Source organism: Rhipicephalus sanguineus, chromosome 3 (assembly GCF_013339695.2).
Source record: "Rhipicephalus sanguineus isolate Rsan-2018 chromosome 3, BIME_Rsan_1.4, whole genome shotgun sequence".
Classification (NCBI taxonomy): Eukaryota; Metazoa; Arthropoda; class Arachnida; order Ixodida; family Ixodidae; genus Rhipicephalus; species Rhipicephalus sanguineus.
In genome coordinates, this window is record NC_051178.1 from 182,247,837 (window position 1) to 182,388,985 (window position 141,149).

At 45.4% G+C, this 141,149-nt stretch overlaps 5 protein-coding genes and 1 long non-coding RNA gene across 7 annotated transcripts; 3 read left to right on the forward strand and 3 right to left on the reverse strand.

Annotated features, from left to right (window-relative positions):
• Positions 1-10,854: 10,854 nt before the first annotated feature.
• On the reverse strand, positions 10,855-13,007 carry LOC119387785 (FAD synthase). The gene is made up of 2 exons (XM_037655298.2): positions 12,828-13,007; positions 10,855-12,709 (listed from the first exon to the last, which is right to left on the reverse strand). Exons 1-2 carry the CDS (start codon positions 12,857-12,859, stop codon positions 11,233-11,235), a joined length of 1,509 nt encoding a protein of 502 aa, XP_037511226.1. The 5' UTR covers positions 12,860-13,007; the 3' UTR covers positions 10,855-11,232.
• Positions 13,008-13,690: 683 nt separating this feature from the next.
• On the forward strand, positions 13,691-37,552 carry LOC119387786 (ATP-dependent RNA helicase DHX33). Of its 2 annotated transcripts, none has more exons than XM_037655299.2 (24): positions 13,691-13,820; positions 14,609-15,263; positions 15,391-15,441; positions 18,296-18,367; positions 18,451-18,504; positions 18,686-18,741; positions 19,399-19,516; positions 20,607-20,705; positions 21,570-21,655; positions 22,169-22,254; positions 23,213-23,295; positions 24,006-24,103; positions 25,335-25,433; positions 26,035-26,109; positions 27,599-27,689; positions 28,698-28,763; positions 29,345-29,433; positions 31,558-31,624; positions 32,112-32,216; positions 32,574-32,707; positions 33,985-34,051; positions 34,768-34,877; positions 35,198-35,297; positions 37,421-37,552. In XM_037655299.2, exons 2-23 carry the CDS (start codon positions 14,649-14,651, stop codon positions 35,286-35,288), a joined length of 2,412 nt encoding a protein of 803 aa, XP_037511227.1. In that variant the 5' UTR covers positions 13,691-13,820; positions 14,609-14,648; the 3' UTR covers positions 35,289-35,297; positions 37,421-37,552. The 2 variants fall into 2 exon arrangements, with proteins under 2 accessions (XP_037511227.1, XP_037511228.1); XM_037655300.2 differs by lacking the exon at positions 13,691-13,820 and adding an exon at positions 13,980-14,286.
• Positions 37,553-43,100: 5,548 nt separating this feature from the next.
• LOC119387788 (ecto-NOX disulfide-thiol exchanger 2) lies at positions 43,101-67,815 on the reverse strand. The gene is made up of 13 exons (XM_037655302.2): positions 67,656-67,815; positions 67,401-67,533; positions 63,833-64,005; positions 62,888-63,023; positions 61,769-61,975; positions 60,803-61,057; positions 59,880-60,092; positions 53,990-54,096; positions 50,972-51,092; positions 50,673-50,680; positions 50,184-50,381; positions 48,547-48,682; positions 43,101-46,996 (listed from the first exon to the last, which is right to left on the reverse strand). The coding sequence occupies exons 2-13, from the start codon at positions 67,531-67,533 to the stop codon at positions 46,785-46,787; spliced, it is 1,899 nt and encodes a 632-aa protein (XP_037511230.1). The 5' UTR covers positions 67,656-67,815; the 3' UTR covers positions 43,101-46,784.
• A 205-nt stretch (positions 67,816-68,020) lies between these two features.
• Positions 68,021-75,472, forward strand: LOC119387787 (dnaJ homolog subfamily C member 3). Its single transcript, XM_037655301.2, has 9 exons — positions 68,021-68,282; positions 68,772-68,882; positions 69,922-70,046; positions 70,179-70,253; positions 71,337-71,480; positions 72,037-72,218; positions 72,579-72,925; positions 73,555-73,830; positions 74,842-75,472. Exons 1-9 carry the CDS (start codon positions 68,207-68,209, stop codon positions 74,982-74,984), a joined length of 1,479 nt encoding a protein of 492 aa, XP_037511229.1. The 5' UTR covers positions 68,021-68,206; the 3' UTR covers positions 74,985-75,472.
• Positions 75,473-92,398: 16,926 nt separating this feature from the next.
• On the forward strand, positions 92,399-95,243 carry LOC119386152 (neprilysin-1). Its single transcript, XM_037653495.1, has 2 exons — positions 92,399-94,617; positions 95,000-95,243. Exons 1-2 carry the CDS (start codon positions 92,399-92,401, stop codon positions 95,241-95,243), a joined length of 2,463 nt encoding a protein of 820 aa, XP_037509423.1.
• Positions 95,244-133,528: 38,285 nt separating this feature from the next.
• Positions 133,529-140,313, reverse strand: LOC119387789 (uncharacterized). Its single transcript, XR_007415458.1, has 3 exons — positions 140,227-140,313; positions 138,758-138,856; positions 133,529-135,013 (listed from the first exon to the last, which is right to left on the reverse strand). It is a non-coding gene; the product is annotated as an uncharacterized LOC119387789 (long non-coding RNA).
• Positions 140,314-141,149: the final 836 nt, after the last annotated feature.

The window sequence follows — 141,149 nt, forward strand, 5'->3', positions numbered from 1 at the left end:
TGATGACACCACCTCTCATTAGCGAAGACTGGAAGCACGATTGCAATAGGTATACTGATAAATGAATAAGAGCTGGCTGTAAATAAGTGACACATGTTTTCAGAGAAACAACGTGTGTTTCGAACACAACAGCCACACTTAATAACAGCATGATACACCACAAAGACTGACCCAAAGCTAAGATGTATAGGCATTCGTCGAAGATGGCACGCGGCAGACCAAGAAGTTAAACGCTGACAGTCACCTGTTACCTGTATACAGTTACAGTACGTACCTCAAATGTCTGTACCGATCTCCCAGAACAGTGAAGAGTCTGCACGCATTTTTCCCCTGCACCTGAAGCGGCGTCTAGACAGCCAATAAGCACCATGGCTAGTCCTTCCTCTTCAATGGCAGGCGCTCCTGTACTGGCATTAAATACTTGGAAACTTAAAGAAAACAGGTCTTAAATTTTACGGACGTGTTAAAATCATGTTCAAAGGATCTGATATCCTCAAAAGTCGTAAATACTCGTCATAGTTCGAAATTCCAGAATTAGGTAAAACTACATATTCGTTCTGTTCCTGTAACCAAAACGCCATTTCCTTCACTCTCTCACTCGCTCTTTTCATTTCTTTTTGGTTCGGAAAAAATCGCATAGATTCTAGCGCATCTGAATGCATAATTGCGTATAGAATATTCATAAGAAAATTACGTAAGGTCAATAATAACACGAGCTTCGGAAATCGCAATATTGAACTCTGTTCTTGAAAGCATGCAAATTATGTTACGTACAGGCAAAATTGCACAGGAAGTTAAGAGGACCCTTTCATTGTGACATTTGCATGTGCTCAGAACTTCGAATCTTCGCAGTTGTGAAAAAAAAATCATATTCCATTTATTCGGCATTTTTGAGGTTCCTCTTATCAGTTTAATTTTTCATTTCAGAAAGTTTCTATTTTCTCAGAGTGTCAAATTATATATTATTTGCCCAAAATAGCTATAGGGCTGCGCTGGATAGCGACCAGTCTTCAAGTAAAACAGCCAGCATAATCAAACATAACTAGCGGATGTCCCAATAAAAGTGAATAAAAGTAAATGAATATTAAAAAAGGAAGAGGGCAGAGGTCGCAATATATCGTGTCTAGCCACTTCAGCATTTTCACTTTCTTTTCGTCTGTACTGTTTATCGGTTTACGCAAGCCAAGGTGTACAAGCGGCAGCAGACGCGATGGAGGGGCTTTAGTGGCGCTCGACTGCTGACCCAAAGGTCGCGGGATTGAATCCCGGCCACGGCGGCTGCATTTTCGATGGAGGCGAAAATGTTTGAGGCCCGTGTACTTAGATTTAGGTGCACGTTAAAGAACCCCGGGTGGTCGAAATTTCCGGAGCCCTCCACTACGGCGTTCCTCATAATCATATCGTGGTTTCGGGACATTAAAACCCAGATATTACTACATCATCAAAAGTGTTTCCAACTGCACGACACAACCTGGACCAAGGATAGAATCACTCCATACACTGACTGTCTTGAAAGAAATATGGCGAAGCCTTTAGAACGCTGTGCGCAACACAATGCGTGCCCAAGAGGCGTGTGTACGCATGAATGACCCATGAGTTTTCTATTGCGACGTTTGCTGTGTGCGCAGGAGGACAAGCACCACTTTCTGATGCAGTGCTTCTCGGACCGCATCAACGAGAACGTCATGTACGACGCCAGGGACGTGGATAAGATGCTCCGGGTGAGTACGAGGGCCAAGCCGCGTTTTCTTGTTGTTGTTAGCCCTATACTGTTATGACGTTTGATATATACTGCATGTTCTATATCAATGCCATGTGAATATAGCGTGTGTACAAATGTTTGCCAGAAACACTGTTCTTTGCGTAAAAAATATTATGTAACACTACGATGCTATATGACGCACCGGTCAGGTCAGCCATTGCAAGCGTTCAAAGGGACACAGGTGTGGCTTTGTCCACTTGCTAGAGTCGTCGTAGTGTTCACAAAGAAACACCACATGAGCTGGATATCGACCGTCGGGAGACATGATAACGCATGCTTAGCTCTCTAAGAGCGCTTTTGCTGCGTCTTTGTTTCTTCATATCTCACCGCCGAAGCGTACCTTTATCCGTATTTGAAGCGGGTCTGCGTAAGACATTGTTTCAATCCACGTGGTTGATGACGACCCGGGAGATAAGAGAGAGGAAGAGAGAGAAAAAGAAAAAGAGAGAAAGGGAGAGAGCTAAGCAGCGTCCTCGCATAAACCAATACAAATGAATGCTGCATCATTCCGTAACATATTGCACTCTTTGAACACGATGATAACCTGCCACGCGCGCTCCCACAACTAAGTAACTATCTACGGCGCACAGCTCCTTTACGAAGCGTGGTTCCCATAACGTGAGAAAGCCATTGCGCTGCGACCATGGCTATTGAAACACTTATTAAAAGGGCGCAATAAAGTCTAAATACCAAAACACTAGGACGCTTTTCTAATGAGGCCATTGGTGGCGACTTTTCTGTCCTTCGCTTAAACGAAAGTTCGGATAAACGAATTGATCGATCGATCGATCGATCGATCGATCGATCGATTGATTGATCGATTGATTGATTGATTGATTGATTGATTGATTGATTGATTGATTGATTGATTGATTGATTGATTGATCGATCGATCGATCGATCGATCGATCGATCGATCGATTGGTTGGTTGGTTGGTTGGTTGGTTGGTTGGTTGGTTGATATTTTACTGTTATCAAAATGCTATCGACTGGAATCGAATCTGCGGTAAACTTATCTTGAACGCCATACGCGCTGAGCTACGATATCGATGGTTTGTCCCCTATGTCACGAGTATGTAATATTACTGCAAGATGAAAATTCCCGTACAACGAAGCGCATGCATGCGCATACGTTATGATAATCCTCACAATATTAGCACCAACCCACTCAACGTGATTGGCCAGGAATAGGGCGGATATGACTTGATTGATAACGTGTGACCTTAGAAATCTCAGTTTATTGTAGAACGTTCAGAATAAATTATACGGAATCATTTTCTTTATTAACATTAATGTTATCATTCCTAATCAACGATATGGATTAAACGCTAAAAGGAAACTAAGGAAAATAATTTGACATGTTTTGCGCGCTATAATAGCGTCTTTCTTTTTAAGCTGAGAACGCGTCAGTTGAGTTGTCGACGTGTTTCGTCAGTTCAAACAGGTGGTAGGACCTTAATTGCTATACGTGCGAAGTGCCGAATCAGTCATACGCTTTGTGACACATCTCATTTCTTCCAGAACTGCAAGTACAGGATTCCGCCAGACTGAACTACGACCTTCGGCTTCAACAGCTGCATAGAGTGAGGCTAATGAGCGTCGCTATACTTCAAATCACATATTTCTGTCGTGACGCGAGCCATATAAATGCAACGGGAATTTCACCGACGGGTCGAGCGACATTTGTTAAGAGCTGCACGACTCGCGGCAGACGTATCCTTTGACAATAAATAAAATATCAACTCGACTCTACGTGTGAGACTCCGTTCACAGCAGTTGTTATTGTATTGCATTTACTTTAATATCCTGCATCTGTTCTTCTTTCGATGTCGGACAAACTTCTCTCGGCCGCACTTCCGCTGTTACCCATCGCATCGACACTGGCGCCCAACCACCACTGCGGCAACGTCCATATCGCGTGTCTCCAGCAAAACGCCGGGTCATTAATGAACAAGTCGACGATATGCTTCGACGCGACGTTATTCGGCCCTCGGACAGCCCATGGGCGTCTCCCGTTGTTCTCGTTGCGAAGAAGGACGGTTCCGTGCGGTTCTGTGTGGACTACCGACGGCTCAACAAGATCACTCGCAAGGATGTTTACCCGCTGCCGCGAATCGATGACGCGATTGACAGTCTGCAAGGAGCCGAATTCTTTTCATCTCTTGATTTGCGCTCGGGGTACTGGCAAGTACCCATGGCGGATGACGCTCGACAGAAGACAGCCTTTGTCACGCCCGACGGCTTGTACGAGTTTAACGTCATGCCGTTTGGTCTGTGTAATGCGCCCGCGACCTTCGAGCGCATGATGGACACCGTTCTGCGCAACTTGAAATGGCACACGTGCTTGTGTTACCTGGACGACGTCGTCGTTTTCGCTCCGGACTTCTCCACGCATCTCCAACGTCTGCGGCATGTTATGACGCGTTTGCGCAACGCAGGCCTCCAACTGAATCTGAAGAAGTGCCGATTTGCAGCGCGGCAGCTGACAATCCTCGGCTACGTCGTGTCCAAGGACGGAATCCTTTCCGATCCGGCCAAGCTTCGGGCCGTGGCCGAATTTCCCAAACCTACGTCCGTCAAAGAACTACGCAGTTTCGTAGGACTGTGTTCGTACTTTCGACGCTTCATACGAAACTTCGCCACCATCATATCGCCGCTGACGAAGCTCCTTGGAAGTAACGGACCCCTAAATTCGTGGTCGTCCGAGTGTGACGACGCGTTCGCAAAGCTCCGTCGTTTGTTGACGTCTCCTCCCATACTACGCCACTACGATCCTACGGCCCCTACGGAAGTACACACGGACGCCAGCGGTGTAGGCCTCGGCGCTGTTCTTGCGCAGCGCAAACCAGGGTTCCCCGAATATGTCGTGGCATACGCAAGCCGTACGCTTACCAGAGCCGAGACCAATTACACAGTCACGGAAAAAGAGTGCCTGGCGATCATCTGGGCCCTTACAAAGTTTCGACCTTATTTGTATGGTCGCCCATTTGATGTCGTCACCGACCATCATGCACTATGCTGGCTGTCGTCATTGAAGGATCCCTCAGGCCGTCTCGCACGCTGGGCACTTCGACTGCAAGACTACGACATCCGCGTGCTGTAACGCAACGGACGCCAGCATGCTGACGCCGACGCCCTCTCGCGCTCTCCCTTGCCTGACGACAATACCCCCTGCTCAGTATCTCACATAGCTGTTGCTTCAATCGACGTTCACACCATTGCTACCGAACAGCGCAAGGATAAATGGATCACCTCGCTGATCGACTTGCTGACGGATCCGTCGGCAACACCATCCACTCGCGCGTTGCGTCGTCAAGCCCACCATTTCGCCATTCGTGACGACCTACTGCACCGACGCAATTATAACGCCGACGGCCGCCAGTGGCTACTACTGATACCCCGCAGTCTGCGTTCTGAAATATGCGAGGCCTTCCACTCTGACCCGCAATGCGCGCACTCTGGGGTATCCAAAACTTACCACCGCATTCGACAACGATACTTCTGGCGAGAGATGTACCGCTACGTGCAGAAGTTCGTTCGCTCCTGCCTCGATTGCCAATGCCGAAAACCTGCAACGCACGTGTCGCCAGCAGCAGGTCTACAACCATTACCTTGCCCTAACCGTCCGTTTGGGCGCGTGGGCATCGATTTGTATGGACCACTTCCTCTGACTTCGGCTGGTAACCGCTGGGCCATCGTCGCTGTTGACCATCTAACGCGATACGCCGAAACCGCCGCCCTCCCAGCGGCTACAGCGCGCGATGTGGCCTCCTTCCTGCTCCACCGATTCATGCTGCGTCACGGTCCGCCCCAGGAGCTGCTCAGTGATCGAGGCCGTGTCTTCTTGTCGGAAGTCGTCGAAGCCATTCTCAAAGAGTGCAACGTCGTTCACCACAAAACTACTGCTTACCACCCGCAGACGAATGGCCTCACCGAACGCTTTAACCGCACGCTCGGCGACATGCTCTCAATGTACGTCGCAGCCGACCACACAAATTGGGATGCCATTCTGCCCTTCGTCACGTACGCCTACAATACCGCCTCTCAGAGCACTACTGGTTTCTCGCCATTTTTCTTATTGTACGGCAGGCACCCGTCGCACACAATCGACACCATCCTTCCCTACAGGCCGGATCGATCTGAATGTGCGCCTATTTCGGACACAGCCAGGCTTGCTGAAGAATGTCGCGAGCTTGCGAAGACCTTTACAACGCATGAACAAGAGCGGCAGAAGAGCATTCGCGGTGGCACCACCACTTCCGAGTCCACGTTCCTCCCTGGAGCGCTCGTGTGGCTCTCGGTCCCGACCGCTGCAACTGGCCTCTCTTCCAAACTGCTGCCCAAATACGAAGGCCCCTACCGTGTCGTCGAACGCACGTCCCCGGTCAACTACCTGATTGAACCCATTGAGCCATCTTCGGACATGCGCCGTCGAGGGCGCGACATTGTGAACGTGGAGCGCCTCAAGCCCTACCATGACCCGCTCATAGTGACCAGCTGTTAGGTCGCCGGGCGGCTCCCTTTGCGTACCCGGGGTAATTGTACAGAAGCAATGGAACGCTGTAATGGGCCATCCTCTTGGGCGCCTTCTAGTGGGTCGCCCTCTTCTCGGAGAGCACGCCCCTCGTGCTCTTGCTCGTGAGGGTCTGCGAGTCTGCGCTCTGTCGTTACTGTCGTCGCTGCGCATCGTCGCCGTCGATCCCGCCGTCAATAAACGCCTTTACAACTTTAATATCCTGCATCAAAAGCGGTAGCTATGCTCGTTCACCGTCCAAGTATGCAACGGTATAATAACGAGGAAATAACGAGGCAGCGGCAACAATCGGTCGCGAGGACGCGCATTCACACGTCAGCACTTTAGAAGACATCATAAAACCGCGTACCTGGACGTGACGTCAACACATTCTTCACCTGATGTATTTCGCCAGCTGGACCAAGACATTTAACGATTAACTTAAGTTGTGGACAAGTATACATGTGTCCGTATACTCACTTCGAAAATACACAGCGCGAAGTGAGACATTTGCTATTACCTGCGCGCGCGTTCAGTGATGGCTTGTATATAGCTTATCCCATGGTTTTCGCGCTGGTGGTTCTGATTGCAGCTTGCCGTCATATCTTCGTGCCTGTTGTGTTTATTCTCATCACATTCGAAACATGAGCCATATTATAAGGAAAGAATAAGAGGAAAATGAAACATTAGGAAATGAGCACGTACCACCGGCGAATAAAGTTTATCTAAACGTGTGAACAGCAATCCGCAGATGCGTCGACGATCACATGAAAATGTATGCTGCAATAAAGCATTGCTTTGTGTGCCGATATTTAGTGTAGCTTCTTCATGTACAAGCTTTTACTAATGGCAGTCTCATTGTTAAGAAACGAGTGGAAGTAGCTTAATCACAAAAATTTCTTCGTTGCTGAAGAGCTCTCCAACCTATACTTCTCTCTTCACTGTAAATGATATGTTATTAGAACTGGTTTCTACACGTTCGAGTTTATAGGTTAGCGTTTGGCTATGGTGATACCGCGCTCTACAGTGATACCGAAGGGACACTAAAGAGAAAAAAGATTCCAAAAACACCACGCTTGCCGTGAGAAGCCGCTTGGTAAGCGAGAAAACGTCCAAAAATAAATTGTGGGTGGCGACGCCACTTCGAGGTACCCGCACCAAACGCCATGACGTCATAGATTTTGAAAACGCATACAAGGTCCTACGTAATTACTAACCAGTAAAAATAAAGTGATTTGTTCTCTGAGGGGGCCAGAGACTTAACATACCAAGTTTCAGGAAATTTTGATGAGCCAATGTCACCGGAATACGATAAATGCCGATTGAAATCCGTGACGTCACTTATGACGATTTCGGCGCGAAATTTAAAAATGAAAGTTTGAGCTCGATTTTCTCGTCTATTAATAAACCCATGGTGGTGAAATTAACGACATTAGAGTTCTCAGAGTACAATTTATCAATCCAAAACCGATTCATCGTTTCCCTTTAATGTCCCTTGAAAGCACTGGAAGCACCTTAATAATATACCGAGCTTTCTAAGGCCTTTCGTGGCTTTTTAAAATTAGGTTGTATGAAACTTAACCCACCGTTGACTTTACCAGTTTTGCGAGCTACGTGTTTATTCTAACATACGTCAGGTGAGGAATACACGCTAAGGTATTTGAAATGTTCAACGCGGTTGAGTGGGGTACAAACAGACTGTAACAAGAACATGCATGCCCGCGTTTTTTTTTTTTTTTGTGAAACTAACATAACAACTAACACTATCATTCGCGTGCAGTCCAATCTGTGACCTTATAAGGTCGGACGAATCGCTAATATATATGAACAAAAAAAGAGCAGCAGCGGTTCTGATACTCAACTTTCTGGCACACCAGGAGCCAGAAAAATCGTTTAAAACAACAGATTGATTCCTAAAAGGTACGTAACTTTTCAACCAACCAAGGATAGAAGCAGACAGGCCTAAATATGAGAAGGCCTGTAGTAAAATTATATGGAGCGTTACCAAATGTCTTCTGAAAGCACACCCACAAAGCCCAAGAACCAATCCCCTTCAAAAGAAAATTAAAACTTGATCGCGTCTTCATTTCTGTCCATCGAGAGTGCATAAGCATAAAAAAAAAAAAACGTTGAAATAAACATCGCGTAAACATTAATTAGTATGATCATAGGCGTACATAGGCTTTTCCATTAGGGGCAGGGGCGCATGTTCGAACGCAGGAGAACGAAGCATTCCCCCCTCGAGTCCGAAGGAAAACAAATTCGCAATGGATGCAAAACGGAAAATTGGGTGATGACGTACTTCTGTCAACGGTCTGCCTTTGGTCCCCGTCTCTCTGGAGGTAAAGGTGGAAAGTAAACAGTTCTTGGAATGCAACATCAGGGCTTCTTGTCCGCCATTATCGTCAGAAACTTGCATAGCGTGCGTAACCCTGCACTTCAAACATGACGGCACAGATCCGGCTGAGGTATGGAGCAGATTGGCGCCCCCCTTAGATGATGGAGGAAGCTCCACCCCCTCATGACTCCCCCCCCCCCCCTTGCGCACGCTTATGGTTCTGGCCAAGTTCTGGCTACTTACGCCAGTGGCGTAACGTGGATTGGCTGATATCGTAGAAGCCATACTGTTTCATTCCTTACAGCGCGTGGTACCTCGATTCAAAAAGCGCGCCAATAGCGTAAGCGCACGTGATCTTATGGCTCTCCACCATCTCCACCGCGATGGGGCGCCAGTTCCTCATGATTTTGAGCGGGCGTTTTGAGAGCAAGCAAAATTAACGGTGCTAGCAATAAATATACGTCATGTTAAACCACTTACGATTCGCTTCCCGTGATTATCAGGCACAAACCTACTCACTAAAGCATAAAAGCGACAAAGAAAACTTGTCTGTCCTGCGAGAAAGTTAGATTGGTGAATTGGCTGAGGTTGAACTTATTTATTACTAGCGAAAGCCATGTTTTGCAAATACTATGCACACAGTGTTTCATTAAACTTAGGCTTTATTGCAAATCTGATGGTGAAACCACACAGAGGCGAAATTTAGTTGTGGCGTTGCAGTTGTGCACGAGCCTGCTGCGAACGCTAGTGGAGTTACACGCGTTTGAGAATCGAAACACGGCCCTTGCTGGTTTCGCTCTTGCCTTCGCTACGCTCCGTTCTTCGGCTCGTCCTGCGCCTCTCCGCTGCGCAACGCGTGTCGTGACGTCACGCCTGCCACACTTGCGCTCCGGCGGCTCAAGGTCATTGCGACGCGATGAATGACTTGTTAGACATGGCGTAGAATGAATGACTTGTTAGACTTGGCCCGTAGAAGACCTTTCGCTCTAATAACCAAAACTTGGGTTGGTGGTTGACTTTTTACGTTTTTTGTTGGCACTTTCTTCCAAAGATGACGGACTGCATTGCTCAATTGCCAAAAAGGTAAGTCTTACCATGAGCCGAGGCTTCAGGTGTGACATAGGAAGGAAGAACGCTGGTGATGATACCTTGGAATTCCAGCACCAGCTTTTCGTGCAATAATTTCGACAGTGTTTGCTGGAAGCGTGTTAATTGCTTATAAATAGGAAAAGTTGCACAATGTTAAAAACGCAAACAAGTACTAGTGGGAAGACCTTGCGATGCTCTTCTTCAACCATAATTTGTCAGGAATCATGCTCTCATAGATGAAGAAATAAAGTATATGCCCAGTTAAAATCTCATATGCTTTCCCTGTCTTTTTCTGAAAGCAGAGACTCGTGGACGAGTTGGTGCGATAACATTCTTGTTAAACAGTACCAAGGATGCAAACACAAAATAGGAAAGTATGCAACAGAACACCAAGCTAACGGTTCGCATTTCACAGGCTCACATTTGCTCAGTTATTCACGCCTGCATATGAACCCACTTCTGTGCTAGCAGCAGTGGCACACCCTCACAGCCCCACTGTCCTTTTCACTGAGAGTCCAACGTATACTTTCAAGGGTTTTGTCGACATCATTGCAATGCAGGAGGCAGCTTGAGGTCGTTTTCTCAATTCTCCTCGAGAAATGCATTGTATTCACCCATAAACCAAAGGCGTGCGAACTGCACACTCACTGGCTCTGCATTCAATTCCATTGAAGCAGCTTTAGGCGAAAAAAGATGCCATTTACACCTTTCACAGGTTAGCAGTTTGACACTTTGTTTCCTTGCACCTTTGATATTATACAAGGTGCCTGCTTCCCCCCACCTCCTCCACAATACCATGATATTGTGGACATTTCACCCCCCCCCCCTCCCACCACCTAACCCCCGACAGAAATTGAGAGTGCGCTTCTGGCCAGCAGCAACAGTGTCAAAGAGACATTTAGCACAGCTAGTTATTCATTCTTTAGGTGCACTTACATCTGAGCACAGATGAAGTGTGGTGCAAGGCATAAGCAGTTGTGACAAACAAATGAGCCCCTCACCTTTCTTCTCATTTGAAATCGCAATAATTTGTTATTAAAACATCACTTAGGAAGAGAAGGAAGTATAGGATATACTCGTCCCTTTTTTTTTTCAGTTAACGTAAGCGGGCTTCATGTGCTCGTAGAAAAGTTAAACGTCAATACAAGCCAATTCTTTGAAGTATGAAGAAAATTTTTTATTCATTCATGAGCAAGCTGGTGCAATAAATTTTATTCACTACTGTATTTAAAAAATAGCAGTTTACGTACATGCACAATAAAAATTGTTGAAAACAGTTTCGAACTTTTTGCAAACAATGCAACTCTGCACAGGTCCCAAGATGCTGAGTCTGTGAAGGAAAAGGGCAGCTTAAAAGCAATTAACATTAATAGATGTGAAAATCCAAATTTTAACCCCATGCTTGTACTACATGCAGTGACAGAGTGGTGTAGTCATAAGGCACACTCAATTTGATATAATAATCATATATAAAGTCATGAAAGTCTAGTTCATCAACACAACTTCCATGTATAGTACCGCTGCCCTACATCACTTCCTACCAGAACGTTCAAGCTTCACATCATCAAGCATGTATGCGGGCTTGAAGCGCTTCGCACCTCGGCTGTCAAAGTACATTAGTACTTCATTAGGCTCCTCATTCTCTCCAATTGACGAGTACCCTTGGTCATAGAGCGAGCAGTAGGGAATGCTCAGGTCGCGTATAAAATCCCAGACATCCTTGTAAGACCAGTCAAGCACAGGAAAGACACGCATCACTTGAGGCCATCCTTCATCCGTTGGAGTGAAGGGCTTGAGCTTGTCACCGCCAGGGTCCGTGGATCGATTGCCCAAGAGGAACGCCTTGACGTTGGGCTTTGAGGTTAAGTACTGCTGCAAAGCAACCTTGTAACACTTTTCCGAGATAGTCGTTAGTTCACAGTTGTAGAGTTTCGCACTGGTCTCGATAAACGATATGGTGTCGGGCCACATGTGCTCACTGCGCATGAAGAGGCACTGGACTTTCGGCAGCTTCGTTTCACCGGGTTTCAGCTGCTTCTGAAGCAGGGCGTATAGCATGTGAAGAATAACGGTGCAATCCTTGCCACCGCTGAACCCCACGCAGATTCCTTCCACCGTGTACTTCGTGAGGGCCTCCTCTATAGTTTTCAATGATGATGCAATGTGTGGCTTCCGTTCAGCCAAAGCACTCAGTTTCTGCCATGCATTGGTCAAAGGATCACGGTCGAACTGAGTCACCGAGTCATCCGGCAGGTTGTTCAGGAGAAACGTCTTGGCTTCAGCTACGTCTTCTTCCTTCTCACCTTCAAGAACTAGACGCACGCGATAGTAGTTACTGTCGAGTGACGGGTAGGATCCAAACTTGACCTTGTTCTTGAAATGTTCCACGGCCTTGTTCAGAGTAGCTGTTATGCTCAGCTCATCAGACTTTATGAAAAGCTCCGTAATATACATGATCTTATGACCTTTCTCCTCGCAGTCCTTGAGGAAGAGTGGAAACAAAGCTTCTAGCGCCAGAGGTACGCCCGGGAGCATGTACACGTTCTTGGCGCACACCAAGGGCAATCGAAGCACCCTTCCAGGCCGCTGTATGTCACCGAACAGTATTCTTGAAGAGCGAGGAATGGTCGCGAACTTGCTGATGGCTATTTCGGCCTCAGACCTGGGACCGTAGAGGGCTCGGAAAGATTCGAGTACCTGAGGATGTACGAAGACATCTTCGTCGAACGCTGCGGCGACGCTCTCGTAGGTGACGTCGTCGTGCGTCGGGCCCACGCCTCCCGACGTGAACACGTAGCTGTAGGAGGTGGAGAACTTGCGCACTTCCTCGGCGATCACGGGCACCACATCGGGGATGATGGACACCCGTTCAACCCGGATGCCCACGGATCGAAGCCGCGAGCAGATATGGTGCACATTCGTGTCACGTATGTCGCCACGCAGAATTTCGTCGCCAATGATAATGATACCGGCCGTATCATTTCCGGAGGACATCGCGCGCCGGATCCTGAGAAAGAAACGCGGAAATAAACCGACTGACCTCAGAGTCATGTCTTGTTGCCCACTTAATCAATGAATGAAGCTGCTGATGTGGTGCGGCTGGTACTACGAAACACGGTACAAACCCATTTGGCGTCCTTCTCCAGGAAGTCAACATCTCGGCGTGCCGCACACACTTTCCGCGCAGTGTTCCGGCGACGGACTGAGCATTTTGTCAAGCACAGCGCCGCATTTATACGGAGAAAATACACGCGCTATCCGGACAGCTACACGTAAAGGTGAAAGAAACGAAACGAAGGCCACTTGCGACAGAAACCACAGTCACGACGTCGGCGACGCCTAGCGAGCGAGCGAAACCGGCGAAATCGAAATCACGACCTACTATACTCCTGACCTGCCCAGATATCGGGGGTCCAATGGAAGCGCGCGTCCCCGCTCTCGTTCAACCGCTTGCCGTAGGTGGCGCTTCCTATAACCTGTTCGTCTGCTACTCTGCGACCGTTTGGACGGCGCTGGAGTAAGAACGCCTGTATTACGTGACGAACTGCCGGCATTATGTGACTGTTTCTGCAAACTTAGACCGAGGGTCAAGTAAGCTATTCTGTGCGGCTAAGTATTTACTGCGCACTGGTTGACTAACGTGAGAAGCCGTAGACTTGCATAGTGTAGGACGGCTGTGTCCTTTTAAATGAAAAAAAAGTTCTAATTCACTTTCCGTTTTTTTATTTCCAAAGTATTTCGCATTTGTGAATAATAATTACATGATATGAGCGCTCTGCGCTGGAGAAACATCATCACGAGCGGTAAATTGACGTCAGCGGACAGGTGCTGACTAGCGCCACAACGCTCGTAGGTTACATCCCTAGCGGCAGTAGGTATGAACTAGAACGTGGGCGCTGGAGAGGGCACATCTGGGCAGGTCAGGAGTATAGTAGGTCGTGATCGAAATCACCATGCAATACATCGAATGCGATTGCAGCGACGTCGGTCGGCGTATGTACATTTTATTTATAGCCACGTGACCTAAAACATGTCAGCCCCCATCGGAACAGAAAAAAACGGGACGACGTTCAACCAGAGGCGAAATATGTCAGTGTGTAGCGTTTCAAAGGAGAAGCGTAAGCCTCCATTTTTATACGTATAGCGGTAGTCTGTGATATCGGCAATCATGCGTAGAAATAGTCGCCCGCTACTCGTTGCCGTTCAAGAAGACTGCTTGCAGGCACACCTGTGGTCGGGCATCTGTCTATGCATCTGGGGCAGTTGTTTCCGGAATCGGCTCTCTGACTCACGCAGAAAATTATTGTGATGGCGTACTTAGCGCCTTGTGATGTTGTTTACGCAGCCTTCTTCTGCTGTTTTTCTGTCTAAGGCTTGCCTCGGATGCTGACCGTGTGGAACTCGCCACAGCACTGTTCCCACGTGTCTATTACTGCCCCGTGTTACGGTCAACGCTAACGTCACAGGTTTTTTTATCACTTTTCTGCACGCACAGCGTATTTTAACGACGTATCAGTGATCGTTCCGTCTTCCTATTATTTCTGTTTCTTGTTCAAGTCACATCAAACGTCTTACGAGTTCTAAGTGAGTAATCGCATTTGTACATACGTTAAACAAAATTTTGAACATTGGGAACGCTTGAATATATTTGCTCAAAGCTTCACGTGGCTCGTACCTGCTACTTTCAAACTTGTCAAGGGTTCTAGCCTAAACGAAAAGACGAAAACCATTTACGAAAACATACCTGGAAGTTGTAGTTGTTGCCTCAGTAACCCTTTTTCTTCCCTATACGTAGCGCTGGGACGTCGTTTAGGTTTTGGTATTCCGTTTTAATGTGAGAACGGTTGTCATTATTGAAGCACTGTGTATTCGTAACGAAGCTTGGCTCCCGTTGTCGTCTTTGCAGGGATGGCCTCACCAGAGCTCCACGATGTTAACAGCAGAAGATGATGTCTGACACATGTCATCAGGCTGGGAAAGCACGCTGTGGCAGTAGGAAAAAGAAGCGCCTTAAGAATCGCACTGTCACCACTGAGAGCAGAGGGCCCACACCAGTGCCGACTGCCGAGCCCGATTCGAAAATGACAGTCATTCAGGCTCCGGAACTGAAGAAAAAGAAGCGGCGAAATCGCAAGCGAAAATTACTATCAAGCACAGAGGGACCTGAAAGTTCAGACTTGTGCAGTGACATAAAGAAGCCAAAACTGAGCAGTGATAGCATAGCAGAGCTCACCGACACTAGCACATTATGTGGAACTAGGAATCACAAATTTGTGTCATACAGTGCCGTTGCAACGAACTCTGAGGACACACCATCCACGATGACGGGACACTACGCCGACACAACTGTGGAATGTGCAAACAGTAATGTAAACACCAGTGATACGGTGGAAGACGATGAAGAGGTTGAAAGGCGTCGAATCAAAGCGCACCTCCACAAGCAGCGCAGAGCGTTGCCAATCTTCCCTGTGAGAAAAGAGTTGGTGCGGGTTGTGAAGCAAAGGGACTGTGTCATCCTTATAGGAGAGACTGCCTGTGGAAAGACGACGCAGCTTCCACAGGTATTTTTCTTGCCCAGTCAGTGCTTCATTTTTGTGACTTGCCTGTTTGCTTGGATGTTATCTCCTTTTTTCTTACAAGCATCTGTAGTGTGTATGTTGGTAATTTCGTTGTCTTCCTTTGCTGCAGTATCTCCATGCCACTGGCTTCACAAAACGAGGGATCGTCGGCATTACACAGGTTTGTCAACAGCAATGTATTTTGATGATGCATGTCTTGTGGTTACATTTAGAAAAAGCTGTAAAATAGTTCTGACCAAGTACACCTTCCATTATTTCCCGTAAAGCACTTTTCAATCATTTGCTTCACGATGTACTCACCCAAGCAGAGAGCAACACAAAAGGGTTACCATGTTTATTTGTATATTGCTTTTTGTATATTGTATTTGTATCTACAGCGGATCCACAGCCACTATAGTCTTCCATAAAGAAAGCGACATAATCCCAATAAAGAAGGGCGTACGGCAGGGAGACACGATCTCTCCAATGCTATTCACCGCGTGTTTACAGGAGGTTTTCAGGGCCCTAGATTGGGAAGAATTAGGGATAAGAGTTAATGGAGAGTATCTCGGTAACCTGCGATTAACTGATGACATTGCATTGATGAGTAACGCGGGAGACGAATTACAGCTCATGATTACTGAACTGGATACGGAAAGTAGAAGAGTAGGTCTGAAAATTAATATGCATAAAACAAAAGTAATGTGGAACAATCTTGGCAGAGAACAGCACTTTGCGATAGGTGGCGAGACACTGGAAGTTGTAAAGGAGTACGTCTACTTAGGACAGGTAGTAACTGCGGAGCCAAACGATGAGAGTGAAATAACTAGAAGAATAAGGATGGGATGGGGCTCATTCGGCAAGCATTGTCAAATCATGAATGGTAGTCTACCACTATCCCTCAAGAGGAAGGTATATAACAGCTGCATCTTACCGGTACTTACCTACGGAGCAGAAACCTGGAGACTTACAAAGAGGGTTCAACTTAAATTGAGGACGACGCAGTGAGCAATGGAAAGGAAAATGATAGGTGTAACCTTGAGAGACAGGAAGAGAGCAGAGTGGGTCAGGGAACAATCGGGGGTTATGGATATCATAGTTGAAATCAAGAAGAAGAAATTGATATGGGCCGGGCACGTAGCACGTCGGCAGGATAACAGGTGGTCATTAAGGGTAACTGACTGGATCCAAGAGATGGCAAACGCGTGAGGGGGAGACAGAAATTAGGTGGGTAGATGAGATTAAGAAGTTTGTAGGTATAACGTGGCAGCAGAAAGCACAGGACCGGGTTGATTGGCAGGAACATGGGAGAGGCCTTTGCCCTGCAGTGGGCGTAGACAGGCTGATGATGATGATGATGATGATGATGATGATGATGATGATGATGATGCATCTGTGTTATGTAACAGAAGAAATGGGAGCATAACTTGGTACCTGTTGTGATGCATGAAGATGACAAACCACTATTTTCTGTGGTGTAAGTGTGGGGATGGTATTTTGAAGTGTCCACTCAACAGTAGTGCCAAGGTAAGGGAGGTTGCTGCAGCCTGATAATGATCGTTGTTTAATTCCACCATGCATAACATATGGTGCGTCATTCTGTGATGACTACTTGTGGATCTGCAATAAATGTTTGTTCCCCTGACACAGTGCTGCGAGTTCAGAGGTAGCTGGTGGTTCAGTTCTTGGTTTAATTAGGCACTGCACTTCATTAAGGCTTCTGGCTTAACTGTTTTGCAGCAGGCACTGTCATCGTCTAATCAAGTTTCTAAAGCATTTTCTAACAGGCAAAAGTCACTGAGTTTGATTAGAGAAGCACTTAGGTTATCGGATAAGGTTATCTGCTCGTTTGCTGAAAAGGCCCTTGCATCCTCACTACTGGGAAGATAGAGCAACCCTCTAGGTTCGAGTGGCAGCTTGGATAGACCGGCTGTCATTCCGCACATCCATCATCTCTCCCATAGGATTAAGAAAGTCATGTCAAAGTTTGACGTACGAGTTTGTTTTTCAGCGCCAAACAAACTAAAAGGGCTTTGCAAAAGGGTCAACAGTGGTGAAAGCGAAAGGAAGGAAACTAGCTGTAGTGTTAGGCACAGGAACAAATTTGTGGAATGCTCAGAAGGCGTTGTTTACGGCATCCCCCTCTCCTGCAATAGGAAGTACATAGGCCAAACGGGGAGGTGCATTAATGAGAGGCTAAAAGAGCATAATTGCGCTGTATCGCTGTTAACACACCTGGTCATTTGGCTTCCCACTGGCGCAGAATTGTAAGTGCACGGCGATGTTCCCTGACACAAAAGCTTTGGCACGATCATTAGATCAGACAGAGAGGGAAATTACCGAAGCATTTTACATGCATATCAGCGAAGGGTGCGTTAACCACCCTCGATCACCCTTTCCTCAAAAAGAAATTAACTTTTGAAGGAAACCGTATCACCGCATACGTAATTCCTTGCACGTTTTCGGTGACATTGCTTGAAGCCCTGATATGTTTATTTCTCTTTTTTTGTGTGTGTGTGTTCTACATCCTATCACCGAACCCCCCCCCCCCTTCCCCCCCGTCATTTCATGTTCCTTCTTTTCTTGTACGTACATAAGGCTGTACATGATCGAAATAAAGTAGTCGTGAGTTTGCGCATCACCCTGTGTTGCTTTCCTCGTTTCTTTTTTCTCGTCCGTGTCCACTGGCAGCGCACTACAAGCATGAAGACGTACCAACTAGCCCCTGTTGCCGCCTTATTAGTCTGAAAGAGTCTGACTGTCCATTATTCAAGCTAAATATAAACTACTTTTATGCAAAATTATTTCTATTGGTGTTACAGGAAGTATTGCACTGACTTGTACTGCTGGTGCAGGCATATTCCGGTGGCACAGCATTTCGTGATTTATTCAAAGCAGTGGACTGGCACCTTTTTGCCATCAAGTTAGCTTCTTTGTGTTCACCACTGCCACCGTTTAGAGCTTCCAAGTTTCTTTTATTGTTAACTACTTCGTTTACTCTTTGCTGTGGCAATGTAAGATATATTTTGTTGCAGCCAAGAAGAGTAGCTGCCGTCACTGTTGCTGACAGAGTTGCCATGGAAATGGGTGTTGAGCTTGGCGACTTGGTATGTAAGATCTTGCATAGCACAACAGCATCGTATTCTTTGCTGTTCTCTCTTTTAACAATATTTTTTTTGGTGGTTTGCAGGTTGGTTACTCTGTTCGCTTTGATGACACAACGAGCAATGCTACCAGGATAAAGGTTCCCGCATTTTTTGTTTCTTCCTATTCTGATTGATAGTATGCAGATTGTTGCGTCCTTTCTTTAAAAAAATATGTGCCAAACTAAAATGATTCACTGCATGCCTGGCTGATAATGTCGTCACTTCTGTTCTACAACTTCCAAAATAGAGGTAAAGCATTAAACTGTCGATACGTTGCAGTACCTGACCGATGGCATGTTGTTACGAGAGGCCTTGTTGGACCCTCTCCTTCGAAGGTGAGTGGCATACTGGCAAACTTTCATTAGTGTTTCAGGCCGCTAGTTTGCCATAAAAAGATAGTCATGTATCTTGCACAGTTCTTTCTTTACATTGCAAATAAACCCTTTCACACCTGTCTTAGTATTGAAGCAGGGGAAGGGGAGGGGTGACAGCTATTAAAGGAACATTTCAGTTGAATTCATGTCAGCAGCATATGTTGTTGCCATTGCTACAGTTGTTGCCATCATGTCCTGATGGTATCAGCAAAATATAATGTGAACAGAAAAAGAATTGCAACTGGTTTTCAATCTAGCAGTTTGCCACATTAGAACTTCTGTACCAGCTAGCTACGCTATGATGACATTGATGGAACAGAGGCAGAAAAAAAAAAAGACTGAATAAAGTAGAATGAGGAAGCTTGATAAAGTAAACAAGAAGAGAATGGGCTAGAATCGTCATTCTTTGGAGGCACATAAAACCTTGTTTTACATTGACAGTGATTGGTCTGCAGCTGTATACTTGTGTGCCACTTTTACATTTTTGCTTTGTGGGCAATGATAATGAAACACTATCATTGCATACTGTCTTGGCTATTGCTATCGGTGCTTTGGCTGATACTGAGACTGGTGTTTCTTTTTTTTTTTTTTTTCTAATGGGGCTTTCGATCACTACAGATATGCAGTTGTGGTACTAGACGAAGCTCACGAGAGGACCGTGAACACGGACATCCTCTTTGGTGTGGTGAAAACTGCTCAAAAGGAACGGCAACGCCTGAGCATGACCCCACTGAAGGTATTGTGCTAGCCTTTTTTCCATTGCCACTTACCAATGAAAAACATTTATCGGCACACTCACATTTAGCGCAGCACAGTCAACTTTCGTTGATTCGACTCTGATGGGACAAATGAAATTGGTCAACTTATCCAACAAGTCGAATTAAGCAGCAGGTAGGAAAAGCAACAAAGTATGCCGCAGACTCGTTCGGTAGTACTTGACTCGATTGTAACACATTTATGAATCAAACACACACTCTCATTTTACTGGTTTTGAAGTAAAAAATTAACTTCAGGGGCTGACATTAGAGTGCCCGCTGCGCAGAAATGGAACACACACCCGATTTTTTAGCAAGACAAACTGCATACATCTGATGCTCGCAACAGAAAAAAAAATGAAACCAGTGAATTTTATCTTCACGTAATGAAACTTCAGTTACTTGATGTCCATCTAGATTATTCATAGGCAGCACCGTATCACTATGATGAACAAAATACGTCATCGTGTTTAGGGTCGATAGTGCGTTCAGTGCCCTACATTTACCAAACAGCTTCTCAGCAGTTGCGAACGGGATGGTCGCCTGCACCAGACTAACCACTTCACTAGTCATTTCACTAGTCCATCCTGCGGTGCATGCAGATCACCGGAACACCAACAACACATGACGCGACTTGTTGCTGATGGCTGAACAAGTAAAATAACTTATCATTAAAGTTCACTTGTCATTGAATAAAAATGGCAAGTCATCATTGGAACTCACTGTCCATGGTGGTCACCATCTTGTGATGCCAATGGTAATGACGTGCACCAGGCTGCTTCTGATTACATCGCTTTGAGTGCGCTTTCGGTTTCACGTCAGACCGCTTCACTGTTTGGATGAATTTTCTGCAGAATAAAAGCACGCAGTAAATGTCGGATAAATCCTGTAATAATTATAGTTGCGAGCTACCGTTTCTGCATTGGCCATGGGGTTCACAAAATGGTCTGATTCACCTGTGTTGTCGGTAATCACACAAGCGCACTTGAATTTGGCCTTGGGATGGTTCTAATTACATTGTGATTTACCCCATTGCTCTGCAAACTGTTGCCAATTTGTTTCTTCTTGCAGATTGTGGTAATGTCAGCCACAATGGATGTTGACCACTTTTCTCGTTATTTCAACAATGCTCCTGTGTACACACTCGAGGGACGGCAACATCCCATTGAGGTAAGCTCCCTTGTTCTGTGTTGGTGGCTTGTCCCGTCGAATTGCAGAACAAACAAAATTGGATTAACAATTCATTTTCTGATCTGTAGAAACATCACCGAATACTTTTGCAGAAGGCATGCTTTCTGTTAGGGGGGGGGGCACTTGGTCTTGTCATGGTTATCAGTGCATGTGTTCAACGAGAAAGCTCCAAATTTAGTTCACTGCACTAGTATTTGTAGGAGTGGCTCAAAAAAAAGAACACTGTACATCATTGAATAAGCACACACAATGACAATACACATTTTTGCAAGAATAGTAGAACTAGTCTTGCAAAAGTGTGCTATTGTTGAGTTCAAACAAAACTGAGGAGTAGGGAAAGATGGAGGCTTGAAGTGACAAGAAATTGCTGAACGGGGAAATATCGCTGGAGCGACAGTCCCTGTTTAACTATTTCTCATCACTGTTGTTGAGTGTTTCGCAAGGGACACACACACAAAAGAGTGTTTTGTAGGGGAGCATTGGCAAAAATTGTATGGAGCATTTGGTTTTTGCCTACAGTATAGGCACACTGGTACATTGGGTACACGTGCTTTAGCTCCATTGTGAAGTGGCAAAGAGAAATGTGCTTTGCATCTCCTGGTGTACTTGAAGTCAGATTGCGGCTGTGCGCTTCATTACCAGGGGCTTTAGTATGTAATGACTCTTTTCTATTCGTTTTGCCCTTTGCAATTGGCTTGCATGGTGCTGAGTCTTCACTTCTGCTGGTATCAGCCACTTGCTGTGGCTGGGGGAGAATCCTTACATAAATTCAGCCTCAGTTCAGCTGCCTGATTCTGGTTTGCCTCACGATAAGACAATGTGTCTCTTTCTGTCTTCCGAAAGATGATGTACGCTGTGAAGCCTCAAGAAGACTACGTCTTCTCTGCATTAGTCACTGTCTTTCAGATACATCGAAATCAAGGGCCAGGGTGAGCACTACTTGGTCCTCTTTGCTTCCCAATTAACCATTCACTTGTCACAAGAGTCCCTCAGCACATTGTTGTAGCCATTATGCTTAATTTATGCAAGATATGAAATTGAGTGTAACCTTTGTAGCTCACAGGCAAGCAGCTCAGAAAATTGTGTTAATAAGTATTTCAGTGAAACTGCTGATTTCTCATAGATATCACCTATATTTCATGTCTTGAGAGCAGTACATAAGGCAAGGTGAACAGCATGTCAGAGGTGCTTATCATGCATAAAGAAACGGCCTAACCTGCATTCAGCGCTTTGTGCAAATCTTTATTCTGTTAGTGAAATTGAGTCATTTGCTTCTTGATGAACATAACATCTGCTATGCTTATTAGTGACATCTTCTAGCATGATTAGTAGCCTGCTGTGGTATGAGACTAGCATTCAGTATATCTTGAATGAGTGCTCGTGCATTGTAGTGCTGTAGTAATTGGCTTGTAAGTGCATTCTTTAAACACTTTGTCTCTCAGGGACATCCTCGTATTTTGCACTGGCCAAGAAGAAATTGAATCGGTCGTCCGAGCTGCGAGGGAAACACGGCTTCAGCTTGATCCAGGTACTGTGAAAGGATACCCCAAAACATGTGTATCACCGTAAGCAAAATGTTTTGAGAATAGCCATCTTGCAATATGGGATGTGCGTCGTAGTTTTGACCAAAAACAAGAAATCAAAGGTGAAATATGACCCAGTTTGTATCTTCACGTGTACATACAAATTGGGTCCTATTTCACCTTTGATTTCTTGTTTTTGGTCAACACTACAATGCATATCGCATATTGCAAGATGGTTATTCTCAAAACATTTTGCTAGTAGTCTTGTTTTTAAAACACAACAAATCTTCATGTGTACATTGGTTGTGTTTTAAAAACAAGACTACTAGCAAAATGTTTTGAGATTAGCCATCTTGCAATATGAGATATGCAGCGTAGTGTTGACCAAAAACAAGAAATCTAAGGTGAAATATGACCAAATTTGTATCTTTGGCTGTGTTTTAAAAAAACAAGACTGCTAGCAAAATGTTTTGAAAATAGCCATCTTGTAATATGGGATATGCATCGTAGTGTTGACCAAAAGCAACAAATCAAATGTGAAATGTGCCCCAATTTGTATGTACACGTGTACATTGGTTGTGTTTTAAAAACAAGACTACTTAATTTCGTAAAGTGTTCTGCAAAAAAAAATTTCAGGAGACTGCACTGTATTAGTATAAAGTTTAGTTGATAAGTAACTGTGTTGGCATGATGCATTTGTTACTATTATGCATACCGTTACTATGTTTGTTTGCACATTTGTGGAGAAATGTGAATGGGTCGCAATTTTACTTTGTTGTGTTCAACACAGTTGCAGTAGAACCACCAAGATGCTACTGTTGACTGTTGTCCTTTCTCTTAATAAATATAACATTTTAATGTTTTGTGCAGCTTTTCATGGCAGTAGGTATAGTAGCACAAAAAAAAAAACAAGGTTCTATGACTTTTAACACACCCTTTCTTTTTCTTTTTTGTCATTTAAAGCGGAGCAAAACCTTCTAGCCCTGCCACTGTACGCAGCTCTTCCTTCAAGTTTGCAGCTAAAGGTGTTTCAGCCGGCAGCAAAGGTATTTGAGGCTTGCTAATTCCTTGTTTATTCAGCTATGTTGATCAAGCTTGTTCTGTGATATCGCAAATGGTTCCTCGAGTCTTAAAAAATGTGGGTTGGACCAACAGGCAAATTTTTTGGCGTGCCTGTCTCCAACCGTACCTTGGGAAAACTATTGGTGATTGTGACGAAACACTAGAAGGGCACAAGCTTCAAGGACGTTTACTTGGACATCTACCTGAAGCAAGCAATATTTCAAGGCCACTGCGATAAAAAAAAAACATTGTATTCGCTTATTTGTTTGTACTGTTTGAAGTTTGCTACTGCTTTTGTACTGTGTCTAAAGATTAACTGTTCCTAATGGAATGTCTATGTGTCTCACAAAATATGTTTCTTCAGGGCTAACAAAAATTCTTAAAAAAGTGCAGTTTTTTTCTCACAAGTTCATGTTGTGTTATGCTAAAGGACTCCATTTCAGGCTGGAAGATACAGCTGAATTATTATACATTAGTTTTGAACTACAGCCATAGTATTCAGGGTGTCATCAAAAAGTTCCAATTTATATACTAGTGTTCATTATCATGCTATATTTACACAAATTTGGCATGTCTAACACAGTCTTGTCCGACTGCTTACTTTCAGCACTGTGTGTGCATGCTGCTTTGAATGGGGCGTAATGGTATTGAATGCATCTTCCCCTTGCGTCGTGTTCTCTTTCTTCCAAAACAGGGCTGGAGAAAAGTAATCTTCTCAACAAACATTGCTGAGACATCCATCACAATTCCTGGCATCAAATATGTAGTCGACACTGGAGTTGTCAAGGAAAGGTAACAGGCAAGAAATACCTATGTTAGGCATTCATACTTCATGACATAGGCAGCAAAGTCGGAATTGTCTTAATGATTCTCATGCTTTCTGTTTTTGTGTGTTGTTGTACTGTCTAGGCCCATATTAAAATTTCATCGTAGTGTCATAGCATATTAATGCTTCATAGCAAAGTAGTGATAGCTGATAAGCACTCGCTGCTTTAGAGGTGAACTGCTGATTGGTCTGGCTGGTTTATGGCTTGAGTGCAAGAAACAGGCAATGGCTTCGAAGTGTCATTGTCTTTTTTTTTTTCTGTTCTTTAGTACTGTTTCTGATAAAATGCGTTGAAGACATATTGAAAATTGCACCATTTGAACCTTCGTAACATAAAACAACATTGCACCAAACGTGGGCCACTTGTTTTACTCATAAAAGCAGATAGCAATGCACTTACGCCTTGCTTTCATATAGCTCAAAATAGTGACGTGAAATTGTGAGATAGTGATGGGCAGTATTGTACAGTAATGCTAAATGGCACACAGCCTAGTTGGTCAGTAGATGCTCCGGGTCATAAGCACATTGCACGACAACGCAGTACAGCTGTGGATGCCCCAGCCATTTGGCAGAATATGCCGGTTGCTTTTTATCTGCATTTGGCCAGAAAAGTTTACAAGACACTCGTTCTACAACCAGTGTGAAATACTGTTCCATTAAAGGCGTCTTTCTTCTAAATTTGTAGGTTGCGGAAACCTTGGCACACTGAAATATTTAAATTAAGGCTATCTGCTTGGGCCCCATGACATTGAGGTTTCTTGCAAATCCTGCATACTGTAGATGTCTATGGTTGCCTGTGCTTTATGAGGTCTTAAACGAACGTGGGAAAGCGTTCAAAACTGTTCAAGGAGGAACATTCAAAATTCAAGGAACATTCAAAATTCAGAGTGCAACTCTGGTGCAAGCTGTCGGGCAGCAATATGCTACTACAAAAGGTTATGCTATTGAGCAAGTTAGTTCATCAAACCAAAAGAACACATGCATGCATGCACACATGCAGACACGGTAAAAGAAGGCAAGATTAGTGCTTGTATTCATGCTCTTCTGTGTCGTTATTGGTATTTGCCAAACAGTCTCTTTATTTATACCTTTATGCAGTATCACTATCATTTGAAGGTAAAGCCAAATACAGTATTTGTTTTGGCTTGTAAAAGCAGTTGTTGTGCTGCGATTCATTTTTCTCTGTTCCTTCTTTAGGACATACCAACCAGGGACAGGTCTTGAGGTGCTCAAAGTGAGGAAGATCTCAAAGGCACAGGCCTGGCAGAGGGCTGGAAGAGCAGGTCGCGAGTGCAGGTAGGGGGCCATACATCTTGAATTTGTGTAGTAGGTGTTCACAATCCACATATGCTTAGGGAAAGAGACAGGCAGAGACGAATAGCACCAACTCATAATTTCATGCCTCGGCTGAGTTCTGCACTATGCCACCATTCTGCAAATATTTAAAACTTCTAAATGAACCTTTACAAGCTGTATTTCTTGACTCTGCTTTAGATATTCCATTACGACACTTCAACATTAAACCATTTATGAGTGCTTAGTTGAAATAAAGCGTACCAGCTAACTTGCTTGAATTTCATTCCAGTCTTTTTTGAGAATTTGAGCTGTGTGCACATTGTTTCAAATATACAACATACCTGTTTTTGTTTAATATACTTTATGTGTCATCAAAAAGGAAGTTTGGCTACATGATCATTTCGGCGGCTGTCTGCTTCTACAGTAGTATCGGTAAATAAAAACTTGTACAGTAAATGTTTAAGGCACTGACAGCCCTAGTTACTTGAGGGCATGAACCTTTGACCTTGAATCATGATACTAGTATCAGATTCCAAAGGTGAAAGAAGAAAGAACTGCAATTGTGTATGTTTGCTTAGAACACACCTCTCTATGTTTCCAGTGGCATTTGCTACAGGCTGTACACCAAGGTGCAATATGAAGGAATGAGGGAGCACAGCATTCCTGAAATACAGAGGTATGATATTTGGCAACATCAGTGTGTGGGCTGGTTGGATCTGTGTAATTCAGTGTAAACAAGTGCAGTACTTGTCCTTGTTATTTACTTTGGCTGTGTCTCACGTTGACACTGGTGGCACTGCCATCTAGGTAGTATGTAGTATTGGGGTCTGTGTACATTGATTACATTCACTTTGTGTGAAACTCTCATCTTTGTTTATAAAAAAAATGGCCACACTGCTGTAGCAGCTGAATTCTTCTTTGCGCTCCCCACTTTTAACCCTTACAGTGTCAATTCTTTTCACCAAGTGCAACCCCACTGTGTCTTTTTTTCTTTAAGATCACCTGTTTAACAAAATTACCGTAATTTTTTTTAAGTGATCGTAAAGTGGCTAAGAAATGTTTTGCAGAGGCTTAAGTGCATTGTTTATCTACGAATAGTAGAACTAAAATTTAAAAAAAAAAGCTTAGAAGAAGAGAAATGCAGGCAAACTGGGATAAATTATTCACAGGTATAGAAAAATATGCATGCCAGAGTGCTGTCACCTTTGTCCCATTCAACATCATTGTGCTGTGCATGCCTCTAAGTCGCTCGTTGGTTGGATTCCGAGTCTGAACTTGTTCGTGGTTATTTATCAGACGGGTTGACATCTCACGAAAATCCGATTCCAATTTGCTGCTTCGTCAGCAGCACACATCGTAGCAATCACCGCTTGACTTGCATTCAGCAAGGCAACTGGCACGCACATCCATAGCGTAATCACAGTGTATGTGAGTGCATTCAAGAAAACTCTATTGTTGTGTAACTGTCATAAAGAATCAAATGATTGAGAAACTTCCTGTAATTCTTTATCAGAGTGAACACATAGATTATAGCCTTCAAGCTTTCAAGGTGTTCACTTTACCACTGACCACGGTGGATAGGTGGCTGTGACACAAAGGTTGATTAATCTGTGTAGCAGTCAGGTGAGGTTCTGGATAACTAACTTAATTCAGCTGGATTGGAAACTAACCTCATTCAAGTGGACTGCAGGAGCAGGGTAGTGGTGCATTGATATTGGAGGGTCCTTTGTTATAGACATCTTTTATAAAACTGGTTAGCTGCTACATGTCATTCAGAATAACTTGTTCATTGGTCGGTGCTTGCTGTTCTACTCCATAGATGAAATTTCCTGAATAAAAAATATCTGAGACACTCGGTGCCAGTGTAAAAAAGAAGTGGAACAGTTTTTTTTTTCTAATCACACTTATGCACAACCTAGCAGATAATTGTAGTCCTAAATGCCTCATCAAAACACATTTATAAATGCATGCTCCTCTTTATAATTCCTGCAGGGCTAAGCTGGTGTGCATATAGCACAAAGCTGCTGATGCTCCATTTAGTACTTTGCATGCTGCCTTTGTTATGCAGCTGCAGTCTTTTGTGTGAGAAATGTGTGTATGAGAAATTGGTATGCCTTAGTTCTTTGGCATTATCTGTATTTTGAAGGCACTACCTTCTGTTTCAGGTGCAGTCTCTCAGGCGTCGTCCTCCAAATGCTTGCCTTGGGTATTGAGGACATATTTGCATTCGATTTCATGGACAAGCCCTCGGAGAAGGTAGGTGAAATCTGTACTTTCTTACCATGACAAAAGCTTTTTCAACCTCCCAGTTGTTCTTGAGGTTGCCTATTGCTTCTGTAGAGGCAGAAATATGCTGCTGCAGGTGTTTATCATGCATAATTAAACTAAGTAAAGCCACTTAAAAACTCCCTTTGTGTTTCTGTTTATTGTATACAGCTTCCAGCACTGTTGTTTGGAGCTGTAGTACTTTAATTTCTGCACTTGGCTTTCACTCCTTGATCAGTCACACCGCCATATACGAGGCAAGTCTTCAAGAGTCACCGATGTGACAAGTGAAGCTGTACTTTGTTGCTTTGTATCACCTATCGCTCATTGCAGCAGCAGCCTTCACTGCACAGAATTCAGTGCAACTAATAGTGGCATGCCACTCATGCTATGTTCACTCAGAAGCATGCTTGATCATGGTGATACCTTTAGTTATTGATATACCCTCAAAGCCTTGAGGAAGCATTGGAGAGAAGTGTTGGAGCATAAACAAAACACAAAGTGTGAGCAGGTACATTTTGTTATGAGATATCTTCAGCCGCACACTTGAGGGAAACAGCTACTAGGAGGGAGACAACAGAGGTATGCAGGCGATTCCACTTGTCTTTAAAACCAGGGCCTCCAGAGCCAAAGGGGCAGTGGGGTGGGCAACTCGAGGCTCTGCTTTTGTTGTCTACCTGGCACAGCATGCTGACGATAGGTTTTGTATGTGCTTATTGTATCTGCTTTGTTTTGTGCAAGAATTATTCGTTCTTGCCTCATCGAAACTGTTTCTGTCTATATAGTATTTGTTCTTCTTCCTCTTTGCATATTGTGCCACACATATCAACAACACATTCTCAGCCTTATTGTTTGATGCTACTTCTTGAGACTTCTGTGCACAGCATTGGGATGCACATGTATAGAATAGCACCTGAAGAAGTTTGTTTGAGCAAAGTGTAGGAACTATATTTTTGTGCAACGTTTTCACACCTCGTGTTTTTTTTTCTCATATCACAGCACCTGACAGAAGCATTAGACAAACTACATCAGCTTGGTGCTGTTGAGAAAAAGGAAGAAGTTAAGGTAAGCCACTGTTGCTCTTCAGGTTGAGGCTGACAGTTTGATTCGCGCTGCATTCTAGAAGAAATGCATTTATGTGATTCCTGTTTGCACCTTGCGCCAGTTTTGACTGCTGCACAAAGGTTGCATGATATCAACTTTTCATTTTCGTCACTTCAAATGGAGCATCACTATCCTCAGAAAAGCACCAGGCTCGTGAAAATGCGCAATCAGCGGGTGAAACAACGCCCCTCTGTCAGCTATTGGTTCATCGTCATCATTCCCAACCTCGTTTTCGAATGATAGCGCCTTCAATTTCCTACATGGCAAATGTTGCCAAGTAGGTGCATGGAGGAAGATGAACACAGAGTGCAGCTTTTTTAAATTTTGTGAGGACGTGCAGTTTGTATAATTATACAGTCCGGAATCACCTTATCTGTGAATGTAAAGCCTATGAATTGCAATGTGAAGCATGCACATACAGTCTCTTTTAAATTTGTTACAGTAAGACCACAGGTAAGTGAACCTGCCTGGTGTTGGAAAAGTTTGTTTCCACATTTATGTTTCACCTTTCGTGATAGTAAGAATTAATGACTTTGTTACAGCTCACACCCCTGGGTCAAAAGATGGCTGCCTTCCCCCTGGAGCCTCGGTTTGCCAAGATCATCCTGTGCTCAAAGGAGCTTGGATGCACGTAAGTGATGCCATCATCCTTATGCACACTGCTGTAAATTACCTGTACCTTTAGGCCTAATGCTGATCAGTTTCAAAGTTCATCCTAGGTTGCTGGAAGATGTAGGCATCTCACTTCGTCAGCAATGACACCATTCAAACTGCACTTATATGCATACTTGAATAAGGGGGACTGGAGTCTTGCTATGTTGGGCGTGCTGCAATGGCTAAACACCTTAGCTATGGGGAAACATCGTGCCTGTGCTACTCTCGAAAGTGCTCTGTTGTATTCACCATCGCTGTTTCTTCTTATTTGTTATATCTTTATTAAAGCTATCTCATTAGTGCATTGTGTTAAGAAGCATGAATTAATGACATGAATAGTATCGGGTTTGGGCCAATAGCCACTGAAAGGTAATAAGTAGGGGTGTGCGAATATTCGAAATTTCGAATATTTTTCGAATAATGTTTGCTATTCGATTCGATTCGCACTGAAATTTTACTATTCGAACTATTCGAACTTCCCAAAGACAAATGCAGTCAACGTCCAGTTGAAAGTGACCCCTTCAGATTTTTAATATGCTTCACCTCATTACACTCTCGTATTGCGGCAAAGCTGCCTTTCAAGCTCCGTTACGGTCGAACTTAGCCAAAAGACAAAGTCCGGTTGGAAGTGGTCCCTAGATTTTTGATATGCTTCACCTCATCACACCCCCGTATTGCGGCAAAGCTGCCTTTCAAGCTCCGTTACGGTCGAATTTAGGCAAGAGACAGTCAACGTCCGTTTGGAAGTGGTCCCTAGATTTTCAATATGCTTCACCTCATCACACCCCCGTATTGCGGCAAAGCTGCCTTTCAAGCTCCGCTACGGTTGCAAATGTATTAACTCAAGAAAACGCTGGTTCCAACACGGAGATGAAAGATGTGGCAGAGTTGGGGGCTCAATGCTGTTTTGGACCTGAAATTTGGGCAGGAAGTCCAAAAAATCGGACGCCGAAGCTTTTTAGCATCCAAAATTTCAAATGTTCTTATATATCGACGTCTACGAGGCAGATTTGGAACTCCGGACTTGAAGGGAGCACAGCCTTGTCCACCACATTAGTTGGGCTTCCACAGAAGTTGAAAGAGGAGGAGAGGCTGAGGAAATGGCATCTCTGCCTATCACGTGTAGAGTGTTGTTGGCAGCACTTTGGTTGCACCAAATCATGTACAAAAATACCATTCAGCCTCTACATTGCCTCATTCTTGATAAGAAAGACAACTATGAAATATGACCCCACCAGCGCTTCATCAACCTAGCGAAAAGAAACACTTTCATGTTGCTATCTCACAAGAACATACTTAGGGATTCTCTGCAACTTTTTCTGTAATTTCACTTCGAATTATTCGAAAAATGTTTGAGAAATATTCGAAAATTATTCGAAATTATTCGATTCGATTCGCACTCAATCTTTATTATTCGAATTCGCTTCGCACCCAAAATTTTGCTATTCGCACAGCTCTAGTAATAAGTGCAGTAGTGATGCATTTCAGAGGGGACACTTGTACATATGCTGGCCTTTATGTGTTGAGATCCTTACTTTTCCTTTTTATTCACGTTCTTGGTAGCCTTCGTGCTGCTCAGGCATAACAGTGACATGTCTCTCCCCATAGTGCCTTTCTTAATTCAGTGATGTCCAGTCTTGTGCTCATTTTCTTGTTATGAAGTGCAATATCACAATGTGTTGACTAATCTTTGCCACCTCATATCATCTACCAGAGACCTCCATTGCATTATAGATACTTTACCACTAGTCGTGACAAAATGTCTACTTCTGCACATTCAGTGCTGTATGTTAAGCAAACAAAAAAAAAAAATGCTTCCCCAGTATGCTCATTGCCATTTGCAAGGCCTTCTAAAGTTCATTGCTGTTTCTACAGTTAATAAATGTCCCATAGTGTTCCAAGGAAAGCCTCAACCTGTAGCCTGTATATTTCAACAAAAGGACCCATCTTTGGTTCCTTCACAAAGACAACACCCTTTGTTGAAACGTAAACTCCCATCTGAACCTTCACGTGACTCTTTTGTCTTGTTTCAATGCATTGTGCATGTTACAGTACCTTGAGCTAACTGCAACTGGTCATTGCTTGTCTTTTGACTCTCTAGGGACGAAATTCTGACCATAATATCGATCTTGTCCGGTGATTCCGTGCTGTACTTCAATGAAAAACATGTAAGTGTGTTTACATGAATGGACTAAATGACATTGGATGGCAAAAATGTTAGCACAAGTTGCATGAACATAAATGGGAAGTACACTCAAACCTCATTATAACAAAGTCACATCTGCCACGAAAATAACTTCGTTATATCCGAAAATTCGTTATAAACATTTATTTGTAGCACTGTGTCTATGACAAGACTATTCTTTATTTACTTCGCTTTTAACCGATAATTCGTTATATCTGTGTTCATTATATCGAGGTTTGAGTGTATATCTTCCTCCTCTCTCTTTCTACGATTTACACTAAACATGCCCATTGTTCAAAAGGGTGCTTGTACTAATACAAATATATATTCATTTTAACATGTCAGTCTGACCCACTATTTCACCTTTAACATATTTGTTCTCTGACGCTCAGTCAAACTTCCTGGTTGATTTAGATATGGAGATGCAAATGGTGCATGTAACTGTTGATTGTTCTTCTGCTTTCTCACAGAGGGAACGTGCTGCTGAAGTTTGGAAAAAATTTCAGTCAAATGAAGGGGACCATGTGATGCTACTGAATGTCTACAAAGCTTACAAGAGTGTCAAAGGAAACAAGGTGAAGGGGAATTAAATTTAGCTAAATGTCTGTGAGCCAGTAATGATATGCATGCACTGCATGAACAGTCTATCAAACTTTGATATTAAATTTAAATAGTATAGTACATATTTTATGTTTCCCTGCCTTCACATTTACTCTTATCTTTTTACATGTGAAGAGCATGTGGTGGAGTTTCTACAACTTGAAATTATGTGTCGGGTTCTTGTGCTACAGCTACCAAACCTATTTCGACTTTCTAACGTAATGTAATGTTCATTATAATCACGTAACTTTTTTGGCACTTGAAGTTTTGAGCCTGTTACCTGATGTTATCATGATCTGCAAATGAGAGGTCTCAGTAATGTTTCTGTGCAGGCTTGGTGCAAGGAAAACTTCGTCAACAAGAAGAACATGATGAAGGTCATTGAGATTAGGTCTCAGCTGGCTGACCTCTGTGTGAAAGCAGGTGTGCCATCAAGATCGTGTGGCCAGGATAGCACGGCATTTCGGTACAGAGCTATTGTTTTTTTCTCCTGTTTTCTTTACTGTTCTACCAACGCCTCCTAAAATACTACACCTGGAACGTCGCTCTTTTCCATAGAGAGCCTCCTGCCGGCGCGCAATCGCGGAGGCCATGCCTCCTGCCGCATGTTGCGACCAGGTGCCGTGGGAGAGCGCTCGCCACCGGCACTTAGTCACGTAACAAAACGTTGGCAGCTGTGACAGCTGTGCGTGTTTACAGTACTGAAGGGGGAGGGCGAAATCCGAGGGTAGGGCAGGGCGTTCGCGGCTCACGTTCCAGGCATAGTTTTTTTAGGAGGCGTTGGTTCAATATCTGGCTTCTTTCCAAAGGCCAAGCGTGATTTGCTATCAAATTACACGAAGGCATGAGTATTTGCTCTGCATTTCAATGTGCTTTCAATAATGAAGGTAACAAGACTTTGCAATCAAGAGCTGAGCATGTATGATACAGTAACGTTTAATAAGCACATGTGATAAGCACAGTAATGGACTGCAGCGTATGCAAAAAAAAAAAAAAGTTTTGTGACAGCAAAAGCACATTCACACTTAATGATAGTCTGCCTGCTTAACGAGTCGCACAATGCTTGTAGTTCTCACACCTTTTGTGTTGTGAAACAGAATGCCTTCATTCCAACAGAAACGAAAGGTCATAGGGTGAGAAAGAAAATTCAGAACTATGCATGCCCTGTCTTTGCATTTTCGTTTCATTACTTTTTGCACTGTTTCATGTAATGAAGCTGTAATGAAAATAAGCTCTGTATTGTATAAAGTCATGAAACCCACCACAGTAGCTCAGCTAAGAGGCATCTTTGTACTCCCACGACTAGGCAATGCTAAGAATGGAAAGATAGGTGAGTTTTTTGTATGGCATTAGTTATGGTATTGTTAGGTGTATGCTGTTGAAGGTATTAAATGAGAGAGGTGTGTTGCTGCCCGATTGCGAGACTGGCAACGTGGGCTTTGTTAGTCAGGCATTGACTTAATGAATCAGCATTGTGAATAAATAGCAGAGTAATGTTACTGTTGTAATTTTTCTCAGCTTTCCAGCTCAGTTAATCACACATTGGGCTGTTCACCATTTTTTTTAGCATTAATGAATTCCTTTTTGTAGTTTTTTGCATTCTATTTAGCCTGAAGTGTGTGCATACAGAAAGGCAACGTAAGGAACCGAATGAAACTTGGTGTGAAATAAACTGGACATAAAGGTTCTAGGTTTTGACGTCCCAGAGTACCTTGCACTAATCTGGGCACTGTTCCCTCGCAGGAAGTGCCTGGCTTCTGGTCTGTTCACTAATGTTGCTGAACTTCAGAAAAATGGAGATTATATAACGGTAAGTACAGTACCCTCTTACATATTGTGCACAATGGCCTTTTATATGTGTGTTTTATCGTCATACAGTAGACTCTCGTTAAACAGAACCTGAAGGGATCAGGAATATAGGTTCCGTTAAACAGAAGTTCCGTTTACTGAGAGATGAACAGGGCTGCAGAATACAAGCCCGAAACCGATCATATGAGAGGCAGTTGTTCCGTCTAAGTGATATCCATTTATTGAGAGTCTACTGTTTAGTACATTCAGTGGCAGAGAGAATGTGACCAGTGATCAGCGATAGAGCTTTCAACTCTTGCAAAGGTATACCACTCGATTGGCCACTTCCTGCCTTTGATTACTAGAAGACTTATTGTTTACTAAATTTTCTGAATGCTGCAAAAGGTACACTGAGCTTTACCGTCAGCGAGGCAGTGGCTTAAATTGCTAAACATGTTTATGGTAATAATAACAGTAATACTGTAATAGCAACTATATAATGTATTACTAGAATACTCGGGGAACGACGCATCATCATTGGTAGTGAAATTGCCGAAAGCTCACATCCTTGGCTCGCTGCCATTTGCCTTGTGTCTAAATTTGGCTTCACGTAACTGAATTTTAGCCCCTGTCTGGGGCAATTATTCTTGTTCAGACAACCTTTATCCCGCATAGAATTTTACCTCGAGGCAGCCAAGTAAAATGCTAATTTTCATAATTTGTCTCTCATTTTATCAGCTGGACGCACGTAAGAAAGTCCACATTCACCCATCTTCTTGCCTGTTCTCATCTTCACCGGCATGCGTGGTGTTCACTGAGATGGTCGAGACAACCAAGTGCTACATGAGGTAAGCAGCTTACTCAAGGCAGTTCCATATGCACCTAGGTACCTAGCCGCGTATAGGTGTAGCACAAGCTCAGTGGCAGAAAGTAGCATGCGGACGTTGAGCAGTTGATAGTCGAGCGACTGCCCTGTGCAGCTAATGGTGCCAGGTTCTATCCTTGTAAACCTTTAGTATTTTCATTCAACCAAAAATCATTCCATCTGAGTAACTTTTAGAGACTTCCTTTGCAGCTTCATGCTGCTTTCAAATGGATAGCAATGTTTTTTTTTTCCTTTCATGAAACTTGCTTGGCATAGAAATGCAATTGCTTTGGCTTGTCACAGGAATTTGACTGTGGTGGACCCCGACTGGCTGCCTGATGTTGCTCCTCAGTATTTCAAGAAGAAGCACCTTGGTGCCAAAGCACTATCCTGACCTAGAGAGGTAATCATTTCAGTTGTCCTCTTTCCTGTTCTTTCTTTACAGAAGTGAAATATGCATGCATCTGAAATACAGTAGAACTTCGGTAAATGGAAATCGTTTAAGTAGAGCTGTGCGAATAGCAAAATTTTGGGTGCGAAGCGGATTCGAATATTGAAGTATGAGTGCGAATCGAATCGAATATTTTTCGAATATTTCTCGAATATTTCTAGAATATTTTTCTAATACTTCGAAGCGAAATTGCAGAAAAAAAAAGTTGGAGACGATTCCTAAGCATATTCTTATGAGATAGAAACATGAAAGTGTTTCTTTTCGCTAGGTTGAAGCACAATGTAGAGGCCGAATTGTATTTATGGACATGATTTGGGCGCAACCAAAGTGTTGCCGACAACACTTTACACGTGGTAGGCAAAGTTGCCATTTCCTCAGCCCCCTCCTCCTCCTTCAACTTCTGTGGAAGCCCAACTGATGTGGAGGATAAGGGTGTGCTCCCTTCAAGTCCGGAGTTCCAAATCGGCCTCGTAGACATCGATATATAATAACATCTGGAATTTTGGATGCTAAAAAGCTTCGGCGTCCGATTTTTCGGACTTCCTGCCCGAATTTCAGGTCCAAAACAGCATTAATTGAGCCCCCACCTCTGCCACATCTTTCATCTCCATGTTGGAACCACCGTTTTCTTGAGTTAATACACTTGCGACCGTAGCGAGCTTGAAAAGGCAGCTCTGCCGCACTGCGGGGATGTGATGGGGTGAAGCACATTGAAAAATCTAGGGACCACTCGTTGACTGTGTCTTGGCTAAGTTCGACCGTAGCGGAGCTTGAAAGGCAGCTTTGCCGCAATACGAGAGTGTAATGAGGTGAAGCATATTGAAAATCTGAAGGGGTCACTTTCAATCGGACGTTGACTGTATTTGTCTTTGGGAAGTTCGAAAGTAAAATTCCAGTGCGAATCAAATCGAATAGCAAACACTATTCGAAAAATATTCGAAATTTCGAATATTCGCACACCCCTACGTTTAAGTGAAACTGCTGCTTAAGGGGTATTCAGACGGGGGAGAAATGCTCGGGACAAACGGGGGGATTGCGGATCACGTGACCGCGACGTCACGGATTAGCGAGTGGGCATGACCCCTCCGCGCCTCCTCGGAGGAGACGGGGACGTTTTCCCCGAAAGGACAAACAATCCCCTGGCGGTGGGGGATATGGCGGAATTTAGGGCTCTTGTTTGGCCACATTGTTGCACTTGCTGCTGCAGAGAGCGGCAGTGGGTGTCCAGTCTGCAGCTGGATGGTCGTCTGCAGCTCGTCGTCAGCAGCTCGTCAAACGGGTGGTGCAAGCCACCAGAGTAGTTTAGTAACACTGGTCTCCCGTCCGTTTGCCTCGTCCGTGTGAGTGGGGGGCATTTGTGGAGACTTCTCCTCGCGAGTTGACGTCACTAAGCTCCGCATTTACCCCCCGAGCATTTCTCCCCCGTCTGAATACCCCTTTAAATGGAACATCTGCCGCTAATTTGGTTGGTTTTGTATGTGACTGGCTGCTACACCCTTGCACATCATTCTCAGCAAACAAAAGTTTCGTTAGATGGTTATTTTCCCAGTTACCTTTAGGTTCCATTTCACGAGATCCTACTGCACTGGGAAGTCCATGTCTCTGTATTTAGTCTGTGATTATAGACCTGTACACCAAGAGAATGCACTTGAAGCTCAGAGCTTCATATACGTTGTGAACTACACACTTTTATTGATGTGATTGTGAGGTTGAGGAAACTTTGCTACATTTACATTCAGTTTATCTTTAGGCATTGCCATTTAGATAATGTGCAATGTGCTTTGTACTACAAATGGTTGTAAATAATAAGTGCTGTTGTCAGTGGGTTCTCTGGTTTTATGAAAATTGTGCATGTGCCTCAAAAAGATCAGAAACTAGAAGTTGCCTTTTCTTCATACTGTCTGAGAGTTTTTTTTCTTGATTTCCTGCTACCATGAGTGTATAGTGGATCAATACCTAAGGGTGAAGTCTCTATTTTATCATATATTTGTATTAACCTAGGACGTAATTTCAGCATGCACATGCAATGTAGTGACACTGCTAATGAAGCTATCTTCTACAATTTTCTCACACAGGCTGTGCAATCTCCAACTCATTGTACTGCCCAAGGTACATTGCTGACTCAAGGAATTACAGATGTACTGCATGTATTCCATGATCATCACCACAGCAATCACCTTTTTGTTAATAAATGATCTATACATGTTTATACTTGTTACATTCTGTGTTTTACAAATCATGCGAAGTGTGTATGCATCTTGTCCACGGCAATGAACACTAGGCACGGAAAATTATTGTGAAAAAATGAAAGCAATTTTATGGGAGAGACAGATGGCGACTCACAGTGCCTCGATCATAACTTGCTCGTGAAACGTGGCTGACCACTCTCTCCCATATTTAGGTGCACGTTAAAGGGACACTAAACAGCTAAACGATTTTTCTCATATTAGTAAAGTACTCTTTCACGATACCAAAAACGCCACGCTTGCTACGAGAAGACGCATACTAAGAAGTGAGAAAACGCGCAGAAACAAAAAGTGGGTGGCGACGCCACCTTGAAGTTTCCGCACCATTCGCCGTGATGTCACATGTTTTGACGGCGCCTACTCGGGACTACGTAGTTCCTAATCGGTAAAAATGAAGTACATTGTCCTCTGAGGGGGCCCTAGACTTAACATAGCAAGTTTGGAATAGTAATTTTGCTGAGCCAATGGCGCCAAAATACGATAAATACAGTTTGAAATTCGTGATGTCACGCAGAGAGATTTCGGCGCGAAATTTAAAAATGAAACTTTGAACTTGATTTTCTCCTCTATTAATAAACCCATGATGGTGAAATTAGCTACATTAGAGTTCTTGTAGCACAATTTATCGATTCATTGTTTCTCTTTAATGCACAAACCGATTCGTTGTTTCTCTTTAATGTCCCTTTAAAGAACCTCAGGTGGTCGAAATTTGCAGAGCCCTCCACTACGGCATCCCTCATAATCATATGGTGGTTTTGGGACGTTAAACCCCAGATATTATTAGTTATTATTATGACCAATCTCTCCCCGTGGCACATTGTCACTTTTCCTCAGCTAGGCTTATCAATGGTTTCAATGGCACGCTTCCCATTATCATTTCTGCAACTCAAGCAATAGCAGACTGCTGTACGTACTGTAGCAAAGCTTGGAAGCCAGGTAAGTACAATTTCTGTTTTTATATGCACTGTTCAAAATTTTAAACATTTTGTTTCTTATGCCTTGGGGCAGGATATGATGACAAACCACCATGAGCCCTCCTAGTGACCACCAGCTGAAACAAGCCCTTAAAGGGGTCATGAACCACTTTTCCAAGTAATGATCTAATGACCTCAGTATCAGAGTTTACTGCCTCCCAAATCGATTGCCGCAAAAATTTATCGAATCCGTCAAGAATGAGCGGAGTTACGGTCGTTTGGCGCACGCTCTCAGCGCTTTCTCTCTTTTCTCGTGCCGACGAGCGCACTGGAAGCTACACAGGAAGGGATGGCACGGGGGAAAGAAGTTACGTCGGCGCACATCATGAAACACGATTGCTCTCCCGCTGTGATTCACGTACACGAGTGCTGCTACCGTGTACTGAGGAGTGCGGCGCCGGCAAGTGGTGGCACCCCGTGGCAAGAAGCGCATCTGATCCGAACGCCGCTCTCGATTTATGTCAGCTAGCGGCCAATGAGGATGCTATGTCTTTTGCGACGTGGAGATGCAGATCGCGACGTCAACGGGCAGACGCCCCGCCCACGGACGAGAGTGAGAACCGGCCTCCATTTGAAAAGAGGGCGCCTGAAAAAACCAACTTTGCGTTCCGCTTGTAGCCTTTACACGGTGCGCACAACTGCAATATTTGGCTGAGCAGTTCATAGCCGTGTCAGCTTTCCGCAGGATGTGTTTTTTTAACAAGCCGAAGGGGTGCTTCATGACCCCTATAAGGAAGGAAGCGGTTTTTAGACATTAAAGTGTTGGTATATTATGTAAGCTAAGACAATGAAAACTTCAGTGATTATATATTTTCATGTGCTGAAATCAAATATGAACTCAGTTATGTAAACTACGTCATTAATTTTAAAATGAATTATTAATGAAACATTTGATCACATGTTTATTACACTCGCTGCACTGATCATACTGAATGAAATGTCAGTGAATTCTACAGATATCAGAGTCAGATATCAGAGATATAAAAGCACTTTTATTATTTTACCCTTTCTAAAAATTTATAACTTCGCAAAGTAACATTTGCATCTATTGCACTTGCGAAACGAGCTGCTTTTTCAGCAAGACAAAATGATCGAAACTAAACAAAAGCAATGGCAGTGAATAAAACACCAATGGTTGATGTAATATAAAAGGCTGTCATGGTTAAATTGATGACGTAGGATGCACGAAAATGGCTGAATCTAAAAATAATATTTCCGAAAAATCAATTTTTTTTTGGCACTTTTACTGCAACCAAGTGTCGTGGTACACACACAGCATAGCACTTGGCCTTCAAGAACATGCTGGTGCACGGGATCAAGCAATATGTGATGTTTCCTCTTGATCCCATATGCTGTGTAGTTTGTGGAATGGACAGTCACTGCCTCTTGACATGAAAATGTAATTTCCCTGCTGCATGCAGCACGATAATTTACTTGGCACACATACAGTATATACTCATGTAACGGCCAGTTTTTTTTTTTCCCTCGAGATTTGGGGTGAAAATCGCAGGTGCAGCCATTACACAGAGAAATAGACACATTTTTTTTTCATATTATTTCCAGCAGTACTTGCCTTTATTTAACTGCAGTACTTACATGTACTGGGAAAAGCGAAAAAAGAAAAAGAAATAATTCCCCCCCCCCCCCCCCCTCCACGCTTCAGGGGCAGGTGCTGGCACGTCATAGTGCAATGGCGGAGAGGAGGGTTCTTTCACTTCATTAAGAGCCGAATCCATCCATTGCTGGCTTTAAACACTCTAACCGGCATGCCTTTCTTTCGTGCGATGTCAAGTGCTTTCACGTGCAGCATCTCCTTCGAAATAGTATAGCCGTCGCTACCAGGTCCGTAGCCGGGGGAGGGCCCTAGGGGCCTGCCCCCCCCCCCCTAAATTCTGATGGAGGGGGCTTTTACCGAAAATAATGAAAATAGGCGTTCTTCAAGACCTTCAGCGAGTGCCCCCCTCTGAAAAAAATTCGTGGCTACGGGCCTGGTTGCTCCGCATCTTTGTTACGTAGTGCAGACATGAGTCTTCTATGTTAACAGCATGATGTGCTTGCCTCGGAGAGCGCACCTCGGTGCATTTCTTTCTCCGAGTGTGCCTTCTTGGGAGCACCATTGTCGCACACATACTTTATTGATTTCGAGCTTCCAACCACCCGGTTCAGTATTTTGAAAAAAAAAAAGGGTTCTGAATTCTCGCAGCACACAATGGATAACATTGCTAACCTTCTCAGAAATCAAGGGTGCACATAATACACAGGTAATTTTTAAATATATCTTTTGTGGGAATTTTTTAACAAAGTTCTGGGTGCAACTTTCACACAGGTGCGGCCATTACACAAGTATATACGGTATTCGCAGCACCCTTGAGACTACAGATAGGCAGCATTTCCTGACTACGTTAAAAAATTCGGGCTCAAGATTAAAATTCTCGTGCCATCCTTGTGCAATTGTGGAGCATTCATGTGGATTGATCGCATGTTTGCACCAGTCACACCTTATAGTCTCCTAACAAAAAGTTTTTTTTTCCTTCAGCAGTGAAAATAAAGCCTCTAGAGACCCATGAAACACACAGACACTACTGCAATTCTTGCCAGTGAAGTTTTGCCATTCACTTTATTTGTAGTACAGTGTACAAGTCTAGCAGAGTTGGCATTGCACAAACATGACTATTAGCAGTATTTAGCATCAGTTGCCAAGTGACCAAATTTTAACAGCTTTCATATTATTCTCCCAATAATAATAATAGTAGGTCTCAAAGTAGTACCTCTTTAGGCAAATGCATAACATGCATCACAAATGAGCACTGCACAGCGTGCACAAGTTTTAGTTAAAACAAGCACAGCATTGACACACGATTGCATGGTATGGATACGCTAAAACATACGCTGAAAACACCATAAAGGCAATAGTAAGAAGAAAGCATCTCCTTTAAGACAGTGTTACACCATATGCCAATAATCCATCCTTAATAGCTTCTCTCCCCAAATCTAAATGACAGTACTAAGCTGTTACATCACTTGCTGACACATGCAAATAACAAAATTAAAGAAATAGGCAATGTTCCAGACATTATGCACACTGAAACTGCACACTGCAAAGTGCGTAGCATAATAAATAAAATATGTGCAACAACAGAAGGTAGCACAGCACACTAGATCTACGCTGAACACTCATTCCAGCGTCATCACAACCATGCCTTGAGTTTAATCTAAACCCACAGTCCTCTGCATTTGAGATCGCAATATACACGAGCCTGAGTACCAAATTCCTTGGTTTGCAGAAACACACAAACTGCAGTGACTGTCAAAAGTACACAGGCATGCGACTGCAACCATCGATGGTAAGGCTCCTGGGTACACTCTATGGTCTGTTAAAGGATGACTTATCACCCTTACAGTACCCTAATGGATGCCCCTTCTTTCCATGTCGCTTGGAGCAGCTAATGCTGCCTTTGATTTTCCCTTGTACCAATGTACACTTACAATTCTTTATAATCAGCAGAATCAACGAAAAGGTATTTAACCCAGCTAAATGTAAAAGTTTACTTTAGACTTGCTTTACATGCCACTGAGCTGTGAAGTCACCTTACTCAAGCCAAAGCCTATGCAGTGGCCACACGAATATGAGCAGTTGACTTACCAGTTATTTAAATGTATTAAAATTACATTGTGACTATGGAACATAAAATCTGCACGATTCCAACAACCCTGGATTAGTTTTGACCACCTGTGGTTCCATAACGTGCAACCAAATTCAAGCATGCACTTTCTGCGTTTCACCGCCACTGAAATGTGGCCTCCGTGGTTGTGATCGAACCATGGTGCATAGCTTAGCGGCACATCATAGCCACTGATTATTGCAGTCAACCCAGCTTGCCTATCAGACAGTCACAGAGGGGCTGTGCTTTTGGCTACCTTCAATCCATACATTTAGTGGAAACAGGAAAGTGTGTGGTGAGGTTATTAGCACATTTTGTAATGTAGCCAAGACCAAAAAATTTGGTAGCAGTCACTCTGGAGAGCAACAAGCAGTACACCATAGTAAATGCTCAAGTCACATGCGAGTGGCCTGTGTACTTTTGGCAGTAACTGCTTATAATAAAGACGTCAGCACATAAAGGAAAAAAAAAGCACAAGAAAACCACACAAGCTATGGACAGTATATATACAATGCTCTTTGTGAACAGATAACATCGGACAAGCATTTGTGGCAAACGGCGCACATGGGGAAAAGTTCATGACAAAGAGTTTTGAAATGATGAGCGGTAGTATTTGGGCTAAAAATCTGTGACACTGCTGGCTATACATTGCACAAACTATCGATGGAACCACATTTGTAGTCTAAATTAGCGGCCACCATGCTATTTTAGTTTCCCAAACATATGGTTCCTCAGCATCGGTACAGTCCTACCTATGTATGCATCTTTAATGCAAGTAACTGCTAAGGTAGTCTAAGCTGCTTATCAAAGGACGGACGAAAGCATCTGTCCTGCACCTCAGATTGCAAGCAATTTTACTTGTGCCAACTACTATATACGTCTATGCATAATTATGGCTGCACATTGCTGAAAGCCACCTAAATTGAATGACATGCCATTCTTGCTAAATACTTGCTAAATTTGCCGAGAACCTTTTTGCATAATATTGCTTGTAAACTTAATCCTGTGTCTACAGAACTCATTTACCTCAGCAATAGAGTGAGCATGGCCCTGCTACCCGATACAGACACTGTTAATTATAATCATCCATAGTTATACTATAATCATTTTGTAATTATGATAACTCATACAAGCCACTTAGGCTCTACTGTCCTTTTTCAATACTGAAATTCACAAAGTTACAGAGTAGAATGGTGAGAAATCACATCCACTTGATAAAACAGCTGTGGTGACAGCTCCTAAATATATTTTCACGTGACTTGCATCATTATCGTATTAGGTGCTTGTGAACTACGCCTGTGACATAATGTTTTGTCCAAGGCAAACACACACGAAGGAACATGGATGCACAACCTGTAATCACAGTCACTGTTCACAGCTAAAATAGTTTAAACTCAACATGCTAGATTTCTGCAATATTTTCATACATGGCATCTCACCCTGCATACTAGAGAAAGCTCCAACACCTAGACATGCCACTTTTAAATGTTCAGTGTTCCAATAACACAGTTTTAATTGCCATACTTATATCGTGTACAGCTGATGTAATAAGCACTAGCTGTGTGATCATGCTCTCGACATATAGACATACGCCATCTTGGAGCATAGCACTCACGTGATGACAAGCGGTGCGTTAATATATTGTAAATGTTAGCAAGAAAACTAGTCTACTACCAACACATTATCAAAGCACAAGCCCAAGTACCTGAAGCTGGCCACCTAAAATATGGATGCATAAACAACTCGCAGCCAACCACACTTGCTAGGTCAGTTAGTAGGCATAAGCTGTAATTACACTGCTGCTTATTACTGTGATTATGACAGCTAGCTAAAACAGCTAGTTGCAACAGACTAAAATGCCTCTCCTACACACTGCAGTCCAACCTTGATACAGTGAACACAGATATCAAAAAAGTATTTCTGTGTTGGATGAGACTCTGTATAACTATGTTCCGACTGCAGTTGCTCTCTATGCATCAGCAAGAGCCGTGCGAGAAAACACATTTATGTGTTCAAGCATTACAACATTGAACTGTGCCTTTAAAGACTGTCCAAAACCACTGCACAAAAGCGTTACTTGCCATCACCAAAGTACAGCATTTTGGAAAAGTCATAATCCATCCCACCTTTCTATCTTGAAAACATTTACTACTCTACACTCTCCTGACCATCACAAACAGCATGAACTTAAGAAGTTCATCCATGCGAAAGACATTAAATGCTGGCTAACAAAGCCGAGGCATGCTGTATATATGAGCAGGCAGTATTACTGCGTCTTTGGCATATCAGCTTGGGGAGTATTATAACCAGGTGATGTGTAGGTGTGTTTGCTGCATCACCTACAAATTGGCTTCTAGAAAACTAGCAGCTACAGTACAGTACACTTATCTCGAAGCAATCTCTCGACTTCCCTTACTATAGCTCTTTGGACTTTCGTAATTTACGTCACTTCCTACAGTGTTTCTAAAAAGGTAAAGATGTAAAACCTTGCAGTTCTCAAGTTAAAACATTTGCAGCTACTTCTGCGTGCAAAAATCAGCCAAAATGCTAAAGCATTAACTCTAGGCTATTCAACGCAGACAGTAATTTTATTTTCTGAAGGGATTCAAATAACCGAAACAAGGCTGTTACGCTAAACAAGGTTTTCTCATTCAGTTTTGAACATCACCCGAACCATGTTATGCTGAGATTTGAAATAAAGAACGAATTCAGCAACCGCTCATGTAAAACTGAGCCTTGATAGGGTTAGGCTTGGTTAGGTAAGGAACTATGACACCCAAAAATAGAAAGATAGAAAGGCCTGCCAATCTCTACAGCTACGGTAACTCAAAACACTCTCTTCTGCGCTTCCTACTCTACCCAATAGCTGCACAATCTCGCAAGAATCCCGGTGCACTGATGCAAAAGTAGGCATTGATCAGTTTGCTTGCAGTTTGTTTGAATAGAAAACTGGAAAAAATGTTCATAAATGTGGAGGCAAAAGCAGGACAAATAAACGGGTGGTACAACGCCACACGCCACTGCCCAATCAGCACGAATGTTACAAGTGCATCCTACAACACCCCCTTGCACCAGTCAGCAAAACCGCGATGACGTGCAAAAGGAAAGCTTTAAGAACAGAGAGATGGATGTAAAAACAATGGGATTACTTCAAACGTACAAAGAAAAGTCTTCATGCAATGATGCGGTCTGTAAAATTACTTGTTTGCAGTGGAGTTATCACATTTCAACAGCTTCTTTCTTGGCAATGAGTGGCAACATTTGCACATTGTCATGAAGGGGCTCACACATTCGCACACTTAATGAGGAAGCTTACGCTTTAGGATTCATATTTAAAGGGGTCCTGAACCACCCTTCATGCTTGGTGGAAAAACACATACAGCAGAAAGCACATCCTGCCGTGAACAGCTTAGCCAAATCTTGCAGTCATGCATGGCAAGGAGAGTCTATAAACGGAGCACAAAGTTGCCACTTTTTCGTGTGCCCTCTCTTCATACAAAGGCCCATCCTCGCTCCCTCTGGAGCTACCGGCATCTGCCATATGTAACACACATTCTTTGGAATGCAGCTGCCGCTCAAGTTTTCCACACACATATAACCGACAGCTAACAGACGACAAGTGTTACACAAAGCATCACTGCAATAAAATAGTAATAATTGTTGGGGTTTTTCGTGCCAAAAACGACGATATGAGTGTGGGACTCCAGATTAATTTCGACCACCTGGGGTTCTTTAACGTGCACTTAAATCTAAGCATGCAGGTGTTTGCATTTTGCCCTCATCAAAACAACAACACAATCCTACTTTGCTAAAGTAAAAATGAACATTGAAACAGGACAAAAACACCAAGACAGACATAACACCATAGACTGCTGTTATAAAATGCCAAGAGTAAGCAAAGCATACATCGCATTGGGTTACAGTCAAATGCATAGTAGTATGTATACAGAATTGTATATGCCTTCATGCATGCATGTAATATAAAAATTAAGCACACAAAAGCCATTAATTAAAACACAATGCCATTTAACAAGAATAAAAATAAAACAATGCTACACTTGACTAGCATGCACCATTATTTCTTGCCAACTGTGGTATGCGTATTGTGTGACTGTTGGATAACAGCCTGAGAAACAGTGCATATCCAGGTATTCCCATGCACAGGCTACTTGAATGTGCAAAAAAAAGCAGAAAAGCTGGCACTGGCATGTGAAGAAAATTACACTGAATTAAACTGCCAATGGATTGATTGTCCATCACCCCGTCCATCACACACGAATTTGTAAGAATTTTGACAGGCACAGTCAAACCTTGCTTGAGAGACACTGACACATAAGGCAGGTTGCACCCTGCTACACAAGCTTCAATGAGTAACGCAGGTCAGTGAGAACAAACATCAAGCATACTTTTTCAACAGATATGCTTCATATACAATATAAGTGAAATAATACTGCGGTGCTGCACAATCTGTAGGCCGAAGAAAAGAGAAAGAATGCAAGTGCTTTCTTGTCTGACAGAATGACACCACAAGAGGTCAAAGACAAAAAAAAAAGCATTTCAAAGAGACGGTGCGAATCCGCCAAACTTCCATCGCCTCTCGAGAGTGGCACCAACACCAGTGACCTCGAGCGGGAACAGGGTGGGGAACTTGGAAAGGAGTACCTCGACGTCACACGGCTGTAGTGCTGGCTCCCGGGTGTGCACGTACGACCACAGATAGTCCAGGCTAGCGCCATCAGGATGCAGATGCAGGAACATGGACACCAAACCTAATGGAACCACAACAGGGCATTGTTATACGGAGGTGGAAGTGCAATGAGAAAGTGCTTTAAGTGCACACATTTACAGGGACACAAAAGTGGAACAACGAATCAATTTAGATTGATAAATTGTACTCTAAGAACTGCAATGGTCGTTAATTTCTCTATCATAGGTTTATTAATAGAGCAGAAAATGAAGATCAAAGTTTCACTTTTAAATTCTGCACCGAAATAGCGACATGTGATGTCACAGATTTCAAAGTGTACTTTATGTATTTTGCGAACATTAGCAGAACAAAATTGCCTGAAACTTGGTATGCTATATGCTTGGTATGCTTGGTGGCCTCGCGACCTGCACTTACTTTTTTCATGCTCACCAAGTGTCTTCTCGAAGCAAGCGTGGTGGTTTTGAAATTGCGAAAGAGCAATTTTCTAATATGAGAAAAATTCTTTTTCTCTTCAGTGTCCCCTTAAAGCATGACACGCAAAACACCCCCTTAGACAACCTATACTCTAGGCAAGACAAAGACATGCGGAGCACGATCAATAATTGAAGTCATCGACAGGTGTCAGAAAAGAACAAAGTCACCAATTTTAAAAAACAAGTACTCGTCCTCATCAGGGGCCCTGAAGTCCCAGTCGAAATGTTGGCTTTAGAAACATTTCAATCTTCATTTATCACCTATCCTCTAGTAAACAGGAACATGACTGTGACACAATAAAATTACCTATTGCACACTGCCAATGTAAAGCTCACCGTGCTTTCTTTTAGTAGGTTTTTCTGAGCTATGGAAGAACCAAAATGCAAAATTTGACAGCACATTTTTTGCAAACTTGGCAAACTTCTGCTCATGATTAGCTCAACCCAATGTGTAAAAGTCAAGCCTTCAGCAAATACAACACAACAGACCAAGGTTTCCTGTGGAAGGATCATATCATGGTAAAACTGCAACTTGTCAGCATTTTTATTTTAACACGACCAAGTTCAGCACATTGGTGCATAAATGTAAATGCAAACAACGCTAACATCTGACAAAAAACCAGATGATGCAGGCCACTTTCCTAAAGGGAAAAATGAGCTATGAAGACAGCGTTGAACCATCTTCAAGTAGAGTGCGATTTTCTACATCATATTTCTCAGTATGGAAGCAAATGGGACTGCCATTATGTGAATGTGCTTTAAATGCTATACAGCAACTCAAGTTCTGAAATGGCAGTTTTCAAATCATACCACTGTTCATGAGCAGATCTTTCATCAATTACAAAGTAGGTCATGGTGGTTCCTGTGCCCACTTTTAAAATAAGTACTGAATACAAGTTGGAAGACTTGGACCACTTATTTTGTGGGTGACACTTCTGGCGATGGCTGCACATGCTGGCAGGCAAATATGAAGTTTATTGATCATAGGACAAGTTATATCAGGCAATGGAAAAAAAAAAAGGACAAAGACTGGTATGCATTTACTGAACCAATTTTTGTAGAGCTGTAAGGTGTACATGCAGGATTGTTTGTCCAGCTTAATAAAGGACGGGTCACTGGTGCAAATGACGGCACTCACCGATCAACTTTGCATCCTTTTCAGTGATTCTTATCCCTGCAACCTGAGTGGACGAAGACACCTCATTCCGGGAACCAGAAGCGGAGCATGGCTCCCTCTCGGGACTTGGTGTTGAGCCGTTTTTGGATGACCGTAGCTGTGCACACAAAGCAACAACAGAGCGGCAGGTTAGCCACATTCAAGAATCCAGGGCTTCCAAATACTGTTGAAAAAAAATTTACTACTGAAATCTACAAGAGAGAGAGAGAATTTATTTACAGAGAGGCCTGTGCAATGGCTTGTGCTACAGACTGCTATTGTGTAAGGGGAGACGAGGAAGAAGACTGATATGTTATGACAACGAACAAAGAAGAGTGTGCATGCTACACAACTTTATTATACTGCGGAACCTCTAAAGTCATGCATCTAGCCTAGTGGCTTGTAAAAATGTTAGAGCTTTCCTTGTAATCATGGCTACATCTTCACACCAGTCTAAGAACCTGCATAGCTTGGGCCAAAATTTGCATTGATCATTTACATTTACAGTAGACTCTCAGTAAACAGAAATCTCTTAAACGGAACTGCTGCTTAATGGAACAACTGCCTATGATATGATTGGTTTCGTACTTGTACTCTGCACCCTTGTTCATCTCTCAGTAAATGGAACTCTTGTTAAATGGAACATATTTTCCTGGTCGCTTCAGGTTCCTTCAGGTCCCTTCAGGTTTTACTGGTCCCTTCAGTCCACTGTACCTGTTTCGGTGTCTGCACACCCAACTTTTATCTAAGCATCAAGTGAGAGGTACACGTTGATTACATGGTAAAATGCATCAGTGTTGTGACTTCGAGTTCACTCCACTTTTCTCACATAGATGTAGAAAGTCAAATACTGTACACCTAAAAACTTCGCAAACAACTTTTTTTTTTAGTCTGTGATTCAGTGCACATACCTAAGCTTTCTGCTGAGTTAAAATGTGAGCAATGCGGCTTCCAGCCAAAATGCAGTGTACAGTTCAGCCTATTTAGGAAGGGTAGACAAGAGAAACTCTAGTGCACTTCAGTCACTGCTTGCTGAATCTCTGCCTGGAATCTATGAGCTGAAGAAAATTTGCGAAAGGGAATACTTGTCATCTAGCACAAAGAAACAATTAAAACCCACTTGCAATTCCTTATGGGCAGCAGAATGATATCACTAAAAAGTGTTGGTCTCAGGTTTGATACCAAAACCAGAACAAATTTTTCTTCTACTGTAAAACTTCTTTTCTGATGACACCAGTACTGGCTTCTTTTAAGCTTCATGCTGCTACTGAGTCAATGACAGTTTTCTATCATGTCTTGTCTTTGTATGATGTGTTTCTTTTATGCTGCTTTGAAAATATAGAAGAAAACAGTCAAACCTCGATTCGATGAACATGAAGAAATAAATCACTGGATATAATGAAGCAAATCTAGAAGGCATTTTATCCGGGGTTGACATGTAGCAAATACCATAAAGTCACAGTGAATAATAATATAGTGGAGATATGATCATGTCAAGCGCAGGTTTGTTATATTAGACTGTAATGCACTTCTCTGTCGTTGTCCCTTCAATGCACTGTGGCAGTGTGGCAGCTTCAACGCAAGTGTGTGGACAGGACAAGCAACGAGAAGCTGCGCACCTTTTCCAGGTCCTGTAAATCCCTGGTACGCTGCTGCTGAAGGCCCTGCAACGCTTGCTGGAGCAAGTGAAGCTGCTGATCCCGCTGTTCTTGCTCAGCCTTGAGAAGTTGTGCCTCGTTGCGGTACGCCTCCAGCTGGCACCGAAGGGAGTCGCACTCTTCTTGCAGGGCCAGTCGAGGTCGCTGATGACGATTCATCTTCCGTGGTCAGATTTCCTACACCACTGCTGCCATCGCCATCTGCGAAGTAGCAGATTATAACATTCGAGGCTACTGTGAAACAGAGCATGTCAGTGGGATGGCTGTTGCAGCTCTGCTTATGTCAAGCAGCCTAGGAAGCAAATGCGAAATGAAAAGATACTTTCGTCTCCTTGCTGTGCACAGCCCAGCAGAACTCGACTGCTACTTGATTCAAATAGAACCCGTGAAGACTCAATCCGTAGTCATTGTGCCACCTCAGCACAAACATAATCTGTTGTGGACTATGACTTCACCTTCTACCCACACACATGTATGTGCGAATGTAGATAAATGCAAATGTATGCACAAAATGAGAAGGAAGGAAGAATAAAAGAAGGTAGATAAATATAAAAAAAACACACTGACAGTTAAAGAGCAGCCCTAAGTTTTGTGAAAGTGCTTCCAAAAGTGACTAAGAGTGATTCATAGTAGCACTCGAATATGCAACATGGAAAGCATGTGGTGATAAATTGGTGCTAGCAGTGAAGCCCTTCTCTATCAAGCAGGCAATTACACAGCTAACAGGAAAACAAGAGAGTGAGTTCTACCTGAGCCACTCTCAAAAATCTTGGCTGCCTTTGCGGGTGATGGCTCATCCTCATCACTCAGGTCCATCTCATCTTCCTGGCGTTTGTCCAACACATCGGCCAAATGTGCAGACTTGATTTCCTACAAAGAGAGACATAGTATGGATTCAGAGGACTGCCACCTTTACATGACAATCACTTCTGTGATTTGCAGGTTTATGTAAAATACATGTCACAAAGGCTCATCTGCAACTTCCCACATAGCTTTGTTCCTTAGTACTAGTACATAGTACATAACTTTGTTCCCTAGACCAGGGGTCATCAACCTTTTGAGGTGAAGGGCCGAGTTGCATAAAGCCAACAAGGCGGGGGCCGCATGGCAAAGCAGGAGGAAGGGGGGAAGGGCGTTTTGCAGGCAAAGAGAAAAAATTTGGCATATTGACAAAAATGTAAAAAAGTGGATTAGAAATATAAAAATGATGTTAATTTTCAGCAAGCATGTCACAAAGTTGCAATTTACAAACATAAGTTACAAGCAAAAACCCCCTTTGAGGTCAAAACTGCCATGTCGGCCTTCAGGTAAAAAGTCACAAGGGGAGGGGGGGAAGGGGTATGAAGACGTGCCTGGGGCCACATAATACTATGGACACTGGGTCATGCTGAAGCCACGTCCATTTACAAGATCCTGAGGCTAGCACTAATTTCATACTATCTGCTTACAAGAGGGCATGAGAAAACGCAATGTTTCACTTATTACCTTTCCAAAAACTTAACAAAAAAATAGTCCCTTGTACACTGTGATATAAAAGTGGACACCAATTCGTTTATTTAAGGAAAATTTTAAGGATACATATCCTAACTTCTGCTAATCTTAAGATTCATATTAAACGAACCCAGCTCAACAACTGACGATGGCAAAAAAATTCCGGCATGTGCCTTCCTAATTAGTTACAACATAAATAAGTAGGATTAGTTCATTATGGAACCACACACTGCAAATGGCCATGCCTATAATGTCTACCCCTTCAAGTAATTTGTATCAAAATGCAGTACTGTGTATCACACACACACACACACACGCGAAAAGGCCCTTTCAAAAGAAAGGAAACCACTGGTAATGCTAGTATTATGAATGTCGTTGATGAATAATAAGAATGGCCTATTGTGGGCTCTTTTGCATTTCATTTATGTGTTCTTCCTCTTAATAAATAGTAACAATAGATAACAAACTATTAACTCTTTTTTGGTCGATACAACATCGACATATCTTTTCTTCATACACTAATGCAATAACTTTAAATTTTAACATAATAATTTCTATTTTGTAAACAATTAAGTGTTTTTGCCTTAATGATGCCAAAAATCTAAGACATTATGGGGAACTAGGGTGAGAATTTTCAAAGCAGTGTTACTTTTTTATCAATTTGTTCTCATACTTTTTTTCTTGATACCAAGCTTCTGCTTCCTGCAGAAGTTGCCCATCTTCTCATGCAACACTTCTCTCTATTAATCTAACTCAATCAAACATTTACCCCTTTAATTTCTTTAGCTGAATTTTCAGTGTTAACACAACACACAAATTGTTTCAATGCAAAGGAATGCATCTTGCTTGTAGGTCTGCAGGGCTGTTAAGGTGCATGCAAATGTGAAACCATGCAGACTCATTGGAGAAGCCAGCACAGAATAAATGGCCAGAGCTTACCTGATCTAGTATGTTTCACACCAGGCAAAGCATCTACCACAGTATGCACGGTGCTTTTAGTGTAACCACATAGAGACTTACAGACAGAGAGCTCCATGCAACACATACCAGCCAGCACACACACAAAAAAATAAAGCAGTTCCTGATCTCATAAATACTTTATTCGGTAAAGAAAAAGTATGATGCAAAGGATTTGATGTAAATTTACTGCTCACTTTGCACTCAACAATGTGCATGACAATAATTGCTCAAGTATTCTTGTGAGCAAGATGAATTCATGAATTCATGACATAAGACAATACGCAATGTTGATTAATTAATGGAACTGAATGTCCCACAACACTGAGACTATAAGAGATGCTGCAGAAGGTGCCTCTGATGTTGACCAACTGGGCTTCTCTAACATGCAACAATAACCATACTGGTCAACACACACCATATCAATGACAGTGGAAAATTACAAGCACCTCATTGCTAATTTTTGAAGGAAGCAGGACTACATTACAGGAATGTTATATCCTCAATATTCTTAAGCAATCCATGTGAATAGATTCATTGTACAGCCTATTGAATTCCACTCTATACTGAAGTGTTACAAAAAGTAACTGAAGTCTATCCTGCACCAGTTACGTGTAAAACTTTTCTTACCATTATCATTCTTTTTTTTTTGTGCCAAGTGGGTTGCCAGACGAGTCAAGACTTTACAAGAGAATTCAAAGGCCTACAAATAGCTACGAGCAAATCAGGGACAGTATTCTTGGTTGATCGTTTTCGAGGTTACTCTAACTTTTGCTCACCACACCATCTATCACAGGCACTCCATGAAGGAGCAGCAAATATCCTGCCCACTGACTTCTTTAATGAATATGCATTGAAAGAGATAGATCTGAAAGTGACTACACATCGAGAAAACGGCACTAGCACCACTTTCCCAAACTGCAAAGGTCTGTCAATGTATGTTACAGTGGACAGTGTTTCTGCATGAATTGGCAGCTTTAATAGATGCTATGACAGTCGTATCTATCGTACATGCTTCACATGACATAATCTGCACATTGGTATCATTCACGTTTTTTTTCTCTTTTCTTTTTCTTTTGTTTTTTTCTTTTTGCAGGCACATGTCATTCTCATGTATGCGCATATGTCATGTTCTTTTAGAATGATTAAGCCTTGCCCACATTGTTACACCATCACCGCATTGCATCCATTTCTGCTTTTACACCTTATGATGATTAAACAGCTTCAGCTCAGCTATTTCACCACACAGACATTGCACACATTGCAGACATGGAGGAATATGTGTTTTGGCCCAAACACGCAGCTATGCACACACTCACCTCCGACTGCTTGCGCCAGGTATCGATATTCTTGCGTTGAGCCTTGGTGAAATGGTCCCAAACCTTCTGGTGACTGGCCGTGGCAAATACCTTCTCAATTTGTCCCACTAAGCGCCGCAGATCACAAGCAGGGAAAGGGTTAATAGATGCCAACGGCAGTTGGCCAAGAAGTGCAGGCAGGCACATTGAGAGGGGCCAAGAAGGGTGGAGGGCGAAGGGAATGGGACGGTGTGAAAGTGATGTTATGAGGGTAAACAAAGATGAAGAAGAAAAAAAAGAAGGCAGAAAGATGGGGAGTGAATAGGGGCAAAGAGAGAGAGAGAGAAAGAGACCAGGTATGAGAGGTTGACAGGAGGGTGTCTACACTTACCTACCATTGCCACACAAGCTAGGCCATTCCAATGACCAATCATCACATATTACTCAGATGTTTGTTCTCCCCTACATCTAATCCAGAAGTTCTATTCTAATTTGGCATATTTAACAGTTATGTTTCGTTATTTTTGTGAGTAATTGTGTTGATGTATATTGTTAACAATTTTGTATTTTGTTTTAAATAGTTTCCTTTTCACATTTTTGTGCATTGTATTACGCACTTATTTGTATTCATTATACTCGCTACAATCAGATGCGTTGGGTATTTGATTTTCTTAACAATAACACCGCTGTCTCTTTGTGAGCATTGTCTGTATATTGACTGTGTGTAACAAACGGTATCTTGAATAAATAGTAATAAGCTGAAAGTGGAAGGCAACGTATGCCCCTCTGAATGAGATAGCCACAGCGGATCAGTAATGCTCCACAGCAGTTTTTTACTAAAACGTTGGTAACTTGGCACTTGCAGCATCTATTCGAAGACAGTGGAATAGAGATATAACTCTCAAGCAACTAGCTTGTTTTAGGAATGGCTGAGGAGCATTACTTCAAACATGGTGCTAATTCCAACCAAGAGCCACTGTTATTCTACACTCAATTAAATTGACAAAGAACTTATAACTTGAGGCCTGCTTGAGAGAATAAGGGTGTAAAAACGCAGGCGCAACATAGGCTTGTTAACTAAAAACAAGACGTAATATAACCGGGTAGTATACATTTCAGCATTACATTAAATTGTCTTTTATAGTACTGCTGTGCTTGTTTCATCACAGGCTTGAAGATGGGTGCAGTGCTTCCAAGTGACGAAAATAAGGCATCGCAATTTATGCGCAGCTCAGAAAAGCTGTGTGATTGCTGTTTCTTTCACCCTGTATGACATTTACCCTCTCCATTCTAAAGCAGATATAAATAATGGAAAGCAAGTGCAGGTGCTGACAAGACTGCCAACAGCCACAGGAGTTGGTACAATTCACTCACTTTCCTGCATGTTCTTAGCCACAAAATAATAAGATGCTGTTTACATCTTAAGCATATCTGCTTGCTGACAAAGACAATGACCTTTTCCTCCAACGAGAGAAGTATATGGCAAATAATCACGAAGTTCATCCTAACTCTTGCAAAAGAGCTAGGATGAAACTAAATACATGGGCAGCACTAATCAATTTAAGAATAGCAAGAGTCCTGCCCTCTTCCTCTTCAGAATGGCAAGAGGATGACATCGCAATTTTAAGTTTGAGCAAAACTTAGCAATGACATGAACGGTCTTCGACCAGCTTTTGGGTCTGGTGCTGTCTTGTTCACCACAGCTCTTTTTCCATTACTTGGAAGCATGGCGACGATCAGCAGCACTGCCCCAATTGCAAATGTATTCAGACTTAAACTTATATTATAAACCACCCATTGAGTGCAATGGCATGTGTACCAAATTCTAAGTTGTGCTGCATATAATCTAGAAGTTGCTCATATATACTGCATTCACGTTCAGTTCTATAATATTCCTTTGCACAATGTTCTACACTTGTATTAATGTTTTGCATGTTAGAGTAATTCTGCACGATTAATTTATATATTGAATCTTTGCTTTGTTATATTCCTGTTTATTCCACTTGTTTTTTGTTTCGTTTTTTTATCCTGCTAATGTTCCTGTGAATAATTTATCACGATGACTATAGTAATACTATCAGCTTTCCTATGGTGGCTTACTGTGGACAGAGCAAGAACACTAATCGACAACTGTGCTGGCCCAGTGCACTGACATCTTGCAATTCTTTTTCTCTTTTAGTAACAGAAAACATTAAGCAATAACAGCAGCACACGTGATTTCCAGCTGACCCAACGGCCATTTCATTCCTTGGCAAGATAAGTAATGCGGTGCATGAAGAACATGTGCAATCATGCGTGTGTGTACCAAACATGTGCTATGTGTGGATTCTCAGCTAATCTATGCTGCATATAGCAGGTATTCTGATGAAAATGGTACACACTTATTTTATGCAGGTTACACTTGAGTGCGTGCCATCCAAGCCCAGAACTGCACGTGGCGTAGTACTCCAAAAATGTCATATTGTTTGACAACTACATATCAGGGAACCTCATTGCAATAATGATGCGCTGGTGTTCTGCACTTACCTTGCAACAGTTGCGGGTGACGGCAAAGCTGAGCTGCTGTGCTAATGAACGTCGATGTCACTTTACGTACGATACTTACACATTTTGCAGAACAGAGGTGAATTCGTGCAATGTGGCTCATGCAGCGACATTGCATGGTGTTACCAGAAACTTTCAAAAGGTTACTCTTACCTCTCATTACCAACAGAAAGGAGCGCGACCAAAGTATTATTCTAGAAACTCATCAGCACATGCCTGACTAAAGTACACTGGCTTGAAGTGTGCCCCTTATTCCAATTTAATACCTGTCAAAACATACGTAAACCATTCTGATGCAATGTAGCAGTTATAGAAATGTCTCCTATTGAAGATAAGTGTGTGGCAGTTAGTGCAACATAACTGTAAGAACCTTTCATCGAGCTTGCCATAAATAGTATGTGCGGGTAATCTTGTTGAATAAATTTTTTTTTTTTTTTTTACGGGAGGCATGAAAGCACTTCTTCCAGAGTATCACAACATGTACCTCTCATATGTACCATGCTTACAGTTGTCCTATCCATACGAACCACAAGACGGACAAGCGTGATTTGTGATTTGAAGCCTTGTCTTCATGTTTGTATCCTTAAGGACTCTGTTTTAGCTCCATTTCTTTGAGGAAAAGGTGCATGCCATAGCTGATTGAATGAGGCACATTGCTCTCATTAGAAACAGCACGTGAGTATGCTCGTTTTCCATGAAAAGGCAGGAAACTCTTAAGTGCAAGTCCTCTTTGCGCATGCACTTTTTTTATGACTGTCCTGTCACCTTGCTCCTGTCAACAACACATGAAAATTACAGCCATCTGGACAACACAGACATGAAGGGTGCCTGTTGTAAAACCTTAAAATAGAACATTAGCTGCCACCGCCTTATCTAATATTTGCATATCGAACATCATAAACTACATTAAGGGTGATGAGCTCAAATTATATGCCCTCTGAAACAAAGCGAAAAATAATGTTTTCAATTTACATAAACAATCTGTCACTGTGCACTCAATGCACTGAAATGCCCTGCACACTCCACTGGCTCCATCTGCCACACACAAACTCGCATCTCGAAAACAACATTAGAAAGTTCTCTCACAGTGATAGCTTGTTAGCCCAGAAACCTTGCACAGAAACTGCATTTTGCAGTACTGTTGCACTTGTCATTGACACTTGCACGTCTTACGTGGCACACCTAAAAAGCTAGTGTAGCAAGCAAATGTTGTAGCTGAAATTCAGACAACTGTGAGGGCCAGTGTTACTATCTACCCACACAGCAACATTCCTGGCACAGCCCTCAGTGTTACTATTTTCACTTTACAGCCGTAGCTATTACACGATCTATCATCGTTGAATTGACATGTAGTGTTTCAAATACAATTAACTGATATCAGCAAAGCGCTAAAAAGAAATACAGCTCCACCCTGCCTCAGGATTTCCTAACAAGCCTAATGTCTGCAAGTGAGGTATGCTACCAAAGAGTTTTGTTCACTGCTTGAAGATGAGCCACATTAAACTAGATTATGCAGCAGCCTTCCAGTCTCTCACACTCCACCTGCCATGAAACTCATTAAAAAAATGCAAGAAAGAAAAAGTTTATGGATGGAGTTGACATTAGTGTCCCCACTAAAATGAAGTAGCTAGTATACTATGTAAGGGCAAGGGCTGCAAAGCTTGTCATTTTTACCTCTCTAAGTTCTACAGTGCCAGTGTAGTATATTTAAATGTGTCACATACTGTGTCTACATATCAGTACTGTGCCAAATGCAAAACATCTGAGCTGAGAAAAACAAGACCATGTTGGAGCTTCTTGTCCGACACAATGCTTGCACAAGTGCTGCCAGCCAGATATATGTATACACACTCCTGGCTCCTCTCAATGACCAAATAATAGAGCTGTGCGAATAGCAAAATTTTGGGTGCGAAGCGAATTCGAATATTGAAGTGCGAGTGCGAATCGAATAGAATATTTTTCGAATATTTCTCGAATATTTCTAGAATATTTTCCGAATACTTCGAAGCGAAATTGCAGAAAAAAAAGTTAGAGAGGATTCCTAAGCATATTCTTATGAGATAGCAACATGAAAGTGTTTCTTTTCGCTAGGTTGATGAAGCGCTGGTGGGGTGGTGTTTCATAGTTGTCTTATCAAGAATGAGGCAATGTAGAGGCCAAATTCTACTTATGTACATGATTTGGTGCAACCAAAGTGTTGCCGACAACACTTTACATGTGATGGGCAAAGATGTCATTTCCTCAGCCTCTCCTTCTCTTTCAACTTCTGTGGAAGCCCAACTGATGTGGCGGACAAGGGTGTGCTCCCTTCAAGTCCGGAGTTCCAAATCTGCCTCGTAGACGTCAATATATAAGAACATCTGAAATTTTGGATGCTAAAAACCTTCGGCTTCCAATTTTTCGGATTTCCTGCCCAAATTTCAGGTCCAAAACAGCATTAATTGAGCCCCCACCTCTGCCACATCTTTCATCTCCAATTTGGAACCAACGTTTTCTTGAGTTAATACTTTGGTGACCGTAGCGGAGCTTGAGAGGCAGCTTTGCCGCAATACCGGGGTGAGATGAGGTGAAGCATATTGAAAATCTAGGGACCACTTCCAATCGGACGTTGACTGTCTCTTGGCTAAGTTCGACCGTAACGGTGCTTGAAAGGCAGCTTTGCCGCAATACGAGAGGGTAATGAGGTGAAGCATATTAAAAATTTAGGGACCACTTACAATCGGACGTTGACTGTGTCTTGGCTAAGTTCGGCCGTAAAGCAGCTTGAAAGGCAGCTTTGCCGCAATACGAGAGTGTGATGAGGTGAAGCATATTGAAAATCTGAAGGGGTCACTTTCAATCGGACGATGACTGCATTTGTTTTTGGGAAGTTCGAATAGTTCGAATAGTAATATTCCTGTGCAAATCGAATCGAATGGCAAACATTGTTCGAAAAATATTGGAAATTTCGAATATTCGCACACCCCTACCAAATAATTTTCCATATGAAAGGCAAGTAAATGTGCAATTAAACTGAAGAAAAAAAATATTAAGGCATTAAAGTTGTGGATGCCAGAATACTAAATGCATTGTCATTTGAACAAGACAGAGATGGCTCTAATCCAATAGTGACTGCAGTCTAATACATGCTGAAAACAGGTACCTGGTGCATATTTCAGGCCAGCGATGAAACTTACAACTGCAAAGCTGCTGTTATGAACAAATGAGACTGCAAATTACAATCTCTGTGTAAAGTCAACGTGCTAACAAGTGTGCACTGAAATGTGAAAGAACTCTTAACTGTTGTTGCCCTAAGTTTTCAACCTTCTTGCAATGAGTTGACACTAGCATGTGGAAACAACAAGCAAGCAGCCAACACACAACTCACATTGGACAAGGATCCCCTGAAGTCTCTGGGCGAAAAGGATGCGAGCCTTGTCCAGTGCTTCTTGGTGGTCCTTCTTCTCTTGGAGTAGACGGCGGATGTGACCGTTGGCCGTTTGCAGCATCGAGTAGAACTGGCCTGCATTGCGCTTGGTGCACTCTCCACGGTCCAGCCACACTGTCAGCACTTGCACTGCCTTTTGGAAGGTTTCGTCCCCTGCAATAAAAAAGGCCGCCAGCTGTTCACAACTGCAGGCACAAAATTTTTTTTTTAATATCGGAAGCTTCATAGGCACGTACGTGGTTGTCCATCGAGAAGCTTAACTACGATCTCTGCTTAATGACGGTCAGCACACAGGAATGCAAATATAGAAGGATAGAAATAAAAGCATGAGACTGCATTTACCTACTCTTGAGTTTGTTTTGTGTAAGCCGATTATCCCAAATCATCCTTTCATGACTGCATAGTCTGAGTGATGACAACCAGCTGCTGTCAAGACTCCATCATTAACTTCGTGTTCCTGGGGTGACGTGCATTTCAGACACAATGTAATTGCATAATCACAGGGACGGCTTCCACATGCATAGACTTTGTTGGTGCCATGTAGCTGTGACTAAATCAGTATTATGCAATGGGTTGTTCTTTAATCATTTGTTTCTCAGTCATGTAGCAGTGGTGCTGACAAGCATAAACCCAGCAATAGTGGATCAGTTGAAAGCTTATTCCTAAAGCTACAGAGTTGCCATATTACCCAGATACCCACTACGTGATGCTCATAGAGATTACAGTACTACAAGTCCCATGATGTTTAATAAACATTCTAACACCAAACCAAACAGGTGAATTTGAGAGGAAAGAAACGTATAGGTTCACAAACATGGACACACATTCTCCATCACACAGGCAGAAACGTGCTAGTCACCCACCTTTGAGCCGCTCGGTCAGCTGTTGGGCCTCATGGTCTGAATAGTGGACGACAGGTGGCGGCGAAGGCGGCCGCAACCGCTCACGATCCAGCCGCTCTCGGTGACGCTGTTCGCGCTGCAAGGCTCGCTGGCGGCACTCCCACTCGTACTGGTCATCTCGTGCCTGTGCGAAGTCCACGTGCAGCCTCCCTGTGTGGCTGGCCTCCTCTTGGTCTCGGATTTTCATCCTATATCCCTGGACCAGAGAAATAAGCACTTCAGCATCAACTCACTGGTGGCAAAAACTATACGCAACATAACTTTTCTTCACTTACTATGATGGCCACAAAAGAAGTCAATGAGAGGCTTGCATATATTCCTGCAGTTAATGAAAGAAATTTAGCCACTACACTTGAATATATAATATTTTGTATGATGTGCACAGTGTGACTGCATCAAAATGCTGATTTAAAGGAACTGATAAAGAGAGACACTAAGTTAATGGTTTAGACTAGTTCGATGAAACGTCTATCGTAGATAATTTCCACAATCACAGGTCCGTAATCATATGAGAAATGAAGGTCAAAGTACAGTTAGCCTCAATTTCATACCGAAACTCCAACAGCAGTACGTCAGTGTGACCACCTAGATTCCAAAGTACCTTTTCTTATTATGGCCCATGTTGGCTCAATGAAATTTCCTGAAACTTGGCATGTTAAGAACATGGTTCTGTCGGAACAAAATTTAATCCATTTTTACCGATAGAACACTCAAAGCGATTCTTTAACTGCACTCCAGTAATGCAAGTGACTGCTTCATAGTTACGAATGACCAAACATACCACCAAGACTAAGTGACCTCCTATTTCGTTTATGTTCCGTTACAAAGCTTTCGCAATAAGCTCAGACACAAATTTGGCAATTTTTGCAAAGTAATTTTAGATGCTAAAAGTTGTGCTGGCCATAGCGCAATTCAAATTAGACTGACCTGAGAGTGCAATGGCACGATCCACTTGCTCTTCGGTCTCAAAGCGGATGTGGCAAAAGTTCTTCTTGCTCATGCGAACTGTGGTGATGGTGCCACAGTGCTGGAACACCTCTCGAACCAGTTCCTCTGTCGAGCTCTCGGGCAGGCCACCCACAAACACTGTGCGGCAGCCCGGGGGTCGCTCTCTTGTAGCTGGTGGTGGCATATCTGCACGTGCCAGCAGTGGAAAAGTGCTCGATATGCCGCACTTGTGAATATGCAGTCAAACACACTCAGGTTTCCCCCCAGAAATTTTTTAGGGGTGGACATTTTGAGAGCGGCGGTGGGGGGGATGTTATGTTTGGGAATCTCAGGTTTTTAAGCTTCCTGTGTTCGACACAAATCCACACTGGATTTCTGGCCACGCATTTGTGACATCTATGACGAACATAGAAAATGGAAACAAAAGCGCTTGTGTTCTGGCACTGGCACGGGAGTTGGCGATGTTTGAAACTACAAGGCCAGGTGTTCAGACTCCTTTCCACATAACCAGGTGGAGGGAGCCACGGCTCGCTGGCGTTGCGCATGCACAGATGCTATTTACTGGTTTCTCAGGCGCACATTCGGAAGGACAAATGGAGCGATGGGCGGTGAAGTGAAGTGGTGGGGAGAACACTTCACTTCACCACGTTCAGTAATAAAGGTTGCAAAAGAATTTAAAGCCTTTAATAAATTCGTTGCAGCGCCAATTTCAGTGATGCCATATTCAAATTTATGGGAGTGCTCAGTCCGCTATGGTTTTGCTAAACAGCTTCAAAGCTGCGTTACGAGAAAAATTCGGTCAAATGTCAATTGTTTCTGTTTCACTGTATGCTATTCCATCCCACACGTGTTCAGTAAACATTAGTTGCTGTCATGCACCACTGTCAAAACACTGCTGGAACGCTTTGAAACAACCAGTCAAATAAGCTATGAACAATTTACCAAGGTAAAATGCATCAGACGGGTTATAGTTTTTTTTAGTTCATCCAGAAGAAAAGCACATGTTTCTTCACTATAGTGCTACCTGAAGGCAAAAGGGTTTCACTAACGTTCAAGGGGTACAAGTTATTCTTCAGGCTCAAAAGGGCAAACACTCACTTGGTTTTGGAGGATACAGCACACAGTTTGGAAACCTCAGCAGTTCCTTCACAGGTGCATTTGGGCTGAGAACGCTGGCTGGAAGTATTCCAGGTCCAATTTCCGGAGGCGGCCCTAGGAAACTGAACTGTGGGCACTGCAAGCAAGTGAAGCACTTTACTATGTTGTCATAACTGTTTCACTCCTGCTGCCTTCAACTGCACAAGGAACAGAAAAATATGACTACATGATCTGATAATACATAACAGTGACAAGTCAGAAGACCACAACAGCACTGCGGCTGGCAGCTATATAATGACACCAAAAACTGTGCTAACTGCTCGGCAATGCCACACCATAAAAAGCTGGGAAATCTAAATGCACCAAATTTTTCCACGATGAAAAAAAATGTGATGTGTTAATACTCTGCACACGTGGGAGTGCAGAGTATTGTCATGCCACACCTAATTAGCAAACAAGCAATTGCTACTGTAGAAGTGCACCAAGACACCACTATTATGTTAGTGCTCCGGAAGGGGTCTGTTTCTTTCTGACAGACTTGAAGAAAAGATCAGGTCCATGAAAACAGGCACTACGTCATTCCTCAACTAATTTACTGCGTTAATTACCACACAAAAGGCAACACAAAGAAACACAAACAACTTAGTATTGCTACTTTCGTTGTTTGTGCCCAAACCAGCACAGAAAGGTGCCTTACTGAAGGGCATTTACGTATTTGAAAGAAACTGAAGTGTCAAGGCCATCTTTTCTTCAAAATGCTTTGCATGTTTACCACTGGCGTTGCCGGGGGAGTGCGTCCAACACTGCCCCCCCCCCCTGCCCAAGTTTTTAAATTTTGCACGCGTATATAAACATGCACACATACAAACACACCCCGTACGAACATACATAAAGGGCGGTTCAAACCACTAGAAAAAAATTTCGGGCTACACCCCTAATGCTTACCTGACTGTAGCTAGAGACGACTCCCATAAGAGCAGGGTCTCCAGGTAGGCCAATAAATGGGGGAACACCCCATGGTGCTGGACTGCCCATGAGGCTAGCCAATGAGGGAAGGCCAGCGGCTCCTTCAGCTAGACCAGCAGCAAAGCTCCCAAATGTGGCTCCCACAGGACGTCCTATGCAGAAACATGAGAATTTTCATTTGTTAAAGGCCAACTCCGGCGATTTTTTGGCCATGTCAAAGTAATGGTGCTTTTATGTTCCTGAGACGCTCCTGTTACGGGCCCGATAGCAGAAATACTCGGTAAATTGGAGAATAATTTTAAATAAGCACAAAAGCGCAACACCGAAACTGAAACCCAACCGAGTGTACTGTCTACGTGTGACGTAGACATTGTTACGAACGAACCGGAAGTCGTGCAAGGCATGCCGGTCACGCCGGCGCAGAGTATGAAAACTGTGACAGCCGGCACGACCAGCGAAGCACCGGCCAAACCAACGCTGTCTGTCGCCTTGTGCACAGCAGACGCTCGCAGTAGCGGCCGAAGCGCCGAAGTTAGCGGTGCCCTCGGCTGCGTCACTTCCGCCGCCTTCCCGATACTGAAGTCACAGACGTAATGTTGTCAATAATTGTGGCAAGCCAGGAGGGCGTTTGCAGACAATCTTTAAAATTCATTTGCAAACAATCTGCGCATGTCTCAAGCCTGTAATTTGGCATAAATGATGGAAACGTGCAAAGGAACGTACCCAGCGAATTTCATTGAGATCCATCGACCTCGAAAAATCGCCGGAGTTGGCCTTTAAAGGGACAGACAACTGCTCAAAACTCGAGTTTAGATAACCCCGCCAATGGAAGGATTGTATATCGTATTGGCTAAAATGAGCCCTGTTTTTCTCATTAGACGCGGATTTATATTTTTATTTCTTCACTAAAGTCACTTTTGGCACCTCACGCAGCAAAAAAGCGAAGATGCATATGATGGCAATCACGTGACCTTTTACTGATGCCCATGGTTAATGGCCTCTATATAAGTGTTGAAATACAGTACACTTTTTTATTGTAATTTTTCCCAACCTAAAATGTGCCGATACACCTTCATTTGTAGTGAGCAAAACAGTGGCACCACCTTCGCTTGACGTATGTTCCGATACTCACGTACAGCAGTACGTGGCCTCCGCGATTGCCAGTAGTCCCTCAGCTAACCTTTATGCTGGTCGTGGCCTCCGCGGTTGGCTCCATTGACGGAGCTAATCGCAGAGGCCACAACCAGCATAAAAGTTAGCTGAGGGACTACTGGCACCTGTAGACAAGTTGGAGAAGTACCACAAGCGCCTGGCCCGCGAGGCAGTAAAGGGATTTCACGTGACGATGAACGTTCGGAAAATTATTCTACTGGCTTTTTATATTAAAGAACGGTTGAAAATGGTAAAATTAGGGTGGTTAACCACAGTTGCACTCACTCCTGTGAAAGTAGAACATTGAGCATAATGAACAGTTTGCTGGGAAGGCTATCGGAATTGCTATCCAATCTCAACGTTGCTGGAGGAGGCACTCAAAATTTTTTGCCGGCTCCTCAGATCGAAAAATTCTTACAAAATATCCACGCGCTCGGAATCAACCACTGCATGTTTAACCACTACTGAGGGGGAGCTTTTCGCTGCGCCGTAAAAAATTTGGTCGAGGAAAATGAATTCTCAGTCTTTTAAAGATATTATGCCTGTGTGACAGTGAATTAGAATGTGATCCGGCAGGTGCAGGTTACTGGCAGGCAGCCTTTTGGCATTTTTTCTTCACCACAAAGCCAATGACTTTGGTAGGTTGAAATATTGGTTATTGAAATAGCATGGCGTGTGTTTCTAGTAGTCTTGAAATAGTAAACACACTGAACTTCCGAATAGCCGCCCTCACTCTTTCTAAAATAAACAAGTGGAGCTATGCAGCATATCATGAAACAATTGCAGAGTGAACTACCGTAAGAAGTCTCAACATGTCTGCATTTTTATTGTCAATATTAACGTAAGCATCATAGTCCCCTGAACAATAATGAGTACTAATAATAAGGAACAATGATGCTGGGCACACTGGAAATGTATCCATACTTCAAATTACACCACAAAAGTAAAAAATATATATATAGGGACAAACATTAGCACTTGTCCACTGTGTCTTCCTCTTTGGTCATCATTGTAGTTTCGCACTATAAGTTCAAGTGGTATGCGTGAATTCGGCAATGTCATCACTTTTTATGGTAGAACAGAGTGCTTACATAAAAGAAGAAAAGCATAATTTTTCTAAAGACAAATATACGATCACCATATGCAAAATAGGGTACCAAAGCAATTTAATTTTCAGTGATTATAATTTTATTGCCACTATAGTCCTCACTATACTGTATAAATAGGCACATGGATTTATGCTCACTCTCTTGTAACCAGGGCCTACAGCAGTTAAAAAAGAAAGCAAACAGGACAGTGTATTTGAAGCCATGCACTGTAAACCCTGACACATGTCATCCAGATTGATGGCCGTATGAACGTGAAAGAAAGTTCACTTCGATGAAGCATTAAATCAACGAAACTGCCGCTTCTTTTGAACTTTGTCGTGCTATCAGTTTTAAGAATTTTAGCGAAACAGAACCTGTCGAGCTGTCCTTACTCTTTGCAAAGCCCTTATGTCCCCGTTTTAAACCACTGCATTTGTATCTATCGCTGATGGTATTTGTAGAATAAAAATGTCGAAACATTTAAACATTGTAGGCAAAAGAAACATATATTCAATTGTCAGATTAGTAATAACAGTAATAACCCTGAATGAAAAAAAAAGAGGAGAAGCTGTATTTTAAGTTGACCATTGTATATCTCCTTCGCCAACAATGTTTAAACATTTGAACATTTTTTATCCTACAGCTATCACCAGCACATGCAATTGCAGCGGTTATTATTATTACTAGTTGTATATCAAAACTACAGTTAATGTTGTGATGCATCTTCGGTACATATTTTAGGCAGTAAAAATGCCAGAATTGTAACAGAAAAATCTCTACATCACGTCTAGCTGTTTATCGATCGATAAACATCAAAAATACGAACGACCAGAATTGCGCACGAAGGCCAAGGCACATTGAAGGGGCGCAAAACGTTAACGTCAATAGAACACGAGTGCAGCGCGCGCTAATGCACGTGAACAAAAGCAAGAAAACAGTAACGAAAAATCGATAGATGAATGAGGATATGAGCTCGCGCGGATACCACCAGGCGGCCATGTAAGTGGTGTAAACAACAGACGTACGGCGTGATGCGGGCGGCTGCAACTTGACTACGGCGATCGAAACTTCTGCGCCGAGCGTAGAAGTACGGCACTCTTTATATCTGCATTACCTGGCAGGGTCGTGACACGGATAGGTATGAAATACGCGGTAAAACAGCCAGGTTTTCAGACGCATTTCATGACACACGATCGCAATAAAATTATAAGAGTATTCGCGAGTTTGACAGCTGCAGCTCTCAAGCGAGGGCCGCCTTTGAATTCGATAGAGGCACCACTCGCATAATAAATCTGTCAAGTGCTCACCGAGCCCTTCGGGTGCCACAGTTGTCTTGATTCGTGCCGCAAATTCCAGCGGCGCATCGTTTGTTGCCGGGTCTACCGTGCTTGAAGGCAGGACAGGAGATCCCCCACACACCGCCGCTGCCGCCGACATCATCTATAAACAGATATTCAGCGGGCTATTTTAGTAACCATGCAGCATGCTACGGGAATGGGAAGACGAGGGGAGCGAGCCTTTTGTCATCTGCGCATGCATCAGTGCCGATAGACTCAGCTTACCTTTATGCGTCGATCGGGCACAGGAGAGCAGTGAGTCGCGAACGCTTCTATTTCACGGACCCATCAGCGAGTATGCGGGCGCGTGAAGGAGGTCTTTAGCTGCTTGATCAATATCGTTTATGCACAGCAGACGCTCTTGCCGCAGTTGAAAACTAAACTCACTAAACTCCCGCAGGAAGCACATCCGATACGCTAGTGTGACCGGCTACCGCGTGGGAGCGCGCCCTGCCACCCCGGCTTTTGTTTCACGAGACTATTTGAAAATTATAAAGCGAACACAACCTAAAAAACAATTGATTTCAACGAGACTGTCATACTCGTTAATAATTATTAGGCACGCGTCTCTCAATAACGAGTTTTTATTCGTATCGAGATTCGCTGCGCTAAGGGCAGCCAAGCGACCAATCAGCTAAGCACACGATTTTTTGTGTACAAGCAGTCGACATCGACTCGGGCGATGAGCTGTACTTGCGCTCGGGCAGTGGGATAGAAATTATGGTCTAGTATTTATTTTAATAAATTGCATCCTTCGCGCGCTCGCTACGGCCAAGATGACAGGCTATCCTTCGGCGTACAAGCTCGTCTCCTACCTCTACCTTCTCGCCTGGACGACGAGACGGCTGATCGGCAAGTATTTTCATTGTGCACCGTGGTTGGGGTCCACCATCCTAATTACGATCGGATCGCACGCTTTTGCGGGCCGGCGCTTGCCTTGGAAGGAAGCTAGCTTGCGCGTTCAACTTTTAAGTCTCTGCTCTAACATCGGACACGTCTCTTCTTCGTTGGCATCGTCGTGCGCTTGAACTGTGGGTTTAGTGTCAAATCATTCATGCCGCAACGTGCGTCTCGTGCTACTTTCACGGTACTCGACAAACGATAGGCAGTGGAGGTGTTGCATCACTGCATTGCGCGAACCTCGAATTTGGGACGTCCGACACTTTCGCCGGACCCGATCGCCTTGGAGAGGGGTCGTTTATTGAGCGCACGTGTTTTTGATGTGCGAGATTACGGACATCTGTTCCTTCGGAAACTATAGTGGACCTGCCCGAGGCGCCTTCAGCTGACTTGTCCATTGACTGTGTACTTACCTTCCGATTTTTATGGCCTGCCGCGCAGGTGTTGCAGGCATCACCCAGGCGGAGATTGAGGGGCATCTTGAGATGGGACGACAACTCATGTCCAAGGGACAGTACGCGGACGCCTTGTCTCATTACCACGCGGCCATCGGTAAGTTACTGTTGTGCACGAACGCCGTATCTTAGCGGGTGTACGTTCGTACGTTGGCCTTGTGTACTACGTTACAATGCCGTCTCCGTGCTACCTATGTGGCCCATTTGTTAATGGATTTAGTGCTTTCAGCGGGTCATCAAGACACACTTTCTTTTGTATGCAGCAGACGCGTTTTTTTTTTTCTTGTCGGCCATACTGACAGCTTCTGCCGAGCTTGCTGGCACACCTCCTTATCACTTGGTCACTCCAAAAGACGATGATTCATCTATGTAACAAGAGGTGCCTTAACTTGGAGGAGATTGTGTCTTCTGCAGGCTTCGTGATATCTCCAAAGAATCCTTTTTACTCAGAACAAAAGATTAAAAGTTACACATTTCGGCACTAAACATTTTTAAATCGTCTTCACAACCACGCATCCAATGTTTTCCTTTGTCATCATAATCAGCTGTTTGTCACGTGGCATAATAAATCCTCATTATGATGCTGCAGTCATGTTATTTGAGGTATTGCACTGCTTAAAAAAAAAACTCATGGAACCAGGATACTTTCAGCATGCTAAATTGTGGTAAGCAACAAACCTGTACAAATCCGTAAGGCCTGAATTGGTTTTGCTGCGGAGAATAAGGGGGCATAATTTGCAATGCAATATAACACTGCATGCTAACATCACGGATATTTGGATTTTACTGCATGTTTGTTTGTAACAGCTGTAGTAATGGTTTTCTTCAGTCCTTTATGTAAGGATCACCTTTGACATTTGTAAGGTTTAGCATGTGCGGAACCATCTGCGGACAAGGTAATGCTGATGTGTCGTTACTGAAATACCACCACTTGCCGTTTACTGAGTGCTTGCCATCTCTCAGCCACAGATTCCTTAAAGAAATGCAATTAGTTGGGGCCATGTTTCAAAATATTTTCATGAGTCATTGTTTTCTTACTTTATAGCTTTCGTAACCATTTCCGGATGACCCATATGGTCATGTTTTTGTTTACATTTGGGCTTTAGTTAATCTGCGCGTCCTCATTCTTACCACAGATGCAGATCCCGAGAACTACCTAACTTATTACAAGCGCGCTACAGCTTACCTGGGACTGGGCAAGTCCAAGTCTGCACTTGAAGACCTCAACGAGGTCATTGCCTTGAAGCCAGACTTTCTTGCTGTGAGTATCTCGCTCCACTATTGCATTAGGTCCATGGACCCTGTGCTTATGGACATTGTCGCATACAAGCTGTTGTGCTATGTGTTTGTTTAAAATGGACGTATGTTTACCTTCTTTCTTTGTGACATGCAGGCAAGGCACCAAAGGGGTACAGTGCTCCTCAAGCAAGGGCATCTGGAGGAGGCCCACATCGACTTTGAGTGGGTGGTAAGTGAACTTTTTCTTTCTTTGTTCTCCCATTCATTCTGAAGGATAGGTAGCAGAAACAATGAATGAAAAGCAGGCAAAAGACAAGTGCACATGCATCTGTTAATGCTGTTAATTATTCATATTTGCTCAAAAGTACTCACAAATGGGATTTGGTCCTGATGTTTATTACAGCTAGTGTGTCATACTGTCACATTACTACTTGGACGGTATGTTCGTCTCATTGAACTTGTTACTTCTTATGCTCCTGACCTCTAGGAGCAGTGCTATAATACTGGGCTCGCAATGTGACTAATTATTAACAGCCAAATAATGTACCATTTTATTGACTTGCAAGCAGTCAGTCGGAAGGAAAATATATTATGCAGAAATGAACAGTGCACTTTCCAAACCGCAGGGGGATATCTCTTGCAGCATTGGGAGGTTTACAGATTTTCCTGAAACTGTCAAAGTACTGTTTCAGGCAAAACGATGTGTCTTAGGGTTGTGTAATGCATTAATATATCAATAAACAAGCTGTTGGCAGCATGTCAAACTCTACAGCAATCAATTTCTTCCAGCCACTCTTGGCTTAGTGATGTTGCCATGTTTAGAAGCAGATGGGTATGCACACACATTCATTTCTGCGCAAGCAGAGATAAAAGCAAGATTTGGTAGTTTTTATTTTGTGGTAGCAAGTTTGACTTGCCCGAAATTGCACGAGTCGAACTAGGTGGAGCCGTTTCGTTTGTAATATTCAATGCACATCTGTGACACCCGAGCATCATGAAGCAACTACTACTAGGTTGTATAAGAAGGCTTGCATGCATGTTATGTGTTTTGTCATATTCATCATGGGCATTACACTTAACAGCTGGCTCATCAGTCAATCTTTTGACTTACTGTTGCATGCTATCTCAGTTTTTGTGTGACAATGATTGGATGGTGAATGAAAGGCAAAGAGAGACTCCAATCTGTGACAAATCTTAGATCCAGCCACGTTTTGTGAAGCTATAGCATTCGTACATGACACTAGGGTGGGAAAATTATGACTGCCGTGATGGTTCTGCCGTTACATTGATAGTCTGGCATGGTTTTCTGCAGTTACGACTAGACCCAAATAATGGTGAGGCACATCGTGCGTACATGGCCATTGAACCTCTGAAGCAAGACATTCGTGTTGCACAAGAGATGATTGATGACCGAAACTACGTGGGAGCTATCGAAGTGCTTACCAGGGTGATTGGGGTAAGTGACCAGTTTGTCCTTCGGTGCCTTTGTCATACAATGTGTTATATGTCGCGATTCGATCACTGTGCTTACTTAACCCTGTCTACCCACCTTTCCTTTGTCACTGTGAGGAGCTGCAAAAACATATGCAGGTATAGTTGCTTATTACATTGCTGTGAACCAATACTGTCGCTTGCAAGAAATTTGCATTGGAGTGACACATGTAGGAAACATTTCACTAGAAGCTACTTCCGTGGAAGCCTGTGGGTAGTTTATTTTGCAGTGCTGTCAAATTGGCATTTGTTAGCTAAAGCATTGTCACCAAGACAAGTTCATGATTCGATGTTTAAATATATATACATATATATTGTGAGCACTTTCTAAAGCGTTCATACCTATTTTTATGTTTACTGACCAGCACATATAAGTAGCCGCATCTGCTGTGTTCTTTTCTTTTTTTTTACCTGATTAGCACATGTTGAATAGATGGTTTACGTGTTTCAAGATAGACGTGCCTAAGAGGGCAATGCGATAATTTAACCTGTCACTCTTCACTCTCATGATCACCTTCTAGGAGTGCCCGTGGGATGTGACTCTTCGGGAGATGCGCGCCCAGTGCTACGAAAACCTTGGAGACCTGATAAATGCCATCACGGACCTGCGGCCCACTACAAAGATGGTGCCAGACAACACTGCTGGCTTCTTGAAACTTAGCAAGCTGTACTACAAGATGGGGGATGCTGATGAGTCTCTGAAGTGAGTGGATTTTCTGTATTGTCCTAGTCTTTAATTTTTTAGGTGAGCATGCTTGTGCTTTAAGAAAGGCCATTAGGGCCCTAGGCTGGCTTGTACTGCATGAAGTCCGCACTAAACGCTAACAAAACTATTCAAGAGCAGAACTTTCTCATTGTGCTGTTCAATATTAATGAGAACTAACAGACAATAATGCCAAAGAAAGTATAGGGGATGTTATTCGTTGTAATTAGGACAAAGTGTGAAGAAAGTAAAGTGGAAGAAAAGATAACTTGCCGTCGGTCCCTGCCGGCCTTTCACTTGCTACACATTCTGTTAGCCTTTCACTTGCTACACATTCTATTGTCCCATCTCCTAATCCAGTGTCATTCGCGAGTGCCTCAAGTTGGACCCAGACCACAAGGACTGCTTCTCGCATTACAAGAAGGTGAAGAAGCTGGCAGCGCAGCTGCGTAGCATCCAAGAGCTGATTGGACAGGGAAGCTTTGACGAATGTGTCGACAAGGGCAAGGCGGCACTGCGCACCGAGCCTGACGTGCCTCAGATAGTGCAGCATGTCAAGGGTCGCCTCTGTCACTGCCACAGCAAGGCGGGCCACACGCGTGAGGCCGTCGACGCCTGCTCAGACGCGCTGCGCCTGAACCCGGAGGACACGCGGGCCCTGTGCGACCGGGCAGAGGCCTACCTCGCTGATGGGCAATACGACCGCGGTGAGCGGGTTCCCATTTTTTACACAAAACCTTCCGCCCCCCACAGTATAGCGCTTAATTATGACATTAAAATTGTGAGGATAGAAGCTAGTTGATATTAAACTACCAAATTTTTTTTGGCACATAGAAACCATCTACGTGAAAGGAACAGGACACGCACGAGTGCTAATTTGAAACTAATAGAGATTTATTAGTGTGTGCGGTATAGGAGTGCGCCATAAAATTTTGCTCACATTTGGAAGAATGCGGTACACTAGTCAACAAGGTGTTTTAAAGCATGAAATGTTTTTGTCCCTGTTTGACCAGGACCTTGCTTTCCTGTTAAAGTGAAGCACCCGTTTTGTACTTTTGCACAGCATTTTCTCAACACGAGTCTGCCTGCCGTTGATAGCAGATAACATTTTCAAATGCTTTTAGTACCTTTAGTCACATTTTTGTGTGTAGGAGGCAGTAATGTTTTGAATACGCGAAGAAGAGAACTCCAGTTAATTACGTCACTGGCAAGCATCATGTACATGAAAAGCTTCTGTTTGCAGGCAGTTGTTTATGGTACCGGTGGTGTTCTGTGAATGTCATGTGTATCTGTGCGTAGATGTCGAGCGTAATTTCATGCTCCCTATTGCACGCAGCATCCCACGACTTTCAGCAAGCAGCCAACATGGATGAGAATTCGTGCGGGCCGGAGGGCCTCAAGCGGGCTCAACGGATGGAGAAGCAGTCGCAGAAACGCGACTACTACAAGATTCTCGGAGTGAAGCGCACAGCACAAAAGCGGGAGATCCTGAAGGCCTATCGAAAGTTGGCCCAAAAGTGGCACCCAGACAACTACCAGGGTGACTCCAAGAAGGAGGCGGAGAAGAAGTTCATTGACATTGCAGCTGCCAAGGAGGTGCTCACCGACCCTGGTCAGTGTTTTCCTCCTTTCCTCTTTTGGTCATTTTGCGGGACGGCCATCAGTGCTGTTGTCATGCATATAGAAAGTCAATTAAATGTATTTCTCCAGTTGTAACTGGTTCGCAAAAACAATATAGAGTTGGTAGAGTAATGTGCCCCTGTTGCATGTGCCATGCAGGTTTAGATACTGAAGCAAAATCTCCATTTCACTTTCGAAATACTGCAAAGTTGTGAAAAAAGTGCGACACATATTCATGTCGTTATGCACTTGTGTGCATAGTGCATTGATATTCTGTCTCTAACATAGCCAATATACCTTAGCGATGCGCGGATCACATGCAAAAAAAATAATAAAATGAGTGGAAAGCAGGTAAAGCTAAAATCTGATTCCTGACTCCCAATATCCTTTTCGTACGAAACATCTGTAATTCACTGCCACCAACCACATTGCCTTCATTTTGTTTGAATTGGTATTGCTATAGTATTTAGTTTCACTTGTACGCTGTAGGACAAGCATAGTTAGCAGTGTATCGCACAAAAGTGAAAGAATGGTAACATCGTTCATTACCGATAAAAAGACTGTTAGACGTATGTCCTGAGGCCATCAGTAATTATAACACCTGCCTTAACCAATATACGCAGAAAGTGCAGAAGGCATAATCATTTTAAATTAATGTTTGTTTCTTGTAATGTTTCTTTGAATTCAAGCACGCCTTCTGTCAACATGCTCAAGAGAGTTACTGTTCGTGTATGCATATTTCCAGAAAGTGGGGTTTTCTTTTTTCTTCTTTCATAATTGTTCAATATACAGGGCACAGAAAGCCTAGGCCAGAGGAGACCCATTGTATGCAATTAATATTGCTGTCAGCAATGGAACACAATTTACTCAGGGAACAATGGGATGTAACACGCACTACGATTGAAGACATGCGCCGCTTTGTTCATTGGTATTCCCTGCATTTTGTGCATTTCCTTTGTCGGATTTTGCATTGTAGCATTGTTGCCTCCTTTTTGCATTACAGAGAAGAGGAAACAGTTTGACAGTGGTGAAGATCCTCTGGATCCCGAGTCCCAGCAAGGCAAGGGCTTCAATCCTTTCCAAGGTTTCAACCCCTTCGGCAGTGGCTCAGGCGGCGGCTTCACCTACAAGTTTGTCTTCAACTGAGACCTGGCGGTGCTATGAAATGGGGGGGAAAAAAACATGTTTTTCAGTGTTGTGCGTGTATGTGGCCTCTGCAAGGTGCGGCGTACATGCAATCGTGATACTAGAAAATACAGCGAAAAAAGAAAAGAAAAACCCCCGGATTTGCAGACCACTCGTGTCATAGACTGTTGCGCACTGGTAAGGACAACAAGTGTACAGACTGTGCTGCTTACTTCGCACTTCAGGAAGAAAAAAAGCACCACCGTGGGTGCAAAAAATCCACGCCCTGCAAGAGACGGAAGGGAAGGTGTCGAGTGCCACCGTCGCAGCAGTGTTGTCCTTCCAAGCTGTTCATTTTGTAAATTTTCTTTTAGTTCCGTGGGAACACGTTGCCATGCCACAAGTAAGGCTTTTGAGAAGTCCAGTGGCCTGTGTACAGTTAGAATTAATTAAATTTAAGACAAATTAGTCACTGTGCTTTATAATAAAGCAAGCTGACATCACCTAAACTGGCTGTTGCCAAGACTGCCTGATCTGACCTGTCGGGTGTGTGTGTGTGTGGATGCATTTTACCTCTTTGTACTAAGCACAGCTATTTGAAGCATCGGTGTATTCATATAGTGTATTCATATGTATTCAAATGTGTGTTGAGTACTTTTTGATGAAAATTGAGAAGCAATGAGTATGGCATGTAATGATTCCAGCATGCCAGGGAAAGGCAGAAAGTTAGCTGGGAAGATAAGATTAAAGGGGCCCTGCAACACCTTTCTTAGTTACATTGGAATAGTCTCATTATTTATTTATTTATTTATTTATTTATCAAATACCCACAGCGCCTTCATAGGCATTACAGTATGACTCTTCACGTATGACTCTTCACGAGTCATATGCCGCAAATATTTTTCGAATCCGTCAAGTCTAAGTGGTGTTACCAAATTATAGAGATCACGTTCCGCAGCTTTCTCCCTCAACTCAACGCCGCGAGCGCGCGGATAGCTAGGCACCGAGTCGAAGGAGGGAGCGCAGAGGAGCGAGGCTCTAGAGTCACTGTATATGCTACCTTATACAGCAACTCTACGAGGCTCCGCCCAAGAGCGCCGGCGGAATGTTTCTTAATTTTTCTCTCTGACGTCTGGGCGCAACCACGTGGTCTGTGCCGCCACTTCCGGTCGGCTTGCGTCGTTCTCGTCGAGCGGAGCCGACTGTGTATCGCGCGCGTCGCGCGTGCTTGAAAACTGCGCGTCGGTTTGGTAATGTTGGGTGTGCACCTCGAACGCCGTAGTGTTTTCATCGCTCTGCCATCCATGGAAGCAAACCTGCGCGGTCGTTTGGAACGAATGACAGCTGAGATCGGTTTCGGCCCATACTTCGATACACCGCCTCGTAAGACGGCACTGGCAGACGACCCCGAAGCGCCGCCATTACCGGACGCCAGCATTGTTATCGGAGACATGCTGCGCCCCTGCCTCGGTCGGTCGTGAGAACGTGCCGATGATGCAGTTCCCAGCTGACGAGGCAACACTCGAACGGCTGCCACTCTCAACGGCAACCGGCGATGGTCAAAAGCACAGAAATATTCACGTTTTCGGCACTGCGCACGGCGAAGAAAACGGAACCACGCAACTACGAGCAGACCAGCTGTCGGTGAGACCGGAAGTGCTAATATTAATGTTTGTTCGGCGTTTTTAACGCGATAACAGAATATAAACATACATATTATCTACTTATTGAACTCAAAATTAACAACGAAAGTAATAATGAGAGTGTTATCGTGATTATAACATCAGCCAATGGTGGAACTGCCGACAATCGCGTCATATTTTGCGGACTAATACATCATTTGTCGAGAGAAGAGGGAGCGATTTTCAGCTGACTTTGAGAATTTATTGTAAATTCCAGGCCGTGCGCATCGCTATAATATTTGGCTCGCGTGTTCTCGTGAGCCTCGACTACCGATCGGCAGCGCTTTTTGAGCATGCTCGAAAAGTGTTGCAGGGCCCCTTTAAGAAGTTTGTGGGGATAATGTGGTCGCAGCAAGCACAGGACCAGGTTAATTGGAGAAACATGAGAGGCGCCTTTGCTTTGCATTAGGCATAATGAGGCTGATGATTTCAAGCATTGCACAATTCTAGCCAGAAGACACGAAAAAATCACAGTACTCAAATTTATGCACAATATAGGTATGTACTTAATTCATAGGTGAATTATTGTGGGCAATTATCACAGTACTCAAATTTATGCACAATATAGGTATGTACTTAATTCATAGGTGAATTATTGTGGGTAATTAGAGCTGCTAGCAGCTGCACAGAGTTGGTTAATGTAAATTGCCACACTGACACATCGCGTGAGGAGCGCTTGTTTAATCATTTTCGCCGCAGTATATACGTGCAATGCGCGAAAGCTTACTAAGATTGGGAAGGGGCCCCAGCGCTTGTTCTTGCTACTAGTTGTCGCAGGACACCGCGTTTTGTCGCATGCATGCACCGTATAATTACAAGTGCCAGCACGATTGCCCACGTCAAAAAACTATTGGCAGTCATTCAGAACCGTATATGATGCATGCCAGCTTCCTTTTGTCGCCCACCCCCCACCCCTCTTCGTCTCCCCCGCTTCACGAACCTCCCAAATTTCGAGGTAGCCAGGCTGGCAGGCATGAAAATGTCATGCGAAGTGTAATTATAAATAGCCAGTGATTTGAAATCCTTGATCCCTCAACAGCCAACAACCCCCCTACAATCCCTGTTCACCTAGCTCCAGAAAACTTCCGAAATACCTTTTAAGGCGAAAGCCTTAGACACCTTAGATGCCACACCAAACGCGAAAACTGACCGGCGTCCCGCGTCGGCGCCCCCCATCGGCGGCGTCAACACAAGTGATGCAAAAAATCATCACGTAACGACGTCATGATGTCACAGATCGCTAAATTTTTGACGTAACATGGTGACGTCATCACATGACCACGTTGCTTGATCAAAGGTGGGCCAATCCCGGAGGCAGTGCAAAGCAAGGTGAGGTGCACAAGGCTTACAAGGCTTACAATGCCTCCGATATCCTGGAGGCATTGTGTACGTGTACGTGCCTATCATTTATATGGACACTACCGGCACGTTTCTGCCGCCGTGAGGTTCCGTATAAAGTACACATCGATAACATCGTCTCGCGCGTCGTATGTTCTATGTGCGAGTGAAAGCGTGCAAGGGCAACCGACGTTCGCGGCTCAAAGCGGAGGGGAAACGCGCCGGCCGTCTTTCGTCGCGCGATGGTAGCGCAAAAGGCCTATGCGTTTGGGTGCTGCGTGGCTCCGGCAGGAACTCCGAACTTTGCTCGGCAGGAAGCGCTCTTTACCTTGACATGGATCAGCAGACGGCTCATACCTTTGTACGGGCTGTTCTCAACGCTCGGCTTGCGATGAAGCGATAGCCAGCACGAAGGTCACTTCGTTCGCTGCAGCGGCCGCGGCCGGCGTTTTTGTTGTGTTACACCGAATTGGAATGCTATCCTACTTCGTAAGGATAGCATTCCAATTCGTTGATGTATCGATCGGATTCATCGATTCGCCCTTGCGGCGAAACTGCGGCTTCTTCCTTGTTTTTCTGTCCACTTCTCCGTACGTATAGGGTAGCAAATCGAGTGCAAGCTAGCTGGTTAGCATCGCTGTCTTTCACAGACCCCTCCCCAAACCAGAATCGGAGCTCGTCTCGGCGCACAGCGGGCCGCTCCCACGGGACCGAAAGGCCCAGCCTCTCAGCCGCCATCAAAAAATGAAACAAAGAAAAGGAGAATTGGGGTTCACACAGCACGCTAGTTGTGTCACCACGAGGGCCGCGGAGATTTTTACACGTATCGAGTCTGCAGTTACAAGGAAGAATTAAACGGATGCATCTGCGACCAGTTCCGAGAAAAAGAAAAAAAGCTTTAGATGCGTGGACCCTCTGGTAGCGCAACGGCATGCGTACGGATTGTCCGGTCATTACTCTCACCGATACTGGTTTTATACTGCGCTCGTTCGCCACGTAGGCTTCGCTCGTGATAGGCGAGGCGCTTTTAGAATGGGGTTCGTATATAGCGTTAGCGTTGTGTATACGTACGCTGTTAGGCAGCAGGCAGTTTTAGAAATCGTACGCTATAGGTTAGCGTTAACGTTTGCGGCCCGCTATTTCCGTCACTTGACGGGAGCCCGCAAGCGGTTAGCGTACGACGCATGCGCAGTTGCGCGAAAGCCAACGCAATGCTTTGTGTACGCTATTCTAAAACTGCCTAGTAGAAAAGGATACGCAAACGTACGTACGCTATTTCCGTCACTTAACGTGCGTACCCAGGAGGATAGCCTATGACGCATGGACAGTGGTGACAAACGCTAACTCAAAGCATTGCGTACGCTATTCTAAAAGTGCGTACCCAATTAAGAAGCGTATGGCGCATGCGCAGTGGTGACAAACGCTTACGAAATGTTTTTGGTGTGCCTCATTTTAAGACAGCACATCACGTGATAAGCAGCGCCCAGCGATCGATTACTCCAGGCGGCAGACATTACGTGGACGAGAGATACAATTGCAACATCGGATGATTAACAAACATTCGCAGAGTACCTTCTTGATTAATTTATTTACGGTTGATGTGGACATTTTGTGAATTGTAACCCTTGACCTCACGAGGCGTATAACCGCTTTGATTAAATCTTTAGGGTGATGTACGCCAGTTTGGAGACATTCATTCCTATGCGTGTGACGATACTTTTGTGCTTCAATGCAAAAAACAGCGCCTTGGCAAAAAGAGAGAGAGAGAAAGAAGTAGCTGGAGCAACAATGCATTTTATCTGTATAGCTTGATGGTGCACACCCAACATCCACGTCACCTTCACAGAAAGTTTAAGTAGCGACAACTGCCTCCTCTCTCAACCCCCTCTCACGCGCAGTCGGCGTCAGCCGCCATGTTCTTCCTAAACTCCGAGGACGGAGAAACTACAGAGAAACCGCGTAAAGAGGACCGCTAACGCGTTCACGACTGTTAACGGCCGCATAAGTGCAGACAATCAAATACGATCCCAATGGGGGCTCAACGCGCAACTTGTCGGCGTTAACCGAGTCCGTCCGCAGCTTTTTTTTTTTTTTTTGGCTACACCTGCTACGTTGTATCGCGCCGGGCTGTAAAAGGTGGCGATTTCTGAGCGATGTATTTGCAATATATTGGCCATGAGCTACCCTGTGTTTCGCATATGGCAGAAACGTGTGTTCCGCCGCCTCGAATATTAGAGCAACGCATGTATTGCGCTAGCACGTTTTAGAAGACCCGAGTCTTCGCATGCAATTTACGCGCAAAAATATTAGCCCTTCTAAATGAATGCTCTTCACAGCGAAGGCGTGAACACCGTTTACTTACTTTTCTTACTCTACGGCTCACAGCGGCTGAAAAGATCGTCGCAAAACAACGTGATCAGATATCTGCGCGTATTCAGGATGCTTTCAGCCATCACGCGAATCTGGAAGCTTCCTAAATAGTATAGATCAGTGGTTCTCAAATAGGGGACCGCGAAGCCATTTTTGGGGGTCCGCGAAACCTATCCTCGAAGTTCACGTTTAGTCCAAAGCTTTGAAAGCAGGCACACAAACACATTACTAACACCTACTTAAGTAGCGAGTCTTATGTACTTACTGTTAAAAATTTGAGGTTATAATCAGGAGCAGGTAAAAGTCGCCTTGTTGACTGTTCGCGGGGACATTAGTTTACGGTAGCCACGGAAGTTTACTGACTCTACAGTACATCGATATAAAATGCTGCGCATTCGTTTAAGTGAGGTCGGGGTAACAGCAGCTCGCATCTTCCTAGAGCCAGTTATTTTTGTCTGCTTGTGGTTAGCAATATATAAAAAATACTATGTCCATTTAGAAACTGCAGATACACTTACACATGAAGTTCGTAGGGCTACTTTCACTGTGAGTTATTGCAGAATAACTTTCACATCGATTTTGCATATGTCATGAAAGCAGATCTTTGCAATTCTGCGATGGAAGGCACGCGCCGTATTGTTTCAGAAACGCAAATGATTCCAATACACGAGGCAATACCACTAATGTGTGAGACAAAGCCTAATGCCACTAGATTTTTTTTCCTGCAAGGCGAGCTGTGAAGGCACCGCGAGTGCTATGAAATGCACATCGCCCGAAGCGACAGTCGCGCTATTAATTGTGCCGTAATGGATAGAGGTGAACACTGTATTAATTTCGGCCACATGGTATCCTTTGACGTGCGCGGATAAAGTAGAGCACAAAGTTTTTTTTATTAATCCCACTGAGCTTCCACCGGCAGTCTGCCACAGCGGCCTGAATCTAGCACGAGCCTTAGCGTAACATAGGAATCTATGTGCTGGAGGTTGTGGGGGGTGCTATATCACCCCTGTAAAGGCGACTGCCGTAACTTGGGCGCGGCCGCTGTGTTTGGAACGCACGTGCTTGGCGTAAGCCGAGGCGTTCGTCCAAGCTCAGTGATGCGCTGTCTGTAACCCGAGTTTACCGCGGTGGCGCCGGCATCGCCGCCGCGAACTAAGGCCGGCACATAGAAACAGGAGTGAGTCGAGTGAGTCTCCTTTGGGGGTGGCAGCGCGCGCGGATGGGCGACGGCCACGCTGGTCCGGGGGGGGGGGGGGGGGGGGGGGGGGGGGGGACGGTACCGCGGCTCGCTTCACTCGGGCCCTCGTGGTAAGTCGTGCCATCGTGCATCTGCGGCGCCGCCTTCGCATTTGTATCGTATTATGTTGTCTTTTTATATGTCTTATTGTATGTCTTATGTTATATTGTACTGCATGTCTTATATTGTCTAGAGTGTGTGATATGTTTCCCAGTATTCATTGTTAACGTGTTACGTGTTACAAATTCGGCCGGCGAGCTTTGCATATATATGTAAAGAACTGGTTAATAAACCTCCATGTTTGTTGCCCGACCGCGTGAACTGTGTCCGTGTGTTCCGAGGGCGGCGGCGGTTTTATCGCCTCAGACCCCACACTGGCGCCCAACGTGGGGCTCTTGGAGCTTCGGACGACAGTTTTCGCGGTTAGAAGCAACATTTGTGAGCCGGGTAAAGTAAGCCTAAGGGGGGGATTTTCATCGCCAGCGTCGGCGGCGTGCTTTTTTTGAGAGCGAGGAGATCGGTTGCTGTGGCGTGTTCGAACTTGTCGGCACGCTAAGTTTTTGTCTGTTCGCAAGCGGTTCATTTTTATTTTTAAGAAGGTCGTTGAGTGTCGGTACGAGAGTCACATGGTCCGCATCCTGGGAGAGCGAAGCATAGAGAACGTGGATGGTAGGCAAGCCCGAAGCGAGTGAGTATACGGAAGCCTCGTGGGTGGTCCGAGTTTTTCTGTAAATAGTTTTGTTCCGTCTCTTTGACTCTGGGAGACGCGGCTTGTGTAGCCGGGTGGCCCGGGGCCATGGGCGTCCGGAGGGAGGTGCAAGGGGGGGCAGCTGCCCCCCCCTTGGAATTTTGGATAATAATTTTTCTATGCAGTAGCAGTAAGCTACGCAGCTTGATTAGCACACTCCAGTTCCGCATATCCGCGTGAAACATCATTCAGGATTACCAGCCAACTTTGCATGTTACATACTGCTATGGACTAATCTTGCCGTTCATGTTACGGCAATGAAACAAAAGCTACCTATGCTGTATGCCCCCCCCCTCCCCCACCCTCTGCTGATGCACCCCCCTGGAAAAAGTTCTGGGGACGCCCTTGCCCGGGGCCACGGGTGTCGTTGCTGCTGGCATTGCGGCTCGACGCCGGGGGCGTCGTGACATCGTCCGGGACGGTGGACGCCGATCGCTCGTAAGCTGCTGTGTGCAGCGAGCGCTTAGGGCCACCTCACAGAGCTGATGTCTCCTCGCGGCTGCCTCTTCTGCGCCTGTGCGAGTGCTTGTTTTGGATGCCGGTTGTGTTGAGTGAGTCGTTAGGCCTAAGGCTTTGCTTAGCTGCCTGTTGCACGTGCGACACAACCCGCTGGATCGTGGCGTCGAGTTGTTGCACTCAGCTTCCCTCATTTTAGCTTGCGTGGCACGATTAAACTAAAAAAAAGGCAACCGTTCACGTGCATTTGTCACCTCGGTCACCGCCGATGTCGTTGCTAGCCGGACTGCACCGTTCCTTCGAGCGTGTACGCAGTGGGAGTTGTAACCCGCGGCTGGCTGTCTGCTGCACATCGTCTTCACCGATGGCCGACATGCCCCGTGACCTGCGTAGCTGCCTCCAAATCGGCGCCCTCGTTGAGTGCTGCCCGCAACCAGAAGACGTGTCTGCGCGAGTGACGCTCTCTCGCGCCGACGGCCACGTTGCCTTCGCGGTTCCGGGACTGAGGCCAAGCCAGTGCAGCGGTGTCGACCAGCGGCTGTATCGTAGTGCACGGACATTCTATAGGAACATTTACGCCACTTGTTCTTTCGTAGAGCTTGTGTAGCTGCTTGTTTTAAGTTTTTTCCGGGATATGTGTTTGATTTAAGGTTGGGGGATGTGGGGGTGCTATATCACCCCTGTAAAGGCGACTGCCGTAACTTGGGCGCGGCCGCTGTGTTTGGAACGCACGTGCTTGGCGTAAGCCGAGGCGTTCGTCCAAGGTCAGTGATGCGCTGTCTGTAACCCGAGTTTACCGCGGTGGCGCCGGCATCGCCGCCGCGAATTTAGGCCGGCACATAGAAACAGGAGTGAGTCTCTTTTGGGGGTGGCAGCGCGCGCGGATGGGCGACGGCCACGCTGGTTCGGGGGGGAACGGTACCGCGCCTCGCTTCCCTCGGGCCCTCGTGGTAAGTCGTGCATCTGCGGCGCCGCCTTCGCATTTGTATCGTATTATGTTGTCTTTTTATATGTCTTATTGTATGTCTTATGTTATATTGTACTGCATGTCTTATATCGTCTAGTGTTTCCCAGTATTCATTGTTAACGGATGCGGGGTGGCACACGCAACCCATTGCCTTCAATGCGGCGGCACCTCGGCTTCGCGCTACGTTTGTACGCGCAGTGGCGAGGGTGGTTGCGTGGGAGAGGGCAATGTGCCACTCCCGCAGCCCTCGGCTTCGCACCTCGGCTTCGCGCTACGTTTGTACGCGCAGTGGCGAGGGTGGTTGCGTGGGAGAGGGCAATGTGCCACTCCCGCAGCCCTTCGCGCCCTGCTCCCTGGCCGAAGTCGAGATGCCCCGTTTTCCCTCCTTGCCCTTTTCTGGAGAGACTCCTCTCCAGACCCCGAAGAACGCGCGCCGCGTCCTTGGAGGGGGGGGGGGGGGGCTCGGTGTCTTCGGTCTTGGGCGGTGTTATTGACCACATCGGACCCAAGCCGTGAGCACCACCGCCGCCATAAACCCCTGCAGCGCTCCGGCCATGGAGTGCGAACCACCGCCCCGGACCGGAGTGCAAAAGCAGCCACGCGAGGTGAGATGAGCCTTTATCATTCCCTCGACGTGTGCTTGCTATTTTGTTGTTGTTTCCCCCAGCAGTGCGGAACACTCCGCCTCTGAGGTGTTAACTTGATGTGCTTGCTACTTATTGTTGCGATTGGCATCTGAGGTGAATAAACACCTTCAGTTGAAAGACTTGTCTCTGTCCCCACTGGCCTGAAACCCGCCGCGGTCGCATCTCAACGCGAACCGCGGGATAGGGGTCACAGATCTGACTGTTAGGGCTGCTGCGTAGCACCTAGTAGCGAGTAACTACACTCCTCTAGTGCGCGGTGTGATCCAAACGAGGGACAGGTTCGCTCGCGCGGCTTGTTGTGTTCATGCTTTTGTTTCATAAAAGTCAACCCCTATACGTGTTACGTGTTACAAATTCGGCCGGCGAGCTTTGCATATATATATGTAAAGAACTGGTTAATAAACCTCCATGTTTGTTGCCCGACCACGTGAACTGTCTCCGTGTGTTCCGAGAGCGGCGGCGGTAATATCGCTCAGACCCCCACAAGGTGGAAAATATGCTTCGCGCTAATACTTTCTAAAAGGCGGTCGCAATAGATATGCATAATCAACGATCTTAAATGTGTCATTGTGTCAAATGTGTCATTGTGAAAATGTGTCAAAACTGAGGCGCTTACACGGGAGTGCGAACGGCCGAAACAGAACGCTGTCTCACCTGGTTTAGAAGAAAAGTGATACGTTTGTGTTTCAACGGTTCTGTGGACCGGAAAACAGGCAACTTATCTCGCACAGCTTGCTGGACTTCGTAGGTTTGAAGTTCTTCCGCCCTATTCTGTGCAGCCACGCTTTACGACCTCTCCTGTCGTGCTTTCCAAGAGGCACAGAAAAGAGCGCCAACCCTTCTCCCGACTGGGTGGAGCACCCGTAGCACAACAAGCAGGAATTTACGAAAACGCTCGTGTCGACCGCCGCAAATCCTTTGCACAGGCAGAAGACAGCGGGAAAAAGCATGTGCAATCCCCCGCGCTGCAGCGTACATGCGCCTGCGAGGTCCGCGACTCTATCTACTGCACGAGGCAAACGGGCGAACCAGCGTTAAGCCTGTTTCACATGCGAGCGACCGAGCGGCGGGGCCCGCGGCGATTGAGCGGCGACAGGACGCCCGGACGCGGCTTCGTTTCACATGCACCGCTTTTGCGCGGCGCGCGCCTCCCACTTCGGTGCTCGATTTTCACGCGCCTAAACCTTGAATGACAAAAATGTGCAGTGTATCAGAGTGCAATTAAACAACTTCAGTAGTCACGTTTATTTCTGTTCCAGCTTTCTTTTTTTACCACGCAAGTCTTCTTGCACGCTCATACACTTGGCCATGGAAAAGCAAAAGAAAGAATTGGTTTTTGTGTTTTTAAGCTTTCACAGTGCTTTCGGTGGCTCTTGCTCTCGAATGCCGCAAGGCGTTGGTGCGCCGTCTGGGCCGGCAACCATTGCAAACCCACAATGTCGTCGTCTGGGGGGCTCGCATTTGTCGTCTTCGGGGTACGTGACCATTGAAAAAAAAAAAAAAAAAAGAAACAGTAAACTACTCGAACGTGCTGGGCCAGAGTAGTAAAAAGAAAAACTGAAACAGCGACCAACAAGTGCGCAGTGCCGCAGGGTCCCCCTGTACGGACCTGTGTTGGTGGCACGATTCGATAAAGATACAAAAGAACAAAATGACACGTGCAAATGATTTGTCTGCTTTGGTGGAAGCGCAGTAGAGAACAACAAAAGGAAAAGAACGGCGTTTCTACACTGCCAGCTGGTTACAGTGAATGTCGTCTGCTAGAAAACCGATTTCCTCCAGGCGCACGCGCCCGCTCCTCGACTCCGCCCCTGCAATCACGTGCTCCCCACGTCACTGCTCTCCCATTGGGTGACCTTGGGCAGACGCTCTGCCGCTAGCGAATTTTTCCAACTCCGGCGATCTCGATCGCCGGCGCTACGAGCGTCCACTGGTCGCTCTAAAAAACCTGTTTTGGGGCTTCCGCGACGGCAGCTGCTCCGCTCTTGGAGCAAAATCGCTGCATGTGAAACAGGCTTTAGGAAGTACATGGCTACCGGAAGCCGTTTTTAACCGGAAACGAGCAGCACCCAATCACATTCGCCGACGGCGCAACAATGGTTTTCGCTACTTAAGAAGAATTACAGGGAAAAATCTAGGGACTTTAGCTTTACTAACTCAGCGATTACAGTTCGTCGGTTTCAGTATGTATCGCAAAGCAATTTAAAAGGTAATTGGTGAACTTCAGTTAATTTGTCGATTATGCATTTCTACTTTTAAATGCGAAGCATTTCTTGGCGAACCTCAGGCACTTTGGCCGTTTCTATCTACGTATCTATCTATCTAGCCGCCTACATCTGGGCGCTCTCCTGGTTGTCTCCATAGGTTGTAATGTACCAAAATTGGCATAGGAGGGGATCAATGTATGAACAACACGATTCACTGGTCATGACATGAATAACGCAAAATACCTGTCGCGTACGTCATGAAACCCTTTCTCTCAGTCACGTGTGGCACATACCCGAATACCAGAGTTCATGTGATGTGGGTATGTGCCATACAGAATCTCAATCAACACAGTAACCGCGAACATACACATTGACACGCGAAGAAAGTGATAACCAATTTTAACCAGTGTTTAACCAGTGTTCTTTAACGTGCACTGACACCGCACAGCACACGGGCTTTTATCATTTCGCCTCCATCGAAATGCAACCGCCGCGGCCGGGATCGAACCCGCGACCTTCGGCTAACCAACCGAGCATCGTAACCGCTACACCACCGCGGCGGACGCAATGAAATTGAGGGAGCTGAAGTTAAAAGAGACCTGGAAGACGCTCGACTGCCATCCACTCGTTCACGTGGTCCGCAACGTGGACCACGTGGATTACGCAAAAATCAGGGTCAGTGCTTCCTACAATAACTCTGCCGAGGGTCCATGAACCTCATTATTGCCGGTGACTAGAACATTGATTTATCAAAACCCAACAACGCCTGCTTCTTACACTGGATGAAAGACGGCTTGGATGTGAACAGGGCATCACAAGACCTCGTCGCCAGGTCCCGGGCAGGAGGCATCATAGATCACTTCTTCGTAAGAGGCATCCACGATTTCCACCAGCTGTACTATACCTTGCATTTCACTGCACTTAGACCCCTCGTAGCCGCGATCACAAACAGATTCGATAAAAAGTCCTGTCCAGCTGCTGGTGCTCACTGATCACCGTGATGATGACCTTGTTCAAGAACTGTCAAAAACCCCTTCCACACGCGCACACGAGTTCGTGAAACGTGCGTGCGTTGTCCGTCATAAGGGACAAGTGTAAGCACAACATCTGAAACGCAACTGTGACAATTGTAACTGAGTGTAACGTACGTGCAGGGCGCCTGCGCGTGCCACTCGGCTGAATGGCAAGCGCAGAAATTTTTCTGAAGAAAGCTTAGTTGCACGTAGCGCCTGTCCTGTGCATCTGTGTTCCTTCTTTGTCCTGTTCGAATTCGTGCTATCCAGTATTGAAGAATATAAGCACCACATATCAGCTTACCGCGTCTGGTGTTGGTAACACCCATGTTGTTGTTGGCATCGTTGCGCAACTGTAAACAACTGGTTATATAACACATGTGCGACTCTTCAACATATATGTGTGTATACCATTTGCACATTTCTCTACCGTCATTCCGCCAGCTTTTGCTCAATGTAAAAAATTACGCCACAGTCACTTTCCCGCGCACGCTTCGCATAACATCGATTCCCACGATACGTGGGATCTGCCGAATTTTTATGTAATCCGAATGGCATCGTACGCTTTTCAATAAAGTTCTCTGTATCTGTATGTAATCAAGATAAGGTAGAAGTAATTTAAAAGGCAATTGGTGAATTTCAGTTAATTTGTCGATTATGCATTTCTACTTTTTATGAAATCCGAATGGCATCAATGCATTTTATCTGTAGCTTGATGGCGCATACCTCAACATCCGCGTCACCTTCACATGCTTTACAAACTCAGCGGTCACAATTCGTCGGTTTCAGTATATATGTATCGCAAAGCAATTTAAAAGGTAATTTGTGAATTTCAGTTAATTTGTCGATTATGCATTTCTACTTTTTATGTAATCCGAATGGCATCGTACGCTTTCAATAAAGTTCTCTGTATCTGTATGCAATCAAAATAAGGTAGAAGTTTATGGGAAGACGGAATATTGAAGCGATGAAAAATCCTTGGAACACGCGGTGTCGCTGGATCGAGCCAACGTTTCTACAGGCGGGCTTGTTTTCTTCAAGGCAACCATTAGCTGCAACTGTCGAAACGTTCGCTCCAGCGACACCTTGTGTTCCAAGAATTTTTCATCACCTCTTATGTGTGTAATGTCCTCCGCCGCGTGGAGTAATCGAGCTCAGAGACTCCGAATAATCTATAGCCGTCGCCGACGATCTCTAAAAATTGCGTATGGCACAAAAAAAGCAAGAAAGATAATATATACGCAGTTGCACTCTCAGTCGTAAAAGCTCTGGGTAGTGCGGAGCAGCAATTCGCCTGCCCTCCGGCGACGCTGCGGTCAAGCGTGGTCGAGTGTCATTTTGAGCTGTGTATCCCATGGCAGAAAAAAAGATGGCAGATACCTCCGTTATAGGAATCGGTACAACACGTGTACGAAAGTGAAACCTGTCGTCACAGAAGTAGTTTATTGTTTATAGTGCATTGGTATATGAGAGCTTGTACAATGTCTGCTGTTGTTTGGAAGATTGATGTGGACGCGTCGCACTCACGTTGACGCCTAGTGGCGCATCTCCGTACCGACGTCCGAATAACGCCCATGGTCATGATTTAACCCTTGCGGTAGCTGAAGTTCTTAACATATATACATGGACACCGCATATGGTGAATCCCGCGCAAAGATGGCATCAACAAGCACATAATAAACACTGATACTCGATATGCACATCTTCAAAGCGTCGTGAAACGCGAAGAGAAACGCTATACGCGCGTCGTGTCTACCCTCTAGCCTTGCCGTTAATTCTCATAGAGCGAGAGTGGAACGCGGTGCGACAGCCAGGCGAGCGTCGGAGAGCTATTTTTCAGTATGCTATGAGCGAGGCTTGGGCTAAAGCCACCACCTGCCGGTGTGTTAAAGCGTTGACGAAATTACACTTTTGGAAACGTGCCGAATGGGATGGTCGTAGCAACGGCGCGTTTTTAAGGACGATAGTCTTTCTTGGGATACTTCAACGCAAAAATTTTGGTCTGTCTGTCTGTCACACGATTCAGCCACCCGGCCAAAGTTTAGGCACTTTTTGTTTGTTTTTTTCGAGCCTGGTGGCACAGATGTCACCGCCTCGTTATAAAGGGGACGCTAATAGTATCCATCCATTAAAGGGCTTTACCATCCATCCATCCATCCAAGAGCACTGTGAGAGGAAAGTGCGAAAGATAAAAGGAGCGTTCAAGTAGCCTCCGTAATGGGTTTGGCGGTATCTCAGTGGGCAAAACCAACGCCACCTAGAAAAAAAATATTCTAGAGGGCGCCAGCCATCGTCGCGGACCGAGAGGTCACGGGTTCGACTCCCGTCAACGGAACTTCTTATAGTTTTCTTTGCCATTTGATGGCGTTCATTTTGCTGACGTATTTCCGTGATGAAAATGCATCATGAAAATCTTGGTGGACCCCGCCATAAAACAATTTCGTGTAAAAAATTTCGGGGGGGGGGGGGGGGAGGCACGGGCCCGGTGTGCCACCCCTTGGCTAAGCCACTGCCGAGAGAGTCCATACAATTGCTATTGCAATAAAACAGAGAAGTCATTGCTTCAAGCAGCCGCAAAGCGGGGTAAAAACAAGATGTATAGAGACCGAAATGTAACGTTTTAATGCGCAACATTATTTGGTGGCAAAATCGTGTCTAAACGCAAGAGGCGTGACACCTTTCCGACAAAATGCATACGGGTCCGTAAAACGTAAATAAATTCGGGATGGACCAAGCTGACTTTGGGAGTGAGCCTAATTTTGGGGTCGATGTGGAGGTAGGCAACATATGGGCCAGCATACAGGAGAAAGGCGCCATTAGCCGGCCAGCGTAGACGGCCGAGCGTCTCAATACGCGCTTTCTGTTGCTTATCGGACATCGCAGCCCCGCGTAGAAGCAGAAATATTTATTGCGCAAGTGCTGGCTGCACACGCGTGTTGTAGCCGATGGCTGTTTACAATTTCTAAGTTTCAAAATCCAAGCTTCACGCCCTGAAGACACGTGGGTGGCACACCGGTCAGGACACGTCAGGACACCACAAACGCCGGCGTTTGTGCAGTGGCGTAGCCAGGGGGGGGGGCACACCGGGCCCGTGCCCCCCCCCCCCCCCGAATTTTTTTTTTTTGCTATTGCATACTGAGCCCAAAATGACACTTGACCACATCTGCCTGCCCGGCCCCCACTACAAATCAAGGAGGTGCCCCCCCCCCCCCCCGAAAAAAATTTCTGCCTACGCCCCTGCGTTTGTGGTGTCCTGACTTCTTTCTTGTGTACGTGTTCGCACGCCCTGTCTTTTTAGAATTTTAGAAAAAGTGAAGATCGTGCACGATACTCCAAGCCAGACAACTAAGGTACCACCCGTTTCATGGCCGATCCCCCGCGGTGGGTTGCGCCAAGTAGCTGAGGACCAACCAACCAACCTTTGCAAAGATACCTTTGCAAGATTGGGCAGGAGCGAAAACCTAACTGCAGTGTGTGTCACACGTCTGAGACTATTCACCACATCCTGTGCGTGTGCCCTCAATACGCGACCGAAAGACAGTCACTTAAGTGCGTCGTAGATCGTCTAGACTCCCGGTCTTTTTCGGAGGAGAAGCTTTTGGGTGCCTGGGAACTTGCAGACCAGGCCCAACGTTTAAAGTGCCTCTTGAGATTTCTCAGCGATACAGGTTTAGATGCTCGTCTTTAGAGCATGTGCGGTATAAAGACTTTCGCGCGTGTCCTGTCCCCGTGCAGGACAGTGTGTACAGTGACTCGTTGTGCCATACCATAGTCACCTATCATCACACCTCCCTCTTTCTCTTTCTCTTCCCTTTCCCCTTACCCCCGTGAGGAGTAGCAGGCTAGAAAGCCGCTTTCCAGGCTGACATCTCCTCCTTCTTGTCATTAAACATCTTCTTCTTCTGGAAGCGCTCGCTCTCGCGCTCGCGCCAAAGAGAAGTCTTCTTCCTCTTGTTCTTCGAGCGCCTTGATGATGATGCTAATGAGGAAAATTTCAGAATCGCAGCATATCCACGAAGTGAATGATGACGAGTGGGCGCAGGCAAAACCACATATAAAAATTGAAAAAGAGGAAGCAAGCGAGAAATAGAGAGAAAGAAATAAAAAATAGGAAGAGAAATAGATATAAAGATAAATAAAGAGAAAAAACGAAAATAGAAAAAGAGAGAAGGCAAGAAAGAGGAAACGGAACAGAAACAAAGAAGTCTGCCCAGCTCCGCACTTCCTTCAGGCTCGATCAGAGGAACTTGCATTGACCTCGTCTTCTCAAATTTCAGGTTGGACCCATACAAGAACCTTTGGCTTTACATTTAAGTTAACCGATCATAAGGCGGTCATAATGAAAGGAAAATGCCGGCCACACCTCAACACCATTAATAAACAACTTCGTATATACTGTACACACGTGTTACTTCTTTGCGTGATCGAGGGGGCAATGTACGGGGGATTCACGGTTAATGATCACCCGGAGCTTCGCTCACTCGTCATCTTTCACTTCGGGGATATGCTGTGATTAGTTTTCTTCTTTTTTTTCCCTTATAGCACAAATCATGTCATGACCAGTGAATGGATCACCATCGTCATCATCCTGATTGGCCAATGGTCGATCGAGGCCAAGCGTGGCACGCGACACGCGACTGCAAACGCCGACACGTTGACAGTACAGAAGAAGAAACGCACGAACGACTTCGTACGCGACGTGCAAGCCGTGAATAACACTGCGGCTTTAGATTAAACATCTTGAAGAACAAGCGTCGACGTCCCGTCGTCATGGACCGTTTGTTCCGTTCGACCGACTCCAGCGGGTACACAACGGACGGCAGTTCCTGGTACCCTCGGCGCTTTTTCCAAAGCTCCGAAGACTATGCATCGAGGAAGTCAGATTACGCTGTCCTCTTCGTGTTCATATTGACCGTCGCGCTCCTGCTGGCCACCTTTGTGCGCAGCTTTCGTGAAAAGCCCATAAACATTGCGTCGCATCCACACGAATTCGCCGCAAGGCCTCAGCTTCCCAGCCAGCTTCTTGCCACCGCTCGAGCCAGTACGAAACGTATCGCACCGCTGCGGCGTTCGTCAACGACACACGATGCTGGACCACCTCAAACCGCGACTCACCCACCATTCACTGAAACCGCAATCCCTGACGACTCCGCTACTACTATCGGTTCGTTTAAGCACACCGACGCCACAACCTCGTATACCACTAGCACCACCGCCGAGTTCGAGCCCACCTCGAAACAGACATCTGGGAAGAAATCTTACACCCGTGTCTGCCACGGCAGCGGTTGTGCGCAGATAGCGAGCGAACTGGAAGCATTGCTTGACGACAACGTTGATCCTTGCACCGATTTTTACCATCACGTATGCGGCAAGTGGCTCACAAACCACACGCCGCCGCGGGGGTCAGCATTGATATCTCCGAGAACGCTACGTCTGAAGACTTTCGAGCACGTCCTTCTGAACGAAATGAAGGACGGCACGGACGACGGTTTCCTGAGGTGGCCCCTGCATCTCTGGCAGTCCTGTCGACTCAAGACGGGGGAACGTGACGCGTTCGCCAACTTCCAGCGCCTCCTTCACATCCACGGCCTTGGCGGTTATCCTTACAGAAACGATCTCACGGGCGATGTGTCCGAAGCTGCGGCGAGAGTCCTGGTACATTCGGCCGTTCCCGCTCTGGCAAACGTCGAGATTACGAAGCACTCCCTTGGTCCAGGAAAATCCGCTCAGTGGGCCATCAGGATAGGTCCTCCGAAGACGCTGTTCAGGGATTTCGTCAAGATGCGAGAAGTGAACACCGACTGGTTTCACTCGGCCGCGGAGAGGACGCACGGCTTGCGAGACACAACGCACCTGTTCAAGATAGAACAGGCACTCGTTGACTTGGCCGGCAGCTGGATGGCAGTGAACAACTACGTCGTGAGCCCGGTGTCGGCTCTGCTGAACACGCACCATTGGAACTGGCTTCGCTTCCTCAGAACAGCGTTTAAGGGAGTGATGCGCGTCCGTGGATCTACGTTGGTTACGGTCAAGGGCGATCCTTTTCAGAGGGCACTGGTTGCACTGATCGAGCGTTTCGGATCTGGCAACGTGCTCAACTACCTAGCCTTCAGGGTATACGTTCGTTACTCGCCCTTTCTCAACCTCCTAGAATTTTTGGAACTCGCGCTACTCGCCGGAGCGCGACACCCTGGTTGGGAGGACGGCGACCCGTTAGAAGAGGCCGCGGACCTTCGTTGCCTGAGGGTGCTGTCCAAAAGCCTGCCCGAACCGTACGCCTACCTCTTCTGGAATGCGGAGCTGCGCAACCAGCGCCGAGTCCGGGATTCGACGGATGCCCTCGTCGAGGACGTGATAGCGGAGGCCGTGCGTCGCGTTAGGGAAGACTTGAACTTGACGTCCACGGTGACGAACAGGTTCCGCGACGGCATGTTCAAGCTTAGAAGGCAGGTTTTTGTGCCGAAGTGGTTTGCAAACGTAAATTCGAAGGCCAGCTACACCCGCCGATTTTTCGGAAAAGGCGAAGGCCAACCGTGCCTAATGCTGATGCATGGAGCTCTCGATTCCGCGGCTTCCAACACCTTCCTGAGGATGGTCAACGGCAGCTTCGAGACTTCCTGGCGCGGGCCGTCGCTTCGCGACACTCCTTGGCTGGACTTTGACAATGGTTACTTAGCCGTTCCTCCTGCGGCAGTCGACAAGAATTTTACCAAGGATGCTTTCTTCATTCGCCACGTTCCCACGCTCGGCATAGATTTAGCGAGGGAAGCATTCTCCCGCCTTACGGATTTGGACTTGGTCTCAAAAATAGGTCCTCCAGGTTACGTCGCGCACCTCAGGCTCGAGATGCTGGCCAGCTGCCTGCACAAGCAGTCCTATGGCAACCGAGGTCCCGGCGAAGTGGCTTCGCGGGAAGATGCTCGCGACCTGCTCGCTCTGCCGGTGGCCTTAAAGGTCTTCAAGCAGAACGCCGCCCACGGAAGCCACAGGTATAAGGGGCTATCGTACGATCGTATACATAGTCGGCTCGGTACCGAGTGAAACTAAAACAGCTGGTGGCTCTCGATGCACACTGCATAGTATGCTAATTAGGGACCTCAGTGGGAGGGGGTCGGAAAGAACGGGGGGGGGGTGCTGCAGAGTACCCTGCATACTGCTATGGTAAATGGCGCTGACGTCACTCGAGGCTAGACCACGTGCTGGTTGTACAGCGAAAGGGCTGAGGGCAAATATACGTATTTGAAACACTGGAGGCTTCTTCCAGGTATATACGTCAATTAGCATGATGAAGGCCTTCGCGCGTTTGCTATAGGATACCGTATATGTAAGGGCACGTTAATTAGCGTGCGTGACAGCATAGAAAAAACGCAGGTTCACCTTCCGTGACTCAAGAGTGGGCACATACGTAACGGAGCGACTGTTCTTCTACGAGTTCGCCCTGGATCGGTGCGAGTCGTACGAGGACTCGTACTTCCACCAGCGCCTCCACCACGGCGTCCGGTCTCCGGCGCCGTACTTCGTCAACGGGCCACTGCGAAACTTTGCGCCGTTCGCCGAGGCCTTTGGCTGTCACCCAGGCTCAACGATGGCCGTCAAGAACGCTTGCGCATTCTGAGGCACGAATTGTGCATGACGAGTATATGGACAGAATCCAGGAGAACACATATCCTGACAATGTGATTCGTTGGTTTTGTGATGTTGGGTTTGTGTGAAGAACCTCCGAAGTTCGAAAACTGAATATCGTGACGTGTATATATATAGTATATCATTTCGTGCGTATACGTAACGCTCCTGCGTTCTTTATTTCTCTCTTTTGTCCATGTTATTTCTTGAGTGTTTTCTTGAGTTATTCCATGTTATTTCTTAGCATAGCCAGGTGGACCATGCACTTCGGCATCGGTTTGTATTGCAATTTTGCCATGTGTGTTCGCGGCCGAACGATCAGGAGTTAAAGCTATAGATGTGCGCCCATACTTCATCTTTGCGGCGCTATCGATGGAGCAATTCTAAATTCTGATATGAGAACTACAGCGCAAATTCAAGAGACAGAAAAACACGCAACACAGGCGCCATATATGCCGTGCCTAATATTTCGCCTTTGTGCACACGAAAAAGTGACGCCATTAACGATGTTAACGCGATTCGGAAGCGCCGCTTCATCGATATCCTGCTTTTGTGATGTGTATGCATATGTACGCAACCTCCACGCATGCCCGTTTATCGTTCACAGAGAGTCGCAAATTCCTGACAATCATCTGTTTAGAATCATTTATACAATAGCAGCGAGTTACACGGATGCCAGATTCTGGCTTTATTGCTTTCACAAGCTCTAATATACGAGACACCTGGCAACTGACCCACGATGGGCGTTTTTATCGGCCTATAAATTCTGTTCTAACAGTATACTGCTTATGTCATAAAAGCATTAGGGTCAATATGACCTCCTCTTCTGCTCCTATCATTATTGCAATCCTCTATATATTTAAAATAAATGACGCGAACGCAATTCAGTCTGTTAGAATTTGTCATTTGTTTTCCACTTCTACTAGTTATTTATTTGCAAATTTATGCAATAGCTTCGTCGACGCGTGATTTTGAGTCGGTGTACGGAGCGACTTGTATAGTGTAAACGTTTTAGAGCGGGGGACACTGTAAAAACTTTCATTTGAAGATACGTCAGACGCGCGATGAATGGAGCCGCTTCTTAAAAATACATTTCCATGGCTACTTGCGTTATATACCTGCAGGCTTAACGAGTTAACATATCAACAAACCTCGTAAAGTACTTCTCATGAGCGGCTGTCTCTCCCCCCCCCCCCCCCCCCAAAAAAAAAGCCCCCTCACTCCTGATTATTCTTTAAACCTGCGTTGATAGGCCTTGTGTCTAGCATTGGAAAAACCATGTTAAAAAATAATCGCAGATGCCGCTATTTTTTCAATGATATGGCAGCACACAAGAATTCTCAACAGATTTTTAAGTCACTATGTTTATTCCCCTCTGCCTTTTTCTTATACCTTGTGCAATATAATGGAGTCTTGCTTTCATATAATGGTACATACTGTAATAGTAGTGGAATGTAGTATATACATATAATGCGTATAATGTATTACTATAACACGTAGTGGGTGCATCGCAACTTCGAAAAAGTATCACGCGCGTAATTGCTGCTGGTTTAAACAACCATGCCACCCATTACAAAGGGCGCACACATTAGTGCGCGCATTCTCTTACACACACGTATACAGTAGGTACACTGTTGTCATAAAAGTGCTGTTGAAGAGGGCGGAAACCTTTACTTTTACTATATAGGTATGTCGAGAGAGAGAGAGAGAGAGAGAGAGAGAGTGTGTGTGTGTGTGTGTGTGTGTGTGTGTGTGTGTGTGCGTGTGTGTGCGTGTGTGTGTGTGTGTGTGTGCGTGTGTGTGTGTGTGTGTGTGTGTGTGTGTGTGTGTGTGTGTGTGTGTGTGTGTGTGTGTGTGTGTGTGTGTGTGTGTGTGTGTGTGTGTGTGTGTGTGTGTGTGTGTGTGTGTGTGTGTGCACCGGGCGACTAAACATAATGACAAGCGAAACAGAGAATGATGAGGATGGGGCCGGATATCGCTATCGCGTTCAACTCTTAAAAGCGAAGCTTAAGCGTCTCCCAATTTTTTTTCTGTAGAGAATTCGCCGCCGGCAACAGCAACATCTCTTACACGGCTGCAGTGTTTCTACTATACATCCCGACTCATTAACTATCCTCCGTAGCGTATGCGTCTTATGACGCGAAAATGTAGCCAAGAATTCGTGGACCTGAAGACCCAAAGGGGCCTCCTGGATCAAGCCGGGCGAGCAGCGGCGGCCACTGGTGTCCTGGGATGGAGAACCCAACCCTTGACATTTCACCCTCGTACTATTTATTAATTTTTTTTCTCTCAATTAACATTTTATCCTCATCCTCACAACTTGGGGTTGCATTGGCATGGTATAAGCTGTTTGGAAAGGTAGTAAATTCGATTACTGCGTGCATAGTGAAGGCACATTCTGTCAGCCACGTCAAGCATCGTATGTCCACCCGAGTGATGATGATGATGAAATAAACTTTTAATTTGCCAAAACAGTGTCCCCGAGCTCAGAAAATCTAAAAAAAAAGAAAGAAAAGAAAGAAAGAAAGTGGCCTTCAAGTACTATAACAAAACGACAAAGCTATTCTTGGCTGATCCCCCAGCGTGAATGTGAGCCAACAACCTTAGGATCAACATCTACATCTAAAGCGAAGAACGACAAAAGACAAAAGACAAAACGCAGAACGAACCAATGACTGCGACAACGCCATCTGAGCTCTTGCAGCTGAAAGCTGCAAGAGCTCAGAGCATCACATTTTCCGACTTCCCAGTCCATGCAGAAAGATTTGTTGCAATGATCACGAAAGCCATTTAAGTCCGCTGCTGAACATTCAGGGTCCCGCGCGTGTATGGAGAAAAAGAAGAAAGAAGAAAGAAAAAGGATTACGCAAGCTCACACACGTTAATTATTTTATTTTCAACTGCCCGTTTCTTAGCAATAATGATGGCCGCCTGTCGTCGTCATTAGTGAATCTCCACTCAATATGGTTGACTACTGACGTCACTGCTTTATCCGGGCACTTTCAGGTGTGCCGTGTGCACGTGCTGCAGCACTACTGTCGTGTCACGTGACGGCATTGACAGAAGAGATCGCACCCTGCAGCGCCTGTGATAGCTTGGACCGGACGTATACCTGCGCCTCGGGAAATGGCCGGTAAGAGTGTTACGACTTACGACCTCCTCTGAAGGACGGGGTCATTGGGAGTGAAACCGCGTACGGCCTCGTTTTTGAACGTTCAACGCACGCCTAAATGCTAGCAGGAAGTAGTGCGCCCGGCGAGAGTGTTTCTTCCGATCGCCAGGTCATCGCCTTTTCATTGACTTTTCTTTTCTTTCAAATTGCGCTATTGCCTACTGTTTCGTTTTTGCCAGCTTTTTCATCAAAAGAAATTATTGGTATACGTACAACTAATCTCCAATGTGACCATAAAGCAAGGCGTTAGACTACATTGTGTGCGAGAGACCCACAAATGGTGCTCTATGAAAGCTTGCTGCGATTATCGCGCGTAGGCAGGCGACGAGCCTGGAGAGGTGCGACTGAGGTTGTCCTGACCACGCACTCTAACATGTTTCGCCGTCTGTGTCCGCTACGCCACCGAGTTTTGTGGCGTGGAATTGCTATCAAAAGAAAACAAACGCTTCTTCTCCGAAGCAACGTATAGAGAAAAGCTTATCGACATCAATATTCCATAAGGTTAAATGCGCCATCAAGATTCTTATCCTGCTGTACCGGTCTTTTCTGTTATCCGTAGCATAAAAGTCAAAACGCTATCAAGGGCAGCATTTAATTGCTTTAGTGCGTGGATTTTAGGAACCTTTCTCTTTTTTTTTTTTGATGGTACAATATTCGGAAATTTTGTTTAACGATACAGGACAGGCCAGTGAAAATATTGGCACCAACAGTTTATTCGAAGCACTCATGTGCACCCTACGCATTTCAATCAGTTTTTCAATCAGTCAATCTCACAAGAGCTTGCTATCCCCCCATTTTGCTGCTTTCTTTTTTTCTAATGCAACCTGTTTATAACGATTGTCGATTATAACAATGAAATTTTCGAGGCATTTGAATATTGTTATAAGTGGGTTCGACAGTATATATATAGTCATGCTTCAAACTGGGAGGTATACATTGTTTTCTTAATAACCACCGTGCATACGCGCTGCTGCAGGAAGCACACTCCATGGCGAGGAAGCCTGCCTTTCGTCGAGTCCCTTCTCAGTGCACGACGAAAGCCCCGGCGAGGAGTCCCCGGACGGAGTCTCAGGCAGTCCCGCCGCCGTCTCCATGGCGCCTTCGTCACGAGAGTCTCGTTCGTGCGACGGTGAGCGTTCGTTGCTTGTAGCTCAGCGCCTTCCCAACATTTGCCGCCGTTCCGAGCTTAGCGCTACGAAATGTACGTCATTGCGGCGAAATGTAATACAGGCAAGGTTTTGGGCCTCAGTATACGATACACTCTGACCATATTTCATGATCGCATTATATAGAGCGTATCTCATGTGGCTTGTGCAACGCACTGTCAATTTGATTGCAAAAATAAATTACAAAATGAGCGGGAACCATTGGTGATGCTTGATGTTAATATGTGCGAATATTTGAACGCACCTGCAGAAGCTCCCTTAATAAATTTGAATGCGTAAATGTAGTTTCATTGAGGGCATATGTAGGTAACGTTTGCTGTTTTGTCTGGTGGTTTCGTATATAGAACAGATTTAACCGTTAACCAACACACCTGTAGTGGTATAGTAAAGGTGGGCAGTGCGAGCATCTATAGAGCTGCAACAGTTCACGTCGGAATTAAACGCGGCTCTCAGGTCCGTTGTACGCGAATATATAAACAGCCTTTGAATTGGCACATTTGCAAGGGCGGTGAAAGCCCAATCATCGACCATGAAAACAGGCGAAAGATCCAACGCAAAATAAACGGTAAGCGGAAGCACCGTCAAACTTCGCTCAATCGGCTCTGCAACGAACTTATAGGCCAGCGTTTTGGTAGTCCTGCAGCTTCCCCTGCCGTTCAGTTGCTTCTTCTTAAAAGAGAGAGAGAGAGAGAGAGAGAGAGATGAAGCGCGTATACATGTATTTAAAACCAGAAGTAAAAGAGCCCGGGCCCGTAAGCACAAAAACGTCTTACGCTAGAACTGTCAGAGACATTTTCAGGAACTCGTGACGCTGCGCATATCATTAATAATTGTTGGGGTTTAATGTCCCAAAACCACGATATGCTTATGAGGGATGCCTTAGTGGATGGCTCCGAAAATTTCGACCACCTGGGGTTCTTTAACGTGCACCTAAATCTAAGTACACGAGCCTCAAGCATTTTCGCCTCCACCGAGAATGCAGCAGCCGCGGCCGGGATTCGATCCCGCGAACTTCGGGTCAGCAGTCGAGCACCATAACCGCTAAACCAGCGTGGCGGGTCACTGCGCATATCATTAACAACACCGGATGGTCAGTAGCAAAGAACACTTACGAAATGAAAGCTTTGTGAACTCTGCCCCAACTCATTAGCCTTAAAATTCTGTTGCTATAATGCTCAGTATATTTCTTTTAACACGAAAGTGTTTTACGCCGGGGTCCACCAAGACTTCAGTGACGTATTTCCGTCACGGAAATGACGTCGAAAAAATATACACAATCAGATGGCAAAGAAAAAAATTACACCATCTCCCGCTAAAGGGGACAATGAGGCGATGCGAAGCCGGAGCACTTGCACGATCGCGTTCCGTTGGCGTTCGTTGGGCATGCTACCGACCTCGTGTCGTGGAACGCGAAGAGGGACGCTACGCGCGTCGTGTCTTCCATCTAGCCTGGCCGTTAATTCTCACAGGGCGAGCGGGGAACGCGGTCGACAGGCAGGCGAGAGGGGGGCAGCGTAGGAGGGGAGAGAGAAGGGGAGGGGACGCGAGTGGAGAGAGAAAGTGGAGAGGGAAAGCGGAGAGGGGAAGGGAGAGGGTAAGTGGAGAGTGGAAAGGGGTAGAGGGGAAGGGGAATTGTGAGGGGGAGTGGAGAGGAGGTATGTGGAGAGGGTATGCGAATGCGCTGTGAGGGTGGTCACGCCGCACACCACCACCACCACCACCACCGGATTGAGCTCGACCTTAAGATACTTCGCATCTAAAAAGGTACCGTCAACGGGCATCGAACCCACGACCGCTCGGTCTGCAGCAACAGACGGCGGGCACGCTATCCACTGCGCCACGGTCACAGACTGGAGGCTTTACGAACGCGCCTTTTATATCTACCACTCTCCCGGTCGGCTGGATGGTGTTGACCTCTGGGAGTGGTAAGGTAAAGTAATTCGTCATTCCTGTGGCCTCCGCGACTAGCACCTGCAACGCGTTTACGCGTTCGTCCCATTCGGCGCGTTTTCAATAGAACTTCAATTTTGTCAATGCCTTAACACACCGCGAGGAGGCGACCTTTTCCCAAGCGTCGTAAAAGCGTCGGACTCGCTCAGCATCACGCTAATAGCTCTGCGACGCGCGCCTGCCTCACCTGGCTGTAACAGCGCGTTCCATGCTCACGCGCTCGCCCCGAGAAAAATCGCGGCCGGGCTACCGGGGCGGCACGACGCGCTTTGCGTTTCCCTCTAGTCCGGCCGTGGTGTTCAATCACATTTTAACATGCCGCGGGATGGCGACCAAGTTCTGCGTCCAATATGCGACGCTCTTCTGGCTAGGGAGCCTACATGAACGACCGTTTAAAACGGTCGTTCATGTAGGCTCCCTACTTCTGGCTATCACACCTCGTTCTCTGATTACGCTTTCACCGTTAACTACTACAGCTACCACAAGGGTTTGTCTAATCATTTAACATGGACGTTAGTCGTCGGGATGGAGATGTACCACCAATCATCAAAGTGGGCGCATACACGTTAAACGGCGCCATTAGCTGCCAGACATCAATATACATTGTGCAAACTCTCTTATATCAATGTACAGTAAGCATTCAGTTACTTCTGTAAGGGCACGCTTTACTTTCGTGTTATTCCGATTCCTATGACGGAGGTATCAACCGTGTTTTTTTTTTCCTTTTTCGGGAGCATTTCCTCAATGGGCGATGTTCAGGCGGTGCCGCCGGCGTGTAACTAGGTGGTCATGCACCATGACAGTGGTCATTCGCGGACAGTATTCACGTATGCTCCCTCAGCGAATCACCTGCAGTAAATAACGTCGGCTTTGGTCGCGAGTGGCCACGCCATTTCCATTAGCGCATATTTTAATTTCCAATTTAGATAGTCTTGCATTCGACAACACAAATTCGTGTAGCATAGTGCCAAAAAAAAAAAAAACGGTCACGTTTTCTGTCCGACTCTTCGTGCAGCCCTAACCAACAGCCCCGTTCGACAAGTGATCAGCCCACCACCGTGCTGGAGACCCAGTCCTTGGTCGCCCTCGCACAGCGCCCCGGATCTACGAGTCGCCAATTCTGGTGCGTATATGTACTCTACGCCACACCGCCGCATCTCAGAGGCCGCATTGCCGGACCAAAGCAACAGGGCCCGTATTCACAAAGTCCGTTGCGCTAGAATTTGTACGAGAAAAAAAAATCTACCTAATTCTGGCGCTGGACATGCCACTAGCGATCATCGTCAAAGATGGGCTAAAAAGTGGACACTACACTTTGAGCACGTGTCACCTGTTTCTTCGTCTGTGCATAGTATCTACTTAGCGCAACCTTAACGATGAACGAACACCAACTGGCCCACCTTGTAGCTGTAACCACTATAGCGAATGCGGATGACCAATGGCAAAGACCACTTAAAAACGAAAAAGCTTTGTGAATATACGGTTCCAGGTGAACCGTGCTTTATTTCCTCAATCTTAATTTCGACGATCAGACGAAGCACCCCATCAAGGGGGGGGGGGGGCAAAGTTTCGTCTCAGCCCCCTCCCCCCACTGTCGAGTCTAAAAGACAACGTGCTTAACAATGGCTGAAACAAAGAAGATAAAGTGATGACCTGCTTCTCACAATGACCTGCCTTAGGTCCTTGCCTTTCCGGAAGAAAAGATAGTAGGTAAAAAGCTCTTGGAAAGCAACATCAGGGGCCTTCGGCTGCTATTATCGCCAAAAACCTGCGTGGCCATAACCCTGCTCCTTAAGACGCGACAGGTCCGACTGAGTTGTACTGAAAAGTAAAAGGCAGGCTTTGCCCCCCCCCCCCCCCCCCTCCTTAGATGATTGGCGGGGGGGTTGCCCCCGTGCCCACCTCGTGCGCACGCCTATGGGGTTAGGCTATAAAACGCACGGTTTGCCTGTCCAAGCGGTTCTCGAGAATATATGGATAACTTTCGTAATAGGCAAACGCGTATGCGGTGACTAACGGGCATTGGCCAGTCTGCTGAAACGTTACACAAATACTTTATTCATTTATGTTATTTCCCTGCGGCTCCATGCGGTGCCCTGAAAGCTCTCTGAATTGGGAATTGTTCCCATTTTTATTTCGCCATATGTAAGATGTACTAATAATAACTGCTGGGGTTCTACGAGCCACCAGCACGATATATGTGCATATGAGGCATGCCGTAGAGGACCGGCTCCGGAAATTTCGACCACCTTCAACGTGCACTGACATCGTACAGTACACGGGCCTCCAGCATTTCACCTCCACCGAAGTGCGACCACCGAGGCAAGGATCGAACCCGCGACGTTCGTGTCAGCAGCTGAGCACTGGAGCCACTCTATTGATACAAAGAGAGTGATATATCAGACTCATACATCTTCTTCCAGCTGATCACTACATTAGCGTATAACGCTGTCATTTGCCGAAGACGACACGGGTCATCCATGCCTCTTTCGGACGCCTTTCCATCGAGCAGGAACGACGCGCGTGGTTGGGGTGCCCACGGCCTCTGGTCCAGCCCGTGCCAAGAGCCCCTTCTGGTTCACTTCGCCCGACAGCGTCCAGCCGCACCCGCAAATGATGCCCGGATTGCGAGAAGCCGTCGAATTGCAACCGCACCGTGAGTGGCCCGAACATGACGGTGTCCTTTTTGCTCAACAACTTAAGGTTGCAAGAAGTTGGAACAAGTCATTCATAATGGCATACTGAGCGCGAACACGAGACGCAGGACAGGCGACGTAGGGACATGGTCATACTCAGACGTGGTCATGGTCAGACATGGCATGTGGTTGACGTAAAATTATTTTACTAATCTGGCACTTTTGTTTTTTGTGTGTTTTTGATACCCAGGTTTTTCTTTTTTGTTCGGTTCTTTTCGTCTGTATACACATATTTGCACCTTTCGAATAAATTTTAGTTGGAAGAAAGCGTCGCGTCTTCGTTGTCTCGCCTCTCCTGTGCCCCGTGTTTGCGCTCAGTACAATTATGAAGTCATTTTAGCACGCGTACATCTGTATATGCATAGGCGTATCTACCGGGGGGAGGGGGGAGCAAGGGGGGTGGAGCCCCCCCCCCCCCTAATTTCGACAGTAGTCACTGTCGGCTGCACACTTACTTATATAATGAAATTTGTCCTGCGCTTTCACTGTGGATATTGTCTCCCGTGTCTCACGACCACGCACTGTAGGTTCTTTGCGGTGCAGGGCGCCTATGCGACGCTTTTGCGCTTTGCGCTACAGCATTGCAGAGAAGGCTACCGCTGAGTAGGGGCTCTATAACGTTAGAGAACTCTGTCATGATTTTATTCTGCTCTGCCTGGCCTGAAGTTTACATAATCGACGACGCAAATACGGGCAGGAACCAGTAAACGTTTTATGGACCGATCAAACGCTCTTCCTGTTTAAAGAAATTAATTTTCTTTCATCGGAAAGGAATAGCATCACCGCTGCTCTATATCCAATTTGCTATGAGTCGATGAGTGCGCAGAACTGTTGAGTGCTTTAGTTGGGCCGCACTGGGGGAGCTAAAGAAGGTTTCCGCTTGAGCTTCCGATTAACCTGCTTCGCCTTGCGTTGTCCTTGCTTATAATATGGCAGCTTACAGCGACTTAATCAGTATGAGAAGTGAAACCAAAATCAACAGCCTACCCCCATAGGAAACAAGACAAGGAAGATTCCACGAAGACAAGACTGAAGAGCTACCACTTTCAAGATTCAGTACCGAAGATTAAACTCTGACACATGTTAGCAGCAAGAAAGCAATGTAAACGTGAACAGTAGTTTTTTTTTTTTTTTTTTTTTTGTCCGCTATTCTGGGTTGGGGTCCCGTTCTCCTTTAAATTTAACTTGGCTCTGCCCTGATCATTTTTCTTTTCTTATTGGCATTGCCTGCTATATTATTATGGTGCGGGCCGAGGTTTTTTTCTTTTTTTTATTTTTATTTTATTTTTTCGTACCTCACAAAAAGAAAGCTTACAGCGATCGCGGCAGCTTAGAACAAGGCGAGGAATAAGGCAGTGGACTGGAGGACATAGGGAAGCCAAGCTTTCAAGCTTGTGCTGCAACTTGACCTACCGGACCAGGGAAATGGTCAAGGTCCACGGTTTTCTGGACTAAGGAGACTGAACTGACAGCCGGGCTAGTTGGTCTTAATTAATCTTGAATTGACTTGTACAGGGCAAAATACAACTCGGACGGCAAAGAAGCACACACGTGCAGCGCTGTTTATTTCTCTCCCTCCCTCCCTCTCAGCAAGGATGAGTTCACAGAGCTGTATGCAATCACAAACAGCTCAACATCGTTATGCTACAACTGAAAATATTTATTATACTCATATGAATCCATCTCGCCAGCTGATATAAGTAGCCGCTGCCAATGTGATAGGCGGGCAGCCATCTTGAATTACATTCAGAATGAGACACTGTCCTGCTATTCAAAAAAAAAAAAAACGTTTGGTATTGTTCAGCATGGTAATGCGCTGTTTAGTGTGCACACGTCGTTTTAACACCGCCAGATTTCGCAGATTTGTGACGTCGCGTAACAAGCACGCGTATTTAAGGGACACCAAAAAATTTTTACGAATGGCGAAGAACTAATGGCCAAAAATATTCCATATTGAAAATAGTTTATTCTCTTATTTTTTTATGTAGTCGGGCATGAGTGGTCTTTACGCAATGGATCATTTTGGCATAATTTGTTGCATCGATTTACGAGCAGGTGCTGTGTGCATGACCCAGATAATTTCGACCAAGCATAAACAGCTGACGACCAACGCGGAGGGAAACAATGCGGGGTAGTTTAACGTTAAAATCACCAACATTTTTTCCAAGAAAATTTGTGGTTACACCATTTGCATAGGTGTATTTACTTGGAGGGGCCGGAGGGTTCTCCAAGCAATCAACGCAATACAACGAAGACAAGAAAAACCAGACAGGACCAGCGCTCTTCAGCGCTGGTCCTGCATGGTCTTTCTTTTCTTCGTTGTATTGCGCTGTTTTCTGCTATGAAGTTCGCATGCTCCAAGCAAAGTTGCAAATACAAATACAATTAGTATAAGGAATGTACTATACGCCCCTAATACCACACATTATTATTAAAAAAAGAACTTGTTGTTGACAAGTTAGCAATAATAGTAATATAATAATAGTAATATTAACAACAATGCGCTAGAAACACTAGTTCGACTAGGCTCAAACAAGACAAAGTATAAGATACGCAAACCTGAATATCTGCAAGAAAGTGTAGTACTAATTACGGAAAAGAAAAGGTGCAGTCACTGCTACCCACATTAAAAAACGCAATTATTTATGAGCAGCTTCTAGACGTTAACGAAATTTCACTGAATGATACAAATCTATACTACTGGGGAGGCCGCCATTCGCATAATTGTATTCATGCATAATGTCGTGTGGGCAATGTATAAAAAGTGTTGCTTGGAATACTGTTACATGCATAACACGTACATGCACGGTTGTCTCAGTGTATGCTACAGAGAACTGACTGTCTATAATATTATTAAACACTGCTAACCAAATTCTAACTCTGTATATGAAAAATCGCATCAAATTGAGTGGGAATGTTCATGTGGGAGTTAATTAATTCTACAACTATGTTGCATCAAACATATGTTATATCAAACCAAAGCGACAGCAGCGATAGTTTTGTGTTTAGACAGCTTCCATTTAGTGTTTCACTCTCTCTCTCTCTCTCTCTCTCTCTCTATGAGGGCTGTCGCAGTAAAGGAGCTGGAATATACTACGTAAATACACCTCTATGCTAGAGAATAGACGACTACCTTTCTTTTTCTTTTTAGCACCTGGAGCTGGAGATGGAGAAGACCCCACCGCTGACAATCGTCCCACCACAGGTGATAATTAAGTCCTGAGCTTCATGCGATACTCAGAATCCGAAAGGTGCCCTCACCCATCCGTTATATAACTTGCGTAACAGCTGGCACAAGGAAACAGGAAATGCGAGACTGTCCAACTGTGTCGCGATACACAAACCCAAAGAGAGAAAGATTGTCAAAAGAAAAAAAGTCACAGTTTCGCCGCAAGGGCGAAGCAATGAATGCGATAGCAAGAAAAGCGGCCCGTGATGGACGCGCTGCTACGATGCAGAAACATCTGTCGCCCGGCAGCAACTACCGCGCGAGCAGACAGCGGAAGGGCAAGGTTCTCCCTGCGCAAATATTAGAAGAAGCGAGCGAGCTGGCCGACGACTTTTAAATGCGCCCGTTGCGCTCCTCGCGCCATCTCGCTGGTAATGAAGAAACGCTTATAAGCGCCTGCCGTCTCTGAGTCCTGCCAGCGGTAAAGGGTGTATAGTATAACGCTCGCCGTTACCTACCTGAAAGGATCTGCGCTTTGTGGCGTAGTGGTTAGCGCCACACGCTGCGGTGCGAGAGGTCGCCGGTTCGATTCCGCGCTTCGGAAGCATTTTTCTGAATTATTTCTCTTTGGGACCTTTATATATATATATATATATATATATATATATATATATATATATGTGTGTGTGTGTGTGTGTGTGTGTGTGTATATATACTTATACATATACGGTTCATGGCGACGGCGACGGCAAAAACCAGCCGAGACTGTCCATATAATTGCTATTGCAATACGTACACATGGCGAAATTAAAGTTATGCGAAAGGCATGCAATGCTGCATCGTTGCCCGCGCTGCGTTTGCGTCGTATCGCTGGCGACCCACGCTAGGTTTCCATTTTGAGGTTGTAGCGCCACGCCACTCGTGGCCAGTCGGCCAGGGAAAAAGAAGAGCGTCCCGTGGCTCGTAATGGCGCGAGCTGGTGGGAACGCTTTGGCTCTTGTAGACTTATGCCACAGGGGGGAAGAAACGAGACGGCTAAACCAGAATCACAGCTACTATATATGTTACACCGCGACCAGAATCCTGAGGCTAAAGTTACAGCGCCCACGAAGAAAAGAAACGTACGACACAAGCGCTGACTAACAACTGCTTCATTCTTTCATACGCCAATGCATATATAAGACCAAGGCAAACTTACCGCATATACCTCTAAACCAAAACGTGTAACAAGGATGATAGTGTATTAGATACGCGAAGACATCAAATCATATTCAGATGGGTGCAGGGACAAAGAAGTAAAGAAGTAAGAAGGACAAAGAAGTGCGTTTGGGCTGTAATTTTAGCCTCAGGAATATGTACCAACCAGAGCCAAATGAAGTTTTATCTGAATGACCAGAATCGACGCCCGGAGGGAACGCGAGCCGTGGCTTCACGTGCCACTGCCAAGCGCCGTCTATATTTTCTTCTCGTGAGATTGCGCGCTCTGCGGCTTTTTAGGGGCGAAGCTCCTTAAGGCGGCACCCGTTCGTCCCTCGTAGTCGTCGTCGTCGTCGTAGTAGAAGTAGTCGTAGTCGTAGTCCTTAACAAGTCTTACGCTTTGACCTCCAAGGTGGTGCCGGTGGGAGATTTTTCCTGTGCGTTGTTGAACAATAAAAAATTCGCAGCGTTAGCTAAAAGCCGACTTCTTCTGTCTCTCATTCCCATTAGCAGCCATTCTTTACCTCCAAGGTAGTGCCTGGTGAGATTTCTCCTGTGCGTGATTAAACAATAAAAATTTTGTTCAAAACGCCGTTGATTTATGAAATAAACCAACGAAAGACGCCAGATGTTTTGTAAAAGCAAAACAAAAGAAGGCCAGATGTTTTCTAAAGCAATGGTTTTCTAAACAATGAAAATTTACAGCGTACATGTAAAATTAAAGTGAGCTGCAAGTCGTCATAACTCATCGAACCTTTAGTATAAACGCGCCCGATCTCACGTCGGTGATGATGTACTGGGCAGAATTCACGGAAGATTCACGGTTTACCGATGAACCTCCGCAGCTTCGCCCACTCATCATCATTCACTCCGTGGATATGCTGTGATTTTTTTTTTTTGCCGCCCAAAGGAAGGCGCAGCAGGGTCTTGGGATAACGCAAGCGCAAGAGTCCGAGAGTGGCTTGCGTTCTGCGCATGCGTCCTCGCGGCTCGCAAATTTCTTGGGTCCTCAATTCTAAAACTATCTAGTGTTTCGCCGGAGTTTGGATATGCGCCTTCGACTTTGACATACAGGGCGTGGTCGACCGTGCTCGCGCGATTATCTCTTCATGGGGAGCTTTGTACGACTTGTGCTTTCACCACAAAGTTTGCGTTGAAGTTATAGACCACACGAAGTTTACTTTGCTCGCTGCAGCGGCCGCGTTTGCGAAAGGAGTGATCTGCTAGCTAGAAGAGCCAAAGTAGGGGTTAGTTGAAGTAACAACTGACAGTTCGCGCTCGTCCTATGTATACATGTGCGTTCTTTTCGTGCCTCCTACTTTGTGTTTGAGCAGCGCGCTGCAAGTGTCGAATTGTGACAGCTGTTAGTTCGAACTCGCCTTGTGTGTTTTCTTTTCCTGCGGCCTTTGCGCTTGAGTAGCGCGCAGCAAGTTTCTGGCTGCTTGCCGTTCTTCCTGTGACATTCCAATTTCTTGCTATCGCATTCATTGTGTCGCCCTTGAGGCGAAACTGTGACTTTTTTCCCCATTGCCTGATTGATTACAATAAATGAAATTCTCATCATGGCTTAGTGTATGCAGCAGCTGCAATTTCTGTTCCATTGCAAGTATCTGACAGGAATCCATCGGATAATGAGCCGTACAACGTTTTATTGTTAAAATTGTCGCACGTCGCCCGTTTTATTGTTTTTGTTTGCTTCGCTGCATAACTTAATAGCAGTGCAGGCAAAGCACGCTTTACATGCGCAAGTTGCCATTCGTCGGGTGGGCTGGTGTTGTAAACGTCCTTATATTTAAACTATTTCTGCAACTCATGCCTGCAGGCGGAACGCTGGAGATGGAGCCGTCAAGTGGGAAACATTATCGGAAGCTTCCAAAATGGGACTAAACTTTCGTAGGCGGTATGATACGAATAACCCGGGCCGCCTCGCATCGATACACCGCTGAGGTATTCGTCACACTAAGCAAGCTTTTTCGACTACGTGGGTTAAGCGCTTCAACACTACACCTTCTAAGCTTAACCTGCCAAGTGATACAGCAGCACATGCATCGGCGAAATAAATACGCTTCCCTGCAAGGCTTGCGAACTATTATTGCCGAATTTTTTTCCCGTAATTGTAACCATTGCGAGCGTCCTTGAGATCAATCACTTGTGAAAGGCGATGATGTCCACTCTCTCCTCGCATTCCTCGTTTCAAAAGAACCCGTTGATTTATGCATGCGCCCGATTAAGTTTTGCAGTTTTTTGTCTTTTTGACCGTGTCGACTACAGTGGTGGCAGCACCGATGTGCGCTTCCGCAAGTAATTGTTCTAACAATTATTCTCTTTGGTACTTCTATTTAACTGCATTCGCAGTATCTCTTACATAAAAAAATCGGCAGATCCCACGCACTGTGGGAATCGATGTAATGCGAAGCAGCCAGCAAAGAGCTACATACATCGCCTTGTTTGTCTTTGAGCCAAATGAAATCATTCATGCCGTGGCATCTAGTCCACCATATATCGCATGTTTGCCATACACGCATGCATGCACAATGTAGTGTACACCATGCCAATGAAACGCATATTCTGGTATATAAATGCATGACCTGTCGTTTATGTTCATCACGCACTCGTGTCATGCCATACCAATTTTGGTATATATCACGTTAACAAAACGGCCGGAAGCGCACCATGACAGTGACATGTAAATCATACCGTACATGACATGCATAACATGATTCGCATGTTAAGACCTCTCATTTATGTTCGTCATACAGTCACATCGCGCAAAACAAATTTTGGTGTATATCAAAGGAGCGAAATGGCCGCGAGTGCACCATGAGTAGAGCATGTAAATCATGCCATACATGACATGAATATTATGGTTTTTCATGTTACCACCTGTCACTAATGTTCATCATACAGTCACATCGCGCAATACCAGTTTTAGTGTATATCAAGCTATCGAAACGGCCGCGAATGCACCATGAGCGTGGCGTGTAAGTCATGACATACATGGCATGCATGTCATAGTTTTCATGTTACCACCTGTTATTCATGTTCTTCATACAGTCACATCGCGCAATACCAATTTTGGTGCATATCAATCTAGCGAAACGGCCACGAGTGCGCCATGAGCATGGCATGTAAATCATGTCGTACATTTCATGCATGTCATGATTATCATGTTACCACCTTTCATTTACGTTCGTCATACAGTGGCGTCGCGCAATACCAATTTTGGTGTATACCAAGCTAGCGAAACGGCCGGAAATGCACAATGAGCGCGGCATGTAAATCATGACATACATAACCTGCATGTCATGATTTCCATGTTACCACCTCTCATTTACGTTCGTCATGCAGTCGCGTCGCGCAATACCAATTTTGGTGTATGTCAAGCAAGCGAAACGGCACGAGTGCGTCATGAGCATGACATGCAAATCATGTCATGCATGTCATGATTTTCATGTTACCACGTCTCATTTACCTTCGTCGTACAGTCGCTTCGCGCAATACCAATCTTGGTGTACATCGATCTAGCGAAGCGGCCGCGAATGCCTCATGAACGTGACAATTAAATCATGACATACATGACATGCATGTCATGGTTTTCATCTTACCAACTGTCATTCATGTTCTTCATACAGTCACATCGCGCAATACCAATTTTGGTGTATATCAATCTACTGAAACTGCCGCTAGCGCATCATGAGCGTGGCATGTAAATCAGGCCGTACATGACTTGCATGTCATGATTTTCATGTTACCACGTCTCACTTACGTTCGTCATACAGTCGTGTCGCGTAACACCAATTTTGGTGTATATCACGCAAGCGAAACGGACGCGAATGCATCATGAGCGTGGCATGTAAATCATGACATACATGTCATGGTTTTCGTGCTACCACCTGTTATTCATGTTCTTCATAAAGTCACAACGCACAATACCAATTTTGGTCTATATCAATCTAGCGAAACGGCCTCGAGTGCGCCATGAGCGTGGCATGTAAATCATGTCATACATGACATGCATATCATGATTTTCATGTTACCACGTGTCAGTTATGTTCGTCATACAGAAATGTCTCGCCATACCAGTTTTCGTATGTATCCCTTCATTTAAACGGCCGCGAGCGCCCCGAGACCATGTCATGTAAATCATGCTGCGCATGACATGCGCGTCATGATTTGCATGTTAGGACCTGTCATTATGTTCGTCATGAACTCTTGTCACGCCGTACCAATTTTGGTATATATGAAATTAACGGAACGGCCGCAAGAGCCCAAAGGCCGTGGAATGTAAATCATGCTGTTCATGACATGCGAGTCATGATTTTCATGATATGACCTGTCATTTATGTTCGTGATAAGGCCATCTTATGACACACCAATTTTGGTATACATCCGATTAACGGAACGGCCAGGGAGCCCAGAGGCCGTGGAATGTAAATCATGCTGTTCATGACATGCGTGTCATGATTTTCATGATATGACCTGTCATTTATGTTCGTAATAAGGCCATGTTATGACACACCAATTTTGGTATACATCCGATTAACGAAACGGCCAGGAGAGCACGAAGTCGTAGGCGGCTAGATAGATAGATAGATAGATAGATAGATAGATAGATAGATAGATAGATAGATAGATAGATAGATAGATAGATAGATAGATAGATAGATAGATAGATAGATAGATAGATAGATAGATAGATAGATAGATAGATAGATAGATAGATAGATAGATAGATAGATAGATAGATAGATACGCTCAAAGTCGCAGAAGTTCGCTAAGAAATGCTTCGCATTTAAAAAAGTTAAAATAAAGATTCATTCATTCATTTCGGCATACTTTTTTTTTCGCATAACTGACCGCATGCCTCTCACTTTGTCCGAGTGTCCTTTCTTTCTTTCTTTCTTTCTTTCTTTCTTTCTTTCTTTCTTTCTTTCTTTCTTCTTTCTTTCTTTCTTTCTTTCTTTCTTTTTGGCTATTGGAAGTTGTTGCCTAATATTTTCCCAGCACATGTCTTCAGTTTTGAAAAGCAGGCCTTCATTCGTGAATTCAGCAAGATCGTCACTAACACTTCGTAGCCGCTGGCTGATGTGCAGCCACGAAGCCTCCGGTGTCTCCTGTACAACAATCAGTACACTTGCGCACAGACCCGTCCGCTGTCTTCGAACGGCTGTTGCAAACACAGCACTACCACCACGGGCTGGGGTCGAGTGTCTCAATTCATTCGGAACACTAAAGACCGTATTGATACTGATCTGTAAACAGCCTCAGCGCCAGCAGCTAAAAAAAAGAAAAGAAGGAACTAAGATGCGTGACGCGCTTTTTGTAGCCATTGGTTTTAGTCACATCGAGAGATGCGCGCTACAATGTTGGACTGTCGTGGTCTTTCGCAACACATGTTTTACCACAAGGTATTTATCGGATTTATTTGTCTACGCATTACAAACACGTGAACTAACATCTCGCACAAAAACGATATACGTATATGGACGGCTGTACGTTTTAGTGATACAGCTAATCCGTTTACGGCCTTAGTAAGCCCCCCTAAAAAAAAACTTGCATATCGTGTCCTGGCTCTCCGCTGCGTAGTTCGCTGTTGTCGGAAGGTATCCTTACTTCAACGAAACATTTCTTTCTCTTTTTTTTCGCTCTCTCTCTCTCTCTCTTTGCAGACACGATCAGGTAAGTCTTTTTTTCTCGCAATAACAAACCGACGTTCACCTTACAACCTGAGTTCCCGTGTCAAGTGCACTCATTTTGCATGCTCAGCGCTCGCAGCGGCTCGGTCACGTCGTGGTGGCTGGTGCCCGTGGTGGTGCTGGGCGCATGCGCGGGCCTCCTACTGCTCGCAGTGGCCGCGCTGGGCACCACCTACACCTACCGGTCGGTCATCGCGCGCATTGCGGGTGAGAATCGAACATTCGCTCTCGTCCTCTCGATATACGAGAGGACGATAGATAGACGAGAGGATATACGAAAGATAGACGAGATAGATAGACGAGAGGATATACGAAAGGCGGACACCTTTGTGAGCATGCGACGTCTCTTGCTTTTGATGGCCTCCCGCAATTTCCACAGCAGTGAAGCATAGTATGCCCCAGTAATCATGGCACCCTTTGCTAGGAAATCCATGAAGACTACTCTGTGCTGGTCTCAAAAGACTGTGAGCATGACCTTGCCCGCCGAGGGCTGGGCGCGAGCCTTGTTTGGAGGCGCTGAGTCCAAGTGCATACATTGCGTCTATTGGACTTTATTCTCCGGATCATAGTGATGGACCCAACAGTCATCCTGTGTAATCAGTCTGTTGAAAAAGTCCTCCTGGTTTCCATGGCACATGGTCAAAAGACACTGGGAGCATTCGACTCGTTCCTGCTTTTGGAAAGGTGTGAGCAGCCGGGCAATTCAGCGAGCGGATACCTTACACATATGGAGATGGTCCCGAGTGATTTTTTCCACGGACCCCACACTAATCTTCACATTTTGGGCTAGGTCTCGAACGGTTACGCGCCGATTTTTCAAAATGGCGGCCTCCACTTGCTGAATGGTGTGTTGAACGATAGCGGGGTGGGGTCGCCTTGGAATCGGAGCCGTTTCCACCGAAATCCGACCGCATTTGAATTGCCGATGCCAGTTCTTCGCTACGCCATATAATGGGGAACCCTCCCCATAAACCTCTTTTATCTCATCGAACGTCTCCCTTCGAGTGCGGCCTTTCAAGTACAGGAACTTGATGACTGCTCTGTATGTCACTGCATCCATTATCACACCTCACACCACTTCAGCAGCTGTAAAAGTAAGACCGTTATTTGTTCAGAGTTACACATTGGTACGTGACCTATAGTGACTTATGTCATTACACATGCGCAGTTTCCGCATCCTGCAATCAATAGAAGTGGGTCAGGGGAAATCTTTATTGAACGCCCCTCGTAGCTGCTGTCTCAAACCCCGCATCCGCCTGATCTGGTGCTCGTACAAATATTGGAATCGCATACGACCTTGCACGCTGCATAGTATATAAATACGCGGCTGTACGCATCGCCATTTGCATATCCATTAACAACATTCCGTAAGCTCCAAAGTGTGGCGAGTTGCATCGTAGATATATTGTGATGTTGATACACTTCCTTAAAGATAACCTTGGACTATATATATATATATATATATATTTGACGGAAGCCCGTCTGGTCGGGATGAAACATGGTGAAAGGTAGAAAAAACCCGGCGCACTACGTCGAAGAAAGTATAAATTTATAGAAAAGAAAGAGACGTTTCGGCACCCACACGGGGGCCCTCTTTACAGGTCAAAAGAATAATTGTGTTAACAAGTGTATACATCGAAAAAAATAAATAAAAGCGCGTCTAAAGAATCCCTCGCGCAGGGCTGGGCAAAGATACTGTCACGTGGTCGTGACGTCGACGAAGGCAGCAGTGAACACGTCCGAGATGAAACTTTTTTTGGCCGAACTTGTGGCCGAGAAACTGAAAGTCAAACTACAGCAATACACTAATAGCGGCGGACAGAGCGTCGACCGTCGATCAACTGACAAGCAGTCAAGCGCGTCGGCTTTTATACAGGCGCTATCGAACTTTCCAGCGATATCGCTGTTGGCGGCGTTATCTCTCGACAAAGCTGGAACATTCTCGTGCGGCGCGCAATCTTAACGGATTGTTCCAAAACAATCGGGAAGCTTCCTACACATCACGGCGAGGCCTGCGCAGCGCGTTGCCCACAGTCTTTGTGGGTGAAGCTTCAACTCATGAAATATAAGACTCGCGACAATGCCCCCCTCTGAAAAAGCATCGTCCCGATGCTTAAAAACAGAACATGAATACATGCAATACTAAAGGAAACTAATAAGAAAGCAAACATCAGAGTCCTCAGGTGCGTTAACGAGCATAGTACGGTTTAAGACGCACCACATGCACGACCTCGGGTCGAGCTCGGGGCCTCTGAGAGTTCATGATGCCGTCGGGGAAAACCTCGTAGTCGAGTGCGCCGAGTCGTCGAAGTACCCTGTACGGTCCGAAGTACCGTCGAAGAAGCTTCTCGCTCAGTCCGCGTCGTCGTATTGGCGTCCAGACCCAGACACGGTCGCCGGGCTGGTACTCGACGAAGCGTCGTCGAAGATTGTAGCGACGGCTGTCTGTGTGCTGCTGGGTCTTGATGCGCAGGCGGGCCAGCTGTCGAGCTTCTTCGGCACGTTGTAAGTAAGCGGCGGCGTCGACATTTTCTTCGTCGGTGACGTTGGATAGCATGGCGTGGAGCGTTGTCGCCGGGCTCTTTCCGTAGACCAACTTGTACGGCGTCATCTGCATCGTTTCTTGGACGGCCGTGTTGTAAGCGAAGGTCACGTACGGAAGGACGGCGTCCCACGTCTTGTGCTCAACGTCGACGTACATGGCGAGCATGTCGGCGATGGTCTTATTTAGACGCTCGGTGAGGCCATTGGTCTGCGGGTGGTAGACGGTGGTGCGGCGGTGGCTCGTCTCGCTGTACTTGAAGATTGCCTGAGTTAGGTCCGCAGTAAAGGCGGTACCTCTGTCTGTGATAAGGCCCTCTGGGGCGCCATGACGCAAGACGATGTTCTCCACGAAGAACTTGGCTACCTCGGCGGCACTGCCTTTGGGCAAGGCCTTTGTCTCGGCGTAGCGGGTGAGGTAGTCAGTCGCTACGACGATCCACTTGTTGCCGGAAGTCGACGTCGGGAACGGCCCCAATAGGTCCATCCCGATTTGCTGGAACGGCCGGTGAGGTGGTTCGATTGGCTGCAGAAGTCCCGCTGGCCTAGTCGGCGGTGTCTTCCGTCGCTGGCAATCTCGGCAAGTCTTGACGTAGTGGGCGACGTCGGCAGCAAGGCGTGGCCAGTAGTATTCTTCCTGTATTCTTGCGAGCGTGCGGGAAACACCGAGGTGTCCAGCCGTCGGGTCGTCGTGTAGGGCCTGGAGGACTTCTGGTCGCAATGATGGGGGCAGGACAAGAAGGTAGTCCGTTCGAAGTGGCGAGAAGTTCTTTTTCAGGAGAACGCCGTTCCGTAAGAAAAACAACGGCAGTCCTCGCTTGAATACCTTCGGAACAACGGCGGTCTTGCACTCGAGGTACTCCATAAGGCCCCCCAGTTCCGCGTCGGCTCGTTGCCTTTCGGCGAAGTCGTCGGCACTTATAGTTCCGAGGAAGCAGTCATCGTCGTCGTCTTGCGGCGGCGCGTCGACGGGGGCACGAGAGAGGCAGTCGGCGTCAGAGTGTTTTCGTCCGGACTTGTACACGACGGTAATGTCGAATTCTTGAAGCCTCAGACTCCATCGTGCGAGACGACCTGAAGGGTCCTTCAAGTTAGCTAGCCAACATAAGGCGTGATGGTCACTGACAACTTTGAAGGGCCTGCCATAGAGGTAGGGGCGAAACTTTGACGTAGCCCAGATGATGGCAAGGCATTCCCTTTCTGTTGTGGAATAGTTGGCTTCTGCCTTGGATAGTGACCGGCTAGCATAACTGATAACCCTTTCAAGCCCGTCAGTCTTTTGCACAAGGACGGCACTGAGTCCTACGCTGCTTGCGTCGGTGTGTATTTCCGTATCGGCGCAATCGTCGAAATGCGCAAGTATGGGTGGCGTCTGCAGGCGTCGTTTAAGTTCCTCAAATGCTTGCACTTGCTCCGTTTCCCACCTGAATTCCACGAAATTGTATCGCGATACGATACAAGATACTCAGGCAAGAAGTATTTGAGATATAGATACAAGATATTACAACACTGATTGTATCCGATACGATACATTCCAATTGTATCTTAAGATACTTTGATACATTCGCAAATTTGTTATTATATATCCATGTAATGTAGCACTAAAGGCCTATACACAACAATTTTCGCTCGAAAATTTATTAACTGCGAGCAATTTGTTTCATTTGAATGAAATGTCTGTTGGTATCTCAAAAGTTTGGTACTTCAAGCTCAAGCTATTTCAGTTTCATTCGAAAACAACTGATGGCGTTTCTTTAGCTGCTTAACATGATAGCTCTTTATACACTTCGCTGATGACGGTTTTTGCTTGTCGCTTTTGTAATTGATGGAAGTCGCTGCTCTGCTTGCCGACCATAGCGGGTTGGCATCTACTTACAAGAACGTCAATAAAAAGCATCTGCACGATGGTGCAAATGCCGCTGTGGAGTTCTACCTTGCCCCTAAACGTATTACGGTTTTCGCCATAGCGGATCACTGGACAGGTGTACGGCACCAAGAACATGTGCAGCCCAAAAGCCTTTCAGACGTATACAGTTGTACAAAGCGCCGCAGGACGCCGCCGCTATTCACACTATTGACACTTATAGCTCCGATTACCTGGTGATTAGTAAGAGTATACAGAAGAATTTAGGGAAGCTTAAACAAGGAAATCAAATATAATCTAAGTACAATAGGAAATCGGTTCCGTATCAAACACATTGAATAAGTATAGAAACACGATACAGACGGCCACCCCAAGAACTAGTGATATACTTAAGAGCTAATAATATGATTAAGAATAACTGTTGCATTTTGCGTCGCAAAAACCACGATATGATTATGACGAAGGCTCTGTTATGGAGGGCTCCGGAAATTTCGACCACCTGGGGTTCCAAAACCTCAATACAAGCGCACGGGCCTCGATCATTTTCCCTCCATCGAAATGCGGCCGCCGCGACCTTCGGGACAGCAGTCAAGCACCGTAACGACTAGACCACTGCGGCGAGTAACCGCTAATAGGTATGACAATTAGACATTTAAGGTAAAACCATAAAAAAATTCAGTGCCTATGGAAAATAGCGTTGGGACACTCATGCGAAAAACAGAGCATTTGGTTTCTCGAATCCCACTGCTAACAACTTCGCTAATTTACTTAGCAGTAAGCAGAATTTGTTACTGTATATTCTAGGCACGCACGGATAATTATATATGTGTTCTCATCATCGCCTTTACATGAAAGTAAATTCAAGTGGAATATAAGTACGCAAACAGTAGCAAAAATGGCGCAGACAGTTCAAAAGTAAGAATAAAGCAAAGAGATTGCCTTGACAGCACGTTAAAGACATATTGCAGTAAGCCGACCAAAAAAGAAAAAAAATGATATAGAGACATAGGTAATGCATGAGATGGAAAAGGACAGCTAAGAAAGAACTTGTGCTTATGATCTTAAACACATTATTATGATTTTTGTGCTGATGACATTGTGCCTATGACTATTTTATGATTTTATGCTTAAGATTTTAATTGTGATTTTAAAAACTCTTTGAATAAAAGAAGAGACGTGCACCATAAAAGCTTCGGTTAGATGGATGCCTGTTCTGTTTGATCCAGCATCGGTACCGTGCACGGTGCTATAGCTGTTAGAATGTTATTAGCATATAAGTCAATCTCATTGCGTGTAATCTAAACTTAAATCCGCGAAATCCTTCAAATCGCCTATGTGTGAAAGCGACGATACGCAAAGCAACCCCCAATTCTTGCATCATTCAGACTTCGTAACGAAGTACCACGCAAGAGAAACATTGACAACGACACTACAGCGGCATCAGGATGTGTGCGAAAGACGCCGCACGCATTGGAGCATGCGGCACAGGAAGGGCTAAGTGCCAAGCGTCATGGCACTGACACATCTAAAAAGAAAAGGAAAAAGTGAGCAAAGAAAATGTCGGCTAGGCATAGACGTTCGCGCGCTTGTCTGTCGAGACGATGCGAGCGCCACCACGTGACTCTGCTCCAGCAATAGGGACGCTCAGAGCTCTTCGCCTATCCTCGCTGGAAAACTATGGCGTAAAGGTAAAATAATATGTCACTGCCTTAGTTTTATTCTGGTGACAGTGGCAGCAGTACCAGCTTGAGAAGCGGAGTTCAGCCAGCGTTTATTGTTTCGCCCGGTGGTGGTGCGACCGCAGTATTTTGTATCTTAAGATACACGATACACCCTTCAATGTATCGGAAATACAGATACTGATACACGTATTTCGAGACGTATCGCGATACAGATACAAGATACCCAAAGAGTATCTAAGATAGTATCTAAGATACATGTATCTTCGATACTGCCCAGCACTGCTCTCGTGTGTGTCCGGGGAGCGCCTGAGCTATACTGCTTTTCATCACTTCCATATACATCTTCTTTAATCGGAAAATATTGGCCCTTTATGCGCTAGGTTGACCACAGCGTCATTGTCGGGTATGCTTTATAGAAATATTATGGCATCTGACAAGTTGTATTTAAGTATGATGTCTCGTAGACAGCGACCCGCCACGGTGGTCTAGTGGTTATGGTGCTCGACTGCTGACCCGAAAGTTACGGGATCGAATCCCGGCCGCGGCGGCCGCATTTTCGATCGAGGCGAATATGCTAGAGGCCCGTGTACTTAGATTTAGGTGCACGTTAAAGAACCCCCGGTGGTTGAAATTTCCGGACCCCTCCACTACGACGTCCCTCATATCTTGGTTTTGGGACGTTAAACCCCAGCAATTTATTATTATTATCGTAGACAGCGCTTCTGCAATAAACATGCTGCTGCGTGTGAGCTATGGCGTAGACTACTCATCATGGATGCGAAGTTGCGTGTGCTTGCAGTAAGCACACGAAGAAAATGCGATCTCATATGCGCAAGTTTCCCTTGTGTGTCACTTCCACAAGTGTGCAGCGCTGCAGCATCCGTGAGGGCTTGTGTCCATTTTTCGTTGCTGCTATGAACCCCTCTCGCTCTCTCTTTTTTGCAGATGTACGGTTGTATAGGTGAATTAATTCTGCGGAACATGTGATGAACGTCGAATAACGGGTTCTTTAATTTGTACATTCATTTGCCCGCGCTCTAGTGACCTTCCTGCTTTCATTTTTATCATCTTTTTATCAGCTGCCGAAAGAGCTGCATCTCAACATATTGGTAAGGATCGTGGTCGTGTACTTCTTACCACTACAAGTGCAGTCACTTCGTAAGGGCGGCTGCACTTCTATGAAGATTCTGCTTAATAGCAAGCTCGTATATGATGTGTTAGCGATTTCATTTGCACGTTCGATGTTCATTTATTTATTTCTTGTTTAGCGGCAACTGTAGCGTATACACGCATAAAGTGCCTGCGACAACAACCTTTCTTCCCAAATCACTGTGCCTCGATTTCAATTTTTCCGCCTGTATTCTCGCCGTTTATTGTATCGCTGTACAAATTATTCTGTTCTGTACAAACAAATGATTACCGGTACACCGTTTGCCAAGAAAGTCGTGTAACGTATGAGGTGTATGTCAAACTGTAGCATCGCGTGTCGAAGCAGCTCGTGGCGTCGCAAGCGGCGTTGCAGCACTGTCGGCAGATGGCGCCTGCGATCGTTGAAGGTAAGTCACGGCAAACTTTCTGATCCCGATTTCATCAAACTTATACCTATAGTCAGTAAATGGCAAAAGTAAGTATCTAGCGATTGCTTGTAGTAGGTAATAAGGCTATAGACAATATATATGGTAATGCCTCAAAATGTCAAACGCGGATACGCAATCATACAGTGCTGACTCAAGATTGCCCGCATTGGGAAGAGAGGTAACAAAACTTATCATCGGAGTTATGCAGGGAACGGGAAGTGCGTTTTAACAGTTCATTTTTTTTTGTAGGTTGATCTCTTAAAATGCAGACACTTGAGAGTAGTATTAAAAGCTTTCTCGCAGATCTGCGCAGTCAAGAGACCGATATACGGTTTCAAATTTGAAGGCGAACTTGGGAAAATATGTCACAGCACATGCTGCGTATACGTTAAAAGAATTGCTGGGCGTAATTTTTTTTTTCGGTATAGCAACCGTGCCTCATGTTAAAATTGATCTAAAGTAATCAGATACATCTTACATATTTAGGGAGTGTAATTCTTCGGGCGAGGTGGTGCGAACGCGAATTTAGAGCCACTCAACGATCACTGAAGGGAGCAGAGCGAGCTGCAAGCATATCTGGTATGATGTGATCACCACCTTGAACGAAAAGCCGGCGTGATCGATATATGAAGCAAAAAGGTCGCGTTCACTTCGTCGTGGCGGAGTTCGCGCGACTAAACACATAAAGCGACTCTCGCGTGACTCGAAGGCAAAAGCAACCTTCCCTTCTTTTTTTTCTCAGTCGATGTATTGATCCTCCCCTGCCCCCTTCCGAAAGCTTTTCTGCACCAAACGTGGTTTTGCACTGCTTGCAGGATCGGAGGCATTGCAAGCTTTCTGCACGTCACCTGGTTTTGCACGGCCTCCGTGATCTGCCCACCTCTCGCCAAGCGACGATGTGATTTAATGACTGCATCATGTGGCGTCACGATGACGTCGCAAATTTTGGTGATCTGCGACGTCATCAGGTGGTTTTTCGCATCACTCGTGTTGACAGCGCCGACGCGGGACACCGACGGTCAATTGTCGCGTTTGATGAGGCTTTCGGCTTAATATAAAAAAGCGCAAATATCGGGTGACCGCGAGAGCTGCACGTTCACTTCATCTTTGCGGCGTTCGCCTGACCAAAAATATTTTAAAAAGCGGCGTTCGCATGATATAAAGTGCAAGGTACAGTAGCCACACCGAATGGCTTTGGCCTTCGCGTCGTCTTAGCCGAATACATAAGGGACCCTGTGAGTCTGTGTGTGCGTTTTTTAAATGCGAAGCATTTCTTAGCGGACTTCTGCGGCTTTGAGCTTATCTCTCTATATATCTGTCTGTCTATCTATCTAGCCGCCTACGACTTTGCGCTCTCCTGGCCGTTTTGTTAATGCGATCTATATCAAAATTGGCATGGCATAACCTGACTGTATGACGAACATAAATGACAGGTCATAACATGAAAATCATGACATGCATGTCATGAACGACATGGTGTACGTGCCACGGTGTTGGTGCTCTTGCGGCCGTTTCGTTAACTTGCTATATAACAAAAACGGTATGGCGCGAGGAGAATGTATGACAAACATAAATGACAGGTACAGTCGGCGACAATATGACTCGCAACACGGCAGCGCGTGGCCTCACGACTTTAAAGATTGCGCATTCCTTCCACTAGCCCTTATTTCTACAACTAAACGCTGTTCTCTCACTCGAGGGTGCTCCCAAATAGGAAAATAATATTTAGTTACAGAAATGAAGCAAGTTGAAAGGCATGCGCAATCTTTAAACTCGTGAGGCCACGCGCTCCCGTGTTGCAAGTCATATTCAGCGCGACTGTACAATCGTGCAAATCATGACACGCATGTCCTGTACAGCATGATTTACATGGCATGGTCTCGGGGCGCTCGCGGCCGTTTAATTAGATGAATACATACCAAAATTGGTATGGCATAACATGACTGTATGACGAACATAAATGACAGGCGGTAACATGAAAATCATGACATGCATGTCATGTACGCCATGGGCCCACGACATACATGCCTCGCTCAAGGCGCGCTTGCGGCCGTTTTGCTATCTTAAATGACAGGCGGTAACATGAAAATCGCCCAACTCGCCCAACTTACCACTCTTTTGCTATCTTAACATGTACCAAATTTGGTACTGCATGACGTGACCGTATGAAGAAAATAAATCACAGGTGGTAACATGAAAATCAAGACATGCATGTCATGTACAGCATGATTTACATGCCACGCTTATGGTGCGCTCGCGGCTATTTCGTGACGTCACTATATGAAGAACATAAATCATAGGTGGTAACATGAAAATCATAATACGAATGTCGTGTAGGGCATGATTTACGTGCCATGCTCATGGTGCGCTCGCGGCTGTTTCGCTAGCTATACACCAAAATTGGTATTGCATGGCGTTACTGTACGACGAACATAAATGACAGGTCCTAACACGCAAATCATAATATGCATGTCATATGTACGGTATGATTTACATGACACTGTCTTCGTGCATTTCCGGCTGTTTTGTTAACTTAATATACACCAAAATTAGTATGGCATGACATGAGCGTGTGACGAACATAAATGATTGGCCATGCGTTGTCTATACCAGAATGTACGTTTCATTATATAAAAGACTGCACATACATGCATGCATGGCAGACATGGGATATATAGTGAACTAGATGTCATGATATGAATGACTTCATCTTCCTCAAAGAGAAACAAGGCGATGTATGCAGTTCTCTGCTGGCTGCTACGCATTACATCGATTCCCACAGTGCGCGGGATCTTCCGGATTTTCCCCCCGAGATAATGAAGGGCGAGGGTACACAAGCAAGCCCAGCAAACTCCGAGTACTATACGCTAAAGCTGCTCAAATACAGGAATATACGCGATGCGCAGCGCCTATAGGGGCGCCATTGAAAGCCGCGTAGCGGCGGCCGTTAGAACCACTGGCAGGTCGAGTAGCAGACGCCTCCTTTCACTGCAATCATGACGGAAGTGCGCGCGTGCGATTTGCCACTTGTGCGCGTCCCAAATAATTACTATTGCGGCGATAGTGTGCGCAAAGGAGCCGCACTTTATAATAGTGGACATGTGTCCGATGTCACAGCTGTGTGGGACGACAATGTCACCATAGGCGCCAAGTGTTTGCCACAGACAAGCGTCAACAAACTTCCCTACGAAGTGGAGCTCATCGTAAGTACACCGCTTTCTTTATAACGTCCCGATCACTAATGCCTGCATGCGTTGACGCATGAACCAACGTTTTTTTTTCTCGACACAGTAGCTTCGTTTACGTGCCATGTGTTTATGTAGTAGATTTTGAAGGAGTGCTGTCGCACCGGCGCATGAATTTCACAGGTGCGGCCACGCGAAGGGTCAGCGTTGGTAAAACTTTGAAACCAGCACGATAAACTTGTGAAAAAATATCTCGACAGCTTGCGCTAGTGGCGCGGGACTGAGTCACTGCGAAGCTGGTGGTCACCTAGCTTGTCATAGCAGCTTGGCTACGTATTTCATGGGTGTGTTCAGATAAGAACGTCGATGCATGTCCGTCGACCCCTTGTAAGTTCGCTGAAAAAATATATTTTGTTGTCTATAAGTGAATACAGGCGTTCTCTTATTATTTCGACGTTTCTTAAAGCGAATTGAGCTGTTTCTTGTTTATGTTCTTCCTTTTTTTCTTTTTTTAGGGAGCGGGCGAGCGCGGTCGGGCAGCAGAAGCGCCGCTTGTGCCGCCACGCAGCGTCTGCGTTATCACGTTCCGACGTGCCATGGGGTCCTCTCAGTGGATCCTCTCCAGCCACCTCCTTTGTGAGCCGTACGCAGGCACCGGTGATCGCATTCCAGTGCCATCATTAGGTAGAATCAGGGGCGTAGCCAATGGGGGGGGAGGTTCAACCCCCCCGCCCCCCAAATTTTTCAGTTTTGCTTGCGTATATATACACGCACACACACAAACGCACGCACGAACATACATGAAGTATGGTTGAACCCCCCCCCCCCTTCCGAAAAAAAATTCTGGCTACGCCCCTGGGTAGAATGCAGCCAATTTCGTGCAGCACACGTGTGATTCCACGGCGCTTTTGTAAAGGAGCCGTCACCTGCCCCACATTCTCTGGCATTGCGCTTCGCGCCATTCGTTTTTCAAGAAAGCCTAGGCATCGCGTCTTATCAGTAATAACAACCTCATGTGCATTGCAGCGTCTACAATGCAGGCGAGGCGACCAAGTGTAAACGTAGTAGCGTTCGCTGAAGACGTAGCGACATAAATGGAGAAATAAAAACACGGTAATAGTTCTAACACTCCCGTGAACAAAGCGCGATTGCTTACCTTCTACGTTCTTCTACGTCGTACAGCCGCAATCCACCGCCGCAGTCGCTCTCGCTCATGAAATAGCACCGGAAACGTGTAGAAGTGCGTTCCTGGCGATTTTTTTCGGTGTGTTTAAGCAGCCAACAACGCAGCAGTTATTTTAACACGAAAGTGTTTTATGCCGGGGTCCACCAAGACTTCAGTGACGTATTTCCGTCACGGAAATGACGTCGAAAAAATGTACACGATCAGATGGCAAGGAAAAAAAGTTCCGGCAACAGGCATCGAACCCACGACTTCTCGGTCCGCAACAACAGATGCCGGGCGCGCTATCCACTGCGCCACGGTCTTTTTTTTTTTTCTTTCCACATACTCTGGAAGCTTTACAAACGCGCCTTTTATATCTACCACTCTCCCGGTCGGCGGGGTGGTGTTGCCCTCTGGGAGAGGCAAAGTAAAGTAATTCATCATCACTGTGTCCTCCTTGATTAGTACCTGCAACGCGTTACACGTTTGTCACATTCGGCGCGTTTTCAATAGAAGTGCAATTTTGTCAATGCCTTAACACACCGCGAGGTGGCGACCTTAACCCAAGCGTGGTTTAAAGCGAGGTAAAAGCGTCGGCCTCGTTCATAGCGTCACGCTAATCAAACCAAAAATAGCTTTGCGACGCGCGCCTGCCTCACCTGGTTGTAACACCGCGTTCCCGGCCTACGCGCTCGCCCCGAGAAAAATTGCGGCCGGGCTTCCGGGGTGGCACGACGCGCTTTGCGTTTCCCTCTAGTGCGGCCGTGGTGTTCAATCACATTTTAAAATGTCGCAGGATGGGGACCAAGTTCTGCGTCCAATATGCGACGCTCTTCTGGCTATCGCAACTGGTTCTCTGATTACGCTTTCACCGTTAACTACTACAGCTACCACAAGGGTTTGTTTAATCATTGAACATGGACGTTAGTCGTCGGCATGGAGATGTACCACCAAGCATCAAAGTGGGTGCATCCACGTTAAACGGTGCTACAGCTGCCAGACATCAATATGCATTGTGCAAACTCTCTTATATCAATGTACAGTAAACATTCAGTTACTTCTATAAGGGCACGTTTTACTTTCGTGTTATTCCGATTCCTATGACGGAGGGATCAACCATGTTTTTTTTTTCTACAACGCTGAGGCCCGACAGAGTCGCTCAATCACGATGAAAACACATCCATCCGTGCACTCGCGTAGACGCTTGCGGGAACACTGCTCGCCGGGACCCATCAGCGATTCCGAGCCATGGCGGCAGATGGCGTTGTCGGCGCTTTGCGCATCGCCTATACTTTGAAAATACATGACGGATGACACTAGACAGGCTTATCGAAATTGAATGCAAAAGGTTGGGTTCGATCTAACCCACCAGGCCTGTAGCCAGGAATTTTTTCCTTGTGACACTAGACAGGCTTATCGAAATTGCAAAAGTATAGTCAAAAGGTTGGGTTCGATCTAACCCACCAGGCCTGTAGCCAGGATATATATATATATTTTTTTTTTTTTGGAGGGGGGGCACTTCCGAAGGCCTTGACTACTTGAGAAAGTCGTCTATTTTCATTACTTTCGATAAAATAACCCCTCCATCAAAATTTCGGGGTGGGGGGGGGTGCTGTAGGCACCCCCCCCCCCACCCTGGCTACGGTTCTGTATCCCACTAATCGAAGTTCGGACAAATTAATGAGCACGGTGCTTTGAACGACAGAGTCACACGAGTAAGGCCGAGAGGCGATAGTTTTCTTTGCATCTGTGAAAAGGCGGACTTTCAGTAAAGCTGACAGCGGCAATCCATTGCACATTTGTTCTAAATTTAACAAATATTTATGTCTGTAATGCTTGCTTATTCCTGGTTTCTTTCAGCTCGAATGACGGCTCTCCAAGATGGCGGCCACTTGATCGACGAACTGCATGTCACAGCACCATTTGTGCTCTCTGGCTCACGTAAAGTCTGTACATATACAGCCAGCACGCAACGCAGCTGGTGCGCAGTGACCCCGCGACTACACGCTGTTGTGCCATAGCACCTGACCGAACGTGGAAGCAAGCCAACACCTGCACTTCGCTGGTACTCCAACGGCATCGCATCGCGGCCAGCGCCTGCCCTTCGACCGAACGAGAAGGGGCCAACACCTGCGTGCTGCTCGATCCAGCGCATCCCCGAACACACAATGGACTGGTACTTAAGGCCGTACCAGTCCGTTGTTAGAGAGTGGACCCAGCCGACGTGGTCGGGCTGGCAGAAAATATTTCCTTCATCTTGTCCTTCTGACTGCTCCGAGCACGATGCACAGCCGTGTTCGCACCGGCCACGCAACTCCATTCCCAACACCGGTTCCAGCGGTGGGATACCACGACCCGTAATCTCAGCAGCGAACCTGAGGGACGACCTCGGGTCACAACAGTGGCGGCAGCGATGGGCCATGCGACCACCAGTCATAACAGAGGCGGCAGCGATGGGATATGCAACCCCATTCGTAACAACGCATACGTCGCTTCAGTGTCAGCACAGGTTTCCTCCCATGCCTTGCACTCCTCAAGCGCATCAAACTCGTTCTGCATTACAAACGCTTCACAACTTCCATTAAACACCAAGTCAATGAAGCCTGTATATCCTGTGATAACGGCACGTATCTGCGTGGTGTAACGGAAATCCTCTTCGACAAGCCATTTGATAAGTTGACATTTTCTGACGCTAACACATTATGCAAAGCAAACCTGCCGTAGCATCATGTTTGCCATACCTACGAACTCGAATTGGCGAGCATCGAACACAGAGTTCGTTATAGGCAGCGGAAAGCACGCATTCTTTTCGTTTCGATAGCCATTACAGGCATAGTAGTGTGATGGGATTCTCCATTAGGGTGGGCCCCTATGGAGAACCCTAGCTAGCTCACACTGCTATGCCTCTTCAACTATGCTCTTCGTCAGCCAGTTTTCTGGTTAGGGGACCCCAGGGACCAGCGCTGGATAGGTGGCGCGCCGAAAAAGTGCCCCTGGCGGGGAGTCGCGATATAACACAGCCGCTCTCGCCCAACACCACCTAGTCAGTCTAGGTGGTGTTGTCTCGCCCCGACGGCGGGCTGCAGTGCATCGCCGTGAGCGCACGCGCGTTCGCCGTTCCCGCGATTTTGGCGCGAACAGATCGAACAGCCATTGCGTCTGTAATGCTGCACTATGGTTTAGAAAAAAATGAGTTGACGACTTTCACAGCAAAAGCACTGGAAAACAGAGAGACGCTCTACAAAGCGGACTACGTCTATGCATACGGCGTCGAAGAGACAGTGCTGTGCCGCGATGGCGACTCCCTCGTCATCATTTTCTCGCTGCGTGCTGGGCTTTGTGTCAAGTCTGTGCAAGTTGACAAGGCTCCATTGTTAAGTCCGTGCTGAGTCGATACCACACTGCCCACTTCTGCAGTAAAAATGAAAAAAAAAAAAAAGAAACCAGGGGCAACGGGTAGTTGCGTCATTTCTTTTTTTTTTTTTTTTTTTCTGCCGTGGTATGTATGCCCAGTGCGCGGTATGTATGCACGCGGACGTTGATCAAGCAAAGCACCGTGGTAGGACAGCATGTATGGTGTCCGGCTGCTATGCTCGAGGGCGCGGGACAGAATCCCGGCGCCGCGGCTGCCGCATTTTCGATTGGGGCGAAATGCAAATATTACTTAGATTTATGTGCACATTAAAGAACCCCAAGCGGTCAAAATCCTGATTCCCACCCAACGGCGTGCCTCATAATCATACCTTGTTTGGCATGTAAAATTCTCGCCATTATCGATGTTGATCAATCCAAGACATCTGACACTTCTTTAGCGAGGCATAAATTCCGATGTCACTTCGCCACGGCAGCCAGTGCAGAAAGAAGCTTTAGCGCATCGGCTGACTGCAGAAAGCTAAGCTTCGAGTAGTCCGCTGCTTTATTCCTAACAAGAACCCTCTCTGTAGCACAACGCGCCACGATGGTGTAATGATTATGGTGCTCGACTGCTGACCCGAAGGTCGCGGGATCGAATCCCGGCCGCATTCTCGCCTCCATCGAAAATGCTTGAGGCCCGTGTACTTAGATTTAGGTGCACGTTAAAGAGCCCCAGGTGATCGAAATTTCCGGAGCCCTCCTCTACGGCTTCTCTCGTAATCATATAGTTTTGGGACGTTAAACCCCAACAATTAGATACCTTGTGTGTAGCACAAATGAAGTTAAGCGGAGGCATCTCAGCATCGAGTATCCATCGTGTGCGTATTAACAGTTCAACGGCTTAGGCGAACGCGAACCCGCACGCATCTTGTAGACTACTTGCCTATCATATCATTCACTTCACGTGGTGGCATGAGGCGATGGTGGTGGTGGTCAGATGAGACAGTTCTTACACATGCCGTATGCTGCCTAATATGCCCGTTTTATTTGCGGCAAAACACCGGTTAAATTCTGCTCTTTGGCCCTGGTTTCCGCTGGTAGCCGTCTTCACTACTGAATAAATCTTGCAGACACGCGCAATTCGGTTTAGAAACCGGCCCGACGCCACTTGAGAAGAGAGCAAAAGCAGAACATGCACTGTTTGCCTGACTGCCTGGATGCAACGCCGCCTCCGTTCTTATTCATGTGGCTTAGAAGGAAAACAAAGAATACGTCCTCCCTCATTTCTATGTATTGTGACACTTGAATACGCAACAGTAGCGCCAGCATCCTTTTGTTTTTTTTCTGCGATCCGCGCCCGCATCGCCTCTACCAGTCGCCGCTCTCGTCCGCGGGAGCGGCTGGGATATGCGCGCTTTGACCACCAGGGCGGTGCTGCCCGCACCGCGGAAACTCGAGCGCTGGTTCCCTTGGATTCGAGCGTGCGCATAGTAGAAAGAGAGAGTGTGGGAGGAGGGCTAGTGGGTCAGCTGAACGTGTCTTCTCTAGACGGCATGTGTTCGTGCCCCAAGCAGCGACGGTCGGGGCGGCTAAGCGCAAAGGAGGCTCGTGCGCTAGTTGCTTCGCGCGCACTGTTGGTACCGTCTTTCTTCACCCAAGCTTCACCAGCGCTTTCCTCCTCCCCCAGCCGCCTTTTTAAATTATTTTATTTTTAATATTTCTGCTGGCCTCAGATTAGCTGCGGTTTAATACCACTTGAATCGTAACCACTCCCCTGCAGTGGGTGCATTAGGCCGCTATCGAAATATACCAAGGCACACCAGCTTCACCCAAGCTTCACCAGCGCGTTCCTCCTCCCCCAGCCGCCTTTTTAATTATTTTATTTTTAATATTTCTGCTGGCCTCAGATTAGCTGCGGTTTAATACCACTTGAATCGTAACCACTCCCCTGCAGTGGGTGCATTAGGCCGCTATCGAAATATACCAAGGCACACCAGCTTCACCCAAGCTTCACCAGCGCGTTCCTCCTCCCCAGCCGCCTTTTTAAATTATTTTATTTTTAATATTTCTGCTGGCCTCACATTAGCTGCGGTTTAATACCACTTGAATCGTAACCACTCCCCTGCAGTGGGTGCATTAGGCCGCTATCGAAATATACCAAGGCACACCAGCTTCACCCAAGCTTCACCAGCGCTTCCCTCCTCCCCCAGCCGCCTTTTTAAATTATTTTATTTTTAATATTTCTGCTGGCCTCACATTAGCTGCGGTTTAATACCACTTGAATCGTAACCACTCCCCTGCAGTGGGTGCATTAGGCCGCTATCGAAATATACCAAGGCACACCAGCTTCACCCAAGCTTCACCAGCGCGTTCCTCCTCCCCCAGCCGCCTTTTTAAATTATTTTATTTTTAATATTTCTGCTGGCCTCAGATTAGCTGCGGTTTAATACCACTTGAATCGTAACCACTCCCCTGCAGTGGGTGCATTAGGCCGCTATCGAAATATACCAAGGCACACCAGCTTCACCCAAGCTTCACCAGCGCGTTCCTCCTCCCCCAGCCGCCTTTTTAAATTATTTTATTTTTAATATTTCTGCTGGCCTCACATTAGCTGCGGTTTAATACCACTTGAATCGTAACCACTCCCCTGCAGTGGGTGCATTAGGCCGCTATCGAAATATACCAAGACACACCAGCTTCACCCAAGCTTCACCAGCGCGTTCCTCCTCCCCCAGCCGCCTTTTTAAATTATTTTATTTTTAATATTTCTGCTGGCCTCACATTAGCTGCGGTTTAATACCACTTGAATCGTAACCACTCCCCTGCAGTGGGTGCATTAGGCCGCTATCGAAATATACCAAGGCACACCAGCTTCACCCAAGCTTCACCAGCGCTTTCCTCCTCCCCCAGCCGCCTTTTTAAATTATTTTATTTTTAATATTTCTGCTGGCCTCACATTAGCTGCGGTTTAATACCACTTGAATCGTAACCACTCCCCTGCAGTGGGTGCATTAGGCCGCTATCGAAATATACCAAGGCACACCAGCTTCACCCAAGCTTCACCAGCGCGTTCCTCCTCCCCCAGCCGCCTTTTTAAATTATTTTATTTTTAATATTTCTGCTGGCCTCACATTAGCTGCGGTTTAATACCACTTGAATCGTAACCACTCCCCTGCAGTGGGTGCATTAGGCCGCTATCGAAATATACCAAGGCACACCAGCTTCACCCAAGCTTCACCAGCGCGTTCCTCCTCCCCCAGCCGCCTTTTTAAATTATTTTATTTTTAATATTTCTGCTGGCCTCAGATTAGCTGCGGTTTAATACCACTTGAATCGTAACCACTCCCCTGCAGTGGGTGCATTAGGCCGCTATCGAAATATACCAAGGCACACCAGCTTCACCCAAGCTTCACCAGCGCGTTCTTCCTCCCCCAGCCGCCTTTTTAAATTATTTTATTTTTAATATTTCTGCTGGCCTCACATTAGCTGCGGTTTAATACCACTTGAATCGTAACCACTCCCCTGCAGTGGGTGCATTAGGCCGCTATCGAAATATACCAAGGCACAACAGCTTCACCAGCGCTTTCCTCCTCCCCCAGCTGCCTTTTTAAATTATTTTATTTTTAATATTTCTGCTGGCCTCACATTAGCTGCGGTTTAATACCACTTGAATCGTAACCACTCCCCTGCAGTGGGTGCATTAAGCCACTATCGAAATATGGCCACCTAGGCCGGCAGTCGAACCCGCATCACCGAGCTTAGCACGGTGACGCCTTACCTGCCAAGATACCACGATAGGTAGTTAATACAAAACTTTTAGATCTCATTTGAGAAGGCAACCCAAGAATAAGATACTGGACGCATTCGTAAAGGCATTGTCTTTAATAATGTGATATCGATATGAAGAGAAGACAATATGCAACATCTGCACTGCGCATGCAGTTAACAGTCAACCGGGAGGAGGTAAGATGGACACACACCACATTTAATGTGGGTGCATTGGTGATAGAAACAACGTGAGGACAGTCAACACTAGTTGCATAGTTGCACTTGCACTGCCAAAAAACAAAATGCCTTACTGCTGAAACATAGTGCTGAGCATTAAAGCTTGCTCTCAAAAGCTTGAATGCACCCGAGAAAAAAAAAGTGTTACCATCTTCATCATAAATAAGTTCATTATTATAACTCTTTGTTCAATTCACGAGGCTGCAAGGGGTCATAAAAGTGCTTTTTACAAAAACACAACTGTCTCTGAAAGTTACTATTACCCTGTCCTTTGTTTTAGCATTCATGCAGCAACAAAATCCCACGGGGCGACATTGAAAAGTGTATTACTTTACGATCAGAGGAGGGATACTTAAAATTGCTCACGAGCGTCCAAGAAGCGAATATAGTACAGTTGCCTTCAGAAGTGCCCTGCACTCACATACCGATTTACTGCAGCCTTCACCAGGATAAGTCCAGGCAATCGCATGCGTCAATGTTAAATGATGTGTTGCTAATTCAAGTTACTACAAACATGCTCAGCAGATAGCTGCACAGAAACAACTAGTTGACAGCTAAAGCCTGTCTAATGCGCTTGAACAATGTCATGTCATGTTGCTTTCTTTTTGTTCCGCTCACCCTTAATATAACATATGTTCTGATGTGGGCACTAACAAGGTGCCATTTATAATCTGCACCCTTATGCCAGCTGCTCTCGTCTACGGAACTATCACTGCAAAAGAAACCACATTAAATGTTTTTAACAGTTACATATTTTTGTCCGGGTAAAGCTAACCTTCTAAAAGAGTCACCAGCAAAGTTATGCTTGGCAATCAGCCCGTAAATGTAACTCACCAAACATATAAGCACCGGCACTAAATTAATTAATCTTTATAATAAAACAATTCCTGTTAACAGTGGCTTACTCTAAATACACAAATGGTAGCAAAAACCTTGAAATAGAAGAAACAAAACAAAGCAAGAGGGTAATAATGCTAGTTCAATCTGATTAGAATCTGCCATGGACAAACTAAATTTTAAAAAAAGCAAGCGTTCACAACCAACGAAAAGTTGAAGGCGAATGGGACAAGGCCCACTACTGACGCAATGCCAGTGTTATATCACACATTCATGCGTATGAAAAGGTTCTTGTGTTAGTGTCCCTCCATGTAGCTCCACTATCCAGCTTAAATGCCAATGCAACAACACAACTGGGTTCCAGCACAGCACTGATGGGATGTGGGCACTGTCGCCGTCAGCTGTGACTGCATCGTAACTGATCCCTGGCACCCAACACTACGTCCTAGATATCCACGTGGGCCCTGTAGCCGATTCTTTACCAGCGTTCAGACCTGGCAGTTATCCTGCAAAGGAAATGAAGCTTTCAGGTTTTACACCAGGTGCAGAATAACTCGAGTCTAATCTCTCACCGAATGGCCATTGTAAGCCAATGCAACCATCCTATTTTCTCCACCCTTGGAGGGCAACAACTGTTGTACTTCTTTCTTTTTCTGTTTCATTTCATGCCGATTCAAACTCCAATAAACCTGTGTATCATAATCTAGGCAAGCTGCCTTACTGATGCAAATGTAATGGCCCTCCCTTATTTTAATCGAACATTTAGCAGTTGTTGCCCTGTTTCCTGTTCCTGTCTTTGTGCAGTCTCCAATCAATTTTTTGGATGCCCAATTATTACAACTGCTCAACTGAGTAAAAGTAAAGATCACATCTAATGGAAGCCAGCACCTACCACAAGCATCTACAGTTGAACCCCTTCATAAGAGACATGGATATAACAGACACTTGGATATAATAGACACCATTCACCCACATGGCTGGGCACCCTACCTCCCCAATTAATCCGAACTTTTTTGTAACAGACACTGGATTTAATAGACAGTTGGTTGTAAAGGACAACTTTTTGTTGAATTATAGTCAACAGTCTCCCTTGTAACAGACATTTTCAAAGGGGCCCTGCAACACTTTTCCAAGTAGCCATGAAATGGCTTCACTAAAGGAACTTATTGCCTCACGAATCGACCGCCGCAAAAATTTTTAGAATCCGTCCAGTATGAGCGGAGTTACAGAGATTTGCTGCACACTGTAATTTCTTTCTCTCTTCTCTCAGCGCGACGAAAGTGCTGGAAGCTAAGCAGGGGGGGATGGCACGAGGAAGAAGGTACGTCATGCACCTCGTGACCTTGAGCACATTCTTTTTTTTCTTCAAATGTGTGCCGTATTTTCGGTGCGATCGCAAGCGTGGGCAAGTGGTGGCCTCTCGTGGCGGTCGCACTAAGTACTGAGCACGCCATGTTCAAATCAGCCAAAGGCATGGAACCTGCCTGTGACACCGTAAGCATCATTTTTTTTCGAGAGAAGAGGAAGCGCTTTTTAGCTGACTTTGCTAATTTAATGTAAATCCCAGGCCGCGTGCTGCGCTATAATGTTTGGCTTCAATTACCTATTAGCAGCGTTTTCCGACCATGCTGAAAAAGTGTTGCAGGGCCTCTTTAACATTAAAAGCAGCGTCAATGACTGCTAAGTGAGGTTGCCACTAGCTGTGAACAAAGCAATTAGACAGATATACGAACTCACTATTTACTATAACGTCAACAAATGTGGTGTGGGTCGGTCAGTTATAAAACAATGAGAAGTAACTTCAATGCAAATGCAATGTAGCAAAACGCTTCAAGCTTTCTGAGGGTACCAATGCAACAGTACAGTCGATCCCGGATATATCGAATTATTGGCTATAACGAACAGTTGAGAAATCCCCTTGAATTTCCCATGCAAAAGTATGGGGCTGGTGTGCACGTATATCGAACTCCCGCACAGCGAAACATCCGCTATATCGAATGCTGCCCTGCGCCGAAGCCCAGGAAGTGCATTTTTCCTAACAAATATTCATCATTTTTCGGCCGCATTCTTATAAGTTCCAGTCCCTCGTCACGCGCAGGTGACGAAATTGCGTTGCTCTAGTTCACTGAGCAGCGCTTGTCAGTTCACCGGTATATTTGACGCACGATCCGCCGGTTTTAATGCATGGGCTAGTGTTTTTCAAAGAGGCTGATTGCCGAGGGCACCAAAATGAGAATTCGAAGTGACTTGGCAGCCTTGTTGTAATGTTTGCATTCCCTTCCTTGTCTGTTTGCGCACGATAGCATGCGGGCCCGCAAGGCATGGCCTTCGAGATCCGTAACCTCGTGACGTATTTCTAGTGTTTTCAGTTTTAAAATGCAGATCTCAGAGGCTACGCTTTTTTTCACATTTCTCGCCAAAGTAGCGGCTGCCTTCTACAAAGCCACAAGTGCCATCGGTATCGCCAACATGTCGACAGTGGAGAAATGTTTCTTCTTTTCCGGGCGCCGTATCGGACGGGAGCACAGCGAGTGACTTTATCGGTGCAGATAATGATGTAGCTGTTTCTGATTGCATCGATGGCGACATCATAGCTGATGTTGCCGGTGCTGCGGAAATGGACCCATGCGGTTTGAAGATGCCAGCCGCCGTTGCCACTGCTAAACCCTTTACCGCGCTACAGAGCTCGCATCAGCGTTCAGCGTCGATCACCGCTGTTGTGGCCGAAGGTGTTGAATTTACTTGTCTAGAAAGCTTCAATGATATTGACGATGACTTGATAAATTCACGGTGGGCAAGAAGTGAGACAAGTTTATGGTCTATTTGCATGCGAAATAAAGTGCGCTAGCTTGCAAAAGAAGTAGTTCTCGCCTTGTTCTTTAGCATATGTGAGCGAATCGTTATGTTCGCGCTTTTTACGATTTTGGAAAACTGTGTCGAGGCCGGCAGTGCTTTAATTAAAGCCTTAAATACGCATATTTCGTATTTCGAATTATCGACAGATCGAACTATTTCGCGGTCCCCTTCGAGTTCGATATATCCAGGATCGACTGTACATGCAGGTAGTGTGTGGGTAAAGAATGCCGGGAGCACATGGCAAGCTGTCCTGTTTATGTTGCTCTCAACCAAGATGCATCATATTGCATGGCTGACATTACCCCTCACGCTGCATTCTATTAACGATGAATCTACGTCGCAATGTCTAGCAAAGCAGTCGGCTGCACCTTCACTAACATGAAGAAGCAGTCGTGCCTACTTCTAAGAAAGCGCAACAATAAGCACGTAATGCGAAAAAGTTGTGGAGAAAACACAGATTGTATTCTCTGTGTAGCAGTCCACCAAGCAAATCATATAACATAACAAATGGCATATAATGAGCCTTCTGCAACACGCTGTAGCCTTCTCTTGAGCTTATTTTATACGTAGGGTGCCTACATGAAAATAATAGTTGATCAGAAAACCAAAACGTGGCACCCTGCTTACAAAAGACTCCTCAAATAAGAGACAAAAACTGGTCCCAAGTACATGTCTCTTAAAAGGGGTTCAACTGCAACAAATTTGCATATGTGCTTACAGCAAAGCAAAACCTGGCATGGATATAAAACCTTCCAATATTAAATTTTGTGCAGTGACAACCTTACATGTAACATGCACACCTTGCAGGACTGTAACGGTGCATGGCACCCACCGTATGATGGCTGGGCATTCAACAACCTCATGGCCTCGAATATAGCGAAATTTCCAGCATACAGTAGACCCTCAGTAAAAGACCCTCTTAAACGGAACAACTGCCCCTAATACGATTGGTTTCATATTTGGATTCTGCACTCCTGTTCACCTCTCAGTAAACGGAACACATTTTCATGGTCCCTTCAGGTTCTGTTTAACGAGAGCCTACTGTAGTTTTTTTCTCTGCTGCACAACAATGAGCGAAAGCATGTAACCAAGTTTCCTGTTTGGCCAATGTTGCAGAAAACAAATTTTTCGCTAACTCTTTTTTTGCCCAACCCTCCAGTGCACTCCATGACCCAAAAATTAGTGAACTGCAGTGTGCATGGCATGATTAAAAAATAGAGGGAGAGATGCTAGCTATTAATCAGCAATGTGATGTACTGCTTTCTTCGCGTGTTGTCCGCAAAGCTGTGCTGAATTCTGGGAATGTGAGCCAATTAGTTCTGGTGCAGTTCATCAAACCTGTAACCTAATGCTCCCACACTTTGCTTGAAAGGAGAACAGCCAGCTCACCTTACCTTGGCATCTGCCCTCAGTCACATTCGTTCTTGACAGTGACCATAATGTGGTTTGTTTGGTAGATGAGGTACACAGCACTCACAAAAACTGCCTGTACCCTGGAAGAGAAGGCAGAGAGGTGAAGCAAAGGCCTTTTCTACGACTGCTGCACACTGTGCAAATAAAAAAAGCATTGATGTACACTGAATAAAAGCAAGTATCATTGTAACCGCATGAAACATTTTCCTGGCATGTTTCTGGTGCACCAATGGCCGCCATGCGTCATAAGACTGACATGCTATTACTAGGTAATCCCACAAAAGGTTCATCAAATCAACTGTTTTTGCAACCGAGTTATAAGTTTGCATCGGTCCAAAATAAACGATGCATTACACAACGTGCATGCATCCATATATGTATTTAACTTAACAGGCAGCAAGGCTTCTGTACTGTCCTGTTTTGGCACTATTTTCAATAGTGACAACTTCTACGTTGGTCAGCATATGCCAGTGGTTGGTTCAGGCGACGTTATTAGCCACGGCCAACTTAATATGCCTGAACAGAATCATCCTGGAAATGGACCTAAATTTCTGTCACGCCTCCACAGATGTTGGCCAAGATACCCGAGAGTAAATGAAATGTTGTATAGCAGAGTTGCACTTTTAGATACTACAACCAAAGAATCCAACATGAGCACATCAGAGGGAAATTGTATACGTCATAAAATCACTATCGCTCATTTCGCCTCTTCTCGGGAACGTATGAGTTTGTACACCTGTTTGAATTGGAACTTGCCTTGCCCATAATCCGATACACGTCTGTGCAGTCTACTAACTGTCACAAGATCCTCAGTGTGAACATATGTGTAGCGCACTCAATGCCGAGTGCTCATGTCATCTATGAAACACTGTCCTGCGTTGCAAAGAGTTTGTTCGCTTGTGTTCCCCTTATATTTTTAGCCTGTAAATGGCTGTAGAGTGTGCATAACTAGTGTCCTCCAATCACTACTTCTGCTCCAATCACTTATGTGCTTTGATTATTGTTTGCACTGTCCATAAGGTAAACATATGATAATGGACAGTGCCTTTGTATTCCACATGATGGATGGTTAACGCTGTACAAAGAGCAATGAAAATAAAAGCAAGAACAAGACGCCATGCAGAGAAAAATTCGGAGAGGTTACCTACACAATCACTAAGGTACATCGAATCCATGCTAATGATGAGTGGAATGACTGCATCACAATAGGATTTGCAAATGTGCTAACAAGAAAAAGCTGTATTGTAACACATGTTCTGCTCTGTCAAACCTGTGCAACTACCCCAAACAACTTCACTTTCACTCGTACTGAAGATTCAAGAGGACATGTATAAACACACACACACACGTACAAATACATACACACAGCCCAAGTTAGCGTGCAGTGCAAGACCAGATTGCACAGTACTGTAAAAAAATACAAAAATTCAAGTTTTAATATCTCACTTACTGTCCCTCCTTGAAGAATTCCTTTAGGGTGTTGCTAAAACGTTTGGAGTACTTTACAAACTCCCGTTTCCGATGTTCCAATGCCTGCGAAAGATAATGCCGTATATAAAGAGCAAACAACACACAAACTTCTCTTCCAGATAAGTGAGCATCACAAACTTATTGGGTTTTAAGCTGCATGGCAGTGTTCAGCAACACCACTTATTCCATCACTAAGAAGATGGGAAAAGCTTTCACTTGAGTTGGACCACATACCACACTGTAGTTTGTGCGTTTTGAAATGGACACGTGTAGTTCCAACAGAAGCTTTGGGCATGTGGTAGGATGCAACACAAAGTTGGAGATGATACTGATACCCTTAACACTGATCTGACTGAACATCAGATGTTCAGTATAAACATGTTTGCACGCCATTAAAAATTTACAATCAGGCAGAGATACGCAGCGAGAACCAATGCTCCACTTCAGAAGCATACAGAAACAATTTCTTATGCTTACAAAATGAAATGCTTGCTGGGGAAGCCTTGCGAAATGGCAAAATGTATGGTTCACATCCTACTTTCAGTTCTGCTTTTATTAGATTCTTCAAAGAGCGTATGTGTACGAAAACTATTTGACACATCAAGTGTCAAATATTAAAGTGAACAGATTAAAGTGAACAAGGCTTCCGTAGTGATGCCGAAACAGCTTTTATTTGTTTTTAGTTTTTATTTTGGTTGGTGTCTTTCGTTTTATTGACTCAAACTATCAGTATGCCATCACAGCTACAGATGCCATGCTTTTCTTAACATTTCACCACTCTTCGGTAGTGGCTAATGCTGCTTTCATTTTTAACCTGCTTTTTCATTGACATGGATAGTTAACTTAGTAAACTACTTGACATATTTGCGTACGGCTGCTGTTTAACATAAAACTTTAGCATGA

Bases quoted from the DNA above. Each gene is read 5' to 3' on its own strand.
- LOC119386152 (XM_037653495.1), top strand. From the start codon at position 92,399: ATGGACCGTTTGTTCCGTTCGACCGACTCCAGCGGGTACACAACGGAC. The intron at 94,618-94,999 runs GTATAAGGGGCT...GAAAAAACGCAG, and splicing joins GCCGCCCACGGAAGCCACAG to GTTCACCTTCCGTGACTCAA.
- LOC119387785 (XM_037655298.2), bottom strand. From the start codon at position 12,859: ATGTTGACTTCCTGGAGAAGGACGCCAAATGG. The intron at 12,710-12,827 runs GTTTGTACCGTG...TTTCTTTCTCAG, and splicing joins TGGAGAAGGACGCCAAATGG to GATCCGGCGCGCGATGTCCT.
- LOC119387788 (XM_037655302.2), bottom strand. From the start codon at position 67,533: ATGATGTCGGCGGCAGCGGCGGTGTGTGGGGGATCTCCTGTCCTGCCT. The intron at 64,006-67,400 runs GTGAGCACTTGA...GTTTCTGCATAG, and splicing joins TGTGGCACCCGAAGGGCTCG to GACGTCCTGTGGGAGCCACA. The intron at 51,093-53,989 runs GTGAGTGTGTGC...CTCTCTTTGTAG, and splicing joins CCTGGCGCAAGCAGTCGGAG to GAAATCAAGTCTGCACATTT.
- LOC119387786 (XM_037655299.2), top strand. From the start codon at position 14,649: ATGATGTCTGACACATGTCATCAGGCTGGGAAAGCACGCTGTGGCAGT. The intron at 15,442-18,295 runs GTTTGTCAACAG...ATTTTGTTGCAG, and splicing joins GGATCGTCGGCATTACACAG to CCAAGAAGAGTAGCTGCCGT. The intron at 21,656-22,168 runs GTGAGCACTACT...TTTGTCTCTCAG, and splicing joins CATCGAAATCAAGGGCCAGG to GGACATCCTCGTATTTTGCA.
- LOC119387787 (XM_037655301.2), top strand. From the start codon at position 68,207: ATGACAGGCTATCCTTCGGCGTACAAGCTCGTCTCCTACCTCTACCTT. The intron at 68,883-69,921 runs GTAAGTTACTGT...TTCTTACCACAG, and splicing joins TCATTACCACGCGGCCATCG to ATGCAGATCCCGAGAACTAC. The intron at 70,047-70,178 runs GTGAGTATCTCG...TGTGACATGCAG, and splicing joins TGAAGCCAGACTTTCTTGCT to GCAAGGCACCAAAGGGGTAC.